The 129421-nt window shown below is 41.8% G+C and overlaps 5 protein-coding genes across 22 annotated transcripts in view; 2 read left to right on the top strand and 3 right to left on the bottom strand.

Annotated features, from left to right (window-relative positions):
• Nucleotides 1–11538: 11538 nt before the first annotated feature.
• On the bottom strand, nucleotides 11539–18295 carry fbxo16 (F-box protein 16). 3 transcript variants are annotated; one of them, XR_011239384.1, is made up of 10 exons: nucleotides 18166–18295; nucleotides 16675–16860; nucleotides 16089–16215; nucleotides 15615–15650; nucleotides 15262–15468; nucleotides 15004–15168; nucleotides 14607–14872; nucleotides 13542–13653; nucleotides 12809–12973; nucleotides 11539–11797 (listed from the first exon to the last, which is right to left on the bottom strand). XR_011239384.1 is itself a non-coding variant. In XM_069515203.1 (10 exons), the coding sequence occupies exons 3-10, from the start codon at nucleotides 16182–16184 to the stop codon at nucleotides 11742–11744; spliced, it is 1275 nt and encodes a 424-aa protein (XP_069371304.1). In that variant the 5' UTR covers nucleotides 16185–16215; nucleotides 16675–16860; nucleotides 18166–18295; the 3' UTR covers nucleotides 11539–11741. The 3 variants fall into 3 exon arrangements, 2 of the variants coding, with proteins under 2 accessions (XP_069371304.1, XP_069371305.1); XM_069515203.1 differs by having other exon boundaries at nucleotides 12809–13145; XM_069515204.1 differs by having other exon boundaries at nucleotides 12809–13145; nucleotides 16089–16186.
• fzd3a (frizzled class receptor 3a) lies at nucleotides 18106–38849 on the top strand. Of its 2 annotated transcripts, none has more exons than XM_069515202.1 (9): nucleotides 18106–18234; nucleotides 19149–19709; nucleotides 30553–30749; nucleotides 31514–31976; nucleotides 32060–32359; nucleotides 32689–32940; nucleotides 36075–36223; nucleotides 36728–36985; nucleotides 37070–38849. In XM_069515202.1, the coding sequence occupies exons 2-9, from the start codon at nucleotides 19509–19511 to the stop codon at nucleotides 37326–37328; spliced, it is 2079 nt and encodes a 692-aa protein (XP_069371303.1). In that variant the 5' UTR covers nucleotides 18106–18234; nucleotides 19149–19508; the 3' UTR covers nucleotides 37329–38849. The 2 variants fall into 2 exon arrangements, with proteins under 2 accessions (XP_069371303.1, XP_069371302.1); XM_069515201.1 differs by having other exon boundaries at nucleotides 36560–36985.
• Nucleotides 38850–38901: 52 nt separating this feature from the next.
• cdc42bpab (CDC42 binding protein kinase alpha (DMPK-like) b) lies at nucleotides 38902–112741 on the bottom strand. 15 transcript variants are annotated; one of them, XM_069515188.1, is made up of 45 exons: nucleotides 111363–112741; nucleotides 83190–83281; nucleotides 77497–77580; nucleotides 75809–75904; nucleotides 74616–74764; nucleotides 66699–66792; nucleotides 65680–65880; nucleotides 65454–65592; nucleotides 64658–64767; nucleotides 64431–64510; nucleotides 63412–63590; nucleotides 63098–63220; nucleotides 62828–62961; nucleotides 62506–62627; nucleotides 62204–62324; nucleotides 61680–61790; nucleotides 60884–61131; nucleotides 60680–60694; nucleotides 59317–59422; nucleotides 57761–57885; nucleotides 56636–56741; nucleotides 56282–56430; nucleotides 56064–56155; nucleotides 55470–55546; nucleotides 55163–55210; nucleotides 53781–53819; nucleotides 52977–53096; nucleotides 51995–52078; nucleotides 51465–51570; nucleotides 51166–51302; nucleotides 50760–50899; nucleotides 50216–50297; nucleotides 49868–50087; nucleotides 49472–49534; nucleotides 49083–49336; nucleotides 48803–48927; nucleotides 48477–48691; nucleotides 48177–48274; nucleotides 47821–47905; nucleotides 47382–47505; nucleotides 47160–47277; nucleotides 46146–46263; nucleotides 45893–46050; nucleotides 44895–44969; nucleotides 38902–42222 (listed from the first exon to the last, which is right to left on the bottom strand). In XM_069515188.1, the coding sequence occupies exons 1-45, from the start codon at nucleotides 111538–111540 to the stop codon at nucleotides 42091–42093; spliced, it is 5472 nt and encodes a 1823-aa protein (XP_069371289.1). In that variant the 5' UTR covers nucleotides 111541–112741; the 3' UTR covers nucleotides 38902–42090. The 15 variants fall into 15 exon arrangements, with proteins under 15 accessions (XP_069371289.1, XP_069371291.1, XP_069371292.1 ...); XM_069515190.1 differs by having other exon boundaries at nucleotides 46146–46248; XM_069515191.1 differs by having other exon boundaries at nucleotides 62234–62324.
• A 6892-nt stretch (nucleotides 112742–119633) lies between these two features.
• On the top strand, nucleotides 119634–121794 carry lft1 (lefty1). Its single transcript, XM_020091741.2, has 4 exons — nucleotides 119634–119949; nucleotides 120146–120392; nucleotides 120505–120744; nucleotides 121095–121794. Exons 1-4 carry the CDS (start codon nucleotides 119685–119687, stop codon nucleotides 121417–121419), a joined length of 1077 nt encoding a protein of 358 aa, XP_019947300.1. The 5' UTR covers nucleotides 119634–119684; the 3' UTR covers nucleotides 121420–121794.
• A 1700-nt stretch (nucleotides 121795–123494) lies between these two features.
• Nucleotides 123495–129421, bottom strand: part of hnrnpub (heterogeneous nuclear ribonucleoprotein Ub) — a 10195-nt gene continuing 4268 nt past the window's right edge. Inside the window, exons 4-14 of the mRNA XM_020091742.2 lie at nucleotides 129351–129421; nucleotides 129089–129188; nucleotides 128397–128509; nucleotides 128035–128298; nucleotides 127795–127914; nucleotides 127565–127693; nucleotides 127303–127471; nucleotides 126925–127206; nucleotides 126541–126812; nucleotides 126217–126354; nucleotides 123495–125574 (exon numbers count right to left, since the gene is read on the bottom strand). The exon at nucleotides 129351–129421 is cut by the window's right edge and continues 69 nt beyond it. Of these exons, the coding sequence (XP_019947301.1) occupies nucleotides 125524–125574; nucleotides 126217–126354; nucleotides 126541–126812; nucleotides 126925–127206; nucleotides 127303–127471; nucleotides 127565–127693; nucleotides 127795–127914; nucleotides 128035–128298; nucleotides 128397–128509; nucleotides 129089–129188; nucleotides 129351–129421 (1709 nt within the window). The 3' untranslated portion in view covers nucleotides 123495–125523. The remainder of the gene's footprint in view (nucleotides 125575–126216; nucleotides 126355–126540; nucleotides 126813–126924; nucleotides 127207–127302; nucleotides 127472–127564; nucleotides 127694–127794; nucleotides 127915–128034; nucleotides 128299–128396; nucleotides 128510–129088; nucleotides 129189–129350) is intronic.

The raw sequence follows: 129421 nt of genomic DNA, 5'->3' as shown, positions 1-129421 counted from the left end.
TCCCCAAATCACATGACGCCACACATTCAGTCAGAATTACACTGTTTCAAACGTGTTTCGGATTAATGTCAGTAAAATCTTCTGCTTGTGAAATAATGTGATAGTTGTATATTACCTCATTTTAGTGTTTAAAACTTTTGCAGTTGTAATTTGTAGATGCATAAATAGTTAAAAAAAAGGTTTGTGACTGTAGAAATAGTTTGTACATGTGAATAAAAATATACATGTGTTAAAGAGGTTTTATAGGTGTTTGTAGCATACAAACGTTTTGTAGTATTATGAATAATTTAAACATGTGCAAAAAAAAGTATTGTAGCTGTAGAAATGCGTGTAAACAGTAAAAAATAGTATTCATAGTTTTCGTTACGTCTGAAATACAGACGCTCAGATTTCCTGCGTGAAGTTACGCCACAAACATGAAGTCCGAATGTCGCGAGCCTTGTAACTATCAGCCAATCAGCGCGTTGCATACCTGCAAGCCATTACCATGGCAACCCTGTGCTTTGTATCAAAGCCGTCAGCCTCTGTGCTCCTTCAATCTGAGCCGAGGAGGAGACGGAGCGGGAGGAGAGGGAGCCAGCTCCTCAGCGTGACTGGGTTGGACTGGTGCATGTTTTGATTGACACACTTTATGAATGATAATAATAACGAAAGAATTCGTTTTTAGACAAAGATATTTATGTATTTCATCTAATACACCGTATTCTGAACGCAATATTCAAATGTACACACGGAGAGTCACGTGGCATACTACGTCTGCTCACGTGTCTTGTCTATGAGTGGCATTGATGTCCCACATTAGAGACATTAAAGCCCCTGTAGGATATCAAACGTATAGAAGCCTCTAATGAAAAGCGATTAAAGACAAAGCATTTAAGATGAGATGTGCTTGTGCTTCTCAGTGTGTGGACACTCGCCGATGGGAAGACACCTCACCAGCAGAACAGCATGGTAAGTACCAATGTTCTTTCTTTTTACTTCTGGTTTATTTAATGTATTTAATGTATTTATTTATCTACATATTTGTGTGTATGTGTGTATTTCAGGTACAACACTGGTCTCAGGCTTGTATGATTTTCTTTCATTTGATTTTGGATCATGTTTGGACCTGGTGCTGATAACCGACTTATGATGGAAGTATACTGCCACAGTTTACTTCATATTTCTTTGCACAAGGAGAGGCTTGTTCGATGGCATGCAATTGAGCAATATGAGAGATTTATTTATTTATTTACACTTTTGTAAAATTACTTTTTCTTTCATGATAATATTGTTTCATGAATATTGTGTTAAAATGTCTGTTTTTAGCCCAATGCTAGAACACAGATGGACAGACTCAAATCCTATCTTACGACGACTTGGAGCCACAGCTCAGATAAGATGCATCTTTTTCAATTTCATTTACACCTCTCCTCCTTCTCTTTCTTTCTTCCTCCTGTCCCCCTCTCCTCCCCTACAAATGTATACCATAATCTAGTTTATTTTTATTCCTCACAGTTGTTTCAGTTGTCCCAAAAAACATAATATATGTGTTCAATTGTCCCCAAAAAACATCAAATAGAATTCAATTGTCCCCAAACAACATAATAATATGTATAATGCTCCCCAAAAACCTAAAGAGTTTGTTCAATTGTCCCCCAAAAAACATAATAGATTTTTAAATTATCCAGAAAAAAACATAATAACGTGTCTAATTGTCTACCAAAAAACATACAGTTTAATTATCCCGAAAAAAGCATAATATAGAATTCAATTGTCCCCAACAACATAATAATAGTTATAACTGTCCCCAAAAACCTAAAAAGTTTGTTCAATTGTCCCCAAAATATAACGAGTTCAAATGTCCTCAAAAGAACATAATAGATTGTTAAATTATCCAGAACAAAACATAATAACGAGTTCAATGGTCCCCAAAAAACAAAAAGTTTAATTATCCCGAAAAAAACACAATAATATGTTAAATTGTCAAAAAAAACACAATAATGTGTTCAGTTGTCCCCCACAACCATAATGGTTTGTTCAATTATCCACAAAAACCTAAATAATGTTTTCAAATATCCCCCAAAAACATAATATAGAATTCAATTGTCCCCAAACAACATAATAATAGTTATAACTGTCCCCAAAAACTTAAAGAGTTTGTTCAATTGTCCCCAAAATATAACGAGTTCAATGGTCCCCCAAAAAACATAATAGATTGTTAAATTATCCAGAACAAAACATAATAACGAGTTCAATGGTCCCCCAAAAAACAAACAGTTTAATTATCCCGAAAAAAACACAATAATGTGTTAAATTGTCAAAAAAAACACAATAATGTGTTCAGTTGTCCCCCACAACCATAATGGTTTGTTCAATTATCCACAAAAACCTAAATAATGTTTTCAAATGTCCCCCCAAAAAAATAATAATGTGTTAAATCCAAACAGTGAGTTAAATAGTCCCCAAAAACATAATAATGTGTTAAATCCACAATACTGTGTTCAATTATCCCCAAAAAACATAATATAGAATTCAATTGTCCCCAAACAACATAATAATAGTTATAACTGTCCCCAAAAACATAATAATGTGTTAAATCCACAATACTGTGTTCAATTATCCCCCAAAAACATAATATAGAATTCAATTGTCCCCAAAATATAACGAGTTCAATGGTCCCCCAAAAAACAAACAGTTTAATTATCCCGAAAAAAACACAATAATGTGTTCAGTTGTCCCCCTAAACCATAATGGTTTGTTCAATTATCCACAAAAACCTAAATAATGTTTTCAATTATCCCCAAAAAACATAATATAGAATTCAATTGTCCCCAAACAACATAATAATAGTTATAACTGACCCCAAAAACCTTAAGAGTTTGTTCAATTGTCCCCAAAATATAACGAGTTCAATGGTCCCCCAAAAAACAAACAGTTTAATTATCCCGAAAAAAACACAATAATGTGTTCAATTGTCAAAAAAAACACAATAATGTGTTCAATTGTCAAAAATAACACAATAATGTGTTCAGTTGTCCCCCACAACCATAATGGTTTGTTCAATTATCCACAAAAACCTAAATAATGTTTTCAAATGTCCCCCCAAAAACATAATAATGTGTTAAATCCAAACAGTGAGTTAAATAGTCCCCAAAAACATAATAATGTGTTAAATCCACAATACTGTGTTCAATTATCCCCCAAAAACATAATATAGAATTCAATTGTCCCCAAACAACATAATAATAGTTATAACTGTCCCCAAAAACTTAAAGAGTTTGTTCAATTGTCCCCAAACAACATAATAATAGTTATAATTGTCCCCAAAAACATAATAATGTGTTAAATCCACAATACTGTGTTCAATTATCCCCCAAAAACATAATATAGAATTCAATTGTCCCCAAACAACATAATAATAGTTATAACTGTCCCCAAAAACCTTAAGAGTTTGTTCAATTGTCCCCAAAATATAACGAGTTCAATGGTCCCCCAAAAAACATAATAGATTGTTAAATTATCCAGAACAAAACATAATAACGAGTTCAATGGTCCCCCAAAAAACAAACAGTTTAATTATCCCGAAAAAAACACAATAATGTGTTCAGTTGTCCCCCTAAACCATAATGGTTTGTTCAATTATCCACAAAAACCTAAATAATGTTTTCAATTATCCCCAAAAAACATAATATAGAATTCAATTGTCCCCAAACAACATAATAATAGTTATAACTGACCCCAAAAACCTTAAGAGTTTGTTCAATTGTCCCCAAAATATAACGAGTTCAATGGTCCCCCAAAAAACAAACAGTTTAATTATCCCGAAAAAAACACAATAATGTGTTCAATTGTCAAAAAAAACACAATAATGTGTTCAATTGTCAAAAAAAACACAATAATGTGTTCAGTTGTCCCCCACAACCATAATGGTTTGTTCAATTATCCACAAAAACCTAAATAATGTTTTCAAACGTCCCCCCAAAAACATAATAATGTGTTAAATCCAAACAGTGAGTTAAATAGTCCCCAAAAACATAACAATGTGTTAAATCCACAATAATGTGTTCAATTATCCCCCAAAAACATAATATAGAATTCAATTGTCCCCAAACAACATAATAATAGTTATAATTGTCCCCAAAAACATAATAATGTGTTAAATCCACAATAATGTGTTCAATTATCCCCCAAAAACATAATATAGAATTCAATTGTCCCCAAACAACATAATAATAGTTATAACTGTCCCCAAAAACTTAAAGAGTTTGTTCAATTGTCCCCAAAATAGAACGAGTTCAATGGTCCCCCAAAAAACATAATAGATTGTTAAATTATCCAGAACAAAACATAATAACGAGTTCAATGGTCCCCCAAAAAACAAACAGTTTAATTATCCCGAAAAAAACACAATAATGTGTTCAGTTGTCCCCCTAAACCATAATGGTTTGTTCAATTATCCACAAAAACCTAAATAATGTTTTCAAATGTCCCCCCAAAAACATAATAATGTGTTAAATCCAAACAGTGAGTTAAATAGTCCCCAAAAACATAATAATGTGTTAAATCCACAATAATGTGTTCAATTATCCCCCAAAAACATAATATAGAATTCAATTGTCCCCAAACAACATAATAATAGTTATAACTGTCCCCAAAAACTTAAAGAGTTTGTTCAATTGTCCCCAAAATATAACGAGTTCAATGGTCCCCCAAAAAACATAATAGATTGTTAAATTATCCAGAAAAAAACATAATAACGAGTTCAATGGTCCCCCAAAAAACAAACAGTTTAATTATCCCGAAAAAAACACAATAATGTGTTCAATTGTCAAAAAAAACACAATAATGTGTTCAGTTGTCCCCCACAACCATAATGGTTTGTTCAATTATCCACAAAAACCTAAATAATGTTTTCAAATGTCCCCCCAAAAACATAATAATGTGTTAAATCCAAACAGTGAGTTAAATAGTCCCCAAAAACATAATAATGTGTTAAATCCACAATAATGTGTTCAATTATCCCCAAAAAACATAATATAGAATTCAATTGTCCCCAAACAACATAATAATAGTTATAACTGTCCCCAAAAACTTAAAGAGTTTGTTCAATTGTCCCCAAACAACATAATAATAGTTATAACTGTCCCCAAAAACATAATAATGTGTTAAATCCACAATACTGTGTTCAATTATCCCCCAAAAACATAATATAGAATTCAATTGTCCCCAAACAACATAATAATAGTTATAACTGTCCCCAAAAACTTAAAGAGTTTGTTCAATTATCCCCAAACAACATAATAATAGTTATAACTGTCCCCAAAAACATAATAATGTGTTAAATCCACAATAATGTGTTCAATTATCCCCCAAAAACATAATATAGAATTCAATTGTCCCCAAACAACATAATAATAGTTATAATTGTCCCCAAAAACATAATAATGTGTTAAATCCACAATAATGTGTTCAATTATCCCCCAAAAACATAATATAGAATTCAATTGTCCCCAAACAACATAATAATAGTTATAACTGTCCCCAAAAACTTAAAGAGTTTGTTCAATTGTCCCCAAAATATAACGAGTTCAATCGTCCCCCAAAAAACATAATAGATTGTTAAATTATCCAGAAAAAAACATAATAACGAGTTCAATGGTCCCCCAAAAAACAAACAGTTTAATTATCCCGAAAAAAACACAATAATGTGTTCAGTTGTCCCCCTAAACCATAATGGTTTGTTCAATTATCCACAAAAACCTAAATAATGTTTTCAAATGTCCCCCCAAAAACATAATAATGTGTTAAATCCAAACAGTGAGTTAAATAGTCCCCAAAAACATAATAATGTGTTAAATCCACAATACTGTTTTCAATTATCCCCCAAAAACATAATATAGAATTCAATTGTCCCCAAACAACATAATAATAGTTATAACTGTCCCCAAAAACATAATAATGTGTTAAATCCACAATACTGTGTTCAATTATCCCCCAAAAACATAATATAGAATTCAATTGTCCCCAAAATATAACGAGTTCAATGGTCCCCCAAAAAACATAATAGATTGTTAAATTATCCAGAACAAAACATAATAACGAGTTCAATGGTCCCCCAAAAGACAAGCAGTTTAATTATCCCGAAAAAAACACAATAATGTGTTCAGTTGTCCCCCTAAACCATAATGGTTTGTTCAATTATCCACAAAAACCTAAATAATGTTTTCAATTATCCCCAAAAAACATAATATAGAATTCAATTGTCCCCAAACAACATAATAATAGTTATAACTGACCCCAAAAACCTTAAGAGTTTGTTCAATTGTCCCCAAAATATAACGAGTTCAATGGTCCCCCAAAAAACAAACAGTTTAATTATCCCGAAAAAAACACAATAATGTGTTCAATTGTCAAAAAAAACACAATAATGTGTTCAGTTGTCCCCCACAACCATAATGGTTTGTTCAATTATCCACAAAAACCTAAATAATGTTTTCAAATGTCCCCCCAAAAACATAATAATGTGTTAAATCCAAACAGTGAGTTAAATAGTCCCCAAAAACATAATAATGTGTTAAATCCACAATAATGTGTTCAATTATCCCCCAAAAACATAATATAGAATTCAATTGTCCCCAAACAACATAATAATAGTTATAACTGTCCCCAAAAACTTAAAGAGTTTGTTCAATTGTCCCCAAAATATAACGAGTTCAATCGTCCCCCAAAAAACATAATAGGTTGTTAAATTATCCAGAAAAAAACATAATAACGAGTTCAATGGTCCCCCAAAAAACAAACAGTTTAATTATCCCGAAAAAAACACAATAATGTGTTCAGTTGTCCCCCTAAACCATAATGGTTTGTTCAATTATCCACAAAAACCTAAATAATGTTTTCAAACGTCCCCCCAAAAACATAATAATGTGTTAAATCCAAACAGTGAGTTAAATAGTCCCCAAAAACATAATAATGTGTTAAATCCACAATAATGTGTTCAATTATCCCCCAAAAACATAATATAGAATTCAATTGTCCCCAAACAACATAATAATAGTTATAATTGTCCCCAAAAACATAATAATGTGTTAAATCCACAATAATGTGTTCAATTATCCCCCAAAAACATAATATAGAATTCAATTGTCCCCAAACAACATAATAATAGTTATAACTGTCCCCAAAAACTTAAAGAGTTTGTTCAATTGTCCCCAAAATATAACGAGTTCAATGGTCCCCCAAAAAACATAATAGATTGTTAAATTATCCAGAACAAAACATAATAACGAGTTCAATGGTCCCCCAAAAAACAAACAGTTTAATTATCCCGAAAAAAACACAATAATGTGTTCAGTTGTCCCCCTAAACCATAATGGTTTGTTCAATTATCCACAAAAACCTAAATAATGTTTTCAAATGTCCCCCCAAAAACATAATAATGTGTTAAATCCAAACAGTGAGTTAAATAGTCCCCAAAAACATAATAATGTGTTAAATCCACAATAATGTGTTCAATTATCCCCAAAAAACATAATATAGAATTCAATTGTCCCCAAACAACATAATAATAGTTATAACTGTCCCCAAAAACGTAAAGAGTTTGTTCAATTGTCCCCAAAATATAACGAGTTCAATGGTCCCCAAAAAACAAACAGTTTAATTATCCCGAAAAAAACACAATAATGTGTTCAATTGTCAAAAAAAACACAATAATGTGTTCAGTTGTCCCCCACAACCATAATGGTTTGTTCAATTATCCACAAAAACCTAAATAATGTTTTCAAATGTCCCCCCAAAAACATAATAATGTGTTAAATCCACAACAGTGAGTTAAATAGTCCCCAAAAACATAATAATGTGTTAAATCCACAATAATGTGTTCAATTATCCCCAAAACACATAATATAGAATTCAATTGTCCCCAAACTATATAATAATAGTTATAACTGTCCCCAAAAACCTAAAGAGTTTGTTCAATTGTCCCCAAAATATAATGAGTTCAATTGTCCCCTCTCTCCTCTTCTTCCCCCTTTTTCTTTGCTCACCCCAACCGGTCGAGGCAGATGACCGCCCACATTGAGCCTGGTTCTGCCAGAGGTTTCTCCCTGTTAATGAGGGAGTTTTTCCTCTCCACAGTCGCTAAAGTGCTTGCTCATTGTGGGAACTGTTGGGTTTCTCTATATTTAATAAGATTTTAAGGTCCTGACCTTCTTAAGATAATGTATATAATGATTTGTCACTATACAAATAAAATTGAATTGAATTGAAATGAATTAATGTCGTACTATAATTGGACACATTTATGTCGTACTATGGTTTGAGACAGTTATGTCGTACTATAGTTTGTCATTCATGTCCTACTATAGTTAATTTGTAGGCCACAAATTACTTTGGCTCTTATTGCCTCACTGGACCCACTGCAGTTTGCATACAGGCCAAATAGGTCAACTGCAGATGCCATCTCCCTCGCCCTACACACTGCCCTCTCCCACCTGGACCAGAGGGACACATATGTGAGAATGCTGTTCATTGACTACAGTTCGGCATTCAATACCATCGTGCCCCTAAAGCTCGTCACCAAGCTCAGAGACCTTGGGCTCGACACTGCCCTCTGTGATTGGATACTGAACTTCCTGACGGGCAGACCCCAGGCTGTGTGGATAGGCAGCTCCACATCCTCCACCCTGACTCTCAACACTGGGGCCCCCAGGGCTGTGTACTCAGTCCTGTCCTGTACTCCCTGTTTAAGAATGACTGCATGGCCACCCACAGCTCCAACACCATCATCACATTTGCTGATGACACAACCATCATAGGCCTGATCACCGGTGACGATGCGATGACAACCTCCATCTCAATGTCAGCAAAATGAAGAAACTGCTCGTGGAGTACAGGAAGAGACAAGGAGTAGAACACGCCCCCCTCTCCATCAACAGGACTACAGTGGAGAAAATCAGCAGGTTCAGGTTCCTCAGGGTTCAAATTAGTGATGACCTGACCTGGACTCACCACACAGACTCCATCAGAAAGGCGGCCAGGCAACGGCTCTTCTTCCTCCAGAGGTTATGGAGGCTCAACATGGATTCCAGGATTGTCTGCAACTTTTACAAGTGCACCATAGAGAGTATCCTGACTGGCTGCATCACCACCTGGTATGGCAGCTGCACCGCCCTGAACCGCAAGGCTTTCCAGAGAGTGGGGAAGTCTGCTCAACACATCATCAGGACGGTGCTGCCGTCCACGGAGGACCTCTACACCCAGCGTTGTAGGAAGAAGGCCAGCAGGTTGATTAAAGACCCCTATCACCCCAGCCATAAACTGTTCTGCCTGCTGCCATCTGGCCGACGGTACCGCAGCATCCGGGTCAGCACCACCAGGCTCAGAGACAGTTTCATCCCCCAGGCCATCAGACTTTTAAACTGCTCCAATCTGCCATAATTCCTCTAAACTCTCCTTACAATGTTTGCACTACTTTTTAGGTGTATATTTTATTATATTTTATGTTAATACTTAAGTTTGATTTGATTTAATGTAAGTTATTTTGATACTTTTTTTGCTTGTGCAACATTTTGAGCATGTCAAGAAGGGAGCCTGTGACCCATGCATTTCATTGCCGGCGACTGTTAAATGTTTTACACAGCTATACTATTCAATATTTTGACAGTCTATTGTCTGATGTTTTTACAATGTACCATCATTCATCATTTATGCCATACCATAAATGTACTTATTTGTGCCTTACTTTTGTTTAACATTTTGATGTTTCTCTACTATACTTTATCTTACTATTTTTTGAAATTTGTATGTCTTCCTTTAGTATGAAATGTTTACACCTTACCACAGATTGGTTGCAGAAATTATGTTTTAGGGTTATCAGTGTCACGGCTTCAGCTCCAGTGTCTTCCCCTTGTCTGCAGTTAGTTTCCTCCTCCTGTTCCTGTCGTGTGTTTGTGTGTGGGTGTAGGTGTCGACCCATCCCTGGAAACTGGAGCAGCAGCTCAGCTTTTCGCAATCACCAATGAACTCCATTCTACCACAGCATAAAGACTCAATCTCTCCACTCCTTCATCACCAGATTTTTCGGCTATACCTCTTGGTAGGTTTGAGGCTTGGCCAAATTCTACTTTGATTAATTTCAGTCACATTTGTTCTCAACTTATCTGTTTTCTCTCTGTGTTCAGGATCTGGTTTGCCAGCCTGCTTGCTGTTCCATTCTCCATGTGTCTGCTCACCTGCATGTCAGCCAGCCTGCAAACCTGTCTGCAGCATATCCTGCCTTTCTCTTGATTCCATTCATCTGCCTGTACCTGTATCTCTGCCGCAAATACCATAAAGCTTTTTTCTTATTTATCCCCCTTTGTCTGCATTTTGGGTCCAGTTAGAAAAACACAACCTGACTGTGCGCTCATCTGTCCCATTCCTGTCAACGCAATGTCTTAACAGCGCCTTGAGGGTTTTTTATTCAAATTTGATATTCTTTAGGATGAGCTGATAGAGTTTGGTGGTCAAAGGTCAAAGTTATTGTGACACGTTTGTGCATGCGAGTGCGAAAACCTGTACCGCTGGTTAACTATCTGGAAAAAAGGATTTAGAGGAACAGAGTCAGTCTAACCAACAAATGTATGTGGCTGGAGATAACTCATACTGCTCGCAGTCTGCAGCCACTGTTTATTCATTCACAGGTAGAATGTTAATGTTTATGTTGAAGCAGTTTCTTTGGATGCATCAGGCAGAGGTCCGAAAAAGGTCCAACATGGGTGTCATCAACCATTAGAGACTTAGATAGTTAATAAAGAATAGGAGGTTTCTTAGCCTAATGTATTTTCCTTTTGACAACAGTAAATGATACCTTATACCTTAGACTGTCTGTCTGTCTGTCCAGGCATGCAGATTTGATGGTACCTGGGTAATATTGCTTGTTTTGATATCATTTAATAAAACAAAGGTACTTTAATGCCACAACAATTTTACATTTGATATTCAGTAAATAAACTCTGGAATAGTATAAAAATATTAATATAAAAAGAAAAAGGTGATGTATTTTGGCCTAAACGTGTTTATCCATCCCAGGATCAGGGTGTTTCCCATGCAGATATGATTAGTGCCTTATATCTGCAGGACAGGTTCTTATTTGTCTCCCTTGTGAATATCCAGTACCAAGCACTGCTATGGAGAAAGCTGGTTCTATAGTGTGTCTGCTGACCAAGTCTTTTAGAAGTTGTTTAAAATATAATTTGTCCATAATGATGACCATGAAACTTTAAAGAAAAGTAAAGAAAACTAAAAATTATTTGAAAGGAGCAGATTTCCGAAATTTTGGGTAATAAGAATGATTTGATGGATATAACTAGAAGTAACACATTACTTAGTAATTGTGAGAGTCAGCAATTTGTAACCCAATTTGTAATAAATTGTTAAATATCATACAGCAAGAAAATGTACGTGTGTACATATTATAGCCAGAATTTGAAATTCTGAAATTCCTCAAACAACACAACAAAATGAATGATGTATGTATTAATTCAGTTTAAATAATAAAAACATTTCAAATTAAGATCTTGTTCATTCTTTTTTATCAGAGATAGATTGAAACCTTGTCATTAGTCTCAAAAAACTGTATGTAAATGTCCCTACATATGTCTCTTCTCCATCCATCTAAAGAAAATGCCCCTGTGAAACTCACGCAGTGTGCATTGGATTGTGTCCTGAAAACGTAGTTCTGATGTTTTCCTGATGGGGGCGATGTGCTTTGCTTTTCTTCATCTTGCATGTGAAGCAGGCCAATTCCTCGAAGGGTATTCAAACAGTGGTGCACCTGAGAATGGTTTATAGAAATCACAGAAATATATATTTAAGAAAAACTTAGTTAAAACAATGTGAACAATAAACCAACATCTGATCAATTTGATCAAGTTCAAAAACACTTCGACTTTCTGCTGTAATGATTTTTTTTATGTTAAATAAAACTAGCATACAGGAGGACAGTGAATAGTTCAGCCTGACATCTACTGTATCTGAATTAATTAAAGTTAATAACTGAAGTAAACATCACCAGAGTGAGATGATTGTATGGCAGAGTGCTGTAAGCTATTTTAAAATGAGTTTCTCTTATACTTTTTTAAAAAAGGGCCTGTCCACATAAAACAGAAATGCAGAACACCAGATAATATACAAAGGACATTACACATAATGAATTATATACAGAGGAAATAATACTAAAATCAAAAGTGATCACTGCCAAAATGTTTGACTCAGTTGTTAAACTGTTATACTGTATATGGCAATCCCACTGCTAGATTAAAATATGTTCTATATTTTTTTCAGTACTTACCCTACAAAGGTGCTAGAGATGGTGTTGTGTGTGCTTCTTTTTGAAATCTAAACCATTTTTTGTGGAGGTGTGGATGTTTGATTGATGCTGAATTTATATCAAAACTATTCTCATAATTTCTTTGAAAAGCATTTTGTAGCGTCGTTTTAAAAGGTCCCATATAAAGACATATTTTCATTACAATTATTCACATCTCAGCCTAATTGGACATACATATCTGAAAGAAAACCACTATATATATATATATCTGTTTTAATGTAATAACTGAATAAAATCTGAAATTGGTTGTCAGATGCAGTATTCAAATACTTATAAAGCCTTCAGCTATAAAACACACAGTAAATCAACATTTCTAATAAGGCCACAAACTGCACACAGTCTGTGACTTTCTTGCAGAATCAGTCATTTTTAATCCACAATTGTCCTGAATGCATTTCTTGCTGTGTGGTTGCATCATATTCAGCCCAGAGGAGTGGAGGAGCTGTGATTACTCACTGGGAGAGCTCCGATGTGAGCGTTGGGATGCCCTGAGTGCTTCCACGCTCAGCCGGGGCACCGCCGATCTCGTCGGCCCCGGACGGACCCCAGCATTCCACATGGCCAGGCTCAGCAGGCTCCTGGCAGTCTCCTTGGTGATGGGGTGGTTGATCCCGCAAGGTGCTTGTTGAGTAGGAGGAGGATGAGAAGGAGCAAGAGAAGGAGGATGTGGAGGAGGATGTGGAGGAGGATGAGAAGGAGCAAGAGAAGGAGGATGTGGAGGAGGATGTGGAGGAGGATGAGAAGGAGGATGAGAAGGAGGATGTTGGGGTCTGCAGCCAGAACTGAGGAACATCTAAGGAGGAGGATGACAGCTCTCAGAGAACAGGGGTTACCTTGACAACCATGCATTCAGTTTAAAAAAATTCAAATGTTCTAAATTAAATATCTAAATGTGTTGGTATATTTGTTCATATAATAGTTGCTGTGGGCTTTAACAAAAATGTAAGATGATTTCACCAAAGCCTGAATATTAAATTCTGTGGTGTCCTCTATCTCACCCTTTACCCCCCCCCCACCCCCCCTCATTAACATGCATATCTGTATAAACTCTGCTCCATAATACATGATGCCTGCTGGTTCCACCGTCTCCAGAGAATCGCCAACATTTAATCGCCTCCTTTTGAATCAGACAAGGAGGTCACAGTCACAGTGGGGCTATGGTGGCGATGATGAATGGAACGTGGTTTACCAGAGATTTGGCTTTGCGGAGCTTGTAAGTGGCCTCAGACAGTGATTTCCTATTCCCGTCAGCTGACTCTGATGTGTTACCTCGGCAGGTGGTAGCTGTGATGTTCATTTGCCTGCAGAGAGAAGACAACAGGATTGTGCACTATGTCTTTTGAAAAGAATATGGCCTATCAGTGATTTATTTCCATCAATAAAATCTTCATTTTTATAAAGTTATAATTTCTGTGACCTGAGGATGGTGAAAACATCAGCACAGTGATACGTAAAGATTTTGGGACTATAGAACAAAAGTGCCCAAACTTTCCATCCCACGACCTCCAAAATGATCATGTCAGAGACTTGATCATCCCAAAGGATATGGGAGATATTTGAGTTCACAAAAAAATACCCCTACATGCACATTTTGCAGTGTTCCTTGACCAACTGATGCTTTCATAACCACCTTGAAGACTGGATACATCAGAAAGGCTGATGATTATTTGGTGTTACTTTAGATTTGACTAATGTGTTTTATTTTCTTGTCTTGCGTTCCCCCCGACCGCTAGTATGGGAACCACTGCTTCAGAAGACTTGTACATTTATGAGCAGCACTTTAAATGTCTCTCTGAAAATCATTTTTCTATTCAGGTGAATGTGAAAGTGCACCCCACTATATGTAACTGTTTTATTTGGGGTTACATTATAGAAATGCATACAATCAAAATTCTGCTCAACATCTTTCCTTATTTGACCGAAAGTGAATGTCAGCTCTGGATTGTATTTCATGCTCTGAATCTGAATACCTGAGAACAAGTGGAAAAAGGTTTCTTCCATCCAGTGTTTTTTTATATATATATATTTGTTGCTGTTAGACGTTACATCTGTGTGCAAGAATGATGGACATAACTGACACTACAGAGGTTTTCACATTCATTACAAATTGTTTCCTTCAGGATCAATGTATATTTCTATTTCATATTACTGATCCTGATCTCTAAATTCTATAACATGAATGTGGCTGTAATGTGCTTCATCAAGTCATTACGAGTGTGTAGGTAGTAAGTTTATCTGCTGCAGACAGTCTTACCCTCTCAGGGCTTGTTTCACAGGCTCCAGGTTGTCCAGGTAGTTAAAGCGCAGTGTGTCTTTGGGACGTCTGTCAGAATCTCTCCATGGGGGAAGTGTAGTCGGCTGCTTATCTTTAATCAACCCAAACCTGAGGCTGCTTCCAGCTCGCTGGATAGTGGAGACTGGACGCTCCTCTGTGAGGAGGGCCGCTTCTGCCAGATCTTCATGTCTGCTGTTATTCGCTGTTGCATCTGGAATCACAAACTGCTGTGGGGATGGGGCAGTCTGGAGGGGGCACAATACTCTGTATAAACATTTGATCACTGTATTTTTACATGGTTACTCTGTAACATCCCTTTGCTCTGCATTATTATCATTTTGAGCCACAGTATTGTTGACATGTGCGATCTCCTGACCTGCAGCCGGGTGAGTCGCAGCTCCTGCACGGTCTGGATGTAGTGTCTCTTCCACGCGCCCTGCTCGAGAGGCGTGAGGGAGAAATTGATCCACCAGCCGAGCCTCAGACACTTAGGCGTCCACAGCTGGTCCAGCTCCACGATGCTCTTCCAGTGCCAGCTCACCTGCCCACAGATGGAAAACAGGGCCAGAATGTGAACAAATTGATCAACCATGTCAACAATCCTACAGGTCAGTATCATGTTCAGTCTGTGTACCTGTGCACATCGACAGAGGCTGCGGGGGTCCAGGAAGGAGAAGATGTAGAGGCAGAGAGCTCTGGGCAGCTGGCAGGTGAAGTCTGCAGCCTGCAGGGGGAGCTGTCTGCTCACACTGAGACTCAGGAACTTCAGCTGCTCCTGAGAACAGCTCAGTACAAAGTCCTGCAGCACTGCTCTCCTCTGACTGTCAGACCACCTGTCAAACTGACCGAGACGAGAAAAAACATGATCCCACTCTTCCACGTGTGCTGCCTCAGTTTGAGTTGGACTCACAACAGACTCCAAACTGTGATTATGAGACACAACATCAGTGCGGTTCTTAAATATCTGCTCGTGTGATGTAAACGTACCCACTTTTTCAGCAGGGTCCGTCTCTCTTCAAACACCTAATGGAGAAGAGGATACAGGATACAACTGTTTAAAATGGCAACAAACTTGACTGTTAGGAATAATACATGATAATTACATGCAATAAGGTGGATTTATCTAAAATAAACGGTTTCCAGACCTTTGGACTGAACTATATGTGTAAAATTCATTTTTTCAGTTTAATTCAATTCAATTGGATTTGTATAGAGCCATACCACCACATATGTCAAGGCACTTTACATAGTAAGATAGAGTGTAAAAAAATGGATGAGAGAAGAGAAGAAAAGGGCCAGAGAGCTTATCTTGACTAAATAGTTGACTTGACTAAAAACTGAATTACAAAGCTTTTTAGTATAATCTTAAAGAATCTGTTGTATATACTGAAAAGTCATTGTTATTGCAAATAACATGCTAACACACTAGGAAATGTTCCAGGGGTGATGAGTTGACCCAACCTTGCTGTTAGTCAGAGGGTGGTTCAGAGGAGTCCAGGCGCTCAGTTTCGTCTGCATCCCGGCACAGTTTGTCGGTGACCTTGATGCATGTGGCATCTCTGGGTGATAGCCAGGGATTAGTGGTGGGCTAAATTACACAGAAAACCAACTTCAGTCTTATGTTAGATGCTTTTTTTTTCACATTTTAGAGTGTGTGCAGCATATGTCTAATATTTTCCACCATTGTTTATCAAACAGCTACATGCCACTTTACAGCATCTGCCCCAATACTTAAAGGCTTATGTTTATCCTGCTGCAAATATGAAGTTACGTAACACACTAGCTTTTATCACTCTTTAAATGGTCTTATAAATAATGCCAGATGTTTATTTTGGATCTCTGTCAGATGCTTTTGTTTAAATGCCCTCTGCTGTTACCTAATAAACAAAGCAGCTCAATCTTTATTTCTGCATCTTGTTAAAATAAGAATTAGGGAAAAAACTACTTGACACGCTCTCACAGACACACACACTCACACACATTTAAAATGGCAGTGTTATACATGTGAATAAGACAGTAAAACCCACTCCTGAGGTGTTTGACTCACCATCTATTCTCCTCAGCCGACTGAAAGAAATTAATCCAACTCCTAAACACACTTTGTGTTCATGTTATTCTCCTGACGGCCTCCTTTGTGTCCCTGCACCCGACTCCCCTCTTCTCTTCGGCTTCCCTCTTCTCTGTGCACAGTTTACTTGTATCCATAGTAACAGTAAGTGTACTCTGTCCCGGCCTGTCAAACACAGGGGGTGGGGGGTTAGATTGCTGCAAAGCAAACCATGGTGGAGTGTGGAGTGTGCAGGCTTCAGCAGCTCTAATGACGACAAATGTATATCTCAGGAGGCCTGACACTGCATATAGAGACCAGCTGCCTCAGATACTCTGATGCTGCAAAAAATTCTCTGTGGACGAGCCCTAGAATGGATTGATGGACATTGGAAAAACATAATGTTCTTATGCACTGCTTATTGATATCACAAATCATCCTGAAGGTCGGTTGTAAGAAATATCATATGCACAAATACAGTGGGTCAGTCTTGCAAATATATACATATATCTATTTTAAAACATGTTATATTTGTGTGTGTAATTATTAATATTATTATTGATATGGCTATTATTATCATTAGTAGTAGCAGAGGCAGTAGTAGTAGTAGTAGTGGTAGTAGTCATAGTTGTAGTAGAGGTGCCGTAGTTTGTCCAATATAAATGAATGAATGGATCTAACTAAATAAATTCATTTAGTTTTGTCTCGTAATATTTCAGTTGAAGACTGAAATGTCAGAGTGCACTCCTGCTCGTGCTCGGATGGTCGATCGCGCGCATTAAAGACAGAAAACCTGCTGGGGGGGGGGAGAAGCTTTGTCAAGTTAAACATGCACAGAGAGATCAAAACCGGAAACGTTGAGATTTGTCCTTCAAAGTAAACTTGAAATAAGGCAGGTGAGACAAATATATATATATCCAAATACATTGCTACACCTCACTTCGTCTTATTGTGACAGTAAATAAATCTGAAAGCAGCTACTGTAAAGGTAATAGTTCAGTGCTGGTTCTTGTTTAATCTTTTTTCGAGATAATAATTGTTTTAAAAAAATGTTCAAATAAATAAAACTCACTTTCTATGAGAAGGGTGAGGGCGAATATAAAAAATAACACTGCTACACCTCACTGCATTTTATTAACATGACAGTATGACAGTAATATTAGTCTTGGGTGCTTTTACACTTATCAGATGATAATTAAAATAAAACAGTTCAATATACCCAGATTCAATTTCTGTGAAAAGCATGTAAATATATGAAGAAACATAACACTGTTACACAACCCTATACTTAATGTAAAGTAATATACATGTTGATGTTGATTGGCTGCATATTGGAACGACGGAGTCAAAGGGAGGCTTTTATTTCGAAGGTTTCGATTGGAAGCCATTTTTAAAATGTCACCATCTTGATCCCTCTGGGGAGAGGAGGGAGAAAGAGGGAGGAGGGGGAGGAGGAGGGGGAGGGAGGTGCTGGCCGAACGGAGCACTCACTCATTGTTAGCGGGCTGAGGAGCAGCGGAGATCCCGGAGCTCCACGTGAATTCCCGGCACAGCAGTCAGGTAAAGTTGCTGCTAATTTCCCGGCTTAGCTAACATTTGTAGCCGGTGTGCGCCTCACCGGGCTCGGCTGCTCGCTGAGCCCCTCCACGCTACACATGCTCCATCAGTTTGGATGAAGTCATCTTTTGTCTGCGCTGCTTCACGTTTAAATCGGTTTAATTCAACCACCGCTTCTTCTTCCTGTTCCGGAGACAAACCGCGACGACTCCTCCGCTTGCGTTCGTTCGATTCTCATTCAGGAGCAGCTGTAAACCCAGGAGCTCCAGGAGCTCCTGCAGGAGCAGCCTGGGAGCAGTGACTCAGGTAGAAGGAGGTGAAGATCACACTAATGTCGCGTTTAAACAACACGGGGAATACAACTGCGCGTGTTTAGTAACGTGAGTGTGAAGGATTGTGAGTCAGACACGATCCTGTGTTGATGTTCTGTGGTCAGTGGATGAGAAGGTGTTGGCTTGTTGTGGGTGTGAACTGGCTTGTTCATGTGGCTGTTGTGAAAAAGAGCAAAAAGCAGTTTATTAACTGTGATTCATCTCTAAATTACTACACCAATACAAGAAAATAATAACATGCTTACATATAATAATCCACTTAAACAAACCAGCACAGAAGCTATAGATTTAATTGAATAATGATTTGACTTTTCTTTATCGGTCCATGATGTATTGCTGTTAATTAGCTCAGCTAATGTTATCATTCATCCACCACCACAGTGACCTACAAAACAATTACCATCCCTCTTAAAAAATGCCTCCTGTGTGTTTTTCCCATGTCTTCTGAATTTAGTCACATTTTCTGTAAAAACAAGCTCATTTCTGGCTTTAGAAAAATAAGTTCACTCCAGATATAACCTGCTGAGGATGTGAACAAATATGCACAACATATGAATTTACATGTGTGCTGGTTTTATTTTTCAGATTGGAGACTGTTCATCATCTTTGTCATTGATATCTCTAAGAGACGTCACAGAGGGAGGAGTGTGTGAGCCATTCGCTCAGCATCTTAAAGGACCACAGCGTCTCTCAGGTGATGGAGGTCCTCTGACACACAGTGATGGATGCAGCCAGCTTCAACCATGGCCGCCGCGTTGGATGGTGCTGCCCAACCCAGGCTGTTTCCCTGTGAACCTGAGGAGGAGGAAGAGACTACCAGACGGGCCTTTAGCCTCGCAATTCCACCTTCCCCGTGAATGAACCAGATGCTAGCAGCGCTCAACCCCTTGTCCTAACCAGCCGTCACCTGGGTCCTTTCTTTTCCCCTCCTGTAACGGACCAGTCATGGATCTCCTGTGGGTGCTGTCAGTGTCCATGCTGACGGTGTGCGTCGCCATCCCCATGGACGGGGCGGCAGGGAGCCACAGTCTGTTCACCTGTGAGCCCATCACCCTGCGGATGTGTCAGGGGCTGTCCTACAACTCCACCTTCATGCCCAACATACTGAACCATTACGACCAGCAAACCGCCGCGCTCGCCATGGAGGTACAGTAAAAGCTTTAATCAGGCTTCACTTAGATTCTGAGGGGTGATATGTTTATCCACTGATATGTTGTGCTGATGATCATATCTGAATATTAACATTAGGAACAAAAAAATATTTTGTCTCCTGTTAGTGTGGGAAAACCCTTTCAAACATGATCTGGGGACGGGCGGAGGAAATTGTTTTAGGTGCGGCTTTGTTATCCACCACACGAGTTCAAGACACATCATGTCACGCCCTTATCTAAAATGTCGGAAAATAGCAAGAAAATGAATACATCAGTCAAATATTTGTAATCATTCCTTGTTCCAGCCTATATCTATTTTGTAAATTGCTTCCATCAATAGATAATAGGATGATTAGGATGATTAAATGGCCAAAGTAATTGTTTCAATCACAACTAATTTTGTTTACCAATTGGATTTTTATGTGAAATATTGTATATTGTTCTTGCTGTTACTCGCCTTTTGTACAATATTTTTCAAGACCTGGGACACTTTGATCGATCAGTCGATTTGTTAATTGACAGAAAATTAATTGGCTGCTGTTTTGATCATCCATACATAGTTTCAGTAATTTTCAAAGCAAAAATTCTGAATGTTGAATTCAATATGACTGACAGATATCTGATACAGTACAAATATCGGCTGTATATTGATTTTTAGCCTGCTTCTGCTCAAACTGATGGAATTGTGTTAAACCTGTGGATGAAGAACACACTTGGGAAATAAATCCACTCTGCCTGCACCTGCAAAAATCTTACTCCAATAAGTCATAATCTTATCTTTGGATCATATAAAGCGTGTTGTTGATTAAACATCTGAGTGTCTGCAGCATTGCCTGCCTGGTGTACCTCTCTTACACCAAAATTAGCAGGTAAATACAGGGTTTTTCAAACGCTGGTAAACCTACTAAAAAAACGATTGAGCCATTTTCCATTGCTAATAGAGGAAATTGCCTTTCTGCCCCCCCCCCCCCCCTCCTGTAAATCATGAGGCACTCTTTCACCCAGGATCACCTGATGGTCTCATTTCCATCACTGCAGATCGGAGCCTGAGCAGATAAAAACCTGTGGTGACTGTGTAGTCATTTGACCCAGGAGCGAGTGCAGACTGTATCCATTCCCACTGCAGACAAGAGCCTGATGTCAGCAGGTGTTAGTGGGTTTTTTGACCAGTGAAAATCAGTAGCATAGAGAGCTATTACCACAGATACTGGGTGTGTGCTGAGAGTGGGTTATATCAAAATGCAAGCCGACTTAAATTTTTTCCGCTAGCTCCAGGCAGTGGGGGTGTATTACCACAACATTAGGCAGAAAATTAAGTTTTAATATTTCTCCCTGAAGGCCACGAGAACAGTGCATTATTCAACTAGCTGTCCTCAAAGAAATTTGGGCCACATGTCAGATCCATTTACCTCAACTTACATAGCTCTTTGTCTATGTTGTTTTTTTAAATTTGGGTAAACCTGTTAAAAAAGCGATGGCTCCTTTCCCATTGCAGTAGAGGAGTTTGCATTTTGTCCCCTGGTGAGTCATAATTGATGTCATGAACTTGCCAGTAACTGAGTAGCTCTCTCACCTGGCCAGTGATACATCTTGAAGAAAAAAATTGCTCTTGCACGTTGTTTCCAAGATGTAAAAGAGAGGTTCAGGAGAACAGGTAGAATCATTAACTTCAAAATGTCGGATTCACCCAGGTGTCATGTGTCCATTACTGCTGATCGTAGCCGGAGCTGATAGAAAACCTGTTTGACACGGGAGTTAATGCCGATTGTATCCACTCTGATCACAGACACTGAATGAAACCCATTTTACACGACAGGCTTTTAGAGTGAAGATGGCAAACTTTGATTCAGTTTGGTTTGTCTGTTGGATTAATGCCCGTATATCAGGATTTAGTCCATGTTTTATTGTTTCAACCTCTCAGATAATCTATAGATTACCAGCCACAACATCTGACTGCGGTAGCCGTGTTATCCTCTTTGAAATGTCGAGTTGGGAATTCAAACACAATCATGGAGCAGATGCATCACCTCGTTAAGTTAATCCCATCTTTTATGTAGGCTGATCTTTCTGGTAGCAGAATCTATCGAGCAATTACTGGCCAGACTGCTCCAAAACTAGATCGGATGCTCCGTTGGCTGCATTATCTGCCCAACTGTGAGTGTGTGTATCCATCCATCCATATATATATATACTCAGTTTATCCAATCATCCAAGCTCCTCTATCACTTTTCCCCTTTGACCACGCCCCGCCCCTGCCTAGCACAGCGCTGATGTTGATGTGCGGAGCCCCGCTGACCATCTGTGCCTTGTCCACTTTGCAGTGCTGTGTTGAGTACACATTGAGAGAGATGGAGGATGGGAGGAGCTGCGTGGCATGAAAATCCAGGGTTATGTAACCTCCGAGCGTGCCCTGCCCGGCTGAGGGAGCGTGCAGCATCACATGAAAATTGCTCCGCACCACAGCTATACTTGGAAAAGATGCAAACATACTCCCGCTGTGTCCTTTCTTGTCATTGCTGAAATATTCTGTCTCATCTGCTGGGTTTACTCACTCTGCCATGTCTGTTTAAGATCTCCGCTCTGTAGTTTGTGATAGAGACCTTCAGGAAAAGTTGAATTTTGATGTGCAGATCAGATAGATGCGTGTTGGTACGATCACTTTCACTCTGCTGAGACGTTATTAACTCGGCACCACGTTGTTTTTGGTCCCGGTGAACTTTTTACACCTCATCTCATTGTGTGGGTCGCAGCGAAAAGACTCCTGGTTGAGACGGTGTTCACTTTGATTGGTCATGGATTCACAATTAAGTCTCTTTTAGTGCTCAGAAATGCTTGTTGGAAAACACACGAACACCAAATAGATTCCAAATAACGGAGACTGTTTGGCTCTTGTTTTCAAGATAACTCGCCCTAGATCCAGTTCATGGGAGAATTCAAAGCCTATAAGATGTTGAGGGCAGCCAAATGAGAATTGACAGTTGATTTTAAAGGGAATCAGCTCCACTGAATAGCCATGGTAATGATGAAGAATGCCTCGCACCATGGAGAAACTGGGACTTGGACGAGAACCAGCGCCTGCTGTTCTTACAGTTTTTGTCCAAAAACCCCTGAAGTGCTTTCTTTCTGGATTTCTTTTTTTTATTCTTATTTTGCTTTTCAAGGTCTTTTCAAGGTTTTTTGGGAAAGTGTTCATAGTCTATATCATTATATTGTCATACATGTTACAATAATTGTAGACTCTTGTTGTTTTTCTAAGGTTGGCTTTTAAAGCAGGAACAGACGATTGTGTGGTGAATCAGAAATAGAAATGTTTTTTATTCAGTTGCAATAATATATTTTCTATGGCTGTTTGAACATGAAACACCAGAAGCAAGTTTATTTCTAAATACAGGATTTTCTGTTCTGGCGTTCATCATAGTCAGGCAGTCATCGCTGACCGACAGATGACCTCACAGCTGAAGTGGGGCAACGGCCCTCGGGGCTGGGAATCTGCTAATTCTGGGCCACAATGATACTATTCCACTCATAAGATAAGTGGGAGCGTGGCGGATTTTACTGGCATTACAAAAAGAAAAAAGAAAAGGGCTGAAATCCCCTTTACAGATGGATGCATGGTGTAGCTACCGGAAGACTGTAAAGCAGCGTGGGTTCCTCATAGTGAATCAATTCAGCTGCTATGAACTGTCCCTGGCGTCCAAGAGAGATGGCACCAGGAGACAGTGATGATATACAGTTTATCAGCTCTGCTCAGTTGTTGGATTTGTCTTTTAAGAAATAATTCTTACTACTTTCTAATTGTATGAGAAATGTTCTAACCATCCTATCAATATAAATTTACGAGATTGATAACTAAATGATGCTGAAAATAGCTTGAATAATTGTTAATAATAATTATTGCCATGTGGAAATTTAGTATTGTGCCTTTTTGAGCAGTTAATTTTGGCCAAATATCTGACAACAGCCAAACCCTTGCATATGTGGATTGCTTCTCCAAGGACAGATGAGAGAAGCGTGAGTCAGGGCTAACTGAAGATGTTAAATCAATTAGATTGATAAGAGCGTTCGTTTACATGAAGTCAAAGCCAGGCCTGCAAATCATTTTTAATGGCTGCGAGGTACAAAGATACAAAACAGAAAGTCACATGAATGTCGTCCTGGGGGAAGTTCAGTGAGAGCTCTTCCTTTTGTCACAACTGCGGACATTAAAAGATGATCTCGATCTCGTCTCTTCGTGGTACATGTCACGTTTTGTTTTGTTTGGAGGGTGTGCATTGACACAAACACTAATCAATTGTCTCTTTCTAATCTGCTCAGTCCCACTTCTGCTCATTTCCTCCTCCTTTCAGGTCGTTAAATCAGCCTCTTGTCTCAGGTTTACAACTCGCCCAGATAAACTGTGTCATGTTACAGCTGCTGTTTGGAATAACCTAGATACTCCACCCATGCTGTGTGAAAGGATCCGTAACGGAGAGGTGAGGTGGGCGTGCGTTAAATGCTGCTGAAGCTGCAAGTCTGTTAAAACGTGCTGCGGTGAACTAAAAAGTGCACCATTAAACATGCTTATTGTGTCGGCTAGTAAAGATGTATCCCTGCTAAGCACTCACACTCACACAAACACACACATGCACTGAGACACATGCAGACACAACATGGTCTGATAAATCCTACCCAGCGTGACCCAGGCTATAAAAGAGCCTCTTGTTTTATTTAATGTCCAACACCGTGTTTATTGGCTGTGGAGTGAAAGAGAAGCACATCCAGAGAGCAAGCTGCTGGTCCACAACAACCTTTCTGTGTGTGTGTGTGTGTGTGTGTGTGTGTCTGTGTGTGTGTGTGTGTGTCTCTCTGTGTGTCATTAACACACTGTCAGAGCAAGAGGTTTTTAAACACTTTCTCAGCGGTGAATGACACGGCTGAATCGGTCGACCCATCCCTCCTCTCGCGCTCTCTCTCTCTCGGTATCCCTCTCGACTCCCCCCTCACCCATCTCTTTTGTCCTCACCCTCCCCCTACGCAGGGCTCACCCGTTGCCCAGGAAACGGTCCCAATTGTGCTGCTAACAAAGGGAGCTGAGGCTTTCTTGCCTCCCGGGAGGTGGTCCCCTCCGCCCCGCCACCCTGACCTCCTCGAACCCTGCTCTCCTCCTTCTTCCTCCTCCTCCTTTTCACTGGTGATGCATCACTCGTCACCATGGCGCTGAGCTTGGAAATTTGGAGAATTGGAATGGCAGTATAGGAGAAAGGAGAGTAATGGGGGGAGAGAGGGAGAGAAGTTGTAGAAGAGGGGCTGAAGGACGAAGGGGGATGATGTGAGCTGAGGTAACTTTTTAGAAGAGAACACACGGACACAGACCAGTTGACCGTGGTGGGCTTCTTTGTCACAGATACATCCGTCACAGCATCTTAGCAGCTGACTCAGAGCCTTTATTAAAAAGTAATTACTTGAGCATTAGGACGATTCATACAGCTACATGTAAGGGCCAGTGTGAAAGATTTAGGTAAAGGGATCTAATGGCAGAAATTGAATATAAAATAATCCTAGCAACGTTCTCACTATATTGATGATATGATATTTACATCAGGAGTGGGTGCTCTCTACAGAGGCTGCCATGCTTTTTACAGTCTTCCAGACTGGACAAACTAAACACCTTTTGAGTTGTCATAAAAATTGAAGGGGAGGGTAAGGTGAGGGATATTCAGCTGTAACATGCAAATTCACCACTAAATTCTACACTGAACCTTTAAATGCACTTCTTTGGACTAGGCCTTATTAATAATTAACACCACAACAATCTCAATATGATTCAAAACATGCTGGTTAATCCCAAAAGTGAGGTGAATCTGAGGTCAAGGCTGTGACCTAGTTCTTCAAAGATTAGACCGATTAAAAAATGCCTGATTATGCAAAATCACATGATACGTAAACAATGTACGCTCACCACATTGAACTGCATGTTAATAATCATTAAAAATTATATTTCTTCTTTTTTTAAATGTCATTAAATTCAGACCAGTGGTTTTCAGTCTCTCAGAACCTCTGGTGTTTTCTTATTAGTCACAGATGATTTACATCAACAACTGAATTGCACTACTGCAACGAACAAACCTGGGCATAGCAGGCTAGTACTGTACAGTTCTATCTTTTACAACAGATGGGTAAAACATCATTAAGGCCTGTTCCTCTGATGTATCTCAGCAGAAGGTACAAGTCTCAATAATGATGTTAACGGCTCAGTTCTGTTTAGCTGCTTCAGTTTCAGGGTCCTTGTATTGAACATGTTGGCTCACAGCCACACTGTCATGACTTACTGGGACATTTGAATAGAATGGAACCATTGTTCATGTAATGTTGTATTACCTTGGCTTTTCTTACTATGACGAGGTAAAGTGTCGGCTGAGAAAAATACCTGCTTGAGGTTATAATAGAAATATTCAGATCAGATGTGTTTTTTTTTCATATTTCTGATTAAATATTTAACACAATGAACAAATGACCAACATTGTGGTCTCTTATTTAGGGCAGTCTGAGGTCTGCCTTTACTGGGACTGATATATGGCCACAATGTTTTATCATCAGTCGATATCATTGACAATACATATAACTTTAATATTTCTTTTAAGTTTAAAAATTATTTTCTCCTGAGTGAATGTGTCGGTATATTTGTAAAAACTGTAAAAAAACAAAAACCCTGCACATATTAAATTTACCCCCTAAGTAAAATATTTGATTGCCTTTGTTTGCAGTCCCAGAATCCACCACTTCTCTAACCGCCATGTCTGACTGTGTGTGCGGCTGCTGCTTCCAGAGTGGCATATTATTCCACATTTTCAGAGATCAAAAATCCCTGAACAAACTCCCATGAATACGTAATGACTGTAGCAGTGGGATTGAAGCTGAAATTACATTAGCATACCGCCCTCCAGGCCCGCACCATTCGACAGAGTGGTGTATTACACGCTTGATTCTCCTTACACAGCTGGCTCTGGGGTCTACAGCGCCTTGATAAACCCCTGGCCATTCACCGGACCGGTGGTTCACCGGCTGTTACCAGTGAGGCCATTAACAGGGAGTCGCTGTGGAGAGTGCGGAGCCTCCGCAGGGCCTCAAGTTGTTGGTGTTGGTTGGTATTGTTTGGGCTGCTGTCTGTGTTGGTGGAGAAGCAACCGGCCATATGTCCCATCCACCAGCAGTTCAGTCCTAACCACACTGGCTCACATGATGGGTTGACTGTCATAAAATGGCTGAATGGTGATACTGAAGAGATGGAGGAGGGGTAAGAGGAGGAGTAGGATGGATGATGGAGGAGTATAAAAATAGAAAAATGGGAAGCACGATGAATTGGAGTCAGGATGAATAAGAAGAGAAGCTGAGCGTTTTTTTCCCCCGGTAGAGAATCACTTCTCGTAACCTATATATTTATTCAAGCGTTTCCCATGCCATCTCAGTTTGTAGTCCACCACAGTGGAGTACATTGTGTTCTATGAAGCATCTCAGTCGCCTGCAGCCTCCAAAACAGAGCGGAAGAGCAAAGATGCATGTTCGCTTTAGCTCCATTAGATCATGTTTGAGTGGTTGAACCCACGCTGACGGGGCACTACTGATGAAGTCATACATGTCACAGGAGTTTACACTAAAAGCAAGAAGCGAAGGGAGTGACAGGGAGGATGCTGAGTACAGTTAACACCTCCTTCACTGTCAGGGTGGAGTGAACTTCAGGATTTAGTGCTGTTGTTTGTTACTTCTCCAGAGACTGTGAAACACCATACTCCAGTTTCCTCTCTCTCTGTCTCTTTGACCTCGTTCTGCCTCTAGCTGACATTTAATAGTCTACAAGTACAACAAGGAGTCGATATTGTAGATTTTGTCTTTATAATAGTTGTGTTAATCCCTTTTACTGTCTTTATGATAGCAAGCACAACTCCTCTGATGAAGTGTGGGTAACTGTGGGAGTTCAAGTGTGTTGCTGGTCCGTGAAGCTATAGTAGCTATCTTCTTCTAGTATTTGTACAATTATTATTATTTGCCAGTTGGGTTAGTTTTTTATAATATAACACTGAACATCATTGGGTTATAGACTCTCACTATAACAAGACATTTTCATATGCCATCTTGCTATTTTATTATTTATCAACTAGTTTTATTATTAAAGATACTTTTTGGGCATTTAGCCTTTATTGGAAAGGACAGAATTAAGTATGTGAAAACAGGGGAGAGTGGGGAAGAGAGGCAGCGATGGGCTGGAACAGAATCATCATTTTATCAACCACAAATCTACAAATGAAAATAACTTGCTAATTAATTTATATTGAATGTATCAGTTGCAGCCCTAGAAAAGCGTGGAAGTCAGTAATGTCGGCTACAACGGAAAATATTTTTGTGACAAATATCGAAATACAAAACACATTTTTCATCTTGGACTTTTGGAATGAATCTGAGCACCAGAGAAAATGTGTGCCTGCAGCGGTGACAGTCTGATGCAGAACAGGCTGCCTGTACTGTTGATAGGCACTAATCAGTACAGTTAGTGATCTATGGTGTCCATCTGCAGTGATAGACCCATTTCAAGGTTTATAGATCATTCTCATGGTTTTTATGCTTCATAGATAATTCCAGCTCATGCTACGGCTGCCTGTGTCATTGTGTCATCGTACAGTGGTGCCCGGTGAGACGTGATGTCTCCATTTGTTCGGGAATTACACGATCGAACAGTTGATTAATCTCAGTTATGACAGGAGTGTAAGTCACCTAAATTGATCATGTGCGTTTTAGCGAGGATATGAATACGCCGCTGAATTAAGACTCTCGTTACAATCATAATTCCTTGTCATCACCCACCCGTCCCTGATCCCTCACAGTGGAAGTGACTTCCCAGTCTGAGTGCGCCCTGTGTGTCTCAGGATCACTGGCTTTCCTTCCACAGCAGCTGAATGTCCTCTGATCAGAAAAGTGATGAGAATGAGGCGATGACATGGGTGGATGTGGCCGCTTTGTGCTTTTCAGGACCAGGCCTAATGCCCATTATAATCCTTTATACATGAAGACATCACATGTGGGTGGCAGGCAAACATGCTGTCAGGAGGAGGATGTGTATCGGTGTTGTGGACATATGGTGCACACAAATCGCAATTACAACTGAGAAGATCTATCAACACACAGAATAATCACCACAGCTAGAAAATATTCAGTGGATGAAAAGAGGATTTAGAGATGTTTCATTTCTAAGACAGTGTATTAAATGTAGGGTTTAAAAAATGAACTGTGTTTCATCGGCTTTTAACCAAATACTAGGTTGTGACCAATGTTTTTAGATATTCCTGCAGCAGCCACAGTCTCGGTTTGTGACCCGGCCCTTTGCTGTGTGTCTTCCCTGCTCTCCCCCTCCCCCTTTCATCCTGCTGTCCTATCAATAAAAACGATTTTATCCTGAAAAGAAAATCAAATTTTAAGATTTCCTGGTATGCGACTGAGATTTGTTGTATTTTTCATAGTCACGTGCTCGGTCTCCATTTAAGAGGAGAAGCTCCAGAAACACCAGAGTAGTGTGGACACCGGGTGAACCTGCAGCAGTTGACGTGTATTTAAATGAAAACGTATTCATATGGATGTAGCCTCAGCCTTTATATGTTTATGTACAAACCACAGTGTGTGGCCCAGCTGCTCTGCCAGTGAAGCAGCGTTTCAGTGTTGCAGAACCTCATGAGCTCAACGATATCTCTCTTAAAGTGTCTTTAAAAAATACAAAGAGCTAAACGTTGTTCTGTTCGACCATCCTTTAGTTATAACTCAATTAGTTCATCAGTTTACAGTGTGCACGATTGTCTCTGCATTTCCACTGAAGAAAGAAAACTGAGTGTTTAACATACTTTAAACCGCACTGACTTGTCCTCTGGAATATCCACCCCTCTAACAAACACAGAGACAAACTGCCCTCCTGTCCTCTCCTCACCCCTCCCCTCCCTGCCCTTCCCCCACCTCATCCCTGTCTGTCATACAGGCCTCTGTCTTTAAATTTTGGGGGAGGGCGGGTAGCGTTTGTCTGACTGACTTGGGTGTGGCAGGAGGCCTCGCTGTAATACACACAGACACAAACACAGAAACTCACGCACACCACAGAGGTAAATGCAAATTCAAGCACACAGAGACGTGTACTCATGCACTCCTGGGTATATGGATTTGTATATGTACTTACCATTCATACACACACACATACTCTCCTCTAGACATTTGCATATTAACAACATGCCCCATAGATGCTTCCTGCACTCATGCCGCCTCTTGGCTCGGTTTGTATGTGTGAGATCATTATTGTGCTGCTACGTGGGTGTGTTAGCTTGTAAATAATATACTTCCGTTGGTACTGTGGCTTATGTGTGAGTGCATGCACGTTACTACAGTGTGTCAGTCAGTCACAGCGTGGTCCTCCCTCTAACACAAAGACCCTGTCAGCTGCAGAAGAAGCCCTGTGTGTGTGTGTGTATTGGTGGGGGTTGCCCAGCTTGCAGTGTTCCTCCTCTGTGGAGGTTGGAGGGAAGGAATGGAGAGGAGATGGAGGATGGGGGATCTGAAATGATTGGGGTGGAGGGGATTATTAGGAAAGGGGCCAGAGTTGTTTTTATGGTCTCATCTCCAGAAACTGTCAGACGACATGCTCCACTGATCTCTTTGTGCTTTTCTGTGGCTCACATTGTGTGAAGTTGGAGAAACAAACTCAGGAGCTTGGCTTGGGAGTGTGGCGTTATCTTCCAGAACGTCCAAATAAAAGAAAAGCATTATTTTGCCCTGGTGTTTGATGTAGTCATAAACTCACAGTCTGTCTCTCTCTCTGTCTCTGACCACAGCCCTTCCATCCCATGGTGAACCTGCAGTGCTCTCCGGACCTCAGGATGTTTCTCTGCGCGCTCTACGCTCCGGTGTGTACAGAGTATGGCCGAAAGACACTGCCCTGTCGCCGCCTCTGTCTGCAGGCCAAGAGCGACTGCTACAAACTGATGGACATGTTTGGTGTCAGCTGGCCGGAGGAGATGGACTGCAACAGGTTGTCACAACAGTAATAATTCTTTTCCCCTGGATTTATTTTGGCACTAACAACCCTGCTGCATAAGTAATTTGAGCAGATGGTGCTTTTGTAAGAGGAGTAATAACACAGCAGTAGAACAGCAACCGGCATGTAAAATGAATGAATAGGTTACACTAATAAATACTGCATGGCCTTAATAAAACTCTGTTTGTAGATGTAAAACATGGAACCAGGTTTTTATGACACCGTTAAAATGAAATTGAGGAGGGATGTGTGTTGTATTTGTTGTGGAGCTGATATTAAGAGAACTGGCTGCTGAACAATCAAATGAATGGAAACGTTTCCTGTCCCAGAGAATAAAACCAGCTTCGTCCGCATATCACATTAGAAACATCAGCAGCAACAGGAACCAAGAACAACACCAAGAATTCACATATCAGATAAACGTCTGGCACATTTCAGGGAGTGATATCTAAGAAACCTGATAAATTAAAGGCAACCATTGGCCTTGACAGAGGAATGTGCTGTACTTAGTGCTTTTCTAGCTGTAAATTATTTTTTTAATCTAACAAAGATCAGTAAGAAACATAATAGGTAAATATTTAACAAAATGCCAACGCCAGCCAACTGAATAACATATAACAAAGTTATTATTTATATTTAACTGTACAATAGTCTTGCATTAAAGTAGTATTATGAAACTGGCTCTGTGTGAAATCTGTTGCTAAATACTGAACAGCTGAAATCACCCCCTGAGGTCATCATGTGTCTTCTGCCGCCAGGTTCCCAGACTGTGACGAGCCCTACCCCCGTCCTGTTGACCTCCTGTCCAGCTCAGACACAACAGAGTCCCCCATCTCCGTCCAGAGAGACTACGGCTTCTGGTGTCCCCGTGAACTCAAGATCGACCCTGAACTCGGCTACTCTTTCATGGGGGTCCGGGACTGCTCGCCGCCCTGTCCCAACATGTACTTCACGCGGGAGGAGCTGGCATTCGCCCGCTACTTCATCGGGGTGGTGTCCATCGTCTGCCTGTCTGCCACTCTCTTCACCTTCTTGACTTTTCTCATCGACGTGTCACGATTCCGCTACCCAGAGCGCCCGATCATATTTTACGCCGTGTGCTACATGATGGTGTCCTTGGTGTTCTTCCTGGGGTTTCTGTTGGAGGACAGAGTTTCCTGTAATGCTGCGAGTCCTGGGAGGTTTAGGGCTTCGACGGTGACTCAAGGCTCCCATAACAAGGTCAGAAATCAGCCCTCTGAGTTCTTTTCTGCTCTTCTGCTGATTCTGCTCCTCTGATACTGATTTTCTTTCCTGTGTGACAGGCCTGCACTCTGCTCTTCATGGTGCTGTATTTCTTCACCATGGCCGGCAGCGTCTGGTGGGTCATTCTGACCATCACCTGGTTCCTGGCTGCTGTTCCCAAGTGGGGCAGTGAGGCTATCGAGAAGAAGGCTCTCCTCTTCCATGCCGGTGCGTGGGGCATCCCCGGTGTCCTCACTGTCACACTGCTCGCCATGAACAAGATTGAGGGAGACAGTGTCAGCGGTGTCTGCTTCGTGGGACTCTACAACTTGACGGCACTGCGTTGGTTCCTGCTGGCCCCGCTGGGACTGGACGTAGTGGTGAGGAGTTACACTACAGATACGTCTTTACATTTTAACTCGAGCCGCTCTGCTCTAATCATCAGACGTGCTTCCCTCTCCACAATCCTCATACACCTATCATACACATATTTGCTTATCCGTCAACATCATAGCAATGTAATAAATATCTGATGGAGTGATGATATCCGAGCCGTGAAGCCAAACTGAAACTATGTTAGTTGTCTGACTGAACTTTAATACATCAGGGCTTCATCAGGACCTGTCTTTTTAATATGGAGAGGATCTTTTTTGAATACCACAGGTACATTTCTGTAGTTTAACCGTGTCCCTCTCTCACATCATCTCAGGTCGGCGTGGCGTTGCTTCTGGCAGGCATAGCAGCACTGAACCGAGTCCGAATGGAGATCCCGCTGGAGAAGGAGAACCAGGAGAAACTGGTCAAGTTCATGATCCGTATCGGCGTGTTCTCCGTGCTCTACCTGGTCCCTCTGCTGACTGTGCTGGCCTGCTACCTGTATGAGAACAGCTACAGAGCAATATGGGAGACGACCTGGGTGCAGGAGCGCTGCAGAGACTACCACATCCCCTGCCCCTACCAGGTGATACCCTCGACTCTGGTTTATTAAAGAAGCAGCGAAATATAGTTTTACATGAATCATTCATCATCTGCAGCCAGAACTGGTCCTACCTGAAATCTGCTTTGGGCACAAACACAAAATATTTTTACTTTTAAGCTAAAAATACACAGATGGTTTCTTTGTTGCAGGATAATAATAGCTGAGCTTGTCTTCATTAATATTTGCTTTCATCTGCTGGTGTCATCATTTCTTATGCTCTTCATTAAAACAAATGCACAGTGTAAGGATATGATGACACATTTTTGCAACATCACACATGATTTACACTTTTAAATATGATATTAGTGTGCTTGTAATTATTGCAACATTATATATGGGGGGTGCTGCATTTAAGCCTTATACCCAACGATCCAGAAAAAACATGAACACTTACTCACAACCTCAGGAAACCAAACACCATCACCGGCGCTAATAGTAGCTGAGATACTGTCGTCACCGTCAGCACAGATGTTCCCGCACATTAAATTCACCACTGGGGCAAAGAGGCGAGAAGACGGAGCAGGAGGTAACAGCTGGAGAGCGCTGCTCACTGTCACAGAGATGTTGAAGAGCAGCTACTCAGTGAGATAGTGCGTCCCAAATACACAGTCGCCGTCCAACATAGACCAAGATGCTCACACACTGACTCACGGAGCTGCGTTGGCCTCCAGCATCAGAACACACGCTGCAGCTCATTTGACAGAGCGGTGAATAATTCAGACAGCGCTCCTCCGTTCCTCTCAGCCAGGTATGAGCTCCCACGTGAGCAGCTGCCTCTGCACATCCGCTCGCACCGCTGCAGGTTCACAGTGGATTTTGGTCGAGCAGAGAGTATTACAGTGTTGAAGGTGTGCAGTGGGATGTTTTTCCTCGTTTGTTGTTTATACTTCATCAGGAACTCTGTATTCTGTGGCAGAAGTAACTGGTCTGTATTTATATAGCCCTTGTTAGCCCTTGAAGACCTCTCATCCACACACACATTCATACAGTGCCTCTAGTTGCAGCACTTCCTCTATCACAGACACACTGCTGGTGGTTTGGGGTTCAGTATCTTGCCCAAGTACACTACTGAATGCAGAGTGGTGCATGGAGACTGGGATTGAGTGGAAAACCCGCTCTACCTCCTCAGCCACAAAACTGGTGATGTAGCTTTATATCTTCGTAGCTGCTAAACAGCTGATATACCTTTAAAATATTAATGATCCAGAGGTGCAGCTGTGCAGAGAGATGCTGGAGCATTGAGCAGAACTAAGATCAGATGCATTCTGCTGCAGAGTCCTGCTCTTAATCTGTCCCATAAACACTGCATTGTGTGAGAGAGCGGTGCAGTAATCCAGTGTGTGTTCCTGCAGGGAGAGGACGGGGGTCGTTGAGGTTGAGCTGCTCCACATCATAGTTACAGCAGATCTGAACACACGCTGCACGTTCTCCACAGCGCTGTGCTCGTACACACCGTACCACACTGTACTGTGGAGATGCTCTTAGGTGGAACACCACAAAGACTCCACATAGCATCCCCCCCCCCCCCCCACACCACATGAAAGAACACACGTTTGTATTCACACACAAACATACACAAAGTCCATAACATGCACCAATAGGTAGCTCAGACTTAAAGTGCCAGACTATATTTAACTTAAAAGCCTTCCCCGAGGCTCAAACTGAGGACCCATCCTCAACACACACGCACACACGCACACACGCACGCACGCACGCACGCACGCACGCACGCACGCACGCACGCACGCACGCACGCACGCACACACACACACAAACCCAAATACTGTGTTTCTTTTGACTAATAGATAATTTCAGGCATAGTTATATTAAGCACATGTAACAGTTTGTGTGTGTGTGTGTGTGACACAGAAGCTTTAAGCCGCTCGTTGACATCATGAGGATGTTGGTTTTGTCGTTCGCTCTCTTATCTCTCTGCTGTAAAGGGTGTATCTGTGGCTGGCTGAGCCTTGGGGCTCTCTGCCTGGCCCTCTCATAATGAGGCCGTCATGACTACATCTGTGTGTGTGTGTGTGTGTGTGTGTGTGTGTGTGTGTGTGTGTGTGTGTGTGTGTGTGTGTGTGTGTGTGTGTGTGTGTGTGTGTGTGTGTGTGTGTGTGTGTGTGTGTGTGTGAGTGTGTGTGTGTGTGTGAGAGAGAGAGAGAGAGAGAGAGAGAGAGAGAAGGAGATGTGGTTCGCAGCTGAAATATTGTTGCTATGGCAGAAAGCAGCAGTGTGGTAAATCTGCAGTGTCTAAAACTTGGGCTGGAAATATGACCTTATTTTTACTGTGACTGAAAAAGTCATTTTAGTTTCATAGTTATGGTTTTGAAACAATATTCCTAACATGAATGAAGGCTTTTCTCTTTGAATGATATTTTCCAGGTCGATCAGCTGAACAAATAAGTTTGTGTGTTCATGTACAGATTTCTTTGTGGAGCTGAGAACTCAAAGGGCTGATTTTAGGTTTGGAATTAGGCCTAAGTTAGGGGTCGGGTAAGATTAGGGATAGGTGTTCAGTTGCAGTGGTTAATTTTCTATGTACATGTATTTAATCTTTTTGTCTGTGAAAAACATTTAACTGGAAGGTTTGAAGTTAAGAGGAGAAAGTTACAAATGCAGAGATGTAGCTACAGAGCAGGACAGAGAAAGAAGATATTTTAAAACAGAAAAACCATAAAAAAAAGATTCAGTTTTATTTGTGCTAAATCACAACAAACATTATCTTGAATGAATTACTGTGTCGGCTGCTGTTGTGTTTACGCCTCCAACCTGATCTGGTGTCAGTGATGGTCTAATGTTCAGCTCGTGTGTTTCTGACAGGTCTTGGTTGTTTACAGTGAAAATAACTGAAGAGACGTTGTGTCTGTGTTGTGTATTTGTTCTGGATGATAAAGCTGCAGATAGTATGGTTGTTACAAAGATTTAAATATGAGATTTGCAATAGGAAGTCAGTGTCTGCAACAACTACCCCCCCCCACACACACACCTGCCTTCAGGCCATATGTGGGTGTATTAGCTGCATAGTTTCTCTTATTCTGTCTCAACCTCCAGCTCTTCCTCCCTCATCCAAACCTACAGAAACTGATGCAATATTCTCTCTCTCTGTGGGGGTGCAGGTGGAGAGCACCAGTCGTCCTGACCTGGTCCTGTTCCTCATCAAGTACCTGATGATGTTGATCGTGGGAATCCCCTCTGTGTTCTGGGTGGGCAGCAAGAAGACCTGCTTCGAGTGGGCCAGCTTCTTCCACGGCAAGAGACGCAAAGAGTATGTACACACACACACACACACACACACACACACACACACACACATACACACATACACACACAACAATATGGTGCTAAATCTTTCAGGGACCAACTCTCTGTAAAACATCTTTTAAATCTTCTGTTCTGTTGCTAAATACTGATTCAACATTGGAGCTTGAGATTGTAAATTTCTGCTGTGACTCAAACCTCATCCTGGAGATTTTGAGCTCAGTGTGTTCTCAGTCAGTCAGCTTCCGTGAGTGAAGTGCTGCTCTAATGTGTGTGTAGACGTGTGGCTTGTCGGTGAACACAGGCCCCTCTCTGCGCTCACTCCCCACCCCTCCAAACTCAGAGCATTAACCCCCTCTCCCACCGCCTGCTCCACACACTCCTCCATCCTCCTCTACCTCACCCACCACCCCGCCACCTTCCCCCTCTCCCTCCCCACCCTCCTGCGTCTCTCCCTGCCCACACTGCCCCTCTCCTCCTCCTCCACGCCCTCCTCCATCCCGCGTTGCAGTGCGATGGTCAACGAGAGCCGCCAGGTGCTGCAGGAGCCCGACTTCACCCATCTGCTGCTCAGGGACCCCAACACGCCCATCGTGAGGAAGTCGAGGGGAACGTCCACCCAGGGGACCTCCACCCACGCCTCCTCCACCCACCTGGCCATGCTGGACGAGCCGCCCAGTGCCAGCACCAGCCGGGCCGGCTCGGTCCGCAGCGCACGCTCCAAAGTGAGCAGTTACCACGGCAGCCTGCACCGCTCCAGGGACGGCAGGTGGGTTCACATTTCCACTTCACACTTTTTAGTGAACTCTCCAGAACATTTCACCTCTGAAGTTCGTCTCTGCTCTGATCTCAGGTACACAGCCTCCAGTTTCCGGGCCATAGACGACCGACTGCCCTACGGTAGCATGCCTCGCCTCAACGACCAATCACAGCCCAGGCACTGCAGCAACAATCGTCTGGACAGCCTATCACGGCACGGCTCCACGCAGCTGCTGGAGAGCCAGTCGCGGCACAGCAGCATCAGGGACCTGAGCAGCGCCACTCAGGCTGTTCTCGGTGTCCCAGGAAACGGGATCCACAGAGTCCTGGAGGAGGACGGTGCCACGGCCTGACCTGGGATTTTATCTGTGAAGAACATGTGACTGAAAGGTTTGAACTGAGGAGGAAAAACTGATTATCTGTCTTTTTCTAGAACGATGAAGAATGTGTGAGGATCCAGTGTTGAGCTGGACAGAACGCAGATGTAGTGATCACTGTGGGACCCGCTGTTGCTCTCAGAGCTGCAGCACTTGATGGTTGACTTAGCTCGACGGCGGCTCCCTCCGTCCAAGTGGAGAGGACCGAGTGTGGATCGATGCCTTAAAACGTTCTCTCACCTTTACCTGATCCAGGAGCTGATCCCAAAACACTGAAGTTCAAAATCCAGTTTACAAAACTACAAGAAAGTCCTGATGGTGAAGGGTGAAGGCTTCACCGTCAGACCAACACGACTGAGCTGAAACTGTGACCAACGCTGACACACTGCAATGGACTGGGTTTTACTGTTTACTGTGTGTACAAAGAACTGTGAACGTCACCGACGGTCGGAGACGCTCACTCATCCTCTTCAGTTTACTTCTAATTGCTTTATGAAGGACACTGGACTTGAGTTTCTTTAAGACGTTTCACTTCTGGACACACGACTCCAGTCACCGTCTTAAAACACTTAGAAGCAAACACAGGAAGCAGCTGTTATTTTTTTAAACTCACCTTTTTTTTTTAAGATTTCATTTTTTACTGGTTTTGATGTCACAATTATTTTTCAGCTTCATTCGTCTTAAGTTCTGGTAAATTAACCTGCTGAAACTGTTATTTATAAAAAGCACCGATTACATCAGCTGCAACTTTAAAGTACCAACAACTGAGTGTGGATTTTTGCCTTAAAACGTCCTCATGTCAGCTTTACTCGACCCACGAGCTAATCCCAAAAACCGAGGTTCAGACTGACGTCAGTCGAGGTTACAGTGGATCTTCTGGTCTCCATGGCGATGTCCTGATGGCATCTGCTCTCTACACTGTATGTGTCTCCTGACCTTTTTAAAAAGCCTTGTCTCATTTTAAATAAGTGTTTTTAATATTGAGGTACGTCGTAAATGATGACGAGAGGGGAAAAGTCTGGATCTGTAGTTCACCAGTTTGAATCAAAGGGCTGAAATACAGGGACAAGAGCTGAATCCAAACTCCTGCCTTATTATAACCATGTGTTCAGACAGAAACACAAGCGAAGCTTAGAGACGGAGCGATCTTTACAAGGGGAAATTGTTTTGACTTGACACATATCCGGATCCTTTGTCGTAAACATACAGAGAAAAACAGCTAAATGGAAACAACGTTGCACCGATAGAAAACTCCAAACAACAAAAACAGGCCTGTCTCCATTTCGCTTCAGTTTCTGTCCGAACACACGTTTACACTTTGAACAGATAGAACGCCCTTAAATTAGTCAAACGCTGAATAGTCTCTCCTGCTACATGTGTCCTTACTGTTTAGCTACTGTTAATGCTAGAGCAACATTTCCTCTAGTGGCAAAACCTGTGCATAGATGTAAAAACATTTTGTTGTTCATTTTAAATAAAGTTGTTTTTTTAAAGAAAGGACAAAAAGGATGTTTTTTATAATCAGAACAAATGACGACACAGAAACACATTTCCTGTTGTATTTGTAACAGCCCTCCGCTTTATTGAAATACATCGGAGTCAGGTTAATATAATGAGTTGTCCACATAAGTGTGGCAGCCAGTTCCATACATTATTTTTTGTTTTGACCTTACACCTTAAATATTTTTTTTGTGCAAAAAAGAATCTACATCACCTGTAGTGGGTTATCCTCAGTAAAACGCCCAAACTGTTCAAAAAGGAGCAAGTCCAAGTAAAACAACAAACCGAAAAACAAAAATGATTACATCTATAACATGCAAAACTGTACAAATTATTACAAAGCAATCCTAGAAAAAAAAACAAAGTGTAATATGATATGAAAGAGCAAAATAATATAGAAGGTACTGTGGATAAGACCTCACTGAAATGCAAAGGCGTTTGATTTTTTTATTTTATTTTAAGATTTTCTTCCTCTTAAACGTTACGACTGTGGCACCTCCGCCACCAAACCGCCCGTCGCCCTTCACCCCTGAAACTTTTCATCTCTCTCTCTTCCTGCTGTCTCCACCTGGGTCATATCTACTGTACATTACAGCCAGATTCCCCTCACGCACTCCTTCATCCATCCATCTGTCAAACCTCTAACACGCTCATTCTCTCATCTAAATGAAAATAATTCATTGGTTCTGACATTTCCTGAGTTTCTCTTCCCCCTCTCTCTGCACTGGGAAATCTGGGATCAGCTTCTCTGTACAATATTGGCCAATAATAAAACTGTTTCCTCTCGCCCAGCGAATACATTCTACACACAAACTCCAGCAGGAACTGAGGAGAGTCACTAGCTTAAAAAAAGTCTCGAAGGAGGTGGTTTGTTCGGAATGAAAACCAGCTTAGTCGCACTCTGGCGCTCCACATGTCCCTCGCTTAATAAAACACTTGGAATGGGTCGTTTGGAACTACTTTGTCGTGTTTCAACCGGGCAGGATCGGCAGGAATGTGCACCGAAGTACTTAGAGGTTTTGTTTCCCTTTCTGACAAACGAGACAAGCGTAATAAAACCGGAGGATTCCGACCCAGGACGCTTCACTGTAAAAGCATTCAGTGGCTCCTGAAGAGAGTATCTGAGACAAAAGGGGCCTCGGCACTGTCACAACACAGTGAGCGCTTTCTTCTTTTACACATTATACCACATTAAAACCACATCGCAGTTGGTGGACAGTTTTCACATTCGGCCCTGCGAGCGTTTCCTCCAGTGAGATGCTTTTTTTTTTTCAGTGTCTGCGAAGTGAAGGGGAGGAGCAGAGGTAACAGGTTTTTGGCGGCGGACGCTCCGCTCTGCAGCCAGGAGCCGCCACACCGTTCAAAATGCTCTTTCAAAGGCCTTTTTCATTCTGCCAGAGAAAAACCTGCCTGGAGGGAGGTCTACAGATGCAGCCCTGTTCATTCTACACAACAACAGGTAGCACTAAGGTTATTTTATCTGGACTAACAGAAATCCAAGTGCAGACGGAGTGTCCCGCAGCATTTTAACTGTTTACATTCTTATTTTAGCTTTTTTATTTTTAAATCAACATGTAGCTTTTAGATCATGAAAACATTCTTCAGAAGAAGCTGTGAGAAAAATCCTGTCACCAAGTCTCTCCCTTCTTTTCGTCCTTTTTTTGTGTTTTTTTGGTCAAACGGAGCTGAAATCTAAACAGAAGCACTGACCGTTTCCTTCCAGGTACCACAGTGAATTTTAGAAACACACACTCGTTGCACACTGTCGATTAACTGATCAGAGCCGCTTCACCTCCGACAGTCAGAGGAGGAGCAGGTCAAGGCATCTGCTGCGTAAAAACACCACCTCAGTGTGTGTAAAGATAACGTGTGATAAATGCTCGCGTTCACTCTACAGTACGGGCAGTAGTGTCGATCCATACATCACTTTTGTTCACTCAAATGCAAACCGAGTGGGGAAAACACACACACACACACACACAACGCGTGTCATACATACGATAAAAAAACAAAACAAATCTAAAATCAAAAGTTAAAAAAAGAAAACTGGAAAGTTGTTTAAAATGGCTTTTGTGTGTGAATACAACCTCAAATCACTCAAAGAGGGAAAAAAAGAAAAGTCAAAGGGGATTTTTTTTCCTTTCCCGTGTAGTTTTCTACATTATCATATATTACTCTCTACTTTGAAACCTATGTACATTATTGTGATGGAGCCTGTGAGTTGGTCAGTTTGGTTTTACAGCAAAGTGGAACATCTACGCTACGATGGCGAGGACTCGTCCAGGGGCTGCTGGGTGATGTCGCGTTGGACCGATGCGGAGGAAGAGGAGCACAGTGGGAGGCGTGGTGACGTCACGCGAGCCGCCGTTATTAACGCTGCTTGTAGCTTTTTACTGATGGTCAAAATAAAAAAATATTATAAAGTCACTGCACTTAGTATTCATGAGCAAAATAAAAAAAGAAAAGTCATTGATATCCTTAATTTCTCTCTCTCTTTTTTTTTTTTTCTTTTTTAAACCTTTTTGATTTTTGCAGCACCCAAAGAGAAAGCGACTGAGGGAGGTGAGGAGGGGTTTAAACTCCACCCGTCTGCTTCAGGCCAGAAAGAAGCAAACCTCCCTTTCCTTGTCTAAGATTGATAAATAAATTAAAATATCGTCCCCTAAAACCCAAAGGGTCCTATGTACAAGTACAAATCATTTTCTCTCGACAATAATCCTCCTCTGGTTGTTTTGTTTTTGTTGCATCGTGACGTGTTGGAGTCTGACTGTGAACAGGGGCTGTGAGCAGAGTTTTTCTTTCCTATATCATGTGCCCTTTCTGAATCAACACATGCACACGCAGGCAAACGCAATACAGCTTCTCTCAAACACACACACACACACACACACACGCGCACACACACGCTCGCACCTTCAAACATCAGCACCCACATGTACTCTACCGCTGTTTTCAGATGAATCCTCCGTCAGTCTCAGTGTTTCTGCTCGGCGTCGGGGTGAGAGACAAACTGAGGTTGTAAAGTGGGACAAATGTTCATGAGGAGGGGGGGGGGGGGGGGTTGGGAGCTGCAGTTCTCTGGGCAGTGAGGGGGGGTATTCTGAGAGGAGGTGAGAGGCTGCGGTGGAGGAAGAAGAAGAGAAGGAAGAAGAAGAAGAGGAGGGTCTGGAGTCCTGTGCTGTGGGTCGGTCAGTTGGATGGTGGGTGGGATTGAGCGGGCGACGGGGGGGGGGGGGGCTCATGTGTCCCAGCCCATCCGGTCTGTGCTCTCCAGGGACAGGGACTTGGTCTTGTGTGGGGAGGCCGGGCTGGGGGGGCTGCTGAAGGTGGAGCTGTTGGAGGCTGTGGAGTGACGGGGGGAGTCCGAGTCCTGGAGGAGGGGACAGAATGAAGAGAGGAGAGGGAGGAAAAACAGGGAAGAGCAAAATAAAACACTGGTTAGATGATGCAGAATTTCATTAAGTTCATCTTGAATCTTTCCAGAGACTGAAGTGATTCAATTCACCAAACTAGAGACTGTGCCTCTGTCTGTGCCTCTGTCTGTACTAAAATAAATAATGATGTGACCCCCCCCCTGTTTATGACCCCTGAGAACAAACCAGCAGCTGTCAGGCTACATCCATACGACTTCGTTTTACAATTAAATCAGTCTCAGTCCACACAAAGGTTTTGTCTCCGTATCAGAAAACATCCATCACATGACAACTCATCTTCAGTGGACATGAGTCGCCGGTGTGAATAGGAATTGTTTGAATAATAGCTCGTGTTTTACACATGTGATCAGTTGTGTCGTTGCGGCAGCTGTTAGCAAAGACAACAGGGTCAACCCTTGTAACTGATTGTCCATGTTGAGTTCTACACTGGTAGTCGAGGCTGATGCCGGTTGCTTTCTTCTGGAAACGGGTCATGTGACGGAAGCTGGACGAATCAGCGAAGACTAAATCTTAACTGAAAAGATCCAATCAGCAAGCGGGGGGGGGACTAAAACTAGAAAAGTAAAAGTGGCGTGGAGGCCAGGAGCATCTGTGACAGAGCTAATGATGGGTCAAAAGAAAACGTAGCTATGTGGATATAGCCTCAGTGAGGTAGAGATCACTGCAGGCCTGCGTTTACTCCGAGCCTTCTAGGGTTTCGTTAATTTGCTGTTTTGGGACGGAGCGCAGATGTGAAGTGCAGCACATCGCACACGCCCCCCTCACCCCCCCCAGCTTCCACTACATTCCACACCATCAGCACATCAACAGCTCAATTGAGCAGAAATGATCAGCTCAGGGAAAACAAACATGCAGGCGAAGGCAGATGAGGGAGAGTGTGTGTGTTAAACTCATACTGTACGACAGAGTATGACTTTACACAGCTCTAGTATGAGTAAACATGTAATAATATGAAGAACTTAAATAAACTACATCAGAGCACTGTGCATGAGTGAATGTGGAATCATTCAGCAGACGCTGTATCTGAGTGTGTGTGATGTTTCCACTTCAGTGATCATGTCCTCAGGTTGTGGGGAATTAGAATCTCTGGAATCATTGTGTTTCCACTTCAGTGACTCCACTTGATTTTCCTTCATGAACAACAGTCTCTTGTTTGGATCCAAATCCAAACTCACACAAACAGATTTGGCCTGAAAATACCAGAGAGCCCAGTCATCCCTCTGACTCTTTTCTACCATCTATGGCTACAGCAAAACACAGTGGGACTAGAAACCACTTCGTACTGTAGCAAGACTCAACACTGTTGTTGTGAGAAAAAACTAGACATCACATTTCTCTCTCACGCAAATAAGCTGCTTCAGACATGCACTGAACTCTGGAGGATCCGTCAGCCCTCTTGTAAAAACTATAGACAATGACCAAGTGAGAACACGGCAAGAGATTCTCCGGGAGATTCGCAGCGAGACAGTTGATGATATTATCTAATGCAACAGACGCAAAACTGAATAAAACAAAAAGAATACAAATATCTCAAGAGGAGCCGTAAACGTAGAAGACACTGAGGATGATGTCAACTGGGAAAAACCGAACCGATGCTGGAAACAAAAACATGTGAGCTCCGCCGTGGAAGTTACATCCGACCTCCTGCACCACCACCCCTCGCCTGAAGGCTCTGGAGAAACTCTGGACTCCAACATGTTGACATTTTCCAGAGTTCATGTCTGATAACAGCTACACACACACACACACACACTTTAGTCAATGTAGATGGGCAGCTTTTTTTGTCAGTCATAATCCCTCTGGTCGTCTTACAGAACACATTCTACAGAGCTTATGTTTGAGAATCGCTGCCCAGCTACATTGTCTAAGATTGTCTGAGACACATCTTTGTCTATGTGAGGTTGTGTCTAAAAGAATCTATTAACACATGAACTCATCAGTCATATGAGCGAGAGATGTGACTGAGGATTCACTCCAAACCATGCAGCTGTTGTGATGTAGTCCTTCATGTATCAAGTATCACTGGATCATTACAGGAAGATCATTGGTGGGACCATGAGAGCAGACAACACAGTGAACTTATTATAAGTCGCTCTGGCCTAGTTGTGCTCTGAACTGGACAGCTCATGGTTACGGCGTTGCCATGGAGCTGTAAGGAAGCCGACATGCTCTGTGATTGGCTGGTTGGGCAGCGGCGGGAAAGGCGTATGCAGAATGGCCGAACAGCAGCAGCAGCAGCAGCGTTGTCCTCGTTCCATCAGATATAAAAATATCAACTCAGGTGGGGTGGGGGGGGCACAGCGCTGGTGCAGCTGATGCTCCGGTGAAATATGTGCGAAGCCGCCAGGTGCTGCTGACATGACGGGGCTGGAAATGGTGCAGCGAGGGGCCGTGGGGCGGCAGAGTTATGATGACAGCCTGTGTGTGTGTGTGTGTGTGTGTGTGTGTGTGTGTGTGTGTGTGTGTGTGTGTGTGTGTGTGTTCTGAATGCTCCTCATGCTGCTGTGTCGTGTTTGCCTACAGATGCAGAACCTGCGTGTGTGCACTCGGTGACACGGTGCTCTCAGGTGTGTGTTTGGTGCAAAGTCGTTGCAGCTGTTGACATTACCTTCATCTTACTAAGCAGGGTCCTTAAAGCCCTTTTCAGATCGGGGGTCTTCTCCGACGGTGAGACCGCCTGCCACTGCAGAGGAGAGTTCAGACTCAGCGCCCAGCCCACAGTCAACATGCTGGGTTGGGAGAGGGCAGGCGGGGAGGGAGAGGGGGGCTGGGGGGCACAGCTGGGGTGAGGGTGGAGGGAGACGAGGAATGGGGCAAAAATGAGGCGCTAATGGAGTTGACGGTGTCCAGGCTTGTGGGCCATGGGGGATGAGGAGCCACAGGAAGGATGGCGGGCAGGTTGAAGGTGAGTGGTTGTGGGTTGGGCTTCAACGCAAAAGCTAATGTTTGATGCCATTGATTTTATTTGTCGGATGAAGCTTCATGATCAAGCTAACTGGAGGAAAATCTTATAAATCAGAATAATTCAGGAACAGTTTTATCACCACTGCCTGACACAAGTTACGTTTTATTTATCAACTGTTTAAGAGACATGACAAACATTAGTCAGCTACAACAACCTAAAGCTAAAGCAGGTTTTTATGGGGAGGAATCGACCGTCTCAACACTGGGAGAGAGGACAAGGCCAGAAGACTCTAACAGCCGTTTACTATGAAGCACTGACATCACAGAGATCTAACCGATCGGCTGTAGGAGTGGGATGAGGTGAGAGGCCTGCACGCCGGGATGTTTGTGACTGATGGGATACAGGGAGGAGTTGTTTTTTTTTTCAAGTATTCAAGAACTTCTGTGTCTAATGTCTACAATCACATGACAAGGAAACAACCATGATCTTGATTCGGACGTGTTCATACAAAGCTGATGTTGGGATGACATTAACTGCACATTGAGATTCATAATGTGGCTGCAGACGTGCCCTGATTAGCTGTTTACAGTTTTTCAAAATCCCACTCATCTCTACAGAGATGATATTTTACATCTAATGCTTAAATGGTTCGAGTCAACCGCACATGAAGCTGTATGTTCAGAGTCAATGTATTTACTAACCTCTCTGTCAAACTGTGAGAGAGGAGCATCACCACAGTCCATTCCTCCACCAGAGGACAGGGAGCTCTCAGAGGGAGACGTCATAGTCTGACGTTTGGAGCCGTAGCTTCCTCCGGACAATTCTCTACGCAGAGCACTGCCGTTCTGAGAGGATGAGCCTGAGAAATGTGAATAAGTATGAAAACGCTTTATCCTGCAGGTCTAACAAAGCTACTTTTGATTTTGAGAGGATTTATGAACTCCTGTTACTCACGGATGCCCAGTCCACTGCTGGCGCTCATGGAGCGGCCTGGCTCGGCTCGGTTCTTGGTGATGGAGGGGATGCTGACGGATCCGCTGAAGCCTGCACGGTTCTCCTGAACACGAACGTTCTGGTTTTAAACACGCACAGAGCAAATACACATATACACCCACAGAGCAGTGCAGGGGACAGGAGTGAGGAAGGGTGCACAGTGAGATACACTACAAGCTCAACTCAACACAAACGTGGCCCATGTGTGTTTGACTGGAAAGGTTTAAGCAGAAAAACATGCAAACATGCTGTTTATCAACACACAATGGGTCAGGTGGGATGAGGAAGTGGGTAATAATAACAATACTACTACTTCTAATAATGATAAGACTGTGATGAGGTTCATTATGTGATTCGACTCATCTATTCGGTCAGGACAGAAAACACAGAAACTAATTTTGTGTTAAATGTTCAGTGTGTAAGATTTAGGTGAAAGGAAACTATTGGCAGAAATTTAATGTAGAGTAATACTAATGATGTTTTCATTCGTTTAATCTAAATTGTATAAATTGTAGTTTTCTTTACCCAAGAAAAGGCCCTTTATATTTAAATACTTTATATTTACATCGAGGGGACTCTCTCTACGGAGGCCGCCATATTTTTCATCTTAGTCCAGACTGGACAAACTAAACACCTTTTGAGTTTTTATGACAACTGAAGCTACCACAGGTTCTTTTTCATGTTTGGAAGGGGAGGGTGAGGTGAGGGGTGTTCAGCTGCAACATGCAATTTCAACACTAGATATCACAAAATTCTACACACTGTACCTTTAAGATCATACTGTGTTGATTGTTTAATTTATGCACCTTTGTTATTAATGTGTCAGCCAAGTTTTTCAGGATGCGTGTATGTCCGAGCGTGTATCTACTTTTTATAAATGTGTGTCTGTGTCTGTGTGTGTGTGTGTGTCTGTGTGTGTGTGTGTGTGTGTCTGTGTGTGTGTGTGCGTGTGTCTGTGTGTGTTTGTGTGTGTACCATTGGCAGGTCTTTAAGGATCTGGATCCCGTCTCCTGGTCCCATGTGGGCCACATGGTTGAAGTTGGTGGGGTTGGAGATCAGCTTGTTTCTCATCTCGGGGTCTCGCAGCATCTCCCTGTAATCACACACACAAAATCAAAGCATAAAAATACAGGACAGAAAGACATTTAAGGATGAGTCTGAAGCTCTGCGTGCAGTCTAGTGCCGCTGGCAAACTACCTCCTCTGCTGGAGTCGCTCTTCCTCAGGCACCCTGAAGGAGAAGCGTCTCTTGTTGTTCATGCTGCGCACCATCTGCTTCCTGCTGTTGTCTGATGTCTCCGGAACGACCAGCTCATCACCCTCTGGAACATCACAACAAAGCGTCAGATACGTTAACACGAGTGACTACAAAGCACTTCAGGTTTACTCTGGTGGCTGAGTGCAGCATGTCAAACTTTACACATTTACTGATGTCACTATTATAGGACATAGTATAGTGAACAGTACTGTGCACAGAACTAAATAGTTTAAAAGCCCATCAATCCACAGCAATGACAACAGAATAATTTAATATATGAACCTTTTACTATTTACACCAGAACAGAAATAACCCTCAACACTTTGTTAAGTATCACAAGGAAAAACACTGACACCAGAGTACAATTATAACGTCTTACCGGCCATCTTGTTTCTAAAGTAGATGAGCCGGACTGTCTCCAGTCCCAGCAAGTTCAGGGAGCCGTCAATGTTCAGAGGTCTCACCTGAAGAATCAGAAATGTATCATCATTAAACATTCAACTAATTTAATTTATTCTGTTCTTTTTATTTGTTCAGTCTAGAGATGCAATCTAATGTTTCTACTCTTAAACAGAAATTCATTTGAAAGAGATTTTGTTAATCTTAATAAAAAAGCATAGTGGTTACTGTGGTGATGGGACAAATGGAATAAATTCATTTGAGCCAGCAGGTGGAGCCAGAGATATCTCAGCTTGTCTTCTAGATTTGACTTTTCCTTCTTATCATGGCACTGACCTTCTTGAGGGGGATGGTCTGAATCCACTCCATGGTGTTGACGTCAAACACATCGACAGCGTTCTCACTGTACACTGACAGGTAGGGGGCGTTGTAGCCTGGACAGAAAGAAACATGATTTCTTATAAGTTTCAAGTGACAGTACTTTAACTATGGTCAGTCCTCTGGAATAGCGTAATAATGTTGTTAAAGTCTTCTCACTGATGTGTATGTTAGGATTTACATTATTTTTAATATATCATTAGAGAGAATGCTAGAAAATGTATCACCAAATAAACAAACATGAGTTGATTGACTCACAGGCAGCGTTTGGCACAGCCGGCCACATCAGCTCCTGCTGACGTGACCTGCGGCCCTGGGAGTCCACATAGACCCCAATGGCGCTGAAGCACAGCAGCAGCTCTTTGTTGGAGATCTCCACTGCACAGAGAGCATCCAGGCCCTGCTGGGGGATGAAGGCCAGGGTGTGGTCCTCGTGGTGGAGAAGATTAACCGGGGACATGTCACCATGAACACTGCAGAGGATGTTGCAAACAAAAAGTTATCATAACAGCTTAAATGGACATTTAAACCATAAGCGGAAAAGCTGCTCTGAACTCAGATCAGCTGATAAAGAGGAAGAGCACCTGTAGCGTGTGAAGCCAGACTGATAGCCCACATAGAGACGCTCATTGAGAAGACCCATCCACTGAACGGGGCCTGGGGCCTGCACCTCTCGCAACCGACGGTGACGCGCTTTACTCTTATTCACCTGGAGGATGAATAAAAAAGGATGGAGGAGTAGAGACGCTTGAAACATTTAGATAAATAAATAGAATGAACATCTAAAGCTGAGGGGCCTTTGCACACTGTTCATTATATTATCTGATGATAATGACAAACATGAGTTGATCAGTGTTTCCTGACCTCGTAGCATATGATCTGTCTCTTCATGGCCACACAGAGGCAGGTGAGCGAGCTGTTGCGGACAGGGCCGGAGACGATGGTCTGGCAGCCTTTTGTCTCTGCCAGCTTGTACGAGTCGGTCTCGCGGCCATCCAGGGCCTGCGTGGGGAAGAGACGCACATGACGGTTCCTGCCGGAGATGACGGCCAGCAGCTGCTCCTGGGGGATCAGGTCGATATGGTGCACTTTCTTATTGTCTCCCACCCGGATTATTTCTGAAGGTGGTGGGAGAAGAGGAAAAAAGTGATGAAGATAAGAGAGGTCCCGAGACAGTGGCATAAAATCAGGTCATCAGTCCAACTACTGTGGGAAACAAATGAAGAAGAACAGAACTTTTATGTGGATCTTACCATCTTTGGTGACATGGATGACAAAAAGGCCTTCCTCATTGCCCAGGGCGACACGCTCGTGATCTAGGGGCAGGGGGGATGAAGGGAGAATTCTATTTTAGTGCCGCTGAGGGGACATTTCAATCTATTAGTTTCTATTTTCACAACATCAAGCATAGAGGGTTATTCATATCTGATTGGTTGTCTCAAACACACAGACATGAAGGCATTTCTTTTTGAGAGAAGTACACAGATCTGATTACAAAGACAAAATAAAAAGTGAGAAGGTGCATCTGGGATCTCGAATGACAGCGACATATTTCAGTTGCTTCCTGTTATACCTCTGGCTTGTTCTGTGAACATTGCTGACAAGGCGCTGTGCTTTTTGAACTGGGATGTGAAGTGTTGCTAGCCCACCTATGATACCAGCAGATTGTGTTGTCTTGATGAGCGGCAGCGTGCTGTCGTAAGCCTCCTTGGGGATGTAGACGAAGCGCTCCTTGAGCTTGTTCTTCTTGAGGATGCGGTGGAGCTCGTTGAGGAGACCCACCCATTTATTCCTCTCCTGGTCGCTATCTGCCAAAATTAAGATGGAGGGCTTGTGGCTGCTGGAGGGGGAGAGTTGGGACGCCGTCACCTGAGGAGAAAGAAGACAAACACCGGGGGAGAGGACACATTAGATGTTGATGATAACTAATCATTAATGCCCATGACATAATCAATAACATAACAATAAATCAAATAAGAACTATGAATTGAACTTACTCTGAATATACAGGGGATGTCTTTGCGGCTGGCGTGAATGACGTCAGAGGCCAGGACAGAACTGACTGAAAACTCTTCATCCCTGGATGACAGCATGAGATATCAAGTTAAACATGCAGGACAAAAAACCATGCTGGACTGAACTGAGCTGAGCTGAAAGAATATAACAATAAGACTGACTAATTTCTCTAGATTAATCCCTTGGTGCACAAAATATCAGGGGAAAAATCTTAATTTCCCAAAGCCTCTCATGAACAATCAATCAATTCCATTTTATTTGTATTTCACAATTTGTCTCATAGGACTTAATCTGTACAAGGTATGACATCCTCTGTCCTTAATCCTCAACTGAGATGAGGAAAAACTTAAAAGAAGAAAATGGGAGGGGCATTTAAATGTCTTATTTTGTCTGGAGAACAGAGCAAAACTCAAAGATCTTCAGTTTAGTTAAGAGGACAAAGAAAACCAGGAATTTCTCCCATGTGTAGTCGCTTAAGCTCTGATCATTACAGCACCTATGAGGAGCTGGTAGTGCTTGTTTTACCTCATATCTATGACTTGGCTGACAACAACACTTGGTTGCGTTGCTTTTCCTTCCCCCAGTTCGTAGAGAAACAGTTTGAAGTCGCACACCACGGCCATTGCCCTCTGCCAGCCCTTCTTCACCCCGGTGGGTTTAGGCACCTGGAGCAGACACAGAGACACAGCTCAGTGTCACACATGCACCAGAACATGTAGTTTAAGTACTTTTTACAGTGTTAGTTGAAAAGTGCTTTTTCAGAAGTAAATGTTTACCTTTGTGTGAATGAAGGACAACAGGAGAAAGTCAAGGTTCATTTGCATTTGAAAACCAAAAACCAAGGTCTGTCCCAAGGTTTTTTAAACATCTGCATTCTTTATTGATTGCTCAATGTTTGCAGGGTTCATGGTGATAACTGAGTCTAACTCACCCTGACATGCCCTTCGTACGCAGTCCCGATGCCCCTCTGAGGGTCAATACCCAGCGGACCCTTGGTCTGGTCCTGGGGCACGGGACACACAGCCGGAGCCTTGTCCGCACACGTTACATGGCAGGAGAAGTTACACACTGAGCCAAGACACAAGGGGACAATTAGGAGAACAATTAGAAGTTTGTCAGAATGTACTGTACTTCAAATAAAAAAAAAAAACAGTTCACAGGTTTAGAATCCATCTACCGTATTTTCTGTCAACACCCTCATTCATCAGTTTCCTTCGTTTCGGTCCTTACCTTCACAGGTACAACCCTGACGTATGAGCCCCACCATGAGGGAAGTGCACTGGTTACACTTAGTGGGCGTGCTGAATGACTTCACCACAAACTGATGTGCTTTGGGCTGTGGAGAGCACAAGAGAGAGACAAAAGACATTTTTAGACACTACCTGCAGGTAAAGTCTGGAGATTACCCAGAGTTTGCCTTTCACACATGTACAATACAGTGGGAGGTTCTCTGCATGCGTTTAAAACAGCGACGATTACTCCGTATTAGGGGAGTAATATTCAGGTGACAAGTGGAGCAGGCGGGTGCAGCAGAGGCAGGAAGTACTGTATTCATTCCGCTGCAGAGATCACCTGATCATGTTAACAACACCCAGACACTGTCATCAGCTCACATCACCACAAACTCTCTAGAGTTCTTTGTCAGTTTTTTCTGTGTGTGTGTGTCACCGCTATTCGCTGGAAGATATTTGTTATCTTTTCTGTTTCGTGTTAGAAAAGTCATCATGAGGTCGACTGAGGCAAGAGTAAACAACAGTTACCTTAGGTGAGGAACGCCCAATGCTGCCGTACCCTCCTGACCGCATGGTGGGGGTCTGGACTGTACGAGGAGGATGGTCTATTAACTGTGAAGACACAGAAACATTGAGCACGTTTATCAATGTGACTTGGTGAACACACCAAAGCTCAGGAAAATAAATTCTGTGACACTGTGGGAAAGTGGCAAACTGTACAGAATAAATACTATATACCGACAGTGTACCGATATAGCTGGATAATTTACATAAGCGTTTTATTGCACTGACGATGCCCTGAAAGTGTTTATTGAACAGAAAAGAAAAGGGTTGAAAGTCACACAGGGGTATTGCACGTGGCTTGCAGCTGAAATGACACATGACTGAGTCAGATATTTACATTTGTATTTAAAATTGCTTTGCAAATGTTTACAAAGTGTATAGCTGTGACCTCACTGCTGAAATGTATTCACATGGTCTGAACCTTGTGAATTGTCAACTGATTTGCTATAGGGAATATTTACACCTGTTTGCCAGACATACAGATGGCAGGGACAGGAGCTCCTGAAGCTAAATTTGCTTTTTAACAGCGGACAACAGTGCAGCAAAGTACACCTGGCTGAAGAAGTTATCCACTAGATTATGAGATTAAAAATCAGATTACTAGAGTTGCAGCAGTTTGTTATCCAGATTAAAACCCATTTTCCAGTGGTAAAAAAACCCACTATCATCTGGCTTTTGTCTGCAATGGAAAATGGATGCACTCAGCATTCACTCCAAGGTCAATGATTCAGGCACGGATCAGCAGTGATGGAAACATGACACTGGGGTGGACGTCTAGACATTGAAGCTGCACTTTTTCTGGGCAACATTATGATGCACATTGAACCTTTGGGTGTTGGCTGCATAAATAGCCATAAATGTTTGTGTACTTAAAGACACCTTGGGAACAACATATAAAGTATACCAGTGACGTTAGGTGTAAAAGAGATATAAGGTGTTTTCTGACCTCTATAGGCTCCATATCACTAGCCATTGAGGGTGAACGTGAACGGGACTTGAGGTGGGACTTGGGGTCATCTTCCCGGGATGGAGTGTTGGAGGGGGTGAAGTTATCCATAGAGTCCACCTGAGGGTAGAGAGGGCGGAGAATGAGAGGACAGAGGGATGAGTAAGAAGGTATCAGTGCGAAGAGGAGGACAAAAAGTGGGAGATGGGAAGTGTAAAAGAGGAGGATGATGGCAGGAGGAAAGACAAATGAGAAGTAGAGAGGTGGTGATGAGGGACATGGACAGAGAGATAAAAAAGAAAGGAGTGTTAGTTAAATAAACCAGAGAACAATATGCAGCATCCATGCTAAGACAGGAGTGCAAGCGCCACAATAAACAAATGAATAACAGAATAAAGAAATGCTGTGGTCCAGATATGTGTCATATCTGTTGTGACCACAACTCTAATGCACCTCATGTACTATAACACAAGGTTCCAACCCAACAACCACGCTAATGTAAGGCACCACGAGACATCATACACCATGCACAGCCATTCACAAAGCTACACTGCAGAATAAACAGACTCCAGAGCAGACACCCAGCAACAGCGTATAAAAAAAGATCTACCTCATAAATGCCAACACAAAAGTAAAAAAAAGAGCTGTTGTTCATGTTTTAACCCCCGCCATGCAACAACCAGACAGCCACAGTAAACAACAACACAGGAAATGCACACACAGATTACAACACTGTGAAGGACAGCACGGTACATTCAGAAAGGCTCAATGACAGCAATCACAGAGCGCAGTGATGGTGCTTACACGTCTGCCTTTGCTAGCTGGGCCAACGGATGGCGAGCGCTTCAGTGGCAGGAGAAGAGGCAGAGAGTGGCAGAGACACAGAGATGAGTGAATTATCAGAGGCTGAAAACACGTTCAGACATTTAGAAGAGAAACATGAACATATAGGGATAAAAGCCTGTTACTCTACACCAGTGGTTCCCAACCTTTTATGGTCTGATGTGGCTTTACCACTGCAGCCCACCGGAGGAGCTCAAGTACAACTTCATCAGCCACAATCAGACGTGTCGGACGTAATCTTCCAATATTTTAATACAACCCACATAAAACCATTCACCTTTTACTTTCAGCAAAGTATTTACATATATTTATTTATTTATATATATATTTATTTATTTAAATCACTTTTCTCTATTTGGATATTTTCCTTTTATTCTTTTATATAATTTTCTATATATATAAACAGTTTACCAATTACTTTTAGATAACTATTTTAAAATGTCCACACCTTTAGCTGCTATTTTTCTAAACATTTAAATTTCTCTGCTTTCTAACTAGTCTTCAATGTTAATGACAATGTGTCTTAATGCGGGTAAATCAAGGAATCTTTCTTCATAATATCATATCATATAATATAATATATAAATATAAAATATATTCTATAATTCAGTTTCAGCTGAGGTTTCCAGTTATCTGGTAAAACAGGTTGAGAATCACTGTATAACACTGCTGCATAGTGTTTCACTGAGGACTCAACAGTGTGGATGGAGGCTGATGGAAAAAAATGCACACAGTCATGAGGAGGGAGCAGCTTGGGAAAAGTCATGGATGCATGGAGCACAGTAACTACTCAAGTTTTCTTTATGGCTGGAAAAAAGGGATAAACGGTAGAGAGGGGATTTAAATAATGTTCTCTGTGTTCAACCTAAGTCTAGGAGGCAAAGTATTTAAAGTAACAAGGATGAGTAAGCGTCTGAATACAGGGGCAGCACACTGCAAAACATTTCCACCATTTCAACTGATGGTATTTAAGATTATCTCAAAATTACTACCTTATTTTTTCTTTAAGCACAAAACAAAGCACCTTCAATAGGGTCAAGCAGTTCACTCCCCTCAGTGTAAGTACTATGATACAATGATGAAACACATTGTATTCACTGGAAGAGATTAATGTTTTAATAAGAAGAATTTCAACCCTGTTGACTCAGGACTGTCATTCTTTGCAGTGGATCCCTGCTTCCTCCTAGTTACACTGATGCACAGGCATAAACTCACAGATGCACTTTCTCACACATCACATCTACACTGTGTTAGGTCTATACACCCACAGTTCTACAGCTTACAGCTACTGTTACAGGTATATACACACACATATTGCGCTCCACCTGACCAAACAAACTTACGTCTTCCCAAAACTCTATTAAAGAGGATGAGGATGAGGAATAAGAATCCTGATGTACCAGAGAGTGAAGCAAAGAAAGAGCCAAAAAAGATAAAACAAAAATAAAGATCTGGGGAAATTCATGTGATCATAAAATGATAAAAGCATGCAGAAAATCAGACGTGACTTCGTGAACTGCAGCATTATGAGATTTATGATTTCCAGGTTGATCATGGATGTAAATACTGTAGATCCAGACAGATGTATGGTTTCTCACATCAACTATATAATAATCCAGGTGCAGTAAGTAATGCTGATGTAATACTTACATCAAACTGGTCAAGTGCTGAGGTGGGGGCATTGAGAAAAGCCAAGAAGGAATTCTGGGAATCCTGGTGCTTGACACCTTAAGACACAGAGCAAAATAACACAACCGTAGTTAAGTACATGATATTAAAACATCAAAGGCTGACTTAAACAAAATCAGTCACAGGACTGTTTCTAAGAAGGGGGGGCTCGTTCATATGACCCCAGTAACAATACATTTTCATGTACATAGCACATGATGTTATTTCTCAAACATGGGGGCTGATGCAAAACCTTCTAATTTGGGTTCCTGATTGTAGTATAACCCTCTTTTACAGCGATAATCTCTCACGAAATGTTCCACCGTGTAAAGTTAACCATTAGTTTCCAATGTAAAGAGAAACTACGTCAAAACAACTGTTTCATTGCAGATAGTTTTTAAAGATTGCAAATAAGCCTGCAGTGTGAGTGACATTAATTAAAACAGCAACAACAGCAGCAGTGTCTTTAATTCGTTCTCCATGGGCTAAAAATAGACACGTTAGCAATTATGTTCCTCAAACCAGCTATTGCAATGTCATTTTACTGCATTTTGGTGAATAATTTGAATTATTTACCCCTTCGTAGCCGAAGCTCCTCTGTCTCCTTTTTCAGCCGGTCGATCTCAGCCAGGAGTTCCTGGTTTTTACTCTCCACCTCCTGCAGTTTACTGGAGGACCGGAGACAAAAATGCATCAAATGTTAACCATTTAAAATTACTGAAAACATTTGCATAAAATCAAACCGTTTTGAATGAGAGAACTAAATTATGAAAATGTTTTTTTCTTAGTCATACCATTCTGAGGAGATGTTGTTGGCCTTGACCTTGTTCAGTTCATCCTGGATGCCCTGCTTGGCCCTGATCTCAGCATCCAAGGCCGACTGCAGCTCCAGACGGGCCGACATGTCCAGCTTGGCGAAACGCCGCATCTTCCATGGCATGTCCTGAAACAAAGAGGAAGATAAGTTAGTAAATGAAAAACTGTGAAAGATGGTGTCCAAAGGAGAAATGAAATGGGAGGAACTATCATGCTGTTTATGGTGGTCCTGAACCCTCAGCATTATAGAAATCAACATTTTAATGGAGTGACAAGTATACTATTTATTTCAGCAGCATCTACCGCAGTTAACAACAGTGTTGGTGTTGTACCGTGGCTCTGGCTCCCAGGCTGGTGTTTCTCAGTCCCTCCAGCTCTTCTGTCATCTTAGTGGCCAGAGCCTGCAGGTATCCCCGAGCATCCTTCTCATCGCTCACCCTGCAGCAAACACACACAAGCATTACCACACCCACAAAGACCAATTTCATACTTATCAAGAGCCTAAAAAACTCAACCTGATGAAAACTCAACCTGATGAAAACTCAACCTGACCTAAAAAGTTAACTTTAGCAAAAAGCCACACATGTAATCACATGCACAGATACATCTCAAGTGTGTCCTCTTATTTTAAAGCCTTTCTACAAACATGCTTCAGTACAAATAAACTGACAGCCTATATTATGTAAATACTGCCTTTAGGAAAGTTACTGACATTACTGTATGCTCTATAGGTACCAGCACTTCTCCATAATTAAGTGCTCACACACACCCACACAAAAACATGGACACATGTTCAGTCTTCCAGTAGCTCTGGGCAGTTCACTTATCCCCAACTGGTTCAAACATATAGTGATTTTCACATGCACATAAACTGAACACTGAAGTTGTAGACAAATTTGAATTTAAAACCTCTTTTCAAAAAAGGTTATGATAAGATTTCATATAATATTAGTACTGTAGAAGCACAGTATCTCCACCAGGGGGCAATATGACTCACTGAATACTTTTAAAAGTTTATTCCAGGCTACATCTGTATGTACATGTTTGCAGTGTGTGTGTGTGTGTGTGTGTGTGTGTGTGTGTGTGTGTGTGTGTGTGTGTGTGTGCTTGGTATGTGAACTATGTGAGGACTGCGGGCTCTTCCAACAGAGGGAGGCCGAGCAGCTGGCGAGGTGTCAGCTGCAAAGGGAAGTGATCTGAGAGAAAGGGAGGGTCAATAATCTCTAAGAACTTCAGAGGCATGTTAGACATGCTGCAGTTATACTGTATGGAGGAAACCCAATACACTACTAGCCAATATAGCAGTGTGAGTGTGTGTGTGAGCGTGCTTGTGCAATTTACAAGCTGACTTTCAGTTTGTGCTATAGCATAGATAAGAAAGTACAGCATGTAACTTAGATAGTGTTTACCATATTTGAGAAAGTGATGGTGTGCATGTGTTCATGTGACTGTCTCACCATTGGATGATTTCTGTGATTTGAGCCTCCCAGTGGGCGACGCTCTCCTTTTTGTCAGCCAGCTCCCTCATCTCATCCTCCAGCTGTCGGTTGGAGCTGCTCACCTTCTCAAACATGCTGGTCAGCTGAGGAAATGCACACACACACAAATACATATGTACATTTCAGAATTATTGAGCTGGTATGTTCCCTCCCTATAGCTGAGATCTGCAGATGGAGCAGCGCTGGTCACTCCCAGGTCGCAGTTTGTGACAAAGGAACATCGAGCTTTTGCTATTAGAGACCCCACTCTTGAATCTCTCAGCCCACTGAACTCAGACACACAACCTCTCCAGCTTCTTTTAAATTTAGTCTAAAAATACAGGATTTCCATTCCGTTTTTATTTGTTTTAGTCACTCACTGCTATTTCTCTTATTTGGCCAGTGTCCTATTAGTCAGCTGCCTTGTTTGGTTTTACATTTTTCGGGTTGAACTTCCTGTTGTTAGATAAGAAAATGAGTATACATTTGCATGAGGCCCAGTATTTTTAAGTCCTTCTTAGTCCCCTTCCCTACATGTCATTTTTAAGTCCTTCTTAGTTCCCTACATGTATTTAGTTGGTAAAATGGTTTAAGTGAACAATGAGGAGAAGTTTCAAACATCTACTTCAACCACTGTTCACAGATCTCGTCTTTCTGCATCCTCCCTCCACATTCACCACCAGTTTGATCCCGTCAGCAGGGTTATTTTCACTTTAGAAATTTTACCCGATCACTCTCCCTCACTGACAACTCACATGAAATCCCATTAGAGCTGAAGATGGATTGGCCTCGTTTCACTATTAAGCAAACACGGCTGAATTTTTGCTCCTTTTAAAACACAAACAAGTCAAACAATAATATTTTCAGACACTCTATGTGTATTAAAGAACTATAATGTGCAAAGACTCGCACACAGACGGATCAAATCCATCCAGAGCTTTATCTTTTAAGCATACAATTTTTCTGTGAGTGTAACGATAGAATAATACATTAAATTACTGCAGTGATACGTGCTGTCGCTCCAGTGGCAACCACATCCATATTCTTTCCATCTAATCATTTTTTTTATCAGTTTCAGACTATAAAAATAACACTCTCACATTTTATTCCATATGTCAGAATGCCTTCCACCTTGGAGACACTGTTTAAATTGGGAGCATTTTTTGAACTTCCAAAGGCCATTTCCAAAGTCAACAGAGCGTAATCCAGAGAGTTATTCCATCTGACTGTGTAGGAGGCTACAGGGTGTTTTTATGGAGGATATTGAACAGTGATTTCTTTGGCGTTGCTGAGTGAGAGGGGGTGGAGTAAGGAATGTGATGAAAGAGTTTGGGCTGGCCAAGAAGGTTACCTGGGGTTGGGGAAATGTGTTTTTCAGCAAATGTGTGTGAGAGAGAGGGATAGACATTACACTAAAAAGCTGAGAAAGCAAGACAGAAAAAACATTGATAGAAAAAGGGAGAGGAAAGAGAAACCTGACTTGTGTTACAGTTGAGTGTCCTTTCATTATGTGTATAAATGAGCAGATATCATACCTTGTCCAATTCACTGGACAACTTCTTGTTTTCCTCAGAGAGCAGGATTCTTTCCCTCTCATACTTCTGCTTGTACTCGGTCTCAAACTCTTCCCGTTCGCTTTGGCTGCAGGAAACATGAACACACGGATTGTTAAATTTGTGACATTGTATAAACTTAACATTTATTCTGACCATAATTTACAACTGGAAATCCAGTCTTAACTTGTGCCCTTTTCATTTTTACATGTAGCTACCTCAATCTTTCAGAAGTAGGATTTTATTCAGACATTTTGGTTTTGTGGAATGGTTTTCTGCCCCCTAAAATACATTAAAGTAACATCAAATAATCTTGGTGCAGTGGTTTTATAACAACAAAAGGTAAAAACGTATCATATATACAATGAAACACTCACAATTTTCAGAGTCAACCTCTCTCAGAAAGCCTCATCCATCCGCCTACCTTCTTCCTTGTGTGGGCCTCAGGCTCTATTTCTAGATTTCATACAAAATCTAAATCTAAGGCTTGTTACTAAGACCTGATACACATTATTCAACCCAAACACATTAACGCAGTTAGAATCTGATACAGCTCTGTGTTTAGAAATGAATTAGAAAGTAGATGGAATAATATGTCTGTAACACCAGACAGGAAGGCTGGGATGGTGGCTACAAAAACAAAGCTCTGAAGCTTCCTACTCAAAAACAAAATTCTTTTAAAATTTGATTGAACCAGTAGATCTCAAAGTGGGATCAGATGCCCTGGAGTACCAACCAGGGGGTCTGCAGCAGAAAAATAAGTTAACTTCTTTTTCGTGGCTTGATTTTTATTTTTCTCAGTTGACACGTTTTAACTGTCTGAAATTCAGTATGATGGACTTAATTCAACTGTTAACATATAAAGGCATCAGTTTAATGCATTTATCCAATTCAGAAATATACCCCTCAATTTAGTGCATATTACTAACGTTAAGTGGACTGCCTTTAATATTGTGTGACTAACATGTAAACATGAGACTAATGCTGAGTCATTATACTACATACTAGTTGGGGGGAGAGCTACAGTCAGTATGACTGTCTTTATGGTTTCCTTTTGGAAACTATGAACAAGAGTGGAAAAAGAAATGCTCTTTAATGTTCTAAATGTCAGTTTCATTCTTTTGCCACCAGAAAGTAAATCATCCATATTTCAACTCTCAACCTCATCCACTTCTCGACCATCCCATCCACCATTTCATAAGGACAATCAAACCACCACAAAACAGACCAGAAGTTAACTCTAGCTGAGTTAGGGGAAAAGTATTTCTTCAAATTCAACTATCACTTTACAGTTACTACATATTTATACCAGACAGGGAACTGAGCTATTTTTAACTGTAATTACCTCATGGAATCGCCACTGAAAAAAGACAATGAAGAAAAATAATACAATAACGATTTAGACATGTATGATATCGGGTACTGGCAGAAATAATGATCCAGAACGAGACAATAAAAGAGAAGTAAAAAATGTGGTCCTAATCAGACAAGGCTGGTGATATGAAATAATGGTTACAAAATAAGAAAGACAAAATGAGAGATGAAATACCTCTCTCGACGAGTCTTATCCAGCTTGTCTTTGAGCATCAGGATTTCTTTCTGCAGAGCGAGATGCTGGCTCTCAGCATCCCTTAGCTCCTTACGCAGGGCCTTCAGCTCGCTGCTGTGCTGCGCCTCCCTACGGGCCAACTCCTCCTCGTATAGGACCGTCTTCTTCTCCAAGTCTCCCCGCAGGCGTCCAACCTCCTGGGTCTGGTCAGCTGAAGCTGGAGTGGCAGACGGCCCGGCCTGCTTCAACTGGGTGTATGGAATATAGATGTTAGGGAGAATGACTGACAAAGATGAGGAGTATCTGAAGAAACACAGAAGCTACCAGCTTCACTACAGCAGAAAGTTGAGAAAAGTTCAACTTAAGGCGAATATCTTCTGAAAGAGATCGAGTGTCAGCCAGGCAGGCGCCAATCACCATCATCATGATTCCAGTGGGCACAGAAACACAAAGCTGTTTACTCCACAGAAAAATAATTTTAAACAATTTAAACTTTAGCCAAATAAAGACAGAGGATTGCAAGTAGGTGCTCAACCTCCCTCCGTACCTCCCACATTTAAATGTAGGTGTTTATCACTGCAAAAACTTCATACAAGGTTGTGCTGTTTATTAATTATTACTATGAATTGTTATCTTATCAGATGGCGTCAACTATTAAGTACCAGGATAAGACTCACAGAGACTCGGTAGAAGGACAGGTTAATGTTCAGCTGTGTGTGTGTGTGTGTGTGTGTGTGTGTGTGTGTGTGTGTGTGTGTGTGTGTGTGTGTGTGTGTGTGTGTGTGTGTAAACTTACCTTAAGCCCTTCCAGCTCCTCCTCCAGCTGTCGGCTGTACTGCTCATTCCTCTCTCTCAGCTTCCTCTCTTTCTGAGCCTCTCCTGCCTGCTCCTCCGCCTGCGCCTCCATCTGATGATGGACACAAGCAAACTCAGTTGATTGGATGAAATAATGCCATACACAATTTTTTCTTCATGTTCCCAACACACCAGGAGCCCTCTTTTTATACTCACAACAAACATTCTCAAAAACATGCAAAAGCTAAACATTGCAACACACACGTGACAACTGCACCAATACACAACAGGAGGAAACAATATCTGTAACGCCTTACAAATTAAAAAAACATAATATTGTACATTAGAATAAATCTATTACAACAGTGTTTCAGATCTACTGTACATATGTACATGGAGATCTATTAAAATACTAGAGGTGATGCAGATGTAACACAAAGACAGCCACAGAAGGGTGAATTGTGCACCAACCAATGACTGGAGACAGAACAGGGTGTGCTAGCAACCACAGGGTGACTACTCTACCTCCTTCTTGGCCCTCTCGGCCTTTCGCACCTCAAGGCGGAGAGCCTCAACCTTTTGACTGTGGCTCTCCATCTCCTCCTCCTTATCGCGCAATTGGCGAGCCAGGCGCTGCTTCGCCGACCTGGGTTCAGTCACAACAGAGAACAAATGTTGAGAGAATTGTAGAAAAATACAAACTAAAATGGAATGCATATATGACATATGTCTAAACATGAATTACATCAAGTATGGGTATGATTTTCATATGTCAATATCAATATGTACTAAAATTTTGGGACAATGGTAAACTGCAGTGGTTTTACCTGAGGTCTGTTAGTCTCTCATTGAGCTCTGAAAATTCCTGCATGGCCAGTTTTCTCTGACTGTGAGCTTCCTTCAGGTCCTTCGACTGACACTTCATCTTCTCACTGGCATCCATAAGGTCCTGACCACAACAGAGACCGAGTAGATAAGATTCCAACACCGACATTCCTCAAGATCAAAAGCTTCAAAGCCGCATTTTGTTACTTTGTGTCATTTTTGTGGTATTGTTATGGCTATAGGAGCCAGTTCATATAAATACTATGAATGAACAACACACTGGTTCTTACACAGTGATACACACAAAGGTAATACTGGTTCTACCTTGTGCATATCATCTCTCTCCTGTGTAATGCTCTTCATCTGTTTCTCCAGGGTTTTAATGTATTTAGATGAGTCCTCCAGGTCTCTGCGAGCCAGCGACACATCCTCCAGCTGCTTCTCCAGTTGTCCCGAGTCTGACAAACAAATAGATATATGACATTTTGAGTTATATGTATCACAGACAGATATCCTATATAACCCTTCAGTGGTCTCCATCTGTAACTCTCATTTGGCTGATTAGGTTCTGAAGGCAGAAGAAGAATCCCTTACCAGCGATCTGCTTCTTGAGGATGTCGATCTCGCTCTTCAGACTCCTGATCTCCACCTCCTTGTTGGCGCTAAGAGGACCCTCGCCTGTTGGATGCTGCAGTGCCTGCACCGTCTGAGTCGACTCTGTAACAGGCCAAGACAAATCAGCAAAGTTTTTCCTTTGTAAACCAAATATTAAAAATATTCATGTGTACATGTGAATGCGTTTTATGCATACCTTTTAACATGTGTACAATACATTTTTTAACATATGCCATCTCTCTCTAGGTGTCTAATTGCATTGTGGCTGTTTTATGTTTACTCTTTAGCCTCACCTTGCAGTTTGCGGCTCAGCTCTACTTTCTCCTGCTCCAGCCGACGGATTCTCCTCTCATAGGCCTCGGTGGCCAGGCTGTCTTCCAGACCGCGCTTGACATCCATGTCCAACTGATCCTGACCTGCTTTACCCGGCTCCACTGCCAGCTGCCGCAGGCAACCCCGGTCAGATAGGTAACTATAGAGTGAGACAGGAGTAAGAGAATGATAATAGATAAAAATAGCAGAGAGGAGTTATAATTGAGGAAGAAAAAACACTTGAGGAGTTGAGCAACGGCCATAATGGTGTCGAACATTGGACAAAAATCCAATATGAAAGTGTTTGGTTAAGGGAGCACAAGTGCCAAGAAGGAAATGCCAGAGTAACAGCAGGGGAGGAGAAACAGGAAAAAGAAGAGGACGACAGAGTGATGAGTTGAAAGATGGGAGGATGTTGAGTCATGGAAGAAGGGGGTAGAGGGAGGGTGGAGAAGGAATGACGGGGACATAAAGGAAGATGTGAGATATAGAAAGAGACACAGGGAAACAGAGTGGGGGAAAGGGAAAGACCGAAAGATAGAGTGGGCAGGGCCATAATCACTGAGCCATGAAGAGATAAGAGATAAGTAACTTGGTGCTTTCTCACGGGTACCATTTCAATGTGAAGATCTACAGTGAGTCATGACCATCAGCTTATTAGGGAGGGAAGCCAATTTAACTTCTTAGGATGTAGGGAAGAGATTGCTATGCAGTGACAAGACTGGGAAAGTCTGTCTGTTTTACATGACTGCACATGAAACAAGGTAATGACAAGGTGCCACAGTATTTTCATGTCTCTGGATTCTTATTCATTTTGAACTTTTTAAATAATTGTACTTTTGCTAGAAACTACAAAACCCTGGTGGAGAATAGTTTCTCAACACCCACTTCTAATCAGAAACATTCTAATGACCAAAGTCTTATTATTTAGACAATAGCTAAAAATGACTTTTCATATATAAAATGTATTTATATATCTATTCCCCTTGGTAGCACTCACCATTTACTTGTGTAAGTGAAGCCCACAAAGGGCAGGTGGTGGCCAGAGAAGGCAGTGTGAGAGGGAGGGGGCATGGTCTCCTGAAAAATGATTAAAAAACACGATTTAAAAAAAAGTTCAACATCATTTCAGATATATGTGACTATAAATATATATAAATACAGTTGTAGGCAGACAGAATGGACAAACAATGTGAGTTTCTGTCTGTCCTTAAACAACCTCCTTACCGAGTTCTTTAGACAGTCGTCATCCACGTCAAAATTAGAGGTATCTGTGGGACTGCTGACTTCTGGGATATATGGGGCCTCACATGTGCGGATGTTTTCCCAGTCGATGCCTGATCATAAGAGAGGTTAGAAGTTACATAACACCTGTTTAGACTCATACTGGGAAGTCAAAGTATTAATTTTTAAGATTTAATTTCATTATGCTTTTTGACCACCCCCTCCGCTTATTGTGGGCAAATGTGGGCAATACCAAGTCACTCAATGTATGGGGGCTTAAAGTCAGCTGGAATATCAGACCACCATTACACACAGCTGTTTGCAGGATGCAGAGTGATGAGGTAATGGATTATAATTCTCATTCTGATCTCATCCATTTTGTTAGTAAGAGACATGGAGCTGTCGAGGAAAAGACACTGGAGCGTTGGTCTGTAAGGCTTAGCCTTTAGCCTAGCCTTTACTAAGTAGCCTGGATTGTGTCCCTCGCTTCTATTTCCTCTCCTTCCACCTAAACATAGGCTTTTCCAGCCTGACTGTCATAATTCGTTGCTCTGATTTTGGAGGTAATCTGACCCCGACCACAGACATGGAGAAAAGTTTATAGAAAAAGCCAATTTTCTGCCTGATGTCTCATTTGGTGTAGTAGGTCATGTTCCATAACCAGTTAAAAACTCCTTGTAGGGGCTTTAAATTATAAATTTGTGAGAAACCAAGATTGTTTTTTGAAAGATCAATATTATTCTACAGCTGAGCTCCCCTGTAACTGATAGAGTATTGAAAAAGTGTTCTAAAGATGTACCAGTGAAGAAGGGGTGCTGCTTGAAGTCCTCAATGCCATTCTGACCCAATCGGTGCTCTCGACTGCAAATGAGCCTGCGAATCAGATCCTTTGCGTCTTCTGACACATCTGATATCTGCTGTGGGAACTGAAATCGCTCCTGCACAAATAAACAAATTGAAGATGAGACATTTCACTTATTCACATATTTATACACTCAAGTGTAGTATTCTCCTCGAGCATTCACCTTGTGGTTCATGATCTTCCCGTAGGTTTCCACCAGGGACTCTGCATAGAAAGGGGTCTCGCCGTACAACATTTCATACATGCAGACGCCCAAGGACCACCAGTCGCACTCAGGACCGTACTTGCCTTTCCCATCCTCCATGGCCTGGAGGATTTCTGGGGAGATGTAGTCTGGAGTCCCCACCGCCACAGAGGACTGGACCTAGCGGAGGAACAACACTAAAGTCAATGACTGCTCCCAAGAATATCACAAATGAAAAAAGACCTAAGCAAGCACAGACCTAAACATTTAAAGTTTAGTCTGCATGCTACAGTGATGAAGAGTTAAAAGCTGAAGTCTTGGAAACAAAGAGCATATTGAACTTTCAGACCCCCACTACAGGATGAATTAATTCTTCAGTTGTTTGTTTTTTTAATTATGAGAATGAAAATTTGCCGCAGAGTCCTGAATAAATATCAAAGCAGTAAATTTTAACATTTCAAAATGCAATGAATGTTATAAATTTTCCAAAAAGTGCGAAAGTGGTAGAGAGAAAGCAGATGTCACAGTTGGATCCATCATATGTCCTTTTATTAACAAATAACTCCACCATTATTCAGGAAGTTGCTTCATTGCAGATGATACACAAATGTGATTCACTCTTCTCGGCACACAAAGCTTTAATCCAGACATGTCAGTCTCTAACACAGAACCAAGGAGGACAACAACCACTAATGTATTTCTTTAAATGGTTGTATAACCTCATCACTGTATCAGAACTGGAGGAAGAAAACCAGGAACTTCTGTGATAATCTACTTCATCCTTTCAATTGATCTTTTACATAAACCCTGAGAGGAAAGGGTTTTTTTTTTCTTTGGAGAATTGTCTGAATCATAAACTGCAGCTACAGCCAAGCAGCTGAACCACACACACTCCTCCTGAGAGACCCCTGGGGGTTGACGAGGAGGTCAGTAAAGCTCTGGTATGTTTGCCTTGGACCAGAGGAGGAGGCATCAGCAGCAGTGTGGTAAAAACTTACCGTCCCGTCCTCCATGAGTTTGAGGCAGGAGCCAAAGTCTGCCAGGCGGATGTGGCCATTCATATCCAGAAGAATGTTGTCTGGCTTAATGTCCCTGAAAGTCGAAAGAAAGAAAGAAATTGAGCAAGGGATTCCTCAGAAAAGAACGTGGAAAATGAAGAAAACAAGACACTCTTCCAAACATAACAACATTTTAAGGACATCCAAAACACACACGAACAAGCCTGATCTCATATTACCATACAATTCACCATCAATAATCATCAAACTGAATTACGTAACCTGTGGAAGATGATGAATAATAACTGAGATATATTTGTGTTTCAATTAAATGTAATGTCCCCCACCCCTTTTATCAGCAGCAACTTTAAATTGACCAAAAGAAAGAATGAATGCTGGAAATAGCTAGAGAGCTGTTTTGTGGGAATTAACGATGCAGAATGTGTGTGTGTTAGTGTGTGTGTGTGTGTGTGTGTGTGTGTGTGTGTGTGTGTGTGTGTGTGTGTGTGTGTGTGTGTGTGTGTGTGTGAGATTCAAAGCTCACACAAACATGCCCCCTCTTTGAGGAAATATGCAGTGCAAAAACACACTCCCACTCCCCAAAAAAAGGAAAATAGAAAAACCTTGTCCTAAACAGACACACTCCCCTGTTCCCTTTTCCTACAATATTTGTGTTTGTGAACAGAGACGGTCCGGGTGGGAGGTGGGGGGGATACTGACAACACATTCCTTTACAGATGTGGTCACGGTGGCCACAGTAGACGTTCTTGTCCACCTAAATCTGTTCTGCATTACTACTGCTGACGATATGTTTGTAATATTAGATACAGACTGGGGCTTGTTTCCAGTTACCAGAAGTTTGCCTTCTAACAGCAACAAGCCATTGGAAAATCCTAGTATTCGGCTATTTTCACTACATAACCAGTTAACAAGGTTTTAAAAGTGGAACAGGGACATTAGATTTTTGGTGATAAGGGCCGACAATGGTGTTGATGCGGGGAAACAAAAACATTTGATCTCCACAGCAGAATTAATATGTGATGTCTTGCCTCCTGCACCACTGCTCAATAATCATATAGTAAATAATCATACTAATTGTTGAAGCTATCTGGAATATTTTTGAACATACATTTGTATAGACATTGAGTTCTGCACCATTCTCAACTTTGTGAAACATTTGCCTAATTCTTGTATGATGCAGATTTAATTTTTTAGTCTCTACAAACTGTAAGGATAATGTAGAGAACATCTTTCAGCACGTCAAACAGGTGGTTGCCGACAGGTGGTTTATGTTTGGCTGCTGTGGCTATTGTCTTACATGGCAGTGTGCTTATGTAGATCCCAGGCCGGGCCCTACTGCCAGGTCTGGTCCGATCCAGCCTCTTCTGCAGTAATTCCGGTAACAGTTAAGTAATTTCCCTTTGTTTCATCTGTGACCTTTCCTGTCGTATATTTGGTTGGAATCCACATTATTAATAATTGTAAAACCATTGTGATTGTTGGCCTGAATATGACAGAGACATCACTGTAACCCACCATCATCCAGGCTAAATATAGTCTTTGTCCTTGTCTGACCATTCCAGTGATTTCCCCTGAGGGCAGACCCTGTCGAGCCCTGTGTCTGTGCCCTCGTATCAACACATTGAACCACGACATGCCTCAATACACATGCTATAGACTTTGTAGTTGTGTTAAAAACACACACACACAAAGAGACACACTAACTTAATGCAGCAACTCTCACACACACCAGTTAAGGGGATGATGTGTAAATCATAAGTCAGCTAAACAGATGCTGATGTAACAGGTTACAGAACTGACCTGGTGCTATTTCTGGCCAGTGATATGAACACGGCTCTGCTTAAAATAATAAATCTGATGTCCAAAACAAAAACACACCCCCTCGCTCCCTAACCCTAACTCATGCACCAACAAACCACCTAATACTCAGTTGTGAGGTTGTTTGGATACCATTTAGTGGAAATCACTTCTACTTCTTTGCCGCTCTAAAAACAGTATTTGAGTATTTCAACTGCTGTTTTGAAGCAGAAAAGAAAAAGTGGCTTCCAGGAAAAGAAACTTTTATGTGGTTGAAGCTAATACAGTTTAAATATGTGGTATTGGATCTGTCCATAGATTCAGGTAATCTCCGATGACAAACTCAGATATATCAGAGGCATTTCCGATGTCAGTTTGGGTATCAGAAAATCTCTCGTTGACATTATAAAAGTTTGTAGAATACCACACAACAAGAACATAAAAACAGAAACGTGGCCTTCTAAGGACAACGCATTAAAAAGAAGTACTCAAGTTACAATGAGGCCTCAATAAATTCCAGAGTCTCCTGACAGACAATAAACAAGGTAATATTGATGCCTGGCAAAACAATCTTTATTTTTGAAGTTTTTCGGGTAACGCTCAAGAAATTCCCACATTCCTCATAATATTTTTCTTAAATCCGCACTAAACTACTTAATAAAGACATGAGACTACTTCCCAGGCCCGAAATATTTAGAGTAAACTGACATCAATTGGGTTTGTAGCTGCTTTTGATGTCTTCAAACAGCGATTTGTTCAAAGCCAGATGTGAAGCCCCTGTCATTTTGCAGTAGTGTTAATAGTCCTATCTCATGGGGCTTGAGCAAGGGTGGGCTGACTATCTCTGTGCTTCAGAGACACCACGAAATCACCATCCTATAAAACCATGGATTTAAGTAACAACTGCACATATGTGACTCGTACAGACACATAAAAGTCAGGCTCCAAAAAAGTGTCACTTTATTTCAACTTTATATGAATTGACACTCACTTTTACTGAATCTCTGTTTGCATCATGGGTTACTTAAAAGTATTTGTAAAGAGCCTGACCGCTCACTGATAGTTCCAGATTAGACATCACTTTCCAAACTGCATATAGCCTTCTAGATCAAAACCGCACACTGTACCCAAGTGCATACATTCAAGCAACCAATGTTACATGAACTTGGCAGACATGAACACATAAACAACTGACATGACGTAGACTCAAGGTCAGAGCATAAAACTCAGAGATGAGGGGATTGAGATTCCTCAGATAAAATTTTAATGTCTCTAAAAGGACATTTCCCTTGGACCATACACCCCTCTGTTTGGAACCTCCACCTTAACCAACAACTCAAAACCTAGACATGAAGTCAGGCTGGAGCATTAGGACAAAAACTTGGCCTGGGAAAAATTTGTGGCTTTTGGCTTGTAACTGTAAAATGTTATTAATAGCCCCTCTGGAATCTTTTCATCTTTTTAGAGGAGATGTTTGCTCTGTTCAACAGCATTCGGCTTAAATGGCAAGTCTTAAGAGTAATGGCCAGAACTTATTTAGAACTAGCTCATGGATTGGCAGACGAAAATTGGCCTACATATATAAGCTGATAAATTGGTATGTGTTAATTTATACTTCCTAATATGTGCATTAGTACCAAAATTGTTTTTATACCTTGATCTAGCTTGCAGCCTAATCTTGATGTTTGCATCACTTCATGGACACCATGCTTTAAACAAGTAATAAAGCATGTGCTTGATAATAAACCATCTCATAAGATATATTTTTAGTTTAATAATAAGTTTTACTTTCACAGCAATAATGTCAGTTTTTCAGCTGTGTATACATTTTCGAATTTCTTAAATACATTTGTCTCTACCTCACAGAGTGATGAGTGTGGCAATCTATTACTCTGACAGGCACTAGACCTGTGCACACAGAATCTGAATCACCTTGACAGAATGTGTTGACCTCACAAATCATGAATGACAACCGTAACACTTTTGGCAGCACGTGTATCTGGAGCTGTATGTGTGTGTGCATGTTCCCACACAAGTGCCTCGGTTGCTGGAAGGCCTTAATCTGCTCTGAAGACGTCTGGTCTGCCAAAGAGCAGACAACGTAAGTTGACCCTTGCCTTGACATACATATGAGTGGCAGACAAACAGCATGATGGAGTAAGGGAGTGGGCTGCTGCTAATGGTAAGTCCTTTAATACTCAGCAAAGCCCTTGCATGCCCAGTCCCCTCTTTTTTCTTATCATCTCTAACACCCTCCTCTGATACTAACATCTTCTCTCTCAGATACCAAAAGTCAAAATGACAAGACTACGGATGGTCAGCCACACAAAAGCTGCCAGCCAACACCACAGGAAACTAAGAGTTAGACATTTAGCCTTCCATGCATCAACACACAGAGAAAGGTTGCAGGGCTACCCTAATGCTAGGCTAGTTAGTGTAGCTAACTGGGCTACTGTGTCACAGGGCTCCTATGGTCTTAAGGAGCAACACAGAGACAAGAATAGAGGGAGGTAATCTCTTTTAAGACCATAGCATCCATCTGTGAGGGCCATCTGGACGCCACCTCCCAATACACACACACTCACACACATTAGCCTGCAGCAACACTGGAAACTGCACAGACAAGGCATGTCCACATGGCTCTAGCAGGGTTCACTAACTAATGGTCAAAGAACTGCTGCCTGTGCAACTTATGGCATCACTTAAAACTGACACACACCGACATCCTCAAGTGTCCATTGCAGTCAAATTGAAGGATACCTCTACCATCCAAGAAGTCAGACATGTGAATGAAGCTCTGTGATGAATAATGGTTGAGTGTGTGATATATCGCTGTATACGTATGTGTGTGAGTCTCATTCTAGCTTAGATCACTGGGCTGTGAAGAGACACATGGTCCGGATCAATAAAACACACAAAGGCTGCAGTCAATAGGAGCACACATCACTGCATGCACAAGCACACACACACATTTACGATCTACTCTACAGCAGAAAGACCTCACTCACAAGAGATGCTGACTGCCACACCCTCACATAACATCATATTCTATTTGTACGTTTGTGTTCTTATCCGTCTTCCTCTCTTTATGGTCACAACATATCTCCACTTGCTATCACCACACTTCTGTCCTAACGCCCCCTCCCTCCCCCAATCTCAAACAGTGTCTCTCAAACACACACACACACACACACACACACACACACACACACACACACACACACACACACACACACACACACACACACACACACACACACACACACACACACACACACACACACACACACACACACACACAGCAGACAGATGTGGTGCTAGGCAGCACAAAGCCATGCTGAGTTGGCCTATTGAAACATTTGTCAGGCCCCCCTGGGAGGCCATGCAGATCACTGACCACTGAATAAATGAACACACTCAACCATACACACACACAGAGTCTCCCCTGTGCGTCTGACTCCAACACACTTAGTCTCTCATGGGACTCAGCTGAAGATGACAGAAGGTTGACCTCAGTGCTCTTTGCTCATCATTTCTTTCATCTGGGCTCTTTTCAACTTCATCAGCGTCAACAGAGCCGCAGATACTGTTTCTAAATTGAGCCGACAATGTGCCAAGGTCATCTTCTCCACTCAAAAAGGAAAAGCACACACCTACAATGCCATAATTCCGATCACAGGGTAATTAGGATCAGAGTACAAACATGAGAATGTCAAAATGAGTGATGAGGTGATTGATACCATGGTAGTTTTCATGAAAGTTAAATTAAAAAAAACATTCTTTTTTATTATTTTAAATATTTGTTATCAATTTTATTCGCACTATTTTAGGGGCGGTTACTTCTTAGAACCTGAGACTGTATATATGTATATCAATATTTTAGGTTGGTGGCAGCTTTTATTTGTTGCTATGCTAGTGAGTTTTTTCATGTCTGCTCATGCCGAGTCTGTTAGTTAGGGTTAGGGTTAGTCAGCACCAATAGTGTGTAACTAGCCCAGTTTAACCACAGGAGTTTCCCATAGCTTTTGTAACTTGCTTTGCTGCCACAAAGAAATACATTTATAATGACTAAATAAAAGTCCACAGTCTTTTCTAGAGAAGGAACACACCAGGGGCACATGATCTGTCAAACAGCCAGGAATTAAGGCATCACAGAGGAATGAGGAACAGTTCAAAAAGACATGATGTCTGAAAAATGCAAACAACTAAAAATGCTTCGCTAATTGAGGGCATCAGTATGATGATGAATAAATTAAGCTAAGGATTCCTTGACGGCGTTCCAGACATAACCCCTTCAAAAGTTAATTATTTATTATTATTATTTAAATCTGCCTAATGTGCTTTAAAAATGGTGTTGGAAAGGCATGGTGGTCTTATAAAAACCTTTGTCTTGTATATGGGTCAATGTGGCTTTTTATGGAATTGAATCAAATATCACTTTTTGCCATCTGGAGATTTAGTCTCATGAGAGTGGGATCTTAAATATTTTTCCCAGGAAAAACTGGTAAACATTAGCCACCAAAGAATGTCCCGGGAGAAAAATTGGGCAAATATTGTCCTGCAGTACAGCCACAATTTATATTCACAAATAGGGTCTTATTATTATTTTAATTATAATTATTTGTGTTTGAAAGTGAACCATCAGTGTGGGCTGGTCGGATGGGGTGGATGTTTTTTGTGTTTGATGGACATTAAAGACTTTGAATTATAGGGTTACCACATTGTCCTTTGACTCAGTCATAAGATTAGGAAACACACCACACACACACACAAACACATCATCACTAAGATAAACACACACCCTTACTCACATGCACCCAAACAGACACAAATACACACACACTCATCAGACAGGACGAGTCAGCAGGACACACCCTCCTCAGGGGACCTGGCCGTCTCCACCCTCTACAAAGCGAGCGCACACATCTCCCACAAGTAAGTGAGAGCAAAGGAGGAGTTGGGGGGTTGGTACATTGGGGGGAGGTAGAAGCACCACACCCCCACCCACGCACCATACCCCATCATTACTGTCCCAAAGCATTCACGAGGGGACTTTAAGAGAAATGGTGCCGTCCCCACCTCCCTGTCCTTTTTTCCTTCTATCCACTTCTCCGTCTCAGCTGCCAACCCCCACCCACGGCCTCCAGATAACACCATGCAATTAGTGGCTCCCCACTCTCTTCTCATTCATTCCCTTTCTTTACTTATACATTTATACATACATCTCTCCTTCACTGTCCTCCTCTCTTTCTGTCTGACTTTCCAGAGACCAGACCCACTATAGACACACCCATCAATGTTATCCCACCAATCTACTCCAGTCTGTCCTTTATCTTTGTCTGACCCTCCCTTACTTTCTGGTCACCTCTCATCTTTCCTCGTCTGGCCATTCTTCCCTTGCTTCTTGTGCAAAAATTCTGCGATAAGCCTCTGGCAAAAGTAAGACTGTATTTATGTCAACAGGCCGATATGCCCTCTTCCTGTCTGGAACAGCCTTGTTTCCTGCTCCCAAGAGCATTTTCTATTGGCTGAAAAATCTTTTGATGGGTTTGAAGAGTTGTGGCCTGCGGAGGCTCTTTTGGTGGTTAGTTTGTTTTGAAATTCAGAGAAATGAGAAAAAGAAACTGATGTGTCTTTAACTGGAAACAAGGTCTTGTAGGTGAAATGAGCAATAACAGCAGACATGACAGCTGCACAAATACATTACACAAGATTACAACTGTTATTTTCTAAAACACTGAAAACCAGCTTCACACACACAAACACACATTCCCACAACCTCAAATGTCAAGTTTAAAGAGTGAAATAATAACACACACAGGAACACACAGCTAATATACACTGTAATTAGTCAGTGGTACTGACAACCTTCAGTGATGAATGAGCACAAACCTGTGCTCACACACCCTCCACTGTTTTTCATGTTTTCATTTAGCTGCAGTGGCTCCCCAGCTGGAAACTTGCCAACAGAGCAGGAATAATGTAAATACACTGATCATCTATCAGCAAGACTTATTTCTTAATCTGTTTCTCTTAAAAATAACTTCTCTTGCACATTTGTAGCCTCAGAAATGCACACAAACCCTTCCGGCTTCTCACCTGTGGACGTAGTGAAGCTGGTGAACTGAGTCAATGGCGAGCACCATCTCCGCCAGGTAGAACTTGGCCATCTCCTCCGGCAGTCGGTCCTCAAACTTACTGAGCAGAGTCAACAGGTCACCACCCACATAGTAGTCCATGACCAGATACTAGAGAGACAAAGAGACAGACGGACAGACAGGACATGTGAGACAGAAATACTTTAGCAGCACAGTATTGTCATGTTAGAATTAGAAATTATCCGAAAAAAAGTTTTCAGGACAATGGCTGATGATCTAAGCGAGGACAAGTGATATTGAAGCAGAGTTTAATGAACAAATACAACAATGAAAAATGAAGAGGATTCCAGGTTCCTGCTGAACAAGGATCAGTCAGTGAGAGACATGTTTTAAAGTAGGAAGAGGAAGGGGGGATCTCGATGAGTTTGCCAGTATTAATGTTATTTAAAAGAAAATGTATGAAGTTTGAACAAAAGGCAATGATTTACAATAAAAGCCAAATGTTAGAGCCATTAAATGTTTATTTGTTTATAACCTGTATCTGCTTCAGAGGCAGAGAAATTCAAGTTTTGAAAGTGTTAGTAATTCTGTCAGTTCTTTAGTTTTTCAAATGCTGCTCAGGTTTTAGAGTGCATTTTTGTTCGGCGACTTAAGTCTTAATGGGTTCATGTAGGAAACAAAACACACTCAAAATGGTCTAAATATGCCACTCTTCCTTCCCCTCCCTCTGCAATCTCTCCATTCCCTTTTTTCTTTCACAGTATCATTATTACAGAGGGGCACAGAGGCAGCCAGCGCCTAAAGGGTTCTTTACTTTTGAGGGTTTTCCTAAAAATAGACTGGTGGGGCACTGAAGTATATTTTTAAAGCCTTGGGGAGTGTCCATGGTAAAGCATTTGTTGTGAGAATGTGGGATATGGAATGACAAGCAGTCCTGGCATTTGGGCTGGGGGTCAAAGAGAGAGGGCACATGGTCTACTTAGAGGGAGAGGACGAATCATGACTCCAAGTCAGAGGAAGAGCTTGGCTTATTCTTTTGCTCTTTTATGTAAGTGTGTTTAGGCTGTGCAATAAAATTTGAATGTGCTGAACTGTATGAAGTATGGTGGAGTAATACTCAAAAGTAATCTGATACATCTGATATTTATGTTCTCAATGCATCGATAAAAAGGTGAGAAAGAGAACACATTTTACCAAATTATTGTCATCCTGGAAGGCGTAGTGCAGGGTGGTGATCCACTGGCAGTCCCCGTTTACCAACACATCACGCTCCTCCCGGAAACATGCCGTCTGAAGGAAGATTTAGAAAAAATTACACTCAATAAAAACATTACTGAAAACATTCACTGGCATCCTGAGAGAATGGCAGTTCAAACTTCAGTTGTACGTGTCAGAATAATCCAAGAGTAAGTACCAGACATCCATATTTAACTTCTGTCAGATAATAATTTTGTTTTGATGTAATATATATAATTTTCTCATTTAAATCAGCTTTAATGTTGTTATTTGAGTAACATACAGTATATTATTTAACTACAACAGAATAAATGAAAACAGGATTATTTTCTCATCAATGTCACACAATCCTGGAGCCAATGTTCTGTGCTGCGTGCACAAGTGTAATAGACTATGTGACATATCTGGCCGCGTCCATTAGGAGGTCAAAGGTCAGGAACTTCTACAGAACTACATGCTTGGAATTCACAAGGATCCTGTGTCTTAGCTCAAGGACAATTCAACATGGATGCCTTCAAACCTTTTAGCTTTGTGTTCTTTGACAGGACAGTTATCATCTTGCAAGATGTGTAGGTGTTACAGCATTCTGCAAAAACCTTTCATAACTCTTAACTGCAAAAACCTGATTTCTTTGTCATGCATAAAGTATACTGGTTTCAAAAAAGCCTTTAACAAAAGTGACATCGACATAATGAAACGTGATTTTCAACTGCAATGCACCTAGAAAAATAGGAGAGATCATTACTAGCACTGGTGGATCCTTATATTCACATTAAATTGATTGTTTTTCAAGGTAAGCTGATTTCCACAGCTGAGAAGGTTGTTTTGTAAAAAATCAATCACATGTACGAACAGAAAAAAACATGTGATGTCTAAGAATGCATCCTGACCTCTCATTGCTCCATCAGTCCAAAGGTGCTGACCAAAACAAAAAAATGATAGAAAAGAAAACTCCTCAGGCAACAATCTTTGAACCCCCTAGTTCAAAAAGCACAGGACTAGATAGAGAAGACATCTGATTACAGATCAGCTGACCAAGGTCAAGTCAGGTTTTCAGAGTAAATAAAATTTGCAATATTTGCCTACTAATAAATACTCACTTGAGAACAAATATCAACACCCTATGCAAAATATCACCTGATCTAATATCCGCAGAGAAAGAATGTCAATACCAAAGGTTTTGATGTACAAGCATTTAACAGTCTACAAGCATAGTAAGATTCTCATTGTATGTACCATCTACAGTACATTTACAGTATGTCTCTACATCTGTTCATATAGCCAGGCGTTTGCACACGCACAGCAGGGACCAGTTTTGTCCCGTGACGTGTGAGGCATGAAGATTGAAGACCCAGGGGACCAACAGGAATGTCAGACTGTCAGGAAGAGGTCGATGTGAAAAACATGCATCAACAGCTTGTGCAGCTCAGGCACTGACATGTTCTGCAAACATCTATCAACCAAGGCCTGATTTGAAGGATGATAGTCCAGGGTTGTAGTTTTGTTTGACACTTTTTTAATAAACCATCAATCCATATGAATATTTACTTTACATATGTTTCCTATACTGCTGCACTGGCCCAGTATCTGTAACCAGAAGCAGGTCCGCCACAGAGGTTTGGAAAACCTCAGCGAAAGATACTGACCTCAGCTCGCTTCAGCATCTCCCACTTGTTGAGAATCTTCATCGCGAATACCTTGTCAGTGTTTTTCACTTTTACGACTGCAACCTGCAACAAGGACAAAAAAGGTTGCAGTGTCAAAAAAACCGTTTTAATCATTTGTGACAGCAGAGACAGTCAAAGAATGTGAAGCATGTTTAAAAACACAGACAAATGGGAAAATACCAAACAGATTTAATATCATATCCTTGCACTGTGATAATTCATGTATGATGACATTTTAATACTTCCATTAACAATAATCTCACAGTTCATGCAACAGTTACAAAATTATAATTTTGACAATATTTCAATTTAAAAACCATTTTCCCTTTTTGAAAAAGTCTTCTTGTAGAATATTCAATAACAGAACAAGTGGGAAATGTCTCTGCTTTAACAATCATTACATTATCGATCTATCTATAGATGATCTAAATGATGGTGTGACTACATCCCATCTGAGATGATATAACAGAAGTAGACCAGGGAGGAGGAAATCTAATATTAAGAAAGAATGTAACTGCATATAAGAAGAGAGAAATTTGTACGTAAGGGAAGAGACATGAGAAGCAAATAAAAAAGGAAAAATGATGGGTTTGGTTGGAATAAGGAAAGGATGAAAAGGAGTGAAAAAAGAAGAAGATAGAGGAATGATTTACTTCAACATTGGAAATTGAAGTACTGACTTTCAAACACCACCACAATTACATTCGCAGGAATCTGCCATTCAAACCAAAATATGAGTGAGCAACACAATTAACTTTAAAATTATGTTGATATTAAAGATTTAAACAGCTACTAGCTACCCTGTCCATTTCATTTTTTCACATTTCACACTTCTTAGTCTTTTTAGACTCTTTCACACTCTGTTATTGTGTTTCTCAAACCCTCTTGTACAATATTAACAACTGCCAACTTTCCCTTCACTGATAATTGCTGACCATTACAACGATAAACTTTCTCAGCTCTGGCTTCACATTTTTGCCAAAAAAGGAGCTGCACACTCTGCTGTGACAAACCAGTGCGAGCTGCCAGCCAGCGGCCATGTTCATGCAAACATATGTCTAGGTTCATCTTCTTTAGCCTCTTTAATAGTTTGTAATCGTCAACTTTGTTGGAATCCATTTTAATTTGCTCCTTTAAATGGTTAATTGCACACAGAAATATGCATAAACAAGACAGAGAAATTGCACACAAGTTAACAGACAGACAGGAATTTGTAAGTGCATTGCGTGCACACGCGGTCACACACAGCTGAGTAGTGAGACAAACACAGGCGCCCTATGCAACAGAGGGGTCTGTAGTCTATTAAATGAGCTGGGGAATGCTGCTAATGCAATACAATGATAACATTCCTTCAGTGTTTGGATTTCCCCTAGTGATCCCTCACCAGAGGAGAGGGGGAATGGATGAGGAAGAGAGGACAAGGGGGGAGCGCACTGTTCTTGGCAAAGCGTGACTGTTTGTGTCCTTGTGTCTCCTTTCTTCTCTGTCTCTACTGTTCCTTCCTTAATCTTGTCCTCCCTCTTGGATATGCTGTCAAATACAGGACCCATGTAAGACTAAGTAGAGTTTAATTCATAATTCCTGTCTATACTCATAGATAAAGTGTGTATTCTAAGTGTTTTTTTAACCTTGTGCTGCCAGTGAGCTTGATTTGTGAGCATAGAGAATCAACTTTGCCTTCAAAATTTGTTTTATTCAACAAATCATGACAGTTCATCTAATTATGACCTGCGCTCACTTTGCACATTGACGGTGGACACCAGGTCAGAGGTTCTTGGGACCCGTGCAGTGCTTGGGGTATGCTTTGTGTTCCTTTGGTTCACTCTTGAGACACGTATTTAAACAGAGGGACAGAGACGAGCAGACACACACGTACGCTCCTCGGACAGAAGAGAGGTTCTTCCCACAGATTGGGACGAAAGTGGGGTTTTAACTTCGTTGTTACGGAGGAAGTGACACTACATTTATCCAGGAACATAGATGTGAGTTTAGTGGGTTATTGTGGAGATCAGTTCTGCGTGTGAGTGGGGGGGGTGCTAATAACGTTAGCATTTTAAATTCATTTTACAATTGTCTGTCACTACTACTGTAGTAACTACTACTGTAGTGTGTGTGTGTGTGTGTGTGTGTGTGTGTGTGTGTGTGTGTGTGTGTGTGTGTGTGTGTGTGTGTGTGTGTGTGCGTGTGTTTTAGGACATTGTGTGTTCTGCTTTTTTCTCACAGTCATTGAGCTATTGCTGATAACTGAAATCTTATTACTTTCCTACATGCAACTGTTCTGTTTTATAATTTATATTTTCTTATCTTTTTAATTATTATTTGCTACATACAGTATGTTCAAATATTTATATGAAGGACTGTGTTGAAGTAAATAGGATTTATTGTTTTGTTTTTGGCCGTGGTATCGATAATGGTGGAAGTTTCATGTTATCAACTACTAATCGTGACATCCCTAATGCTGACTACAGGGAGTAAAAAAAGTGTAATACTGAATATCAGCAGATATTCTGTATTGTACATATACTGTAGATCGGAGGGTTGTGGTCCAATTGTGGTGGAGAAGATACATTTTATTTTTCTACTTTCACCTTTCCCTGAGAAGGGCACTACAAATGAAAATGATTTGGGTCTTTTTCTATTTCCACCAACGCTGAACAAAAAACCGAATCGGAGGAGTTCACAGCAAGAGAAGAAATCATTGCTTACTTTCGATTTCTGACCAGCTCTGAAGGAGCAGCTGACGCATACACCCCCCTCTCTCTGGCTCTCTTCCTATTAACCATTATAAATGTAGCCGAGAGTTTAATCTCATTATAATGAGAGGTAATAGTATAATAAGGACATGAAGAATGTATCCTGGTGTGTACTAGTCAACACTCTCACGCTCTCAAAACAGAACAACTTCCATTGGTGACCCTTCACAATAAAAGTCCCATACAGATACACTGCTTATGATGACAGGAAACACAAATTCACTGACCCTGCACAATAAGGCATCTAAATAAAATGTATTGATTATCTTTAAATAGTCTAATGTTACACTATAAAAACTAACTGGATATAGTTGATGATAATTATAAATATTTTAGTTCATTAGCTATATTATTAGCTAAACATTGCTTGTCGTTTGTCTTTTTCCTTCTATAGCAACAATAATTAGGAAAACAGTGAAACTATGATATTTCCTCTGTCAAAAATATCGTGACATAATACCCAACATCATATTCAACTAAAACAAATGCAGGCCAATATCAGCTGTACTGGTTATTCCACAAAACATTAACTTGTCAGAGTGGAAGAGAGAGAACGAAACCTTAAAGGTATTATGCTAGGTAACAGGCTTTAAACCTGAAAAACAGTCGGGCTGTATTTTCAAGAATGTGGCAACTGACTAGTGACCTAAGGTGACAAGCTGTAAAGTGACATGTCACACTGTCTGATGGTCAGTGACTCCAGAGAAACTTGTGCTGACACAGTGACATCCATCTTAAGCAAAATCAGCCTCTGAAAATTGTCATTGTCTGTGTCAGATGCTGTCGACTGAGCTACACCAGACTGAGCACCGTTTGGCCTGTTTGTGTCGAGAAGAAGCAACTGAGTCCTAATGGAAGCTTTTTCACAGGCAGCCGGCCAGTACACACTGGACCATTCATCAGACGAACTCCACAACGTCATGCACCCGCCTGCTGCTGACAATGGGAGGATGAAATCAAAACATCCTGCACTCTGCCTCTCTTGCCTCCATATCTGACTCAAGTATTTTTTTACTTTGTTTTCCTGCGTCTGTGTCTGCCCATCTGGGTCTGTCTCCCTCTGTCTTTTTTTAATCACTGACTCAATGTTCCAATGTCTCGGCCTCAATTTTCTTAAAAATGTACAAAATCGACCAGATAAAAGCAAATACCAAAACACACGCTTTCTGCATTTGCTAGATCCAACCTCAGTCCAGATGAACTATTATTACTGTCATCCGACTGGAATTTAAGTTCAACTACTTGACTTAACAGTGTTACCTGCACCCTGACAATAACAATGTTAATTTGCAACACTTTTCAGGTGCCTAAAAGTAGCAGAGCTTGACAGAAACTTGCAGAACACTATGTTGTCATACAGCTGGTGAGTACAGTGCTTGGGGCATTACTCTGTGTTATCTAAATGCTCCGCCTTCTCCATTTGTCTTCATCACATATACTTCTGGACTTAATATAATATAAACTTGTCCCTGTCTGGATTATCAATTATAATGAAAGTCATTTAACAGTTTAAGCAAGACCTTCTTTGGATCTGATTAATCGCTAAAATGAGCAAAGGGAAGAAAAAAATGTAAACAAAGGAAATAAACTTGAAGTCAAAAATGAGTGTGAAACCAGCAATCGAAGAAACACAATTCCATCTACTTTTACCATTGAATCCAATGTGATATCTAACTAGCCATTTTTCTTTCTGCTGCAGTTTTCAGTTTACTGCTCTATCACAGTAACAAATTCCAACACAATGTAAAAAGTATGTCTCCATCGGGTGATTAAAAGGTGGAGCCATGGGAAAATCACGATGTTTCACAGGCTAACTTAATTTTGTTGTCATGTTAAACTCGTACAAGCACAGCTGGCTGAGAGAAAAGGGCGCTGGAATGTTACCACAAGGTAGCACAATTCATGGGCAGACACATTGCTGAGAACAAGCCTGAAACACACACACACACTCATACCAGCAGTCCTCGCAGTGGCTCAATTGTGCACATTAGCGTGCTGTCGTTGTGTTGCTACATGCTGGCAGGTGTGTCCAATCTATCTACAACCACAAATCTATCACTTTCCTGACTTCTTTCTGTCTACCTCCACCTATCAGCATTTTCAAAGGAATTTACTAACTTGTTTGTACAGATGCCTGATAACAATTTCACAGATTAAATGATTGGAAGTGCGTATCATGGCTCAAGACTAACAGAATGTTGAAACTGTGACAATCTGTCAAGGAGGTATCATCAAAGGGAATCTGTGCAATGATAAAAAGTTTCAGGACAATGACATTATGCAAGACTCTTGGATGATGGACTATAATACCTGTCACTCCAACATTCCCCAACTTTGACATCATCACCTGAAACCCAGTGACAAATGTATTTCACCCTCCCTACAGGCACATATTCAAGAGACACGGAACAAACCAAAATACCTAAACTCACATGAGCTCGTTTCACTGACACCAATTCATTTTCTCTTCATGGGTTACATGTGCAAGGAGATTTCAAAAGTTTTGTTCGAGTTGCAAGTAGAGTCATGCTCATGTGGCAGAGCAATACTACGCACTGCTGCTGGAATGCAGCAGAAAGCAATCCACTATTAAATGCAGCAACAGTCATTTATAACTCAGGCATGAAGGTGTGAGGGTACAAGAACAATAGCCTTTTACTGACATGTATCTTCCCAGGAACTGCGGAAAAACTTTGCCTCAAGGAAGAAGTTACAGGTTTTGAGAGATGTCTCCTGTCAAAATGGACAAGTAGACAAAAAATAGAAACTGTGGATGATGCATCCATAAGAGAATGCACAAGCTAACTACAACTCTTGCACAAAGAGAGAGAAAAGGGGGGAAACCATAGCAGATTCTCAATTTGTACAGTAATGGATTATTCTTGGTTAGATTGAGCGTGAAATAAAAGAGTAAGTTACCTCTCCGAAGGCTCCTCGTCCAATCACCTTAAGGATCTCAAAGTCTTCTTTGTGGAGGCGCATCTGCTTCACTTTGGATGTGAAGGATTTGGCTGTGGAGAGGAAGAGAGCAGAAGCAAATATATTTATAACTTCATATTTAGGGCACAAACATTAGGGTTTATAATCATATGATTCTCCTATGAAACATTGGACAGAGGTGGAGAGTATAAACAGAATCTACTGAATGAAATCACCCACAGAATATAATCTGGATAACACAGGAAAACAGCAGGTACACCTAGGCAAGATTATGAATGGTTCCTTCAAATATCATTGCTATCAGAGCCACTCACAGTATTTTACAATAATGCCTGATCGTTACAGTGTCTCTGCTAATGTCGGATGATGAGCTAGGATGAATCAGGATTAGAATTTGATTGAAATCAGATGGAGATTTGATTGTGATTAATCACATTGCATATTCCCTTCAAATTAGTTTATCAGAGTAGCACTTCAGCTGTTTTCAGACATGACCTGTAGGTAAAGTCTGGAGATTTAGGTCCGGACTTCGCCCTTCACACATGCACAACGCAGCGGGAGGTTCTCTACACAGAGGCGTTCACACGGGTAACAAATCCTCCTCATTAGTGGGAGGTGGAGCAGTGGGGTGCAGAGGAAGGGAGTGACGTATTAACTCTGCTGTGGAGATCACGTGATCATGTTTACAGCACCCTGACCACAAACTCTTAAATCATCTTTGTCTGTGTCTTCTATGTGTGTGTCTTTACTGGGAGATATTCGGTTTTTTGCATCTGTCGCATGTTAGAAGCATCATCAACCCCCCCACCCCCACAAAGACTCATATGCTACAAGGGGCTTTAGTCCTCAGCCCATCATTTAGCAAATAATCATGTAGATGGAAGGAGATAAGTTGCTGTTTAAACGGCAATCTGCAAAGACAGAACCCCAATTTAGTCAAGAAAATGTATGAGGAATGATTTGTATTGTTAATCATTAGCTCTAAAAATCACTGGCTGGAGATGTATTCCTGTGATCATGCGGGGAGGAGAGTATCTGTTCACCATTCTCCTGGGGAAAGATCTGAGTAAAACCATGTAATAGCAAAGCATAGGGGTTAATTTCCTGTGTGGGCACCCCAAAATGAGAACATTTACTTTTATCCTCTGACCTAGGCTTATGGAAACATACCTGTGCTAGTTATGTGGTAAGCCACCAGGAACTCACAATTTTCCCCAAAACTCAATAAAGGTTGATATGCTACTTAAAATGAATGTTATCAAGGTGGTAGTGACCACCTGGAGCTCTTTACAGCAAATGACACCGGACACAGAGGGGCTGAATGATAAAGCTGGCTATTGTTACCCCTGCAGTTATGGTTCCTGGTGGGAAAGGGACTTGGAAGGGATAAGCGAGGGACACCAGCATTCTCTCACAAAGCTCGACAGATTCCATCTATGAATGACAACGTCAGCATTTCCCTCATTTGTGGAGAGCTATTCAACCACTTCCTAGTTTACATGATTCCAGCATGCCAAGGATGACCTGGATTGGCTGCAAGTTCAGCAGGGTCAGCAGATTGTTTAGACTGATGTCCTGATAAGACAGAGAAATATCACTTAAAGGTACAGTGTGTAGAATTGTGTGATATCTAGTGTTGAAATTTCGTGTTGCAGCTGAACACCCCTCACCTCACCCTCTCCTCCCAAACATGAAAAAGATACTGTGGCAGCCTTAAATTGTCCTAAAAACTCAAAAGATGTTTAGTTTGTCCAGTCTGGACTAATGTAAGAAACATGGCAGCCTCAGTAGAGAGGGTCCCCTCCATGAAAATATAAAGTATTTAAATATAAGGGGCCTTTTCTGTGAAGAAAACTACAATTCATACAATTTATATGAAACGAACTGGTGAAAACATCATGTTAAATTTCTGCCAATAGTTCCCTTTCACCTAAATCTTACACACTGGACCTTTAACTAGTTTTTATAAGGATTCACTGTATGCCTATATTTAGGTCGTGTTTTAATGCTTTTTAACAGGAGGATTAGCCCACTTTAGCATTAGTAGCATGCAAACAAGCAAGCAAGCATTCACATACACTTCGATGGTTGACTTTTACATACAGTAGCTGCTTTGGTTAACAAAAGACACAATCTTCATCAACTACAGAAACTGCTGCTGTGTGCGTGTGTGTGTGTGTGTGTGTGTGTGTGTGTGCTGACAACCAGCCAAGCTGACACTCTTGGTCCGTCTGCAATCCCTCACTGACCAAACATCATGCTAAACTCATCTGGTCGCCATGACTTAACACAACCTCAAGAGAAAAAATTCAGTGAAACAGGGAAATGCCTGTTGAAATAAAACAAACAGGCCACTCATGGCTCCACAACCTCTCGTCTCTCTTGCACTGACTCCACAAACAGCTGACCTGGCCTACTATGACCGCAGGGCACAGGGAAAGTAGGGGCCAGTGCAGTGTGCCACATTACTACACACCAGAAACACACAGGCAACTCAGCCATCACACTCACTGAGTCTGACATGGAAAAAATTATTAGTCATATCAGACCAGTTACAGAGGAAACAGACAAGAAACATTGAAGTCTAGTGGTCGATCAACCTTGATGTAACTGGACTGGTTAGCCAACTTCAGGCGATTGGTGAAAACACCCCTACAAGTCTACAGAAATGATGACAAACAATGTGGCAACACAATTTTGAATTGGACTTTTTCAGAGTGCTTCCCCCTCTTCATGCAAACCATCGAGCAGTACAACTTCCAACAAAAATACAAAGTCTGGACCAGAGAATGATACATGCTATTCTGAACTGGAAAGACCCAAGATTCACTGCTAGAAGCAACAATCACATCCAAACAGCAGTCAAGTCTACAGTCCAGATGGTTGGCTGGCTAAAGGCCTTCTCAACAATTTAATTTACTGCAATGTCACCCACAAACGAATCTCAATCTAGGAAAATGTTATCTGAAAAATTGTGAAATTAGGTCCTTTCCAAGGAAGATTGTCCTCCATAAAACCACATGTCTGTGGCATTGTTAGCTGTGACAATTATGTCTTTCATTCATAACAGGTTGACTGCAGGTTAACTGCCAGAGCAACTGGCAGACAAACTCATAAGTAGCTAGTCAAATCTACAACCATCTGGCTTGAGGCCTGTGGTAATTTCCCATTCTGCTTTCCAAAGCACATCCAATTCTTTTCAATCTCTGCCAAAGTGTTTTATTTTGGCTAGCATCTTGAGCCAGTCATGGCATGTTTTCCATGGTGAAGATAACATCTGGTAACTAAATCCCTTTGGATTCATATTAATTCATGAATCAAAGCCACAGAAATATGCTGGAGTAGCAAAATATTATGCAAGAGATTAAATCTATTTAACATTGCTGTTTTTCAATGTTTAAGCACAGAGGGACATTTATTTTCAGTTTACTTTTACATAGCTACAGGCTGAGGGACAAAACTTTATCTATGAATTTCATCCAATGCATGCCAGTAAAATGAATTCATATTCCTAAGAAATGTCATAGTCCTCTACACCACATGCTTTGGTTTGAGGTAAATGAAAATAGAGGAACATAATAGTTTGTAATGTTTACAAGTGTTAAATTGCTTTATACATGTCTTGAGTGTTGAGTGTCTCTTAAATGATAAACTACAAGATTGTTGATTGCAAAAATGTCATATATATGATCACTAAGCCTTGCTAAGCTAACTGTAATAATAACTCTATACCCCTTTTGTAGCCTATATTGACATCCTGGATTGATGACGCCAATATCAATAAATGCTATTATCTCAGGATCCATTAATTCTGCAGTGCATACAAACATTGACGTCCTCATCTTCAATATCAATACAAAAGGTATTATCTGTCTGAAGACATTACAGTTACTAAGCTAAAACCGAGACAAAGAAATTACTTGTTTATAGCCAAATGAAGCCAGCACATTGCTGCCCCAGTGTAATCGTTTGGACAGAATCTGTATCTGTTCAACAATGCAGACTTTCCCTTTAACGAAGATTAGGGTTAGGGGTTACAGCTCTGTGAGTACATCTGCTGCTGGCTTGTAGAGCTCACAGTGTGGTTCAGGAAGTAAAAATCCCATTAATTTTTTTTAAATAGAGAACAATGTAACCATCCAGGGTAAACATAACCATAAGCTACTGTAGAAACCGCAGGTCCATGTGATATCAACTTCATTTTAAGAAAAATTTGTTTTATTTGAGATGAAATACTACACTATCCACAATCCTCAGATGTAACTGAGATTCCTCTGATTGCTAGAGCTTATTGTTACCATGGATGTATTTACCACAACCCCAACAAGTCATGCCGACTAAGATCGGTTGGTTTATCGTAGATCACATGTACAAGAGAGTGATCTTGATTACCCTTTCTAACATGTGCCCTGGAAGAGGTTATATATGTATAGAGTTTTGTTGCTCTGCCTTTTTTTAATTTTTTGCTCCAAATCAATTATTTTATGGTCACGATTAATCTCCTGGTTCCAGGCTTACAACCCTTTTAATAAGAATTTTCCAAAATATAAATGGAGAAAATAAATTGGAAACAATTCTGTGTGTCCACATTCTGTGTTCGTGCCTTTTAGACAGGACAGCGAGTCGGAAGAAAGGCGCAACATTCCAGCCTCTAACAGGCTGTGGAAAAAGTGGCTCAGAACTGATGTAGACAAATCTACTTTTTTGAGGCAAAACCTTGGACCCTGCAGGTGCTTCCCATTCAGTTGTCATCCCAACTCAACCATGTTTATACTCACAGTCTTCAACAACAAAGGCCAGTGCTGTAGGGAAGACAACTAGGCCATCTCTCAGTAATCTTAGATGCCTTTCTTCCTCACCCCATCTTCTTCATCTGAACTGCTCTGACAAGGCTGAGCAGCTTTAACCCCTAGGGCTCAAGGCTAAAATACATACAGTATATCCAATTCACTTTTGATTTCGTTCTTAATCGTACACGTCAGGCTATGGAGTAGGGGGTGGGGGCTGGAGTCAGGCTAGCTGAGAGGGAGAAAACACTGATTAGTAGCTGCATGCTGACTCAGGAGCTCCACTAAACAAGCCACATGAGAAATGTCTTTCATCTCTGAGCCAGGAGCCCACAGGCCCTGTCCACAACAAAGCACACGTACATACATAGACATATTCAACTTTCTGCACATACACAGACACTAGTAGATCTAGTTCCCCACATCTACATCTGACACATAATTGGTGGCTGTGTCTTTCTCTGGCCTTGGCAGAAATACCACAGCCGGACAGATAATATAAGCAGCTTTTCAGAAGAGTAAAAATGAACATCAGTCCAACAGCAGGTGGTTTATAAGCCCACAGCAACATTTAACCTGGTATTCTGGCCTGCGATTTTTTAATGGAGATCAATTATGTGGTGTGTGTGTGTTAAAGTGTAATGGAAATACTGGGCCCATATGAAAGTATGCAGGGTCAACATATAAAACACAGTGACTGGAACCTGTAAGCTCACCTACTTTTACCCAGGGACTAATGCATCTGTACTTTTCCTGTAGCTGAGATGGATTCATACCAACATCCTACATCCTTTTTTATTTTACCGCAGCGAAAACACGCCAGACAGTGTTGTAATACATCTTTACTCACTAGCAAAATATACAGGAAGGCCTAAACATAGAAACGGTTGCTAAGACAAGGTGTCGTGGGAACCCCTGGCAATGCTTGAAAAAGTGGCTGTCCAGCATGAGTGGAGTGCTTTGTTTTCAGATGGTTTTGCAATTTGTCGGGTGTGTGAGCCAAGATGACATATTAGTCACATTCATGTAGTGCGTGATTTGTGCAAAAGACATCCACCAACACGTTTCGAGAGCGCAAACACAGACAGGAACAGACACACATACATTTGCAGATTGTCCTTTGCACAACACACACACATTCTTGTACCTCTGTCTTAGTGAGGACATAATGCATGTCTAAAATCATGTGCATAACCTTAAAATCAAGTCTTAACCCTATAACGAGCCTTTGAAAAAGTAAGGACGGGCCATAATGCCCTTACTTTCCAAAAATGCCCTCACTACGTAAGATCTACGCTCAAAATGGTTCTCACAATTATATAAGTAAAAGTACACACACAGACACACACACACACACAAACGTTCAGTAGCAGGCTTTAGGATGTAGCGAAACTGGAAAAACATGAGTGACGCCAGCTAATCCACATAGTCGGACTGGTTTAACCCAAAATGCTGAGCACTTATCAGGCCCGTCCTGCTCCATACCAGCAAGAACAGTGTCTGCCGTGTTTGTGTGAAACTTGGGAAACTGCAGGCAAGTGTGTTCACTTAGCAGCCGACCCGCAAATGATATGCTCTGTGCTCACAACAGGCCTCAGCCTCTTCCATGCAATGTCTCCAGGGCGTGCTCATGTGAAATTTGTTGGACTGTGTGTGTGTGTGCATAGTCACACACAAATAGTGTCTGTACATATATGACTCAATGCTGGGTGTAGTTGAACTTTTTTATCATACTACTTAATTATTACTTATTATACCTTTTGTGAACTTAATTATTTTCACAAACCTAATGCCGTTACTATCTCCTCTTGTTATATTTGATTTTTTTAACAATGGAAATACAAAAGGCCCATTTTGAAACATTGCACTACATTGCCACAGTGCTGACTGTTCAGAGATTGCTGTGGGTGGGTTACATGTGCTTTGCTCTTCAATGCAAAATCACACACCCATTACTTTACTCAATATTTCAGGAAAACATCTCAAAGTCACCTCAATACAATACATACACTCTGTCTAATACATTCACTTAGCCCCAATACAAATGTGACAGCCTGTGATGGACTGAAACATCAGTCTCCTATCAGTGTATTCTATAAATACACTACCAGTCAAATGTTTAAAACCTCCAGTTGTGACAGAATGTTCATGGTGTTTCTGAAATTAAAGCTTAGAACCAATAAATAATGCATACTGAAAGAAAGAAAAGGAAATGGGGAATCTTAAATCTAAATTTTGACTCATCCAGCAGCTGAAAAATCATTCTTTCAAGAAAGGACATAAAAGATGATTTGTTAAGTTTGTCCAAACACTGTTGCAGAAGTTCTTACAAATGTCTGATGTTTAAGTCTGGTTTCTGAGCAGCTCTTCATCGTGTGAAGACACTGTCTAATTCGTTTTTGGGCATAACCTTGCTGTAGGATGAGGCCTTGAACAACCAGTCTGATCTTGTTACTTGTTTTGTTTTTTTTATTTTGAGTGGCAGTGTTCTTTTAAGAAGCAAATTGCAGAAGAATCAATCATGGAAAAGAACCACAACACATGTTCAAAAGCACCCTTTACCAACACTGCGCCTGTGTGTATATTATATAGTGTATGTACATTGCAGAGGGATTGTTTGTGTGTGGTTTGGAGCTAATGTGTTACAAGAATCTCCAAGTATCTAAATACTGCTAATGTTTTTTTTCGGTGTCACAGATGACAGTGAATCTGAATGGGACTAATGATAAACAAAACAAGTGGTCAGCAGTGCAGGCCATTGTTTGGAAAATAGAGAGAGCTAGGTCTAACTTATTGAACGTTTACCAAATATTTACTTCAATTCAGCTCCAGACTTATTGACACCATGTGAATGAAGTCATCCGTCTGGTATCAGCTCTAAAACCAACATGGAACATCATCTAAAAATAGCGACCTCCTCTGGGTTTGGGAACTCTTTCAACTTTGTCTTTAACAAAATATCAGAATTGGCATTTTTCAGGATGATTAGACTATTAATTAAGTTAAAATGACATGATGCAAATTCTAGCTTTTTATGCTTATTAATAATTAATATATTTTATTAAGGCTACCAGTGAACTCAGCGCACTCTGGTTTATTTAGTGATCAAGATAGTGCATGCTAGTTTTTTTTTGTACAACACATTGAATATACTGTTTGGCTGGTTGCTATACACAGGGAGCTGTGATATTGAAAGGACAGCAGATTCTGAGACCACTGATGGCTGTAAAGGTAGGGATAGCTAGGAGTCAGGCTGAATGGATGGACAACTCCATAGCACTTGTGGTATGAACTTATGATATTGAGAAAAGTAACAAAATTCAGGGGAACAGAAGACAACTGTGTTTTAAAAACAATAGGAATAAAAAGTTCAAGACAAAAACATAACTGAGACAGAGCAGGGGGAAAAAAGGCAACCAAGTTCATCTCACAGGAGAAAGACTAAGAAAGTAAGAGAGAAGATTGGGAGACAAAAAAAGCATCACATACTCAGGCCCAGTCAGCAGCTGAGCCAGTTACAGTAAGTGTCCAACCCTTACACCCCCACTGCGCTCCAACCTCATCTTCAAATCCAGAGTAGGATGGAGGGACATCTGGAAGCCATAATGGGGATTATTTACAACCACAGTGAGGTAACGACACAAAAATGCCGCTTGCGAAAAAGACGAGGGAGATGGAGGGATGGAGAGAGAGAGAGAGGAAGAGTGGTTTTCCTGGATCTGACATGAACAGGGATACTGGTAGAGAGGAGAGGAAGAGAACCGGGGAGGGCCCTTCCTCCATCCGTGGTAGGACCACTGGAGGGGGCGAACTTATCACATCATGAGCTGGCTGGGAGTTTTCCTAGACTGTGTAAACCTTTGCAGAGGAAATACTCTGCATCATAAAAAAGAAGCAAATGATAGGCCTGGATAACTCTGGCCTATGACGATGCCAGGGTCATAAATGGCCAGTCATGAGGGAGGCCTGATTTTTTTCCCTGATTTATTATGATAGCCGGTGAATACATAGACAGGGAAAAAACTTCGAGTCACTGTCTCTAAGAATCTGGTATTTAAAAATCACTAAATCTGTTCCTTTTCCTTTTGGTGAATGTAAGTCATATAGATAAAAATGTACTAGTGTGCAGTTTCCTGTGAGGTCACATGGCTTCTCCTGAACGGCTGCCAGCCAGGCAGTCTGTTACATTACCCTCAGATTCAAAATGGCCTTATATGTGACATTTTACTGCGACTGTGTCAGCACAAACCACGAAACCAAATCAGACAGAGCCTTCCAACTCCTGTATGATTTCCCTGCCACAGCAACTTCTGCCCCTGAAATCATCAGAACCACTCCTGACATAAAGTGCATTAGACTGCTGGGGTCAGATAATAGTATCTTTAAATTACTTACCTGCCACACACAGAGGTAAGCATTGGTTTGCTTTCTTTCGAAATACAAATCTAAGACATCCAAAATGTCCTACTTTTTAAAAATACAAGACTTTGATCTCCTTGCAATAACAAATTATTACAAAAGTACCTCCTGGTTAAATAAAGGCCAAATAATTGCAACAAAATTATTGTGGACAAAATAGCACACAGGGGTCCTCAGAGGACAAATTAAAGCTGTGTGATTCTAATAACATAGTCCTTAAAAGGGAAAGTGACTCATTGCCAGAGGCGCTTCAAAAACACGGCCCTTTGAGCAATTCAATTGCAAGTAGCCTAAAAAACATCCAGTAAATTACCGAAATTACAGACGGAAATAGAACCAGGCCCCTTTATGTCACAGGCAGAGGTTCTCCCAGCAGCTGTGTTGAGGGAGGCACGACCAACCCCAATAAAACGTTTTGTGTGTGTTACCCTCCAAGATCACACATGCACAGCTGTCCAATCCCCACAGGCAGTGTCCCAACACATATGGTGCATGTATCAGAGAGGTGAGGGTGTGCCACTAAATCATTGATAAGCACAGGAAATTCACAAACATGGAATTGCATACATGGCATGTAAACATGCCTTAGAGCATTAAATTGCATTTAATGCTCTGCTGCACACCAGTGACACCAGAATTCCCAATGATGTATTCTGTCTGGATTCCCCCTCTTTTTTTGTCCTGTCACATCAGTAAGAGAAAATTGTCAGTGGGCTTAAATATAACAATCTGTGCCTCGCAGCATGAAACACACAAACAGGATGTTCCCAAAATATTAAGAAACCACAAACACCAAAGAAAAGCAGTAAGGCAGGGCTTGACAAAACAACAGATCAGATCTAGTTTGTGCTACAGTTCAAACACTGCTGCAGTGAGTGTACAACCAGGCAGGCCAACGTGACAAAAACTGTCTTTGAAAGACCCAACACCAGTTTCTGCTGTTGGTAAAGAGAGAGTTCGCTATACATCAAAGATTTCTCAGAGATCGCACATTGACCTGTTGAACCCATATCGCAAACAAGCTGATTTACACAATTCTGAGTCAACACAGCCGCCTGATACCATATAGAGATAATGGCTGAATATGGAAGGAGCCTGTCAGGCCCTGTTACCCAGGATGGTTTTCCTCAGTGCTGGTGGTGAAAGCACCAGGTGCTGCATTATTTCTCTGCTGGGGATTGATAGTAAAAGAGCGATGGCGGTAATAAGACGGAGGGATGTCAAGAAAAAGAAGTAACTCACAATTAAATTCTGTCTATTACAACATATGGATCACAAATAATGATATTCTAGGAAATAAAATCACATTATTATTTTCAGAGCTGGCTGATACAGCTAAAAACTCAACATAAAAGTTGTCATACCAGTCATTAGCGACAGCCACAATAAATGACACATTATTGTTTGGTTAAATTATTATATCTTATTTTTCAACTGACTTACTTGTAAAATGATCTAGTTATTAATATAAAGCTTGTGTATATGCTACATGGATCTTTAGGAGCACTACCTGTAATCACTCACCATTAACTGTGCAGCCCTGCTTTGTAGAGAGCATTAATATAGATACCTTCAGTGCAGATGAACAAACCAATTGGCAAATATATTGTGACAGGAGCTTGACAAATCAGGGAAGAATACAATGTGATAGGAGCCAATCAGGAAGTGACTGTCGGTGTCTGCATCGTTGTTTCCTAATGTCTCTGTATCTATTCATCCTGATTTAAATACATCCCTGGAGTTTTCAAACTAAAACAAGGCCAGCATCATTTCCACAGGGCTCGAAAAAACCTGTGGAGAAGTGTGAATGCCAGGCATAAATGTAGCAACTGATGCAGTTTATAACTAAAACGTATAAGTGTGAATGCAGCCTGGAGGTGGCCACCGGAGAAACAGACACTGACAGCTGTATGAATCTTCCGCTTCTACTGCCAGCAGAAACACTTGCTGTTCAGCCCAAGGAACAAATGACTTTATGGCAGCCTGTGAGCCCCTTCACAGGCCATAGCTCCCACATCAACCTGAAAGGAAAAACACTACAGGTCCATTACAAGAGCCAAAGCTACAAATACTGGGCATGTGCTGTGGGAATGTTCAGTAACCCAGACATCATTTTCCAATACTGAACGCATAAAGTTCCAAGCTGGCACGGTGGACCAACAAGAATGTGGCTGTACTATGGCACCTTGTCAAGTTCTAACAGCACCATATAAATTTTGGGATCAGTCAAATTAAAGTCACCAATCACTTAAACAAAAGTAAGACTTTACTGCCGGTGGTGTTCCAGCACCTACATGTCACAACATCCTGACAGATATTATAGCACAAGTTTCCTACTGCCTTTTCTGGGCTCATCCTCTTACTGATTTTTTTCCCCTCTCTGGATGTCGTCAGCTTGTGGAAAATGAGGGGGGTTGTTACCATGCCACGGGCCCTCTGCGGCTCGACTGGTCCAGCCCAGCACTGACATTGCACCATTTAAGGGTTTGATTCCCATTGGGACCACCCATTCTATAAATGGATCCACTAGAATGGATGAAAGCATCATTGAAGCAGGTTTTGGAGAAGTAGTGAATGGGACAATAAGAAGAAAGGAACTAACATGGATGGAGAGGGAATTTCCAGTCTAAAGGAAAGGAGATGAGAGGCAGATAAAATGTAGAGAGAGGTGGTACACAAATCTATACTGGAGTAAAAGGTGGACAGAGGATGAGGGGGGAAAGAAGAGGATGACAAGATAGGCTGGAGGGTGGTGAGAAAGTGAAGGGGAGAAGCAAGGAGAGGAGTTGTAGGACGAGAGAAAATAAAAGAAATCTGGGAGTGGAAAGAGGGATGTATAAAAAAACACTGAGATGTCTGTGAGAGACAGGTCACTGGAGAAAACTTCCAGTCCATTTAGTCCATGGATGATCCATGTCGTTTCTATACAAAATGAAGATGTCTTCACTTGTGGGCACCCTGTGGCAATATGTGTCATGATGGAGGTAACCCAAGATCCTTTTCATTTTCTGGAAACCTGCCCAGCAAGGTTTGCTCACGCTGAGGCCGACAGGAATACAATGGGGGGGAGAAAACACAGGCCATGGTTGCACACATTTTCGCAGTGGATGCTTAAATGAGCACTTATTAATTAATACCTGATGGGTAGATGTCATTATGTGTTTTTGTAATTAAAATTGCCCTGTGGTGCACACCAATTGTGTGTGACTAATCACAACCCTGGAATGAATGAATGATGGGACCATAAACAAAACAGACAGGTAGCTAGAGGTACTTTATAAACTTTACTTTAGTTAGTAGCTTAGATTGTTTGCCATTTTAGAAAATGATTTTGGTTCTCAGTGAAGTCTGCTTTAAAGTTTTAAATTGCATACCTGTTTCAAGCTACACACAACAGTCACACAATCAAGGAAATGTAGATCCCCCATGCACAACACTGCCTAAAAGATCAGCTGTGTCTCATTTCTGAGGTTGCATTTGAAGACCTATTGCATCACTGGAAACGACCAGGCCATTTTGAAGGGTCCTTAATACTGTATGCCACAGACAAATTAATAATTTGCCAGAGAAACGGATTTAGCCCCTGAATTGAGACACAGCTCAATCACACTTGCAGTCCTTAAGTCATGTTATTGTGTATAATACTTAAAGAGAAGATCAATTAACACTAGCATTAGCAGCTGATGCTACTGCTCCCAACTCCTCCCAGACATTACTAGTTGGTAGGAAAACTGACCATCTGAGGAAATCATTGACAAGTTATGTAACCTAAAAAGAATAAACACGTAACTGATCTGATACCACAACAGTGCAACAAAGTCCACTTTTCCAATGCAGGTTGTTTTGCTCTGCTGTTACAAAAGAACTGTGGACAGGCTATGAAGCTCACAGACACAAAAATCTGAAGGAAAAAAAACACTTTCGGCTCCCAAAAATAAATAGAGGGGACTGAATATCTATGCTATATATAAACTTCCCTATCCGCTAAAGCCACGCACAACAGACACTTTCTAGGCCACAACGAGGCCCCCCCACTACATAAAGGACTAGCTTGGTTACTAATTATAACCTCCGGAAGAAAGGTGTCAGTGCTGGGACTTGTAGCTAAAAACATCCTGAAAATATGCATCTGGCAACAGCTGGGCGTGTTAGGACATGCTGCCTGCTCAGAGCAGGAGGAAGCTGGACGTGACCACTACCAAAAATGAATTATGTTTCAAAGTAAGGACACAGAGGTAGGGCTAGAGAGATCAGATTGGGGCAGAGAATGGTTCTTCACCATTTTGCTATAAAACAATCCATGTTTATATTACTAACATAAAAGATAACCAGATTCAGTCTTCTTCTTAAAAAATCCTCTAATCACACAAACGCTAGTAGAAAATAGTCATACAAGGCACCAAACCAACTTTCAGAACAAATCTGATTTCTAATGGCATTCATTCATAAGATCCATAGATTTGTATTACTTCAATTAACTGGTTGTCTGATGAAAGAATCTTTTTAAGAGCAAACTGGGCAGGGAAAACTTCAACCTTATCCATTTAGGACTTATCCGAGAGCTCAGGCCCAATGGTGTAAGCTGCGAAAACAAACAGCGGCCACGCAGTTACAAGTAGACACCTAGATAACTGTTACGAGACTAATGACCTCACTGATAAGCAGATTGAGTCGCCGTGGGAGGCTACAGGGAGACGGGCCCTTGTTTTGACGAGGACATGAGACATCTAGGTGATCGTAGACACCGACTCTCTCAGCAGGCTGATAAACCGCAGACTGCACTTCGTCTGTTCCCACAGTAACATGTTGGAGATGTTATAGAGTAGCACCCAGCACCGGTGGCTACAGTATTGTCTCCATAGACACTTGGAGTTAACACCTGTGATTTCCTCATGTGGGTAATACCGCCGACACAACTTCTCACAACAAATATATTGTTGGACGGACCAGAACATTGGAAAAAAGTGTAAAGGAGTATTAGGGTGTGTGTCCATAGTGTTTCTATGGCAGGAATATGTTGACAACATATCACCACTGATGCCCCTGTTTCTTGCCATAACTTTATGTTTGACATAGAGGATGCTTGCCCTTCTACTTTGAATGGATGAGCTTGTGGCCACTCAATCTGACACATATAAAGCAGCAGGTCGTGTTGTTGTTGAGTTGTCCAACCACATATGTTTTACATATACAAGCCTGGATCAACAGACAGAGCCATAACAAGCGTCTCCTTCATCTTTGTTACCTCAGTGAGAAGTATCGTTTCATCTTGTATCGTTGACTGGTTGACTGAAGAGGAGCTACATTGATGACACCAGCACCTTTGTGAAAAGGTCAGACATTGCATACCGCACCAAGAAGACTGAGCACTTTGAACAGAAAAAACATTGGGTACAGTGCTTTTAATCTGGGAAGCTGCAAACACATACAATCTCTCCTTTTTTAAGAACTGAAAAACATTATAGAGACACACTTTAACAGAGCTTAATTCCAGGTGGGCCATTCAAAGCTAACTGTTCACATGGTAAAGACACAAGGAGTAAAGTTCTGGTGAAGAAAAAGAGCCACTGACCCTGAAGATCCTGTTGACAAAAAGTGAGAGCACATTAATCAGATTAACCTTAAGTCTAATGCTGGTTTGTCCCCCTTGACTAAAATCAATACTCTAGTGTCAATGAAACTAACATAGGTACTTCAGAGTCGCAGAAAAATCGATGACAAAACAGGAATTAAAAACCCTGAGTTTCTCCATCCAGGGCTCCAGACTAACTATTTACATTGGATTGTATTCACACTTTTAATCGCCACTGTTCGACATTTACCCGCCCCTGTTCACCATCTCTTCTCGCCATGCCATCAAGGATTAAATGACTGATGAGGATCAGCATTTATCGCAAACTGAGCGGTAGCTGAACCCAGCTCCGGAAAAGCAATTGTCCAGTCATTTGCTGAGCAACTAAAGCCAAGCATGACCAACCTATAAAACTGTGAATTGTTTCAGCAGTAGGCATGGGGCTGTGGTTAGAGACACTCATATGAGAGTCACTGACCCTTTGCCGGGGGCTTACAGCTTCAGCCTCAGTCTTCTTGCATATCATGTGTGCTAGCCATTGAGTGCATATAAAAGAGCCTTTTACAAAGTCCTCACTTTAGTACATGTCAACCTGAGTTGGAGGCTATAACCAACCTCATAGAGCTAGCAACTATCAGCAAACTAGCTTGCTACAGTAAAATATGCTAGTGACAATAAGTCTGCTGTGTGAAGTCTGCTTCCAATGATAAGTGGTAAATGTTAAACCATTATCACTGTAAAGTGCATTGTACATACATGTACAATGCTAGGCATAGTAGCAGTAAGCAGGGCAGAGAAGTAGCAGTTCCACTTTCAATATTGTTTTCTCATTAGTAGATTATTAATAGACATTATACATTGAATGCTGCTTTAGTAAACATGTGGACAGTTTTAGCTTCACTTTTTTATAACACCAGTAACCATAAAGTTCACACTTTAATGTCGTACACTACAAAATTCAGAATTGCAACAACACCAAATGAGAAAACCCTCAGTTCACTGATAACTGCACGTTGTCTTCTTCTTCTTCAGTGGACGTTCCCCACTCAGGCTAATGAGTGCCTTGGCTAAGGCATTTACCTACCATGGGAATATTGTTCTAATAATAAATGGAAATGCCTCATTTACAGCATTTCCTTATCTGAGGAGGCCTAAGTCTGGAGGAAACAGATTTGCACAAATAAGGCAATTTGAAAGCAGATGGGATTCCAGCAAAGCAATTAAGGCTAAGCATCTGGCTGGAAGGGCTCAAGCATCTAGAGCATATGTAAAGTAATTATTAACTCATATCAGTGAATAGTGCTTTGGACAGAAAACTGCATTAAGAGCTAATTATATTTAATCATAGGCATTACTGATAATGAATTAGTTAATTTTACTCTTTGTTCATGACCACATTAGGGTTACTAGCAAGGAAAAGGGGAGGATGAGTGTGTGTGCACTGTATGTGTGTCAATAATTAACAGAGGGTAAATAAAGATAGTGACAGTAGATACCAATATGTGTAATGTGTAACATTTCCTTTTTCTAAACATAATTAGGTGGTGCTAAACTGACTCACAACAAATTACTCTATATTGATGACTATAAAATATGTGCAATCAACAAACAGGAAGGATGAAAAATAAATTAGGTATCCAGGGCACTTATTAGTCTTGTTTTAAATGCCTAAAGGGGGAAGCGATTGGATTTGGGGAGATGAAATGTACTCATCAGCACCACGTCAAATTGTTGTGTCTGTATCGTGACCTTCAGCACAGAGAGGAAACAGTGTGAGGCAGCTCTCTATATATAGGAGTTGAACAGTGGAAGACAATTGAGATGACAATTAAAGCAACCACAGGATTTCCTCAGCGAAGAAGTCAGGGATGGCAGAGGATACAGGCTAGTAAAACCACATATGAGACTCACCGAAATATAGAGGAACTTACAAAACATCCATTTATAGTCACACACAAACAGGTCTCCAGCTCTCAAGTCTCTCACTTGTGCACATAATCAGTCACCAACTTGCTCTCACACACTTCCCCACAACCCACAAAACCCCTCTCAAAACCGATACCACAAAACCACAAAATCTCTGTCTGAATGCAGCAGTGCTGAGGAGGAAACATGCCTGCATGTGAATGTGTAAACAGATTGCCAGGTGCTGCACAGGGCCTTCATTTAATCACAGAGAATCAACCCAGACAACACTGTGATTCAGACTCAAGCGGAAGGCATGAGGGACAATCAGATCAGTTGCATGCAAGACCTACTGGCGTGAATAACCGCCATTCACGTGGAAGATGGATGAATGGTGCTGACAAACTGTTGACAATCTGACATTATTCGGGTCATGCGTCTACACTGTGAACACAGGGAGTCCAGGATTGTGAGTACAAGAGGCAGGCACGCACACTGCAGTGTAGGTACAGTGTATAGCTAAGCCTAAGAATAGATCAGGTCACCGTCAAATGTGCAACCACACCACGAGCCAAGGTCAGTGCTCCATCACTATCAGCAAATGTACGCAACACTATGGCAGGGGAACAAAGAGTATCTAGACAAAATGACTTTAACTTAGTTCTTCTTCGGCACATCCAAGCCGACTTTGCAGCATCCTCTAATTCATTTCAACAATTTCAATTCATCCCAATCTTTATCTCTCACACGCTCTTTGCCTAATTTCTCACATCTCCTCTCTCATTATCTAATTAAGAGGACTGAGCAGAAATGCCACAAAATACAACTTTGAAAGCATATGTGTCCAGACAAGGCTGTCTGAGTGTCCGTGCTTTTTTAATTAAGTTGAACTTGCTTAAAAATCAATTATTATGTTCTTTGGACCAGTTTTGCACAGAGAAACAAGGACATTCTCTTATTGAGTAGCCTTCAAGGGAACTGCCTTGCTAAGGAGAAATTTAAACGTGTCACGCTCACATGCAACAGATTCCAAGTGAAATTCTTGCGCGAAAGAGACTGTAGCTAAAACTGTGAGGTCTGACTGTCTTGCATGGAGGATAAAAAAACGTACAATACTGTGAGCCAGCACAGAGCTATATATTGCAGCAATCGAGGAAAACCCCAAGTTAGAGACCTCTTATGTTAGTATGTGAAGTGTAAAAATTTGGTTCATTAGGAAACTGCGGCAGCACAAATAAGAATATGGCTGGTCGCCACAGTTTAGATAATTAATGGGAAACACTGCTTTCACATGGCCAGACAGGGCATTAGCCTAGGTATACACCACCACAACAGCCTCACTCTGGATTTGAAAGTGATCTCTACCAATACATCCATGTAGTAGTAAATTTTAAATGACTTCAAGACAGAAACTGAAACTGGATTCCTCAAAAGATTTAAAACCATAGTTTGTGATGCACTGCAGCCAGATTCTTATAAAAAGGTGTATGTGGGATTCAAAGCTCCTGCTTGTGTAACTTGTAGGCTGCTGCAGCACAGTTCTGAAAGTCATGCTAGCACGCTAATTTACCCACTGGAGTGTGCAGCCCTTATTTAGCCTAAACCAATTCAAAGAGCAAATACCAACTAGACTTGGCACATCATGCCCTTGTATGACAGCATTGGATAGAAGATCAAAGTCTGTATGTGTGAGTGGAGAAGCAGCAGCAGAGCTGTATTAGGGATGCTGCTCAGCTCTGTGCTGTCAGATCAACTCTGCACATGTGTCCCCTTTTGCACACGCTAACACATGCAAACATACCCAAAAAGAGACAAGTATGTACACAATACATAATACTACAGCTACATGCCCTACACAGACACACACCAACCCTGCATTCTCTGTCACTAGGCAAAGCTGGGGTCCAGCAGTTTGCATACAGCAGGGGAGGGGGCAGAGGAGAGACAGGAAGGGGAGGGAGAGGACAGGAGCAGAGAGAGGAAACAGCGGAAGTCAAAGAGGGAAAGAGAAAGAGTAGAGGGAAATGAGGTAATACTGAGAAAAGAGGGCCAGATAATCAAAAAGAGGTGTGCGACATTACAATGTATGAAAGAAGTGAAAACTGGGTGAAGGGGGGAAACACTATATTGTCAGAGCAACACTGACCTAAACAATGAGAGCAAAAGAGATCGCAGAGGCTGACAGGCAGACAGGGAGAATGAATGGAGCGGGTGGCACTGGTGGACAAAGAGATCGACCTGGCCTCATCTAAACAGCTGCTACTCTCCCGAACGTTGCACCTCGGCTCCAAATTCCACAGGCAGCCCGGCTATGAGGGGCTGGGGCCTGAGTCAGCGCTTTTTACACACACACACACACACACACACACACACACACACACACACACACACACACACACACACACACACACACACACACACACACACACACACACACACACACACACACACACACACACACACACACACACACACACACACACACACACACACACACACAGCTGAGCCTTGTGCTCCAAGCAGCCAGGGGATGCGCTGTCTATAGCACATGCAATGGGACATGAAGCACTCACAACCAGAGGCTTGGAGTTCTGCCTACCCTTTTCAGACTCCTGCACTTAAACCATGGACTCTGGTTAAACATTTCTGCTGCAAGATTAGTTGCAAAAAAAGTGCATGACAACAAATTTATGCCAGATTAAAAATTTTCCACATTTAAAAAGCCACAGAAAATGGTGTAATAAAGGTGATAATGCATCATGATATGGTTTCACAGTATATATCTACAGTGAAAGAACAGTGAAAGAGAGTCTAGGCTTAAATGCAGAGGCAGAGCTGTCACAGTGAGAACAGAACAACATCCTGATTAATAAAACATGCCAGAAGCACCAAACATGGCTGACTACATCATTTGGAAGAGCATCTAAAATGAATGCTAACTGTTGCCATGCTACAGCTAATGAGAAGTAACATTTAGACACGACAAAACTATGTGACCAACAGAGAAAATGTGAAAAGTAGTAACAGAAACCAGATGACAATGAAAAAGTACAAAAACCTTTTCAATTACGAAAATAAATAGAATCCCCCTGCTAACATATCCAGGGAGCACAAGTCGTCAGTAGACACAAGCAGAGGTGAAAATCATTCTTTGGCATGTCCCCATACTACCACAGCCATGGCAAACTGTACGGCTGTTTCTCTGTGTCACTGTGAGAAACATCCTGTGATTGAAAAAGAGTGAAGGGAGGAAGAATTGAAACTGGAGGAGAAAGCAAAGGGCCAAAAAGGATCACATGCTGCAGTTTTCTTCCATGTTATTTATGAACTTGTGCCCTGGCGGGGCTCCTGGGGGCTCTGGGTTTAAGAGCAGCTAATGGGTTTTATCCTGGGGTTGAAGACAGTGGAGGGTCGGCCAGAAGGCACGCTCCCTTGCTGATGGATTTACATGGGACACAATGGGCTGAATTTGCATTGTGTTTTGAATTTAAAGTTATTGGCCTCCATTTTTATCAATACGTCTAACTCTCCTCTCAGAAGGATTAGTATAGCAAAGGAAATCTATTCATTTACAAATGCTCCATAAATCATGTAAAGCTGTATAGACATAGTTTGAGTAGCATCTAGTAGAAACTGTATGGAAGCCAAATTGTGTCAGTGGCTACTGCCCAAAACATCTTTTGCTGATCCCCAGATTTAACTGTGGTTAAACTTTTAAGATGTACATTTTATTAAGCTTCTTTCCCAATCATGTGCATCACAATACACACAACATGAAATACACTATCAGTGAATATGTGTTGTACATGGAACATGCAGTACAATTAAAATAGGCATAAGCAGTTTTAGTATGATATTGAAGGTGGGGTTGGTCATTTGTTTCTGAAACATGTCCTGATAACCATCAATAAATAAAGTCTTAGTCAGATCTTAATTTGCACCCAGGTAAATTATTTGTTGGCGTATCTCTCTGCCACAAATTGACTGCCTGCCTGCGCCACTGCGGCCATGCTCTCACTATGCATGTCCGGAGTCTTCACAAACCACAAAAGAAGTTAGCGGGCTAGTTACGGAAAACCTGGCCTCTAGTTTTCAGGCAGCGCATGTTCACATAGTGTAGCTTTGACGAGAGGGCCGATGGGAGAAGGTGGGATGTTCCGATTGCATTTTTTTCCCAGTAAAGCCTGCTCTCGCTAGCTTTTCCAGGATTATCAACCCTAGCTTTGAGCAGTTATTGTTTCATCATTAAAAGGCGTTTTGCTACAACAAACACAAAGTACAACAAGACAAACTTTCAGGAATATTCCTTGGATCTGCTATGGTAATGGATTCCAAACGGTTTTATGAATGAAGAAAGGGAGGAATGTTTGTGCTATGCATTTTCTGCTGGTGGTGTTTTGTATTGGCTTCTGCTGACATTTTTGCTCAGTCGGACAAGTTTGGATTTACTAACACAAACTCCCCAGTCCAGTGAGTATGGGAAGAGACAAAACTATGCAAGGAAGCGCCTTTGCCAGCTGGCTGTGGGACTGTTTCAGCTGACCGGGTGGGGGAGGAGGGGAAGAAAACCCTTTGACAACGTGAAAAAAAAACCTTGTGAGAACACAATGTTGCTCTGTATGTGCCGTTTGTGTGTTTGAGACTGACGAAAAGGAGGATTTACCAATTGCTCTTCTGAGCTGAAGAGTATTACAAGGCGAGCAGACCAACATTTTTCCTACAGCATATATAGAAAAACATTCTTACAAACTTGTAGCAGAACTAAACCCTCTTGTAATTTCCCAGAAATCAAAGTCATCTTGGCTGCCACTGCTCAGAGCCTAATATCTGCAGTGATTACTTCAGTAAGAGCATTGGTTGTTAATATTAGATTTTGTACACTTCCGTCTGTATCCATGTAAGTCAAGCGGACTTCTGACAAGCCAGAAATAATGACATAACTTGTGCTTATGCAAGAAACTGGCATGTGCTAAAATAGTACCAACCAACAGAGGTTGACTTATTTTAAAAAACTGCAGTGGGAAGAGAGAAATTATAATGAGCTAAGAATAGCCAACTGTTTGAAGTGACAGACAGCTAAGCAGAGAGGTCAGCAAAACCCTGTTAACAGACACTGCAGGGGAAAATGAGAAAGAGAAAGAAAGGAAGGAGGGCAGGAGAGAAATGGTAGGATGACAAGGAGGAAAGGTAAAGAAAAGAGAGAAAGGGGAGGAGGGGGGAGGAGAGGCCATTTGCAGTCAGATCCCGAGGGTACTGAAGGGCTAGCTAATGAGCAGCGTGCCCCCTGGGAGACGGAGAAAGGATGCCAAACCTTCCCGTCACTTTCTGATGACACATCACAATTAGCAGCAGGCATCTCTTTGCCTGCAAAAGCTTCCAGACACATTGACTCAGTGGTTTTAAAGGCCACCTGTGAATATCCAGGTGCTGCAAATGCCATGCACAATTTCACATGTTTCGCTGGCAAAGGTCCAGGTATATCCTCAGCATGGACTCTAACTACTAAAAACACACTGATGGTACTCGCAGTACTGGTCCTGCCATCAAGTAAACACACCTCACTATTCATCTCACAAGAACTTAATTTATACATATTGGAAAAAATAATCACTGGTTTCTTTTCAATTAGGGAAAACCCAATGGAGGGATCTAATTTCATCAGACCAACAGAGTTAACTGTTGGTATTGAACAGCAGTTAGATATTTTAAATGAGAACTCCACCAAGGTCAGTGTATTCATCCTCAGCCATACTGCTCAGCCTGTGGTAACTGTTCTACAATGTCTGTTGTGGCTATGTAAGGTGTTTACCAAAGTGTGAGAAGATAACCCTGATGATGTAATATGGTTACCTAAACTGTTTTGGAGGCTGATTGGGAAGCTCCAGTAAAAAGGGGGTGACCTGAAAGACAATATTGATTTAATTTGCATTAGGAGATGAGAGCAATAAAATGCAAGATGTACTGGACTGCATATTACCTCTCACTTGTGCCACAACCTTAAGGAGGTACATCACTAAACTTCCTCTTGAAAGATGAAGTCCACTATTCATATAGTGAGTTTTGTAAAATCATGCTCAAACTGTATTATATTCCAAACATATTTCTTATGGCTACATGCAATAATCCCACTAATCCTGTTAAGATGGAGTAATGAATTGGGTAATCGAAATGTAAATGCAGCATGATTTATCTTCATATTTATCATCTGGCAGGTTTTTTTGTGCGCTGCAGGGTTAATTTAGGCTGAAGGTAAATGAAATGTGGAAGGCAAACAAAGCATAACAAAATGGAAGTCTCAGCTGGACTGCTTCATTTGGGATAATAAATTGGTGTGGAACAGCAGGCACAAGGAGAGGATCTGCATGGGCCCCTCTGCTATGTCCAATTGTTTGTGAGTCTACTCAGGACAATAGAAAAAGCTATGTGTGTGTGATGTGAGTTGTGCTTTATTTTTGCTGGTGTGATGAGGGAAATTAAGGGAAATAAACACGATTGGTGACCTTGCGCCTTCTCAACAACAGCAAATGTTGGAAACGAGTGAGCCACAGAGTACACAATGACACAATGTGATACAGCTGTCCCACTTCCTCGTATGACATCATGTACCCGTTGGGTCCAGACTAGCTCACTGAGTCCTTGTAGTTCCTTCCTGCTCTCTGTGCCTGCCACAAGCACCGGATAAGCCAGCCAGGAAATGGCAGAACAACCAGAGGGGTAACAAGGATGTCCAGAGAGACTCCTGGCCATACCGGTTTTTAACATCCAATATTAATACATGATATTAAGATACAGGTTACTGATAAAGACAACCAGTGATCACTGTGGCATTTATCAAAACATCACAGTTCTATGATTAGCAACTATTTCAATAACTCTGAAATCTTCTTCAAGGATTTATTATAATCTAATAGCGTCACCATGGCCATGACACCATAAATACACTGAGTCACAATCAACTGTCTACTCTGTCTTTATCATCCACCCCAAGCTGCCTAAAATAAATGCACTAGTACATTTCCTGCCTCATCTGTGCAGCATCACTGGTGTTTCTTACTGCTACGACACAATGGGCAAAGCATCTAACACTCCGTTAGCTTAAACTGGTTCAAGCACATGTTTATCACTGCAGTTTGAAAGTGGACGAGTCGAGGCCAAAGGTTTGAATAGGTTTGAGGGTTGGGTATTGGCCTCTGAGTAGAATTTAAATCCATGTAACACAAAAACTCTTCTCTGGAAGCATTACAACTCAAATTCTTACAAGCATAATGGCAGCTTTTCTGGTCTGTTCAACGGGAAGAACAGGGAGGGACTGCAGTCTGTGAGATAGCCTAGTTAGGCAAAACCACAATAATAAGAGTGTGTCTCTCCACTGTGAGTAGTGTGTGAGGCATGCTGCCAATGAAAGCCTTGCAGGGTGGAGCACACATCAGCTGCAGCTGAACAGCTGGCCACTGCGGGCTAACACTGAATCTGGATTGAGACGAGGTCAGGCTGCCTCCCCCATGTTTGCCAACTGTGGGCTGGCATGGCTGAGCGTTTTCATTCAGCTGCCCTGCAATCCATTTCCCAAAACAGGGAGGGAGATTAGGACAAAAAAACAAAGGAAATGTAGGGGAAACTTAGGAAACCGGAAAAAAAAAAGACTTATCTCCACAGAAAATGGAGGAAACCGAAATTTCATTGATAACACCTGATTAAATGAGAAACAAGTAAGATGTTGTCATATGTTGGCTGGCTTACGGTAAATGTCACAAGCCAGCTTGTTAGAAATTGGATACAAGCGCAGATCTGAGCTGGTGAAATCAGTAGACCCAACTTGTTCAGCATATGTGAGGAGTCAGAATACAGTGTACTTTCCCATGTTCATTTCGCCTGTGGCTGCAGGTCATATAAGGGTCTCCATTTCAGCTTAAATGAGGTCACCAAACAAGAGGAGAAGCAAAACCCACTGCAAATGTTTGTCTTCCTCTCTGGCTCATAAACATGCTCAGAAAGAAAAAGGAAGGCTGCTGCAGCTATGTTACGTCCGGGCTACAGGATTAAAAAAGGTACACAGACCTTGTGACTAAGATATGATGATGTATCATTCACTCAAAGTATACCGCAGCTGCAGAGAGGTCCTTTGGTTGCCTGAGGCCCATCTTGAGCTATTTTTCTGCAAGTAGGATTAATAAGGAGTTATTATACTTTTTCCAATTTTCTGTCATTATACATAATGTACAATGTCCATATTAAACAAGGGCAAAGTTTAAAATAATGAGCTACAAGTATGTAAAGGTAATCCCTGTAATGCATAAGATAAGATTTTTCTTTACTTGAGCATCAAGCAGAAGCCCATTGGTCATATTTCTTTGTATGGCCATTCACACCAAACGCAGCCCATACCAATCTACTTGCATTATTTACATTTAGTGCATTCCTTTTGTATTTCCTGAGAGAAGAGGTTTTCTACACATACAGCTACTTGCAAGGGAATAAATTAAAGAAACTGTATGGGGATTGCGAATTCAAGACTGAACCCAATGTAAAATAAGCAGATAACAGGAGTAATATTTACCAAATAGAAATGTCCTGCTATAATCTTTGTTGCTGCAGATGTTTGAGTTGTGCACTCTCATATTCTGGATCAGATTTGGGATCAAACTAGTACGGATGGATTTGAGAAGTTGTCATTTCCAATCAGTTATGCTCTGTTACTTACTGATGAAGTTTTCTTTCTGAACCTTCACACTGGTGAAGGGATGAGCTGGTGCTCATAAGCACTGGGTGAGCTGCCACTCAGCAAGTTTCCAGATGTTCAATAAGAAAAAATGAGCAGAGCTGGAAATGAACATAACAGTGCCCCTTTAAACTGTGTTTACAGAATGCAATTTTTAGATTATTGCATATTATTTGTGCTTTTATTTGAGTCTGGTCCAAACGGGCAGACAGGAAAGAGGGGGTGTGACATGGAGCAAAAGTCCAAAGCAATCTAACCATGGAAGCTGCTTTTATATGACTTCTTCAGCTAATATTTAGCTTGTAATTGTCCAACTACTGCAGAAGGTGTTGCATCTGTAACAGGTGTGCTTTTCTCTTAGACCCTCTGGCTGGCGGCTCTGCCAGGAAAAAGAAAATATGGGAGTGGTGACACTCCAAAAACTTTAGAGGGCAAGATAAGACTTGGCCTCTATTATACAATATTTTTGTAGATGGTTACACCACAAAAGGTGTGGTCTAACATTATGTGGATGTGCATTATCACAATGTGGAAATCATGCTAAAGCAAGCAATTTCATCCCCTCCCAAAAGAAGGAAATCTACTCGTCAGTGTGGACGGCTACCACGTCCAGCAGTCTATGGCTCAGTGTTTGTGTCTGACTCCTGATGAAAAACATAAATACCTTTTCCCAAAACACATGTCTGTGGCCTGGCATCCCAATGTGACTCACATAATCGGTCCCTCTTCAATTCACCCCACTTAGCCCAAATGAAATTTTAAAAATCTGTTTTTAAGAAAATTATATCTCATATTCGCCAATGTAATAGTGTTGCCTCTGGATAATTCCAGGAGATTATCTAGAGTTCAGTGTATGTCTGCAAGAAGCGCATATCAGAACTGCCTGATGAAGATTATCAACCAACTTAGTTCGCATAACTTTGCTTTATTGCAACAAACTCTGCGATATCAAAACATATTTATATCAATTGTAGAGGTTAAAGGATTATCATGCAAACCTCTCTGGACTGGAATAAAACAAAGCAACAACATGGGACCTCTACTCAACGACAGCTATGACACATCTGCACTTTGTGTGTTGTGTCTGGTCGAGCTCAGTCGGGGAGTTTCAAGTGTCAACACAGGAAAAATGTCAGAATGAAGTCACCACTTGGCACCCAAGCCCAGGACACCTCTCCTTAAAGGCCAGGGCACACTGGCATTGTTTCACGGACAGCTGCATGGGCAGGTTTTCTGCAGCGCATAGGCCTTGAGCCAGGAACTCTGGTAAAAATGTGGGGCTCTGAAGGAAACAATACATGTGTAATGAGCAAACATGGTTGGATAAGACCTTGGACGTAGAGGAAAGCTATCACTTTATCCCCACACAAATCCAGCCACTTCCAGTACATTACCAGCCAGGATAGCTCCATTTTTAGCACAGAATTGGTTGTCCAGATGGTGGCTGGTGGGGATTGCAGCCACCAGTCAGAATATACCACCATTTGACTGACTTAACTGTCATCCTACCCGTATTTGACACAGCCATCCTAAAATCATCCAAACTGCAGCCTCTTTAACATTTTAGTTTAAACCATTTCAGCTATTAAATTACGAAAAAAGAAGTAAATATCCGAAACCTAATTTTCTTTCCATAATATATTTTCTTATTGGCTGTTTTATTATTGATTTAACTTGCCCCAGGACTATGGTTTGGCTCCTGCCTTGCCTCAAAAGTGAGCCTTCTTTCAGGGTTTTAAAGCACGAGTGGGCCAGCAAGGCATGCTCTGGCAGTGAGCTGGGCCTCTGCGCCAGATAAAAAAGGTGAGTTGTTCACATTCCTGGTTCATGCACAAACCAAACCCCCGGTGTCACACACACACACACACACAGACACGCACACACACTCCTTTTGCACAGATGATTGAGCTGTGTGTGTGTGTGTGGTCCTCCTGATTCTTTTGTTGTTTTTTCGATTCTTGCTTTAACCAGAGAAGTGGGAAAGTTAGAAAACTAATCCAAACTCTGCTCCTAATTATTAACAAATCAAACACTGAGTAACATTGTTACCACTAATCTCTAATGCATCAGACAGCAACAAAAGACAACCACGTTGTTTGTTTATTTACAACAGCAATGTCAGATACTGACAGCTAGGTAGGTTATCAACAAGCTTTCACCTACACACCCATGAAAAGGGAAAACAAGTGAATGTAAAAAGTAGTCATGAAAACCAAAGAGAACTGAAGAGGGTTGATACAATGACAGAAAGGCATCTACTTTCTGTGAGGGTGTATTTTCATTGGAACAAATGGTGGCCTGCAGCATGGGTCATCTTTATGAGATCTTTCCTGGATTCATATCAACAGTTTTTAAAAAGTGTCTGCTTTACATCCTCCTCACCACACTTAATGTCCTCCATACTTGTTTTCTCCTTGTCAACTTGGTTGCACCTAATTTCAGACGGAGAACACGACATGACTTCTCTTGTGTTCTGCTGTAAGTGCTGCATGCTGACATGTGATATGTCCATATTAAACATTTACTTGCAGGGGGATAAAAGTGGCCCTGTTCATAGTTTCAGGGAGGGTTTGGAGTGAGAAGAGAGCAGGCCAGCACAGCTCCACTACTACTATAAAAGGAATGTGATGGGGAAGGGAGGGCCACTGCACCACACAACACTATGAGCCTATCATCTTACCAAAAAGACAGAGAGGCTTGGATGCACAGGCCAAACAACAGGGATTAATAAAAGAAAGAAATGAGCTTACCCCAGTCCAGAAACTCCAGGATGTTTTTCTCTCTCCTGAGTGGGGAGTTGTTGCACTCATCGTAGAGGCACACCAGGATGTCCAGCAGCGTCTCCACACTCAGACACTGGCCATTGGACTGAGCTGGCCCGTCCAGGATCAGCTTCTCCAGCTTCTTCAAACGCACCTCTCCCGACATTATTCCGGCTTGTTGGGGTTTGAAGTAATGATGGTGGAGAAGCTGGGAGAGTCAGGGGGTTAACAAACACCTCCCGGGCCTGTGAGTCAGCGCAGAGGGGCCCGTTAAGAGAAGTTTTCTCACCTTGAATACGTCTTGAAAATAGTAGTGTTTTGAGTAGAGGGCAAGCCGGGGCTAATTCCGAGGTAACACCGACCTATTCATGATCTCCCTCCCGAGATCCAGCATCTAGGAGGCGTATAAGACATGCAGCTCTTCCCCATTTCTTTAGACCTAACCCCACAGAGTACATAAGAAAAGAAGTGATCCAGAGACCCCGGCTGCCCCGGGGCGGCTAATTCTGATCAAATCCCAGCGTTCAGCCTGAACTTTCCGGTCCTTCTCCTTGTGGAGAAACAATCGAGCGGGTTTGGTTTCAGCAGATCCCCCTCAGTTGTTGTGGCAGATTTCTGGGGGTCTCCATTCCTGCAGCAAACCCCAATTTTTTTTTTTTTTTGCAAAGGCAGGTCTGCAATGCTACAAAGCCCCAGCGCCCCTCCTCTGCTCCAGGAATGGAAGGGCGACACAGGCTTAGTTAGCAGCCTGCTAGGTTAGCACGGGTAGCTAGCCAGCGAGCTAACGTTAACGCTACTTTTCTCCGCTCATAAATGCCATCGTCGCCCCCTTTTTTCCAGGAGCTGACATGTGATACCGCACCGTGCTAACAAAGCTGAACTGAATCCAACCCGTTCGGATGGTGTTTGGGATTTTTTTTTCATCCAAGTGGAAAAGGGGAGGAAAAAAAAAAATTTATCCGCTTGTTCTCTCAACTCAGCGCTGGCAGATATGTTGTTTAAATCCCGGTGTTCGTCCAGAAATGTCTCTTTAGTTTCTTCACAGTTCCAGACGACGGCTCGCTCGGGAGTCCCCGCAGCCCCGCTAAGTTAGCCGTCAAACAACCAGCCGGGTCCTTTCCCTGAAGGTTACACGGGCGCTGGTGTCGCGTCAGGAGGAAAAGCTGCAGTCTGGACTCGCTTGTTCCAAATACGGGACACAGCCTCGGCTCCCCTTGTCGTTGCCTTCCTCCGCCGCCGGTCGCTCGCTCGCTTCTTACAGTCTCTGCTCGGTCCGGGCAGCGGCGGCTCCCTGCCAGAGACTCTCCGCGGGGGGAGAGGGTCCGCTAGACAGCTCTGTGCGCAACGCCGCGGTGGATTCTGGGAAGCGGGGCTCGCCCTCCCCCCCGTGGAATGTGGAACGAGCCACAAACGGACGCGTCAGCTCTGCTGGGTTAGCGCTAAACACCATTTATTCAGAAGTCATTTGTCACGTTTAATTAAAGTGAGCGTTTTTATTTCCCAAACTTTCGCCCTTGGAATTCTCCAATCCGCCATCTTTGTTGTGGTTCAACGTGAACGCGGCGATTCGCTCTCCGGCCCGCGGCCCGTCTTCCAGCGCTTGTAGCATCTCCGGGTCGGTGCTGCAGGCAAAATCCCAGATCATCATCATGGCGCCCGTCACAGCATCTGCTGTGCGGAGGGGAGGATGGGGAGGGAGGGGGGTCTGTCAGGGCTGTGAATGGAGACTGTCCGGCAGTGAGCTGCTGCTGTTGAGGTGCGGACAGGATCCCGGCTCCTCCAGGGCCGCTGTCCCTTTAACACCGTGCGTCACTGTGATAACCTGCTGCTGTGGGCCTCATTCACACAACCGTGCCCGGGCCGGCCTGTGTGCTGCATCCATGACCGTGCACATCGCGGGTCATGGTTCCCTGGCGACAACTGACTCATTCATTTAGTTTGTTTCAATAGGAACATGCCCACATGACCACACTGACGGCTGCATCACACACACACACACACACACTGCACCACTGCTACTTTTCACCTGTGTCTCACCTGCAGGACTTTGACTGCTATGTCCTTGCAGGGCTGCAACATCGAGCGTGAGGACTTGAAGCTAAAAGCAAATTAAACCACCCTGCAGGCTGCAGCAGGATTTTCAATCCTAAATGAACTATCTTCTGCATGTTGTCTGCTTCCTGTCTGTTTGTTCACTCACCTCTGGCAAATGAGCAATATCATATATACACATATACAGTATACACATATACACATATACATATATACAGTATACACATATACATAAACAGTGTACACATGTCACTTTGGTTTGAAATGTACATATTCTATGTATACGGTATTGTATTTAATTTAATATTTAGCTCTTTTAATTGATTTGAATTTACTTTATTTATAAATTATTACTTTTTATTCTCTATGACATTGCTCTTCTTGCATCGCTGAGCTCACCTGCTCCTCTCGTCCAACACGTTTCATTGTACCATTGATCCTGTGTTCATTTACATATGACAAATAAAACTTGAAACTTGAACCTGCTGAGTAAGAATGAGTCAGACTTCGAATATGAGGATCAAGAGAGGTCACAGCAGAGGCACCAGTGTGTGTATGGGTCTGTGTTTGACTCTCATACGTGTAGTTTTTACTTGTTGTCTTGACATGCTCTACGTGCATTAGAATTGCCCTCCAGGGACAACTCAAGAATTACGTTTTTATTGAACTTGATTGAATGGAAGCATAGTTATACGTTCTGCCAGAACTTCACCCACGCTTGCAGCATAGAGAGCAACTTGTTAAGACTGTCACATTTCGGCTTGGGCCTCCATCAGAACTGGCAACCCAGATCAGACTTTAACGAACGCCACAAGTTTGTCTAACGGTGAGTTTGTTTGATATATTGCAAGCGTTGCTTGAGTTTAAACCTCCTCTTATATTTTTGTCCTTCCCCATGCGTCTTGGAAGCAGGTGGAGTTGTGTAGGAAATATATGAGGATCAGATAGATAATAACCATCATAACTTTATCATTAGAGAACATTTCAACACAAAGTAGAGAGTGCTGCACAACAAGAAAACAAATGGAGCAGAGGGAAGTACATAAATAATGATAATAATTATAATAATGATACAGATAAAAGTACAATAACAACCTGTCACTCCAAGTAAAGTCAGGAATATGCTTCAGAAGAAAATGAATTCAGACGAGATCCATGCAATCACATAGATAATCCATCTAGTGAGCAAAAGGAACCAGATTTTATGAAACCTGTTGAGCATGGAGCTCACTTTGCTATCTTGCATTATAGTGTATGGAAACACTGCTTATCATGCCCTAAATCTCATCACACAACTCATTAGAGAAGCATTACGTCAAAAGTGATATGCGACAGTATAATCCAGCTCTATTAGACACGACCACACACAATGAGTGAGCTTCCATGCAGTTTCACAGTGTGTGACTCTGAACTCATTATCTTCTCTTGCTTGGAAATGTCCCATCCTTTTGAAGTGAGGTGCATATCGCTGCTCAAAGTACAACCATTAATGATTAACAGCCCACACAGCAGCTAAATCTTAGAGGGGGGGGTTGCAGCAGGAAGCCTTTGTGTTTTCAGTGTGTGTGAGTGTAACACCAACATAAAAAACGATATCTTTTTATATTTCAGAACACATTCAAGTCAATTTTTTCCATACCAGGGAGAAGAAAGGCCCAAAGAAACACTTAGCACACAAGATGTGTCCCATAACCTCGGTCTAGATGGTGACCAAGATGTAATTTGAAACATGCCGTCTCAGCGGGACTGTTTATCAGATCCAGCCCAACAATAGTTGAAATGCTCTACAGTGTGTCACCACCACAAGATGATTAATTATGTCAGTCTAGGAATATCATCTGTGTGAAAGGCCCATGAGCAACAGCAGCACATAACAACATGATAACTCATGCGAAGACGAGAACACGTCTTTGCTCCTCCTCTTTATTTCACAGCGTTTATGACTTTCTCCTGTGTGGCTCTGCAGAACCAGGTCACATTAGCAAAGAGAAAACGTATATCTGCCATGTTGGTATTAATAGTGTTATATTTATTTTATTTGTCTCTCCATGTAACAATATGGATATATTTAATATACATCTGAGGTATTCTTGATGTATTTGAGTGGATTTCTGTTCAGTCAGCTGTTATAAGGTGTTTATCCCTCTGGGTGTGTTACATGGTTAATCACATCTGTTGTCTTTGATATGTAACCTACAGTATTTTAATGATAAATAATGTAAATGGGTGTGGCAGCCATTTTTCAGCAGTTTGACCTGACAATAGTTGAAACGTTTCAATTTAAATAAATGAATGGGCAGGTGTCACACTTATATAACAGAGGTGACATGACACAAATAACATAAAATACAGCGGCAGATTATTCTACCTGCAGAAGTGACATTATTACTGGGATATTAAAGACAAATATCTACTACATTTATTTTAATGCAGTCTTGTAAATGTGATAAAGAAAAGCATTAGAAATTTAAATTTAAAAACACAATACAAAGGCAGATCGAATAAAAGCAGGGAAACAAGATTAGACCAGGTAAATTTTATTTTTTTAATGAATCAGTCAAAGACTATGCCAGCAAATGTTTAACGATCAACATTAATGAATTAATTAAATCTGGTCTTGACGGGTCAGGACAGCTGTCTATTGAATTAAACTGGGTTAACTTTGTATTTTGAGCGGATGTTCCCTTTAAAGCCTCCTGTTGCTTGAATAACACTACTATATCGCCCTCTGCTGGACAACAGTTATTACCACACCTATGTCGGATTTCGGTGCAAATCACTGCAACTCTCTAAACCTAAACACAAATCAGGGAGAAATAAGAATGAATGCAAGTCATTTTTCGACATTTAAATATATATTTATCCTTTTACAGACAGACCACATGAATATTCATATATTCACTCTGCCGAATAAATGAAAGAAATCACTTTTGCACATCAGTCATCCCCTCCTGTTTCGAGACATCCTCAACAAAGTGTGTCGATTAATTAAAAGTCCACGAAAATATTTATTGTTAGTCCTATCTAATCATGTCTGATCCCATTTGGGTGAGTCTGCACAGCCGGGATTAAACCCTCCTCCTCCTCTGCGCTGATTGGCTCGTCTGCGTGAAATGCAATTAGACTGTCCTGCACTCTGTCTACATGTGGAGGCCATTGGGCAATAATCGGGTTGTCCCTGCACAGGTCTGGCGCCCCCCCCCCCCCCCCCCCCCCCCCCACTTCCCACAGACTGATCGATGATTATTGGCACCTCGATGGATCGGATCCGTGTGCAGCACAGGCCCTGGCGCAGAGCAGCTCGTGTGTATGGGCCATTAAGGTGCAAAGTAGCGCCTTCTCACAAATATTTGATGTACAGATAACGCAGATCAGGAAGTGGCTGCCATGTGAATGATGAGGAATTCGGCCACCAACGACACAAGTTCAATATTGACTCAGTGCAGCATGCAGGCAGCAGCTCCGCCTTGTTCCCAGGGAGACGTCTTTAATGAGATGCTGTAATGTGATGTGCAAACCTCAAGACTTTCAAGAGTGTTTGACAACATCTCCAGTTGCTCCTCTGCAAACACATGCACTTTTCTGTCTTCTCCCCTCGGGCAAAGGGGATTTCATGTTTCACAAATGGAAGGGAATGACCTATAAATTGGACTGCTTTTGAATGCAAATGGGTGGATGTTAATTAACACCTGAGTTGTTGATTGTGGGAGCTTGTCGGCCTTTGATTGAAAAGAAATGGCACCTCGGAGCATCAGATGCAGCTTTGAACTACGGGCAACTTGGCTTTGATTGGGATGGGAAGGAAGAAAGACTGAGAAATATCACACAGAGGCCATCTTAATTTCCCGAATTAGCGGTTGTAATGTGAGGGGAAGGAGGGCAGCACACAGGCCTCTGGAGGACAGGCCCTGATAGACTGTGGCCTCTGGCTGGACTGGACAATGGATGAGCTCTGAATTTACATGTCTGCACTGATGCGGCCGCCATCAGACACTGTAGTAGACCTGTTTTACTTTTACACGCATGATCATACTCAGGGTTCTATGTTGGTGTCATCCAAATGGAATGGTTTTATAATATAATTGGTTTTCATGTGTCAAACTTGAAAAACTGAAATCAACCTGTGCGCAGCATTGCGTGCAGCATTTTACCATTTTGTTCATATTTAATGTTGTTTTTATTCATTTTACAAGATTTTTAAGCTCCTTCTTTTACACTTGGTTGGAGAAATAGCCATTTTAGACAAACCCTAACTCATTTCCTGTATTTTCTCTGTTTATGTCAGTGTTAAATTGAAGTACCCTCCCTCTCCCATACTCGGCTCACAACAATCCCAATAACGGTGATGAAAATAGGAACAATAATAAAGGTTTCTAGTGATGTAGCTCAATATTGCTGAACATTTTATTTTATAACAACAGCTTTTTAAGAATAAATTAAATATTTGAAAAGGGAAAATGCAAAAATAGAATAGATTAGAAATAAATAGAAGCAGAAGAGAAATAGTGAAGGCAAAGCTGTTCAATCACGATGAAATGAATAAGACTGTGTGTGCACCGAACAATCTCAACATTTTCTTGTGTCATTACAAGTGTATTCATGCATTCAACACTTCACACACTTTTCCTAAAGTTGCATTGAAAAACTTTCTGTATTTGTAGAGTTAATGAAGTTTAAAGCCTAAAGCAGCTGCAATACACTGAAAAATATAATAGTTGTCATCACCCTGTAATGATCTCAGTAGCCTTACCTTACATGTGTTTACATTACTGCCTTGCACGCATGCAACTGGATATTTTCTTTGTTTCATACTCAGAGTTGTTTCACTGCAGCGTGCACAGACTCTGTCCTGGTGTGGTATCAGGTCTCCATCTGTAATTAATAATCTGTCTTGTTTTTAAGCTGCAGCCACTCGAGCTGGAGTGAGCAGGTCTGGCAGTCATCTGTCATTTGCTCTTCCTGTGTGTCCCTTCAGTCTGTCTGACATCTCTAAGCAAACACAGCCCAATACACAACCAGAGGCAGGGCCTTCTGGGCAGCCAGCGAGAGCAGCCCTCTTCTAATGTTTGTGTGACAAAAAAGGCAAGGCAAATCCTCGCAATGGAATCAGATAATCACCAACCTGTGAAGAGCCTGCCCCAATCCACATCCATGCCGGCCCCCCCGGCCCCTGGATTAACTGTCTGTTTGGCTAATAATTTTAATCTGCTGGAGAGGGCCAAGAATGGGTGACAGGGCTCGGAATAAACATCTAATCCTCTGACCCCCCCCCTCTTCCTCCCTTCAAGCTCTGCACTACTTCCTCCACGACCCTGTGTTAGACACTTGTACCAAAGTGAACAGTGCTGATTCCAGTCCTGATCCAAAATTTGCTCTCCGGCCTCAGGAGCAGAAATAAAATCCGCCCGTGTGACAGACCGTTGCCAGACTGACATCGTCCAGTGGAATGTACACATCAGAGTGTGGGGTGTGTGCAGACAAGAGTGCTACTGAAGAGAGGGCACTTCAGGTTCACAGGGTCAAGAGATGTCTGTCTGGATACACAGTGCGGGCAGACTGGGGGGGGGGGTTCTAAATCTGGAGAAGAGAAAGTAAAAATAGGTGAAATAAATTGTAATATCACCAGTGAAAACACCACAGAGTTGTACAGAAATGCTGATATGAGCTGTTTAAAACATGACAGTTCCTCTCCACTACATTTAACATCTTTCCTACATTTGTTCCCTTTTTTTGAGTTGAGAAACTCCCGAAAGATGATTCCAACAATCCCAACATACCCTTTTTAACTGAATGACACATTTAGCCTTCACGTGTGTGTTGCACAAGACTTCAAATACACACTTGCACAAAGAGAAACCTCATATGTCTGATTTTGAACAGATCAAGATGAATCTAAATGACTTGATCTATTTACACCGTGAACAGCAGATTTTCCGATCCTCGCTCTGGCATCAAAAGGAACAGAGGCCACCAACATCAAGCTCAGTTTTAGTGAAACTATGGTGAAATTACACCTCCTCTATACGGATGGCACTCGAGTCTAATTGTTGCTGTTTGAAGTATGGCCACTTAGATATCCTGTTTAGGATGGGGCTGTATTGTCGCACCTTTGTTCTGATAAGGGTCCCTGCCCCCATCGACAAAGTGCGAACGACTGGGAGGGCCGCGACAATATAAGGGGCCAGAGGAGCGTCCTGGGACACACACAGATAGTCTTGTGCTACCGTGCCGCTGTTATTTGCACTCAACCTTTCACTCATGGATTTCCTCCGCGCTTGTGTCCTGTGCACCGCTCTCCTCGGCATCGCCAAGGCTTTTACGCATCAGGATATGAAGGACGCGCTGCTGAAGAAACTGGACTTGGATGAAGTTCCTAAAATCCAAAAGAGGGATTTGGAGAACCTGGTTATTCCGGCGCATATTAAAAACAAGTACATGTCCATGCTGAAGATGCACCACAGCAGGAGGCGCAGATCTCTGCCCAGCCTGGCGGGCATCCTGAGGGGGATCCCCGGCAATGCAGGTAAGCACCTCCAGCATTTTACATAAACGTGTAATTTGTAAGGAATTATATGTAAATCGCTCTGACAGCGACAAGTTGAAGCAGAGTTATTTCCGTGCGTAATTGTGCCAGTGCGTAAAAACTGCTTTACGCACCAAACTGTCGTTATTTTAATTTCAAAACAGTTTCCTAAATGTTCCAACTGTCTTTGTTGTAGATATTTCTGGGGAGTATTTGTACTCTGACACCACTCGGTATCGCATGGTGTTCGACATGGAGGCGAGGATCCCCGACAACAGCGAGGTGACCATGGCTGAGCTGAAGCTCTACCAGCGGGCCAACTACCACAAGCGCTTCACGGTGGACAGGAAGAACCACCGGGCCGTGAGCAACGCCCGGGTCAGCATCTACTGGGTGGAGGTGCTGTCCAACGGATCCAACCGGACGTCGCTGGTAGATTCAAGGTGAGGGATCGATCCCCCCGGGGCGACACCGGCTATCATAATCTAATTGCAGGAAACATCAGCCACATCTGCTTCGCTTTTTTTTAATTAATCGTCCTTATCATGTCCTCAGGCTGATCCCCATTCACGAGACGGGCTGGAAGAGCTTTGATGTGACCCAGGCGGTGCACTATTGGTCCAAGACCCAGCAGAAGACACCTATGCACCTGGAGGTGTGGATCGAGGGCGAGAGACCTGGCAGCTACGCGGCAGAGATGGCCAAGAGTGTCCACTTTACCACCCAGGAGCAGACGGACAACACCTTGGGGAAGCCTGAGCTCATCCTCTACACACTCAACCTCGAGGAATACGGGTAAGGGCGCCAGCTTTTGATATACAGGATATTGTATCTGCGTGACAATTGGTCCGCATCCTGCATTCATTAGTGGAGCTGCAGCAGTGTGGCACAGGGGCGTTAGTTTGCTCTTTCCAGTGGTCTGGAGGAGCAGCAGCACATTAGTGACTGACACATGATTTACTCCTGGTCCTATTTGATGTGCTTCAGTGTAAATGATGTGGATCTAGCCAATAAAAAGCAAGAGATGGTATAATTTGATAGTTGTGAGGCAGGCAGGGGTGTAGCTAAGAGATTCTGGGCCCCACTTAAAAGCCACCCGACAAAAACAAAACAGTCACCTAACGTTCCTTCTTTTCCCTCCTCAGTTCTCGAGGCGACTGCGACGTCAGCCAGAGCAAAGACACCTGCTGCAGAGAGCAGTACTTTGTCAACTTCCGCGAACTGACCTGGACACAGTACTGGATCATCGAGCCGGCGGGCTACCAGGCCTTCAGGTGCACAGGGGGCTGCAAGCAGCCGAAGCGCAACTACGGCTACGGTGAACGGAGGTGCACGGTGTCCGAGAGCGCCCCCCTGCCCATCATGTACCTGGTGAAGAAAGGGGACTACACTGAGATAGAGGTTGCAGAGTTTCCTAATATGATCGTGGAGAGGTGTGCGTGCACAATGGACAACGTGTCCATAGTATGAAGCCATGGAAAACAGCTATAGTGATCTTGTGACCACTGAAGGATTATGGGACATTATAGTGTGTTTTCATTGGGGTGTTGATATATTTAATGGTTTTAAGCAACACAGCTAGTACTTTCTATTTAAATGGACATTAACAGGGAGTTTCACAGACAACAGGCCGCTCTGCTGCCGCCAACCTCCGTGTCCCCTCTCACAAGCACTTTTATATATTTTGTAAATTTTGATATCTTTTTTAAAAAAAATTCGAATTTGGATGAGTTGTGCTGAATCTGCAGCGGCCATTCAAATTCTGTCTGATGTGTTATATTTGCAAGCTGTACATAATATGAATGAGTTTATGTTTGGAAAATAAAATATTTAGTTTCACTAAAAGGTTCCGCTCTTCCTCTTCCCTGCTGTTTGTCGTCTGCCTGTCTGGCCTCCATTCACATTCATGATCACATTCACAGGCAGTCGCATGCAGCTGGCCGCCTCCTCTTAATCTTTCACCTCTGTATTGACACTTATAGGAAATTGTGGAGCAGAGCAAATAATTTGCCTAATGACTTATAACACTTGTTACACTGAGGGCACACGGTCACCAACAAAGCTACTCGCAGTGGTTTATTTACAGTGGGAAGGAGCTACACGACCACATACAGAGAAACATGGAGTCAATTCACATCAAGCCAGAGTGGGCCCCTCATTTGTGTTTACATCAGGCTTAGACCGGGCCCGACGTTGGTAATCAGGGCCCATACCTAATGCACTGTTTGCCCTCTGAGTGGGGGGTCTTGTCATTCACTAATGTGCTGCTGATGGGGGCAAACGCGTTGCCCTGCCAAAGACAAGCAGCTGTCTGTCTGGGAGGGAAGTGGATTCCCAACATGCTCCTCCAACAGCACCAGGAGGTATGAGGACAGAGGAAACACAGGTGGTGCCGTAAAGAAAACGTGAATGTCAATACGGTCATGCATACTGGTCCGTTACTTTCACTACACATGAAAACATTCAACCCCCATGTCAGTTTTATACTTATACCACATTAAATCAGAGAAGTAGTGATAGCATCCACCTCCTGTTACTATGCACTATGCATTCATCACTGGTACAATGGTGTTCTCAGTCTATTGTAGTTAAAGCTGGAATAAATCTGGAAGCATCAAGTTTTACTGCGTCAGCCAAAGACAAACAGGACACGGCACTTAAAGCAGCTCTGCAAACAAAGTCAGACCGCTGATTCATTAAAGGATGAATATATGAATATGTCCTTTGGTTATTTAGAGCAGACTGTCCTCCAGAAACTCTGCAAGGGGACAATTGGAGGAGGCCGCCAAGAGACTTTAAACAGCTTTCAGAGGACGACGCTACAGAGACTGTGGAGACACAGCAGCATGGGCTTTAATGGAGAGTAATATGAGGGCTTACATGTGCATAAGACAATGTGGCTTATATGTGGAGGTTAAACATGGAGGAGGCAAATATAACATTTAGCCTGTTTGAACTTGTTTAATCAGATGGCAGATATTTGTTTGTATGACTTCTAGATAAGGGGGGGAGGTGTGGTTTTGCTTTTCTTTTTAATTAGCATGGTGGGTTGTAGACAGGGTTATGAAGACGGTGGTAGGACTGTAATATTTTCTGTTTACTGGATTAATAAAAGCCACAAAATCCACCCTGAACTCATGGATCCAATCATAAACTCATCACAGTAAGGAGCCTGTCAACTACACTGCATTTTCTATTTTGATATTCCGTTGCGTATGTTGACTTATTAATTAGTTTCACTGATGTATTCTATTTAAGTGGGACTATTAAAGGATTATCTTATGTTTTTAATATTTAGTATCAATTTGACAATCCACTCAAAACTGGTGAAGATGATTTAGTCTGGGCGATCTGAGCCACAGCACAGCTGATAAACACACCAGGCCCTATCTGTGAAGCCAGGTCAGGTCAAAGAGCTGCAGTTTGAACAATTCAACAAAGACTGTGAATATTACCTGTGGACAAGCATTTTGTATTGTATATCTGGAATTGAGTTCTTTCCCTGACATTACATCAGGAACAAAACAAATCACAAAGCCACCGTGTACCAGCTTGTCTTACTTTTAATCGAGTTGAGACAAATAAAAAAAGAAAGTACAATCCCAATTGTTTTTCCAACACAAATATCAAAAACCATCAGATAGAAAAGACAACATATCTCGAAAAAGTCTCAAAGCTTTTGCAACTTTTGTTTAATAATAAAAGACCTGATATACAACCTGCAACATAAAGCGATAAAAATATAGTGTTCATTGTTTTATAGATTATACTGTAAAATCAAAAGCTTGCATTCTTCTAGATTTATGTGTCAAGTACGATAACACAGGACGGGCACAAGCTGCCCACATATTTAAGTAGAATCGACAATTCATCACACAGCAGTAACTCTGGCGAACTAACACTTTCTTAATCACAATACACTTATTACTCAAAGTCAATTAATTCATGAACATTCGTGCATGGTTGTAACAGTGAAGTATTTACATGGTTATTAAATAACACGGGCAGTTTAAAAATTAAAACAATGGAGTCACTGCAACAAATTTGATCTGATCTACTATAATTGTCCATTTCCAAGCTCTGATGTTGCTCTAGTGCTGAAACAGAAACGGAACCTCCGCCTGGATAACATAAAGGGACACATAGAGAAGTGTTATTGCTGGGACCCACAGTCACCACAGACTCTATAGAGAGCTTTGAAAACATTGCAACAGATGGAAGAAAAAAAAAATAAAAAAGGTTTCTCTCTGCTTCTGTTTCCAGCTGAAAATGTTTGTTAGCTGTTGGTTGTGTGGATGTGAGACTGTGTAGCCCTTTAGGTTTGCTGGTGAGAATGAGCAACTTCACCTATGTCCAACCACTTTGTGCTAAACCGGCATCAGTAGAATTGGTTGAGGAAATTGAAATCGTTTCGTCGATATAAATCATTAAATTATACACGTGAAAAAAAACAAACATAAAAAGGCTGTTTATTTTTTCAGAAGTCTACCGCACTAAAAGGAACCATTTTCTTCTAATAAGCAAATCTAGTCAGTGCCCTGATCTTAATATAAATACAAATAATAAAAATTACATGTTGCATTAAAAAATGGCTTAGTTATATCCTTAAAATGGCGCAGCCAAAATACTTTTTCATAGACAGTGTGCATTAGAATAGTTACAAGACTGAAAGTGATTTATCAAAGACAGGACACCCTGCGTACTTGACTAATAAGGTGAAAACAGGGCTGATGTCTGTGTTGTTTGAAGTAGCAAACCAGGCCATCGCCCATTCAAAGGTCTTTTACACACCTTTGAACTGAATCAAAAGTCATAAGCCAGCAAGAATGTTAAAAAGCCAACGAGTTGTTTATTGTAGGTCTATGGAGTTTAGGTTACAGGTTTTCTAGGGGGAACAAAAGACAAAAAGAAGCCACTGTAATTATTCTTCACAGTGGACTCTATTAACATGTACAGTCTAACAATATAATCAGCTACCATGCTTCTTGTTGAGAAGCTACGGCTCCTTTCAACCAATACCTTTTCTTAAACTTCTCATACAAACTATGGAAAACCAAAACAAATATTTACAATTTGTAATAAAAAAGCAAAAAACAAAAAAAAAACAAAAACCACAGCACAGATAAAATGCACAACCCTGGAAAAAAAATAATAACTTGCTTAACATCTGCCTGGAGGGAAATGTTTCTGATCTTACAGATTTCTCTTTTAAAAGCATGTCAGTTAAAAGTGGTCAAAAGGATGAATCAAATATACAAATAAATGAAAAAGAAATAATCCGATAATTGAACGAGAGATGAACCCATGATCTACATGTGTATACAGATGATATATATATATAAAGCTCTGATAACACTCTGGCTGCCTGGTCTCTCTGATGTGGAATGTTGTTGCTCCATATCACTTCACGTCTTGGCAGTCAATGGGTGGGTTTTAGATTAATTAGAGTGGGATTGAGGACAAGAATGAAAATTAATGATTAATTAAAATAAAAAAAATCAGATAGTGGGGTGGAGGGATGTTCCGTGGCAAGAGGTGGATCTCTGTGTCGGCCACCAGACCGTTAGAAGTGTCTTAGTAATATCCAGGCTGATACTGCTGGCTCCACGGCTTCTGGTTCCAAAACTGCACAGGGACACAAGACATAAGGTTTACCATGTGCAAACGTTAGTACTGAACCTAAAGCAGGGTAAAGGCTGAGTGTTTCACATCTCTCTTCCAGCCCACTCATTTTTTAACCTTAAAGATCTTCTTGAGATTGATGATAGTCAATCACATTTCAGAGGGAGAGGTTCTGGACATTTTCTGACAAAACAGATGAAATGAAAAATGATGATCGTATTTGCAGGCAATGCCGCAAGATGGACGTACAAGCAAACTTTGTTTCACACAGGTTTAGTGAGTGTCCATAAGTCATGGTGTCTCTGTTCTGAGCATTTCGCACTCCTCTCTATTCGGCCCACTTGTGGTCAAACTACCAAGAAGCAGGCTTAAGGAAACCTGAAGTTGCTACAATGATGCTTTGAGAGAACAGAGATTGTCAAGTGAAATGTTTGTGGCTGCTGGAAACTTTTCACTCTTACCTAATCTCTAATGTATAAATGTATTCATGTTCCACATTACATTGTTTCTCTCCTCTTTTCATCTACTTCCTGTTGTATTTTATATGAACCCAGAGTCTGAATAATACATTTCACCTTCTTCATCCATGCTATAAAGAACAGTGGGGGAGATAAGAGACAATTTCCTAAATGCAGAAATACTGACCCCTTGCTGCCAGCTCTGGTTGAAGGCTTGGGCCTTATCCATGCCATTCCTGTTTCCAAAGTTTCCACTGTTCCTGTTGTTTCCAAAGTTGCCATTCTTGTTGCCAAAGTTGCCACGGTTACCACCTCTCGGCTGAAACTATAGAGACGAGGAGGAAAAATTACTTCACTGAAAATACATCAAGTTTAAATGTGCCAATTTCCGCAGTTTACGTTGAGACCTTTAATTTAATGGCAGATTAAATCACACAGTTCTCAATGCAATAGATATTCTGAAAGCTACAAACTGAATAACATGATGTACAAGTATCATAATCAATCCCACCTGGTTGGGATGTCCCCTGTTTCCACCACGACTCATGCTGGCTCCACCTCCTCTGTTCATGTTGCCTCTGTGCATTGGGCCACCTCTGTTCATGTGTCCTCCTCTGGGTCCCATGTTACCCCTCATTGGGGGCCCCCTGGGGGATCCACCTAAGCTGGGAATGGGGCCACCACCACGATTGAAGTTTCCGCGGTTAGGGAATCCTCCCCTAAAGGCTGGTGGAGGCAGGAAGCCACGAGGTGGGCGGTTGAAGCCGCCACGAGGACCAGGAGCTGAAGACGGATAAGAGTAGCACAAGTCAGGATCCATGCTTCTTCAAAAACAAAGCCTTCTCAAAGAGAACATGCATTGTGAACAAATTAGATGCCTAAATATCCATCCCACCTCCTCTAAAGTTGCCTCTGTTCTGGAAGCCTCCACGGCCACCACCTCTCTGTCCAGGTCCACCGCCGCGGCCAAACTGGTTCTTGCCGCCTCTGCCACCTCCACGCAGGCCACCACCTCTCTTTGGTGTTGTGCTTCCCTGGTTGGGTTTTTTCTCAGCAGGCAGGGCAGTCTTGCTTTCCTCTTTGTATTGTTCCAGCAGCTTGGCGGCCTCCTCCTTCTGCATCTCAGCATAGACAATCTCATTGAAGCTCTCCCCCTCCTCAGGCAGTGAGTAGAAGCCTGTTACAGAAGGAAAACAAGAGGTGACATGATAAAGGTTTGAACGACGTAATATTATTATATGTACCGTTCAATACCCAAAGTATTCGTTTTTACCTTTCATTTTGAGGACAGCATGCTCAGGCACTTCTTTGCCATCGCTCTCCACCTTCTTCTGGACTCTCTCCTTGTAGTCGTCGTCAGAGGGGCAGACCACTACAGCTTTACGCTGGAAGCCTGCAAACAGACACATCTTCCTCTTCTGGCCTGGGGCAGACAAGTTGGTCTGGAAAGTGATAAAAGACACTTAATTATTATACTGTGACTTATGTCTGTACCATAGAAAAAGCAGTGCTCTGTTTCTTCAGAAACCACTTACATGATCCAGGATATAGTTTCTCTTCTTGCGGGCAGCAATCTCAATGAATTTTCCCAAGAAAAGTGGTGCTCGCTGGGAAATGGCTGTCAGCTTTGTAATGTCCTTTGACTGGCGTTTCAGGCTGTTAATCTGTATTGAATGAAAGAGAGTAAATAACACTGTTTCGCTGGACGGACACTCAAAGACACACCATAAGGCAGGTCTGTCACAGAGCCATTATTAGTACTGACCATCATCTTGTCCACAATGGTGTCACTGCCAAGGATGTAGTATTTTCCAGGGTGCTCCTGTACATGACTCTTCACCCATGTAGTCTTCCCCGAGCCTGGCAGACCCACCATCACGATGATCTACAGAAAAGAAAGAATTTAGATGAAAGTGGCCTGATATGTTGAGACTCATAACGAAAGATACATTGTCTTTGCATGATTAAGAAACCCAACATCAGTGATGTCTGAATCTACACTCACCTCGCAGTCTGCCTTGGTCTGTGGACCTTTGAGTCCACGGACCCGCTCACTGACAGAGATCTGTTGCAGGAAGGTGAAGCCCTGGGGCTGAGGGAAGTACGGAGTCTCCATCTGACCAAAGTTGAACTCCACGGCACAGTTGTGGCAGATGACGTGGGGGAAAAGGGCCTGGCCATTCAGTGTGTCCTTGTTGAACTGGAAAGCCATGACGGGATCCCCACCATTCTTGGAGAAGGACAGCACCACCTCATCACCTTCAAAGTCCTACAAGGAAAACAAAATGGAAGGTTGTTTGATAAAAACAGGTTAGGAAAAACTAGAGTAACAACTGACAACAAATTATCAGTATATGATTTACTTACAATAAGGCAGCAGATGACATCATTCTCCTCATAAGTTTCTCCAAAGTCCTCAGTCACACAATTGGTGGTCTTCTTGGCTTTCCCAGAGTAGGCGTAAGAATGCAGCTCCTCACCTAAACATTAATATAGAAACATTCATTGACGAATAGATTGAATTACAGACATGATATTTCTGTATTAAGACACCATGTCTCAGTAACTGGAGCTCGTGTCATCTGTGCTGGCAATAGGCCAGGACTGGAGCCATTTTACATTAACATGTAATGATGCATATAGACCACTAGAGGGACCTATTGGGGCAGAGTGCTTCTTACAGAGGATCATGGCGGTGCAGTTTTTAGTGCCAACAATTGGCTGACCTTCATGTAAATACACCCAGTGTAGAGAGAGTCCATGTTTTCATAAAACATTTCTTACAGACATCCAATTGATGCAAACCATTGATCCAAACTATCAAAAATACTGCACAGTACCTTGAGTCCTACTATCATCAGACTGTATGAATCATAGCAACTAGTTGTATCAATAGTAACATGCCAATGATATTCAACAACATTAAAGCTGTGAAATAAACCCTACAACAAGGGGGAATGGAAAGTTGAATGTTGGCCACTTCAGTCCACTGATACTGAATACCTGGAAGACACATCTAATAGTAAATGCTCAGAGCTAATTTAAGTAAAGAAACTGACCCAGGAGCAGAGTGCCAGTAGCCAGGGACCAGCCAACCTGCACATCATGGATCTCCATGTTCTTGCTGGAAATGTGCTTCACTGGGATTTTCTCTGTAATCTGTTGAAATGAAGTAAAACACATAATCAGAATGTTCAGGTCATCTCGTCAAATTGTTTCAAGATTTCAGGTGCAATCTGTTGACAGTCTAAGTTCCATGTGTATAAACACTCAGGGTAAGAATTCTTTCAAATGTAGAATATGTCAACATTGTTACTGTACCTTCATCTCAAAGCAGGCTTTGCCCTTGTTCACACCATAGTTAGCCTTGCCTCCAGACCAGAGGTAAGCAA

Source organism: Paralichthys olivaceus, chromosome 19 (assembly GCF_024713975.1).
Source record: "Paralichthys olivaceus isolate ysfri-2021 chromosome 19, ASM2471397v2, whole genome shotgun sequence".
Taxonomy (NCBI): Eukaryota; Metazoa; Chordata; class Actinopteri; order Pleuronectiformes; family Paralichthyidae; genus Paralichthys; species Paralichthys olivaceus.
This window is presented reverse-complemented; position numbering and strand designations above follow the sequence as displayed.

Coding starts and splice junctions, on each gene's coding strand:
- lft1 (XM_020091741.2), top strand. CDS start 119,685: ATGGATTTCCTCCGCGCTTGTGTCCTGTGCACCGCTCTCCTCGGCATC. Junction 119,950..120,145: donor GGGGATCCCCGGCAATGCAG/GTAAGCACCTCC, acceptor TCTTTGTTGTAG/ATATTTCTGGGGAGTATTTG. Junction 120,745..121,094: donor CTCAACCTCGAGGAATACGG/GTAAGGGCGCCA, acceptor TTCCCTCCTCAG/TTCTCGAGGCGACTGCGACG.
- cdc42bpab (XM_069515188.1), bottom strand. CDS start 111,540: ATGTCGGGAGAGGTGCGTTTGAAGAAGCTGGAGAAGCTGATCCTGGAC. Junction 74,765..75,808: donor TCCAGGATGACAATAATTTG/GTAAAATGTGTT, acceptor TTGTCTCTCTAG/TATCTGGTCATGGACTACTA. Junction 51,303..51,464: donor TCAGGGTTGTACCTGTGAAG/GTAAGGACCGAA, acceptor GTCTTGGCTCAG/TGTGTAACTTCTCCTGCCAT.
- fzd3a (XM_069515201.1), top strand. CDS start 19,509: ATGGATCTCCTGTGGGTGCTGTCAGTGTCCATGCTGACGGTGTGCGTC. Junction 30,750..31,513: donor GAGGAGATGGACTGCAACAG/GTTGTCACAACA, acceptor TTCTGCCGCCAG/GTTCCCAGACTGTGACGAGC. Junction 31,977..32,059: donor CTCAAGGCTCCCATAACAAG/GTCAGAAATCAG, acceptor CCTGTGTGACAG/GCCTGCACTCTGCTCTTCAT.
- fbxo16 (XM_069515203.1), bottom strand. CDS start 16,184: ATGCCACATGCATCAAGGTCACCGACAAACTGTGCCGGGATGCAGACG. Junction 15,469..15,614: donor GGACCCTGCTGAAAAAGTGG/GTACGTTTACAT, acceptor CGTCTCGGTCAG/TTTGACAGGTGGTCTGACAG. Junction 11,798..12,808: donor CTCACATCGGAGCTCTCCCA/GTGAGTAATCAC, acceptor AACCATTCTCAG/GTGCACCACTGTTTGAATAC.